Here is a 118,534-nt window from a genome sequence, read left to right as displayed (position 1 = left end):
AAGAGTGGTGGAACTGGCAGACACAGCTGACTCTGTGGCCAAGGTTCCCTGGGTCTCTGGACAGTAGCAGGCTGGGCAGGCAGGAAGTACTCAACCAGCACCCTTGGAGCTGACCGTGGTAAAGGATGTCGGTTGCAGCCTCGGAGGCCGGGAGCCCACAACATGTGTCTGTAAAGAAACTCAGCCAGGATTCAGTGTCTGTGGACTGGACACCATCTCTGCTGAGCACCTGCCCCGGCGTCCTGAAGGAGTACGTTGTGCGCTGCCAGGATGAGGCCAGCAACCAAGTATCCGGTACGTGAGGCGGCACAGGCCTGGCTGGGGGAGGAAGGGCTCTGGCCTTGAGTTCTGCCTTGCTGTGTGACCCTGGACACCTCACTGTCCCTCTCTGGGCCTTGGTTTTCACACCCATGGAACAATAGAGTTGGACTCAAGGGTCTTGACTGGCCCTTTAGACGGCAACTCCCATGGAGCAGGGATGACTTTCTCCATTCTACAGATGGGGAAACTGAGGCCTGGGAAGGGATTCACCTGCCCAAAGGTTAAACAAGCTTGGATTTGAGCTCAGTTAGGTGCCCCTTCCTGCCCCATAGGAGGGAAAGAAATGAGGATGTACAGGGCAGGTCTCACCAGGGCTGAAACGTCCTGTCATTTCCCACATTGGGAGCCTCTTCCTCCCCGCTGGGTAACATAGCCTTGCGAGAATACAGCCTCGCCCGTCCATCTCCTGCAGCAACAGGCCAGGCCGCCAAGACCATGAGTTTATATCCTGCCTTCCCTCCTCGAGCCCAGCACAGGGGCGGGAGCGGGGGGGAGGGGGGAGGAGGGGGGAACGGGGGCTGCTCTGACATCAGACATAGACATTCTGCCATCAGCTTGCTCACCCTCCGTTGTTTAGAGGGGGTAAATGAGGCCAAATGGGAGGCGGTGACTTGTTCACAGTGGCGCAGCTGGAAGCAGCCCATTTGCTGAACACCAGTTTGCCAAAAGTCAAATTGCTGAAGATTTATGTACCAAATGCCCATTTGGCCAAATGTACCAACTTCCCTGAAATTTCTTTGGAAGAATATTCCTCTTGAATATTTACAACGCATATGGATTTAGGGTTCTAGGAATTTTTCTTCTGTACGACAGCCAACAACTGTATTCTCATTTTAAAGAATTTTATGGGGTGCTTTATTTTTTAAAAATCATCCAATTCCACAGACACTTGTTGAGATCCAACTTCGTGCTGAGGTGCTGGGGACACTCGGGGAACAACTTAGACAAAGTTAACCCTGACCTTGTCCCTAAAGATGAGAAAGAGGTGAGGGAGGAAGGCATGTAGTTATCTGGCGAAAGGGTGAACCAGGCCAGGGAAACAGCCAGTGCAAAGGCCCTGAGGTTTGGGATTGAACCTGGTGCCTTTTAGGGAGCTCTGAGGAGAAGGCAGATGTGGCTGGAAAGGAGTGGCCTAGGAGCGAGTGAAGGGCAAATTGGTCAGAATTTGAGAAAAAAACAGCATCATTCACTGAATATTTTGATGAAGAATATTTTCCAAATAAGTTTGATGTGAATGGGTGCATTTAGGGAAGATTATTCAGCAAAATGTCTGTGAGCCCCTACTCCCACCCCCAGGGTGGAGCCAGAGTAAAGGGGGTTTAGGGACACACACTGCCTCCCGCCCACAGAGCTGTCAGTGAATGCCACAGAGACCCAGATCACCCTCCAGGGCCTGCGGGCTGCCACCGCCTACAAGGTGCAGGTTCGAGCAGACACAGCCAAGTGGCGGGGCGCCTGGAGCCAGGCCCTGCGCTTCACCGTCGGTGAGTGAGGGGGTGGGCCCGGGTACTTACCCAGCATGCACTGCCCCATCCCACATGTCAGCAAGCAGTCCCACCCTGACCCTCCATCCTTCCATGGCTCCCCATGCATCCCTCTCAGGAGAAAGTCGCAGGCTGACCTGCTCCCAACTCCTTCACCTCTGCTGCAGCTTCCCCTCATGAACCTTCTCTTACGTTGGCTTTTCCTTGCAGGCTTCTCTGTCTGGAATGTTTGGTCTCCTTGTCAAACTCCTATTCATCCTTCAAAACTCAGCTCAAAAGCTCTCTCCTCCAGGAAGCCTTCCAGGCTTCCTTCTGGGCACCCCCCCCGCTGCCCCTCCTACCTGGCCTGATGCCTTGGGAGTGTGTGTGGGTGTCTGTGTGGGCTCTGCCTCCCCCAGCCTTGGAGCTCCTGGGGAAAGGAAGGGAGCAGGGGGGCTATTTATTGAGTGAATGAATGAATATGAATGAATGAGTATCTCATCACAAACATAAGGAGGTGGGCTCCATTGTCTTGGGGTGTGTGGCAATGAGAGATTTGGAGACCAAATGATCCCTGTTCCTGCCACGGTCCCTGCCTGTTGTCCTTGTTGTGAAGTCTGGTCCCAAGAGAACCAGTGAGCCAGACTGGGTGTGCGGTGGGCTGGTCTGGGTCCGGGGGAGCAACCACACGGGCCCTACCTGCAGGCTCTTGGAGCTGCAGTGTCCTGAGCACTTATGGTGTGCCAGGGCTTTATCCTGTAGTCACAGGGCAGGCGGGGTCCCACTTCACAGAGGAGGAAACTGAGGCACAGAGGGATTCACAGTACGCCAGGGTCAGCAGTGAGTTGATGGAGGGCCCGCCCCTCCCACTCCCTCCTCAATGAGAAGCAGGAGGCGGCTCTCCCCCAGCCCAAGCTCTTCTGCTCCCAGAAGTCCAGGTCTCTGAGTTGTCCGATTTGTCCATCTTCCTCGCATCTTTTGGGAGCTTCGTGAGCATCCTTCTCCTGGGAATCTTTGGGTACCTCGGCTTGAACAGGTAACTTGCACCCCTTCCCCCGAGATGATCTGTAATAGTGATAGTAAGAATAGTAATAACTGCTCCCCCCCGCAAGTAGGTTTTTATGTCCACTTTCGAGATGAGGAAACTGAGGCCCAGATAGTCAGGCCCAGGCATCCAGCAGTGGCGACAGTGCTGGGATTTCAATCCGGGTCTGTCAGTCTCCCGTACCCCTGACCCCTTGGCCACATCCTCACTCCCCTTATTATAACCTAATGGAGATGAAAAAAAATAAGTCAGAACAATTAAAAAGTAAGAACGAACAGAAGCACTGACCAGTTCTCTTCCTTCCCCAGGGCTGTAAGGCACCTGTGCCCACCCCTGCCCACACCTTGTGCCAGCACTGCCGTTGAGTTCTCTGGCAGCCAGGGGAAGCAGGTAAGGGCCCCCTTTCTAATTCCAGGTCTTGTTTATTGGGTCCATATCTGGACCAGGGCTCTGAAGAGTAATGGCTATGCATTAACTCATTTTACTTTCCCCCAACCCACTGGTGCAAGAACTCCAAAAGCCTGTCCAATTTTATAGACAGGCAAATAGAAACCCAAAGGGGAACCTCGTGTAGGCCATTTACTAGTAGCAGAAACAGAACTGAAGTGAGTTCCACAAAGGAACCTGTTGTAAAAAAAAAAAAAAAAAATCCAAGGTGGTGGGCTTCAGGCATGGCTGGATCCAGGAACTAGGACTCCATCTCTTTGTGGTGCTATCCTCCCTTCAGGCTTCTATCTCAGGCAGGCTCAGCCTTCCCCCTGTGGAAGCAGGGTATCCATTTTTCCCATTAACTGGAGCAGAATTCTCGGACATCACTGATTGGTCCAGCTTGGGTCATATGCCCATCCCTTAGCCTATCACTAGAACCAGGGGGTAGGAGTGTTCTTATTGGCTGGGCCAGGATCACATGCCAATGGCAAGAGCTGGCGTGGGGCTACTGCCCTGTCCAACCACATCAACTAAGAGAGGAGAAGGGACAATTTTCCAAAGAGAAATGGGGGGTCCTTCTAACTGATCCTTGAATTGGTCTCGGGTTTTAGAGAATTAAGCCAGAAGGGACCTGGTCCACTCCATCCTTGTGTGGATGAGAAATAGGGCCCTGCCCACAGCCTTGACCCCATCGTCCGTCTCCAGGTTTGGCAGTGGAACAGCCCGGCAGACTTCCCAGAGGAGGTGTCCCAGCAAGGGGCCCTGGTGGTGAACATATCCTGGGACAAAGGAGAGCGAACTGACGTGGACACAGCTGGGCTTCTCAAGGAGAAGATGGAGCTGCCTCTGGGTGCCCCTGAGCCAGCCCTGGACACGGAGCTGCCCTTGAAAGACAGGAAATGGGTGCAGGGATGCCCTGAGGCTGGGACTCTGGGGCCTGGCTGGAAGGACAGTCTGGAGGACAGCCCTGCCCAGGCAGCTGGACTCCCGCTGCTCCTGGGAGACCTAAGGCAGACCCCCAAATTCCATTCCCAGGGAGAAACAGAAACATCTGCCTCCCCTTACAGATAGGAAGACCAATGATCGCAATCACGACAGTCGGTTATTAAGTACTTATTGCATACCCAGCCTGTTCTTTCTAGGCACGTGATGCCCTGAATCCCCATAACCGCCTTGAGGTACATGGCTGTCTTATTAACCTATTTCAGTGAGCCTCAGTGAGGCTCAGAGAGGGCGAGTGGCTGGCCTGTGGCCACACAACGCAGGCAGGAGTCTAACCTAGGCAGAGTGACTCAGACCCCATCCCCACTGCCCAGGCTCTGGAGTCAGTGCCCCCCACCAACACCCACTCTGTCCAGCACTGGTTGCCACATGTCCTGTGGTGGGAACCCTACAAACCGCCATGAAACGGGAGCTGCTACCCAGGGCCAGGGCCTGGCATCCATGGAGCAAGGCGCTGTTGGCCTGTTGGGGGTGTGTGGGATAGACTGGAGGGGGGCCCAAACGGTCTCAGGCTGATCCCAGGGTCCTGGGCTGGGCATCCTGTCCCAGAAGCACTGGATGGGGAATCTGGGCACAGAGTTCCTGGCTGCATTGCAGGGTCTCCAGGCTTGGAGGATCTAGGTGTGAGGAAAAGAATGGGAGCTCTAAGCATTCTGAGGGGGGCATTGGCACCTCCCTGGCCTCAGACTCCTCCCCTATAAAATGGGGGTGAAAAAGTAAAATAAAATAAAAAATAAAATGGAAACGCGGCTGCTGCTTTCACTGTGGCTCATTACAAAGCCGCCCATCAGTTACGGAGGTACTTGGAGAAGTCGGAGGTGCTGGACACGCTGACCAAGGTATTGGTAGTCTTATATGAAGAACCAGAGAAACCTAATAGTGCTTTGGATTTTTTAAAACATTGCTTAGGAGCTGCTACCCCAGAAAATCTAGAAATAGAGCTGCTTCGCCTAGAATTGGCAGAAATGGAAGAGAAATATGAAGCAATTGTAGAAGAAAATAAAAAACTGAAAACAAAGGAGAAAGTTCAGTAAACTTATGGTGGAGAGGAAGAAAATACCCTACTATAAGCCACAACATCTTTGGGAAGATGTAGATTATTGCATATCAAGTATTTGTGCAGTGCAGTTATGAATGGGATTTAAATTTTAGTTTCCCAGTAATTTTAAAGATTTATATAAAAAGAGTTTTCATTAGGTTTGATTGTATTAAATATTAAAAATCACTGAGTGGTTTAAAAAGATAGGACGGGGACTTCCCTGGTGGCGCAGTGGATAAGAATCCTCCTGCCAATGCAGGAGACACAGGTTCGATCCCTAGTGCGGGAAGATCCCACATGCCCCGGAGCAACTAAGCCCGTGTGCCACAACTACTGAGCCCACGTGCCACAGCTCCTGAAGCCCGCACGCATCAATGAAGACCCAATGCAGCCCAAAATAAATGAAATTAAATCTTAAAATAAAGGACTTTAGGGCTTCCCTGGTGGCGCAGTGGTTGAGAGTCCGCCTGCCGATGCAGGGGACACGGGTTCGTGCCCCGGTCTGGGAAGATCCCACATGCCGCGGAGCGGCTGGGCCCGTGAGCCATGGCCGCTGAGGCTGCGCGTCCGGAGCCTGTGCTCCGCAACGGGAGAGGCCACAACAGTGAGAAGCCCGCGTACCGCAAAAAAAAAAAAAGGACTTTAATATAAACTTACTGATTCAGTAATTAAATTGAATGTAACAGTTAACTTGTTTTGTTGTTTAGTTTTTTACCCAATTTAGAAAAAATTCACCTAAACTCCAAAAATTAATTAATTAAATGGGGATGATAATAATGTTGACCTCACAGAGCTGCTGGGGGGGGGGGGGGGCGGTGTCTGAGACTTAATGAATGAGTATCTTTCCCCTGACTAAAGCCTGAATGTCCTGCTCAAAATCCCCCAATAGGAGCCTGAGAATTAATTTATTCATTCCACACGTTTATTAATCTCTCCCTCTGGGTGCCCCCAGGAGAACCCAATCTGGGGGAGACGGAGCTAGATGATCACTTGGAACTCTGCAAAGTTAGGACTGGGAGGCGGGGGTGGGGGTGGTGGACCAGTCCAAGGGGCAGTGGGGCTGAGACCGCTAGTAACAGGAAGGAGTCTTTGTAGTCCTCCAACCCCGCCCCTCTGCCCAGGGCTCAGGCCGGGACCTGGGGTTCTTCCTTGGTCCTAACACCCAACGCCCCGCAGCAGGACCCGTGCCCCCCAGACACACCTTGAACCTGCCCGCTTCCTGTACCCTTGCCACCCGACCTCCCCTCGTTCTATTTTTTTAAAAATAAATGTATTTATTTATTTATTTTTGGTTGCGTTGGGTCTTCATTGCCGCGCACCGGCTTTCTCTAGTTGGGGCGAGCCGGGGCTACTCTTCGTTGTGATGCGCGGGCTTCTCATTACGGTAGCTTCTCTTTGTTGCGGAGCATGGGCTCTAGGCATGTGGGCTTCAGTCTTTGTGGCACGTGAGCTTCAGTCGTTGTGGCACGTGGGCTCAGTAGTTGTGGCTCGCGGGCTCTAGAGCGCAGGCTCAGTAGTTGTGGCACACGGGCTTAGTTTCTCAGCAGCATGTGGGATCCCGGACCCGGGCTCAAACCTTCGTGCCCCTCACTGGCAGGCGGATTCTTAACCACTGCGCCACCAGGGAAGTCCTCCCCTCATTCTTAAACGAGTTGGCTCTGATTCCCCGCATGGCCACGAGGTGGCAGCAGCGGCACGTGTCTCCCAGGCCCAGTCCGCCCAGCCCCCCTCCCACCTCCCAGGGAGTTTCCAAAACAGACTTTTCCGGTTTTAAACGAGGGCTGGGTGGAGATTAAAACCCAGTACCACTGAATTTTGTGGCAAAAGGAGATGGGACCTCTAGGTGAGGGAGGTCTGGCAGCCAGTAGGGCCGGGAATCGAGAGGTCCAGACCCCTCCTCTTTGGGGGTCTTCTGTTTCCCCACCTATGCATCTAGATGGGGAAACAGAAGACTTGGTCCGAGTGCTCCAGCGACAGCGCTGCTTACTGTTCTGCGAATGTTCCCTCCCTTGGATTTGCCACCTCGCAGCTTTTGCTCAAGTGCCCTCTGCTAGATATGCCTTCCCTTGAGGATCAGCCCTCCTCATTCCTTAGGGCTGGACTCCAGCCTGAGGAAGAGGCCCGGACAGTGGCAGAACCAAGTGGACAGGAGGGAGGGGATGCTGGGAAAGAGCAGACTGACCTGACCCCCAGGGGCCCAGAGCTACCCACCTCAAGTCCAGCATCTCCCCCACCCCCCAACACACATACACAGCAGAACCTCCAGGGAGCTAAATGCCCCCATGCTGGCCATCCCATTCTTGGGCCCACAGGTAGCACACGACCCAGTTATGTGCTCTTGGTGTTGGCAAACTCACCCCCTGGGTCCAAGGGGTAGGAGTTTGGTGTTTATTGAGCACCACCAGAAATTCTTGCTGAAATGAATGGGAAAAATGAACACCCTGCTTCCACTGGGGGAAGACTGAGCCTGCCTGGAAGAGAAGCTTGCAGGGAGGACAGGAACAGAAAGAGGTGGAGTCCTAGTTCCCGGATCCAGCCATGCCTGAAGCCCACCACTCTGGTTCTCTTTTTGTTAAAGCCACATTGAGTTCTGCTGCTGCTGCTAGAAAATTACCCACAGGAGGGTCATTTTCTGGGCCTCTACTTGTCCATCTCTAATTTTATAGAGGAAGGGGTTCAGGGCACTGGCTTGAGGGCCCTACCTCAGTGGGTTGGACAACCTTACTTAGCAGAACGCTGGTCCAGTGTTTATTGAGCGCTTGCTGTGTACTCATTATTCTGGTGCTCCTCTGAGTGTTGATCCCTCAGCTCCTCCCAGCAGCTCCAGGAATCAAGACTGGAGTAGACCCCCTTTCACAGCTTCATTCCCTCATTGATTCAGGAAATCAGTGTTGAGCACCTACTGTATACCAATTCCTGTCCCGAACAGGTCAGAATTGGTCCAGGCATGAGGGGTTCCTGATTGGGTAGGGAAGGCAGATGTTAATCTAATCATCACAAAGAGAGTTATAATAAACCTGGGCGAGTGACAAGTGAAAGTGTGAGGAACAGGAGTGAGGGAGGGCTTCCTGGAAGAGGTGGTGCTAGGGCCCAATGGTGAAGAGAGGCCAGAACAGCAAGAGCAAAGGCCCTGTGGCAGATGTGGTTGGTGGGGAGTAGGTGAGGGGGATGGATAGAGGTCACAGCCTCCAGGGGCTTGGGGACCTAAGAGTTTTATTCTTAAGTTGGTGGGGGGTGGGGGTGGACGTTCTGGAGCAGAAGAGTTAGAGACCTGATTTGTGAGTTGTTCAAAGATTCTTCCTGCTGCAGTTCAGCCCAGAACAGATGACTCAGCCTGTCTGGCCTCAGTGTTCCAGTCTGTAAAATGGGTAAGGTGGCTTCTCCAGAGCACTTGCCCCCACTCTCAACTTCCTTTCCTCTGAGTCTTTCTCTCTTGAGAAAGAGACTCCTCCCACCATGAGTCAGGATGCATGTTTCCATCAGGGGGACAGGCTGCCTCAGTTTACCTCCCCAGATACCTGCCTCTTCTGTCTCTCCAGCAGCCTGTGGGTGGTTTGGTCACAAAGACATGTTGTCTCCGCCTCTTCCCTTGCACCAGGATGGCGCTGGGGTATCAGGAGCCTCTGGGGACAGTGGCTGCAGGAGATGACACAGAACAGGCCTGGCCTAGCTTCTTACGCGTCACAGCCTGCCCTTCCCCCAACTGTGCACCTTTGCCCGTTCCTCCTTTTTTTTTTTTTAAGGCTGTGTTTGCATACCACACTATTCACCCTTTTAAAGTGAACAATTCAGTGGCATTTAGTACATTTACAATGTTGTGCAACCATCATTACTATCTATTTCCAGAACATTTCCATCATCCCAAAAGAGACCCCGGCACCATGAGCCGTCACTCCCGTTCCCCCTCCCCCACCCCAGGCAACCACTGATCTGCTCTCTGTCTCTACGGATCTGCCTGTCCTGGACATTTCATATAAATGGGATCACGTAACAGGTGGTTCTTTTGTAAAAGAAATTCAGTTTGATGTTCTCGATGTTTGAGGTTAATCCATGTTGTAGCGCATATCAAAACTTCATTCCTTTTTTTTAATTGCTGCACTGCACCGCTTGCGGGATCTTAGTTCCCAGACCAGGAATAGAACCCGGACCCTAGCAGTGAAAACGCTGAGTCGTAACCACTGGACCGCCAGGGAATTCCCACTCCATTCCTTTTTATGGCTGAGTAATATTCCATTGTATGGATGGACTGCATTTTGTTTATCCGTTCATCTATTGACGGACATTTGGGTTATTTCCACCTTTTGGCGATTGTGACTAGTGCTGCTATGAACATTGTGTACAGGCATGAGTGTGAACACCTGTTTTCAATTCTCTTGGTATATACTTAGAAGTAGAATTGTTTGATCACATTGTAATTCTAGGTTTAAATGATTGGTGAACTGCCGCATTGTTTTCCAAAGTGCCTGTACGTTTTCCACTCCCATCAGCAGTGTGTGAGGGCTCCAATTTTCCCACATTCTCATCAACACCTGTTATTTCCCACTTTTTGACCATCCTAGTGGGTGTGAGGTGGTATCTTATGGCGTCTTGATTTGCATTTCCCTGAGGACCAACGATGCTGAGCACCTTTTCGTGTGCATACTGGCCATTTGTACACTTTCTTTGAAGAAATGTCCATTCAAGGCCTTTGCCCATTTTTCATTGGGTTATTTATCTTTTTTTTTTTTTTTTTTTTTTTTTGTGGTACACGGTCCTCTCACTGTTGTGGCCTCTCCCGTTGCGGAGCACAGGCTCCGTACGCGCAGGCTCAGCGGCCGTGACTCACGGGCCTAGCAGCTCCGCGGCATGTGGGATCTTCCCGGACCGGGGCACGAACCCGTGTCCCCTGCATCGGCAGGCGGACTCTCAACCACTGCGCCACCAGGGAAGCCCCCGGGGTTATTTATGTTTTATTGAGTTGTGAGAGTTCTTTACATATTCTGGATATTAATCTCTTGTCAGATATATGATTCGCAAATATTTTCTGCCATTCTGTGGGTTGTCTTTTCACTCTCTTAAATGTCCTTTGTCAAAAAAACTCTTAAATTTGGAGCTCAATTTATGTATTTTCCTTTGGTTACTTGGGTGTTAGACCTCGTAGCTAAGAATTCTCCTTGTGTTTGATGCCCCCTCTTGCAGGCCCCTCTCCCCATTCTCTCTGCCCCCCACCAGCCTCTCCCTCTGGCGGGCCCTGACCTACACCCCCTCCCCCAACTCCCCGCCGCCCTGCACTAACTCGGGTTGGGGCATCTGTGTCCAACCCTGTCCCCGCACTGGGAGGCCTCTTGGGCAGGCACCAGGCAGCTTCCATCAATGTTTAATAACGGAGCGCTCGGAACCTTGGCACGGACGTGGGAAACCCCGCCAGGAGGCATCTGCCCCTTGGCCACACGTGGGGGCCTGCGACCAGGCAGGGCCCCGCTTTCCAGGTGGAGAAACCAAGATACGGAGGGAGCAGGAGGGAACTGCCTGGTCCCCTTGTTGGGGCGATGGCCGAGGTCGTGCCCTGGGTTCGGCCCGGAGCTGCTCCTGGCTTCTGTCCCCTGCCTGGATTGACCCTGCCCAGCGGGAACCGCCTGCGGGCAAGGCGGTTCCTGCTGAAACCGAAACACCCAGGAGGAGAAGAAAAACACTCTGCGGGCTGGGATGGGGAGGGGGGGAGAGGGAGTAGAAGCGGGCCAGGGGGGAGGGGCAGGGCGGGTTTCTCCTCTGCCACCTGGGATGCGCCTTCGGGTTGGGGGCTGGAGGAACGGAATGTCACACAGTAGGTGGACAAACGGCTCTCACATCCTGACCGAGTCCTGCTCGGCCTCCAACTAGCTGTGCAGCCTGGGGCTCTCCAGCCTAAGTGTCCCCATCGGTGGAATGGGGGTGGTTAACCCTCCTTGGGGGTTGTGAGAGGTGAAGAGGGTGCCGGGCCCTGGAGGCACGCACCTCAGGGAGCTGTCCCTAACATCATCCTTAATAATATGCAAGTCACGGTTTGTTCAAGAGCACGCAGAGATCTGTTCCACGTAGGGGCGCCTCTGGCTGTGTTTACGTCCCCAGCTTCCCGTGATTTGCCAGGTGTGGGGGCGACCGTGTCTCCCTCACTGCCCACCTCTCTCTCTGTCTGTCTCTTTTCGTCTCTGTCTCTCCAGCTCTCCTGTTTCTCTCCCTTCCTCTTCGGTCTCATCTCTCCCTTTTCTCTCCACCTCGCCTGTCCCTGTCTCTCCCTCTCTCTCTCTCTCTCACCGCCTCTGTCTCTCCCTCAACCCTCCTCCAGATCTCCCAGACTAGGCCTGCATCAGCCGCCGGGGCAGCCCAGGCCTGAGACAAGCCCAGATCCTAAGCCACCCCGCACTGTGGCCTCAGGGTCGGGATCTAGGCATCTTGGGGCCCTCACTTGCCGCCTGGAAAACCCGCATGGCATAAGAATCCCTCTCTAAGCCTGAGAGCCTAGCAGCTCAAAACCCACAGTCTCAAGACACAAGAGTTGCCCCCCCGCCCCATTTACTTAGATGGGGAAACTGAGGCCTGCATCATGAAAAATCCCATCCAGAGCCCCCAGCTCCAGTGCTGTCACTGGTCACCCTGGTCCCCAGCCTGTGGCCCCCCTGGCCCTACCCCATAAAAGGTCGCGATTGTTCCACCCCGACAGGCTGGGTGGCGACATCCCCACCTCCCAGAGCTGGTTTCCCAGTGGCAGATTTGGCAGGGGGCCCAGGCCATGTCCCAGTGGCACTGGCAGCTGCCTGGTGCCAGCTGGAAATGGGGAACAGAGGGTGGGGTCTGAGGTGGGGCCTCAGGCCCAGGAGACTCTGGGGTCAGGAAGTCCCACAGTGTCCCCACCCTCCCTGGCTTACATCTTTGTGTAGGGGGTGGGGCAGGGAGGGAGCCGCTTCTCAGTCCGAGGGTCCCTTCTTCAGGAAACATCCCTCACCACCTCCCAGACTCCTGGGGGTCCCCAGCTCCGAGTACCTCCCTCTGGGCCAACCTTGACCCTGTGGAACTGGGGGTATCTATGTTGGGCCCTGACCCTCCCAAACTGGGGCCTTGGACATCTTCCCACACAAGGCAGGCACGTGAAGGTGGCCGGGAATGAATGAGCAAATGAGTGAACAAACACGTGATATACATGCATCCTTGAACCACAGAAACGCAGGCCATGAACACTGAAACTGGAATTCTTAGCACACCTAGGGGGCTCCCACCCCAGCCTGCATCTGAAGCCAGGAACTGAATAATACATTCCAGCGTGGGAGGGACATTTGACGGTATGTGTCTGCACCCCCAGGCCACCCCAACTCAGGTAGAGTGCGGTCCCAGGACCAGGCTCTGGAGCCCTAAGTTCACATCTCGCCTCTGCCACTCATTGACCTGGACCACTTCGCCTCTCGGAACCTCAGTTTGCCCATCTGTAAAATGGAGATGGTGCCCTTGTCTCAGGCTTGTTGGGGGAAGTGAATGAATCTGTGTGAAGCAGGGTCAGGCCTATCTTCAATTGTGAGCGATGAGCCTCCTCCCTCTGACAAGGATTGAAATTATAGCGATAAAATCAAAGATGGAAGGAGGGTAGTCGTGCAGAAGGAAGCTGACGCCCTGGTGACTCCGGTGGGGGGTGGGGCACGAGGCTCCCTCCCAGGTCCTGGTTGCCTCTTGACTTCCTACTAACCCTTTCAGCCTCTCCTTTACTCAGATATCTCTGCGTCCAGAGCCTCAGTTCTCCCTCTGTGAAATAGGACCAAACAGGCATCACTGACACTCTTCCTTCCCCACCCCATCCACCAGTGAAATTGTTCCCAAATCCCACCTCTCCTCGCCACCTTGTCCAGCCTTGTCATTGATCCCTGGACCAGAGCAGGCATTCCTGGCCTCCTCACTTCTGCCCTCATCCCCCATAGACTCTGTAGTGACCAGAGTCAGACTCATCCTTCCTTCCTCCAGAACCCTCTATGGCTCCCACCTCCCTCAAGGTAAAAACCAAAGTCTTCCTCGAGGCCACAAGGCCCTGCTGGTCTTACTGCTCCCATTTCTTTTCCCCTCTTAACTGGCTCAGGCCACATAGGCCTCCTCAAATTACCTCCAACAAGTCTGGCACTTTCTTGCCTCAGCAACTTTGCACAGGCTGTGCCTCCGCCTGGAACCGTCTTCCCTGAGACACCCAAATGTTTCCCCCACCTCCTTCAGGTCTTGGCTCAAATGCCATTCTCACCCACAAGCCCTTTCTTCCTCTCCTACCATCAGGAGTCTAGATTTTGTTCACAGCAGTGTCAAATCAATGTGCTCACAAATAATCACACTGATACTGAGTCATTTATCACATGCTACTGTGTGCCAGGCCCTGGGCTGGTGGCTGGGAACACAGCTGGGGACAATTGAGACATCCCTGCCCTTGAGGGATTCACGGTCTGGAGGCAGGGAGGGAGATGGACAGTACGGATAAAGTGGGACACAAGACCAGATGTGGCAGAGGGAGGGTCTTTTCAGATTGGGAAGTCGTGGAGGGCCTCCTGGTAGAGGTAACGTTGGAGCCGAGGCCCGTGGAGGGCCTCCTGGTAGAGGTGACATTGGAGCCCAGGCCTGAATGAAGGGAGGGAGAGAGTGGGAGGTGTGATGAGAAGGTTCCAGGCAGAGCTAAAGGCTCTGACCTGGGAATGAGCTTGTTTGCAAGGAGGCCGTGGAAGGAGATGATGCGGGGAGGGCAGCAGGGCTGGGCCTCATGGGGCCTTGGGGGCTACAGGGAGGGCGATAGTCTTTACCTTAAAAACAATCGGCGGGGCTTCCCTGGTGGCGCAGTGGTTGAGAGTCCGCCTGCTGATGCAGGGGACACGGGTTCATGCCCCGGTCTGGGAAGATCCCACATGCCGCAGAGCAGCTGGGCCCGTGAGCCATGACCGCTGAGCCTGCGCGTCCAGCGCCTGTGCTCCGCAACAGGAGAGGCCACAACAGTGAGAGGCCCGCGTACAGCAAAAAACAAACAAACAAACAAAAAAAACAACAATCGGCGGACTTCCCTGGCAGTACAGTGGTTAAGACTCCCCACTTCCACTGCAGGGGACACGGGTTCTATCCCTGGTCAGGGAACTAAAATCCCACTGCTGCGCGGCCACAACAAAACAAAACCAAATAAAACAAAAAAAAACTGGGCACGCTGGGAGGGTCTGGCGGCGGGGGGCGATGGCGCATAGGACTTGATTTGTGTCTCCCAAGGGAAAGACATGACTGTGTGTGGTTGCTGTGGTGGCCGTGTATTTCTCACTAGTTCACAGATGGAGAAACGGAGGCTCAGAGACGCGAAGTGATTTACTCAGCATCCCCAGGTCCAATCTCCCCAGCCTGGAGCTTGCGATCCCCTCCCACTCCACGCACCCCCACCCCCGCCCCTGTGCGGCCCAGATGTAGATGGGGAACACAGAGGCACAGAGGTGCTATCACTCCCCAAGACCCCCCTGGGAATGGAGTCAGCCCCCTCCACGCTCCCTGCCTTTCCCCTGCGTAGCCTCACTAGGGGACTTTCTCACAGGGAGGAAGCAGCAGCAGCTGTTTTCACAAGTGGGTGGCCAAAGCTGCAGGCCTGGGTTTCAGTCTGCAAATAGCACCCGTCTCCAACCGCCCGCTGCAGCCTGGGAGGTTTGCTGGGCCGCTGCCTGCAGGACACTCTCTGTGCTAAGAGGACGCACCACCTGCTGACTTGGGGAAGCAGGGCACCGCTGGGCCTGGGGGCGGCCAGGGGTCAGCAGTCTGCGGTGGGGGGGTCACTGACACCTCATTCTCATTTAGCCTCGATCACTCATTCAATCAATAGCCAACGCTTACTTCATGCTTTGCTGTATTAGTACATTTTATTCTCCCGGTGATCCTAAATTAAGTGCATACCAGGCTGTGTACCAGGTATTGTTCATTTAAGCATCCTGACAGTCCTAAGAGGCGACATAGGCCTATGGCCGCTGTAACAGATGACCATAAACCTGGTGCTTAATACGATAAAAATGTATTCTCTGACAGTTCAGGAGGCCGGAAGTCTGGAATCAAGGCGTGGGCAGGGTGGGTTCCTTCAGGAGGCTCTGAGGGAGAATCTACCCCTTGCCTCTCTCCCAGCTGCTGGTGGCCGCTTGCAACCCTCGGCATTCCTTGGCTTGTGGCTGCATCACTCCAATCTCTGTCTCTGTCTTCTCCTCTGTCTCTCTTTGTCTTCTCCTTTTCTGTCTCTTATAAGGACACCTGTCATTGGATTTATGGTCACCCTACTCTAGGATGATCTTGTCTCAAGATCCTCAATTACACCTGCAAGGACCCCTGTTCCAAATAAGGTCACATTTGGAGGTTCTGGGTAGGCAGATTTTTTGGGGGCCACGATTCAACTCTCTCCGGGCAGGTATTATCAGCTCTACTTTACAGGTCAGAGAACCTGTAGAGAGAACAGAGAACAGAGAACAGAGAGGTCAAGTTGCTGATCTAAAGGGCTAGGACTTAAACCTAGCTGGTTGGAGACTAGATCTACTCATTTCACTGCTCTGGAATCACCTCCAGTCTGCTGTGTTCCAGGTCCTTGTTGGGAGCTGGGGACACAGAAGGGAGCAAGAATTGCAGTATCAGGCGCGTGGCTTTTGAACCTGAGGCTGATGACTCTTCCGTGTGTTAGAGAGCGATCTTAGGATCAAGGGTCTCTTCTGTAGTGGGCTGAATGGTTATCCTCCAAAAGACATGTCCACCTGGTACCAATGAATGGGAACTTAGTTGGAAATAAAGTCTTTGCGGATTTAATTAAGGTAAGGATATCGAGATTAGCTCAGCCTGGATTAGGACGGGTCTTAAATCCAATGACAAGTGTCCCTATAAGATAAGGGAAAGGAGGGGAAGATGTGAGACAGAGGAGACAACCACACGAAGACAGAGGCAGAGACTGGAATGTTGCTGCTATAAGCTAAGGAATGCTAGGCGTTTCCAGCAACCATCAAAAGACAGGAGAGAGGTGTTGGACAGAGCCTCTAGAAGGAACCAACCCTGCCAGCACCTTGATCTCAGGCTTCTGGCCTCCAGAACTGTGAAAGAATAAATTTTTGTTGTTTTAAGCTACCCAGTTCTCTTGGTCCTTTGTTTTGGTAGCCCCAGGAAACTTCCACACTACTCTCATCCCGAATAACGACCCCCCTGTCTTCCCGCAGGTACCCCAACCCTGAGAGGGCAGTGCCTACCCCCAGGGCACTCTGGCCAGGGGTAGGGAGGCATGTCTTTCTCTTTTGGGGATTTCAGGGGTTTGTGGGTTGTGGACTCTGAGATGCTCAAAAACTCCAGATGCTTTTCTAAAGTGTTGGAAAGTCTGAATTTCTCATGAATATGTGACTTGGGAAACACTGGTTTTGTTGGATTTTGTAGCTTTTGTCAATCAAATGGCATCTCACTTGTGTTTTGATTTACATCTTCCTTATCTCCAGTCGATTCTGAACATCTTGCCACATGGGTTTCCTCCTTGGTTCTTTATATATGTTCAATACTATTCCTCTGTCAGTAGTGTATATTGCAAATACCTTCCTCTTGTTTGTAATTTGTCTCTTTAATTTCTTCAAGGTACTTGGATTAACAAAGAGTTTTAATCTTAATATATACAAATTGGTCAATATTTTCTCATATAGTATACAATGCCTGTTGGCTCTTTTGGGGGAAGCCTTTCCTTAGTGAAGATCAACTATATCTTCTTTCTTTCTTTCTTTCTTTCTTTCTTTCTTTCTTTCTTTCTTTCTTTCTTTCTTCCTTTCTTCCTTTCTTCCTTTCTTCCTTTCTTCCTTTCTTCCTTTCTTTCTTTCTACATTTATTTGGTTTCTCCAGGTGTTAGTTGCAGCTCGTGGACTCCTTAGTTGCGGCACATGAATTCTTAGGTACGGCGTGTGGGATCTAGTCCCCTGACCAGAGATTGAACCCAGGCCCCCTGCATTGGGAGCACAGAGTCTTATCTACTGCGCCACTAGGGAAGTCCTGCTCACCTATATTTTCATTTCAATAAAGCTTACATTTAAGCTTTATTCAAGCTTTTTTTTTTTTTTTGCACGTAACCCCTTCACCCACATGGAATTGAGTTTTGTGTGATGTAGGGATTCAATTTAATGGTTTTTAGCATGGACTCTTACTTCCCAGATCCTTTTATGAGATAGTCTCCCCTCCTCACTGCTGGGACAGACCCTCTCTATTTTGGAGCAAAATTCCTGACCTGCATTGGGTGTCTGTAGGCATTTAAATCCAATCCATTGGTTAATGTGTGTGCCAACACCCCTCTGACTCAGTTACAGGTTTTGTAATGGATCCCAGTATCTGTTAGAACAGGTAACAGCACCCTGTTCTTCTGCAGAAGCATCCTGCTTATTCACAACCCTCTGCTTATCCAGATAAAAATTTGATTCATCTTAAAGTTCCCGGGGAAAAAACCCTGCTGTGACTTTGGTTGGGGTGTGTTAATACATCAGATGAGGGGCTTCCCTGGTGGTGCAGTGGTTAAGAATCCACCTGCCAATGTAGGAGACACGGGTTCGAGCCCTGGTCCGGGAAGATCCCACATGTCGTGGAGCAACTAAGCACGTGTGCCACAACTACTGAGCCTGTGCTCTAGAACCCACGAGCCACAACGACTGAAGTCCACGTGCCACAACTACTGAAGCCCGCGCACCTAGAGCCCGTGTTCTGCAACAAGAGAAGCCACCACGATGAGAAGCCCGCTCACCGCAACGAAGAGTAGCCCCCGCTCGCCGCAACTAGAGAAAGCCTGCGCGCAGCAACGAAGACCCAATGCAGCCATAAATAAATAAATAAAACTTTAGATGGAAAGAATCAGTGTCTTTTGAGCCTCAGCCTCCCTGTCCGTGAATATGGTACATCCACTATCCCCATTGCTTCCTTAGTATTTCTTTCTTCCTTTTTTTTTGTTTCTTTCTTTGCGGTACGCGGGCCTCTCACTGTTGTGGTCCCTCCCGTTGCGGAGCACAGGCTCCGGACGCGCAGGCTCAGCGGCCATGGCTCACGGGCCCAGCCGCGCCACGGCATGTGGGATCTTCCCGGACCGGGGCATGAACACGTGTCTCCTGCATCGGCAGGCGGACTCTCAACCACTGCGCCACCAGGGAAGCCCATACCACTGCATTCTTGATTCCACTATGAGGTGTTTTTCTTACCTGGTATTTCTGATTTCTGCCTGGTTCTTTTCTGCATTTTGTTCTGCGTTGTTTTGCTTTGTTCTGTTCAGATGGACCCACTTTCACGTGGCCGGCATATTCCCCTGCCTGCTTTGGGATGCACGTCAAGCTCATTTTAAGCTCCTGGCCTCTCTGTCCTCCTGTTCTCACTCCTGGTGGAAGCCACGGTTCAGAGATTTTTCCTGGTGAAATAATGGGTTTCTCCAGATCTGGTCATTTTGATTCCAGCCCATTTCCTCAAGAACATCAAAGATAAGGCCAGCCCCAGTTCCCCAGTCTCAGGGAATGAGATGAGTCCCCAAGTCCCCTAAAACCTCAGGCCATTACTTCTCGCTTCCCCTCCCTCCCCGAGTCCCGGCTTCCAGCAGCATGTCCCAGGGAGGCAGCTCGTGGCGGGAGTAGGTGGGTGTCACTCTATTCCAAGTGTCCCCCTAGGGGCGAGGAGGAGTAGTCCCTGCTCGGGTCGTTCTTCTGGCAGGTGCACCGCGTGCTCCTGCAGTGGCGGGGGCCAGGGGGAGGGGCGGAGGGTGCCAGGAGCAGAATTCCCAGCCGCCCCCTCGAGGCTCTCTGGCGCCTCCATCTCAGGCCCAGGTCATTCTCAAAATTTTCTCGGCATCCCCACTCTGGCGCCTCTGGGCCAGTCTCCAGGAAGAGCTGAGGTTTTCCTCAGTCCTGCACATCAGGCCTGGGATCGGCCTCAGAAGCCCAGAGGTCATTTCAAAATGCTCTGTGTCATGGAAACTTTCAACACTCCCTGCAGTCGAGAACACACAGTGACCTGTGGGCCATCCCCAGATTCACAGTGACCCAGGCCACACTCACCACATGTCCACGGCCCCCCACCCTCCTCGACCTTTATTAGGTCCGTGCTAATCCCAAGGTCATGGTCCTCACCCAAGAGGTGGAATTCTTCTTACTGGACAAACCTGGCTCCGAAAGCAAAATCACCCCTGAAACCCACGAGGAACTAGGGTCCCTTTCATTCCTTGCCCCCCAGCCTTTGGAGTCCTACCTGCACCTCCCCCTCCTGAGGGTCCTGGCCTATGTCACAGCCTTGGAGCTGCAGGTTGAGAGCTTGGGACCTCGGTTTCCCCATCTGTATGTCCAAGGGGTGCCAATCTGGTTGGCGTTGGGGAGAGGTCCACGGGCCAGACCTGAGGGGTGGAATTAATGGCCCAAGAGCGCTCTCTGTCTCTCCCCACCCCCGTGTCTCCTACTGTCTCCCTGTCTCTCTATTTCTCTCTCCCTCTCTGTGTCTGTTTTCTCTGTCTCTCCACTGTCTTCCCCCACCCCCGCCATCTTCTTCTCTCTCTCTCTGTTTCTGTCTCTCTGTCTCTCCCTCTCTCTCTCTCCCTCCCTCCTTGTCTCTGTTTCCTCATCTCTCTGTCTCTCCTTGTCTCTCTCTGTCTCTCTCTCCCTGTCTCTCATCCGTATCTCTCTTCCTGTGTCTCTCTCTCATCCTGTCTCTCCCTATCTCTCTCTGTGTGTGTCTCTCCCTGTCTCTCACTAACTCTGTCTCTCTATTTGTGTCTCTCTCTGTCTCTGTTTCTCTCTCTTCCTATCTCTCTGTATGTCTCTCCCTGTATCTCCAACTCTCTCCTGTCTCTGTGTCTCCCTCTCTCTCCCACCGTCTGTCTGTCTGTCTCACAGGTGTATTGGGTCCGCTGTCTGACTTCCCTGCTACCCTTGCATCTGCTCTTGTTGAACCTCCAGTGAATGGCTGATGGGCTGGACTTTCCAATGAGGCCAGAATTGCACACACTGGGCCCAACCCGGCTATGGCCACCTTGCCCTGACCCTGTACATCCCCCCACCCTGGGGGTCACATTGCTGGGTCCCCAAAGCAGCCTCCCCAGGTCCCCTTGCCAGCTCATGAGCTCCTCCATTGGTAACCCTGGGTCCAACTTCCTGGTTATCCCGGGACACCAGAGTCTCAGGATACCGGCCTGGGCTCCTCACCACCCCCAAGATTGTTCCAGAATAGAAGCTGCCCCAGGACTGGACCTTGTCAAGGGGCAGCTGTGCACTGGGGCGTGGCTGGGGCTGTGCTGCTGCCTCATCGGGGTGGCCCTGGCCATGCAGGGAAGGCTCCTGCCTTGTAGATTATCAACCCAACCCGAGCATTTGGACAATGGTGAGATGCACCATCTAGCCTTTTGTTGACTTTCGTTAGCATAAAACAAATAAATGCAGCAGAGAGAGCAGAAGATACTCAATCCAACCAAAGATTTATTTATCCTTCCCTGACGGTACCTACAGCCTCAGCCCCAACCTACCCAGTCCCCAGTACAGACCCACACAGCGTGTGGGGGTATCATTACCCCCATAGTACAGATGAGGAAACTGAGACAGCGTCTCTGTACAGCTGTAATAGTTCCATTTCCAAACAACTGCTTTTTAACCTTTTTTCTGTGTTTATATAATGGTATGCTCACATATCTTTCACAAATACTTCATGTATAACATGTTGATATTGATATTTTTTTAAATTTTTTTTTTCGGTACGCGGGCCTCTCACTGTCGTGGCCTCTCCCGTTGCGGAGCACAGGCTCCGGACGCGCAGGTTCAGCGGCCATGGCTCACGGGCCCAGCCGCTCTGTGGCATGTGGGATCTTCCCGGACCGGGGCACGAACCCTGCGTCCCCTGCATCGGCAGGCGGACTCTCAACCACTGCGCCACCAGGGAAGCCCCAGATGTGTTTTATTTTGAAGGGAGAAAAAGAATATTCACTGGCACGCCTGGACAGCTAGAGTATATAGTAAGATATTGAGTACAAATGCAGGTTATTGGAAATGCCTTTGAAATTAAGAGACCAGCAACTTAAAACAATCATGTAGGGCTTCCCTGGTGTCGCAGTGGTTGAGAGTCCGCCTGCCGATGCAGGGGATACAGGTTCGTGCCCCGGTCCGGGAGGATCCCACATGCCACGGAGTGGCTGGGCCCGTGAGCCATGGCCGCTGAGCCTGCGCGTCCAGAGCCTCTGCTCCGCAGTGGGAGAGAGGCCACAATGGTGAGAGGCCCACGTACTGAAAAAAAAAAAAATCATGTATATATATAGACTGCTGTATCAAAATCACATGGTAACTGCAAATGAAAAAATCTAGAATAGATTTGCACACAAAAAAGGAAAAAGAAGCCAAACACAACACGAAAGATAGTCATCAAATCACAAGAGAAAACAATGATGAAAGAGGAAAGGAAGAAAAAAGACCTACAAAAACAAATCCAAAACATTTAACAAAATGGCAATAAGAACATACATATCGATAATTACCTTAAATGTAAATGGATTAAATGCTCCAACCAAAAGACACAGACTGGCAAAATAGATACAAAAACAAGACCTGTATATATGTTGTCTACAAGAGACCCACTTCAGATCTAGAGACACATACAGACTGAAAGTGAGAGGATGGAAAAAGGTATTCTGTGCAAATGGAAATCAAAAGAAAGCTGGAGTAGCAATACTCATATCAGACAAAATAGACTTTAACATAAAGACTGTTACAAAAGGTATAATTAAGATTTCACTTTTCTTCCTTGCACGAGTTTCCAAAACAGGGGACTTTGTATAATGCATTTAGATTTTGTTCTTATTTGCCTTTTCCCTGCAATCTCGAAATAAAATATCATATACCCATTTTTAAGGTCAGCTTGGTTAGGTTATAATTCACATACAATAGATTACAGTTGGATGAGTTTTAACAAATGCATAGTCTTGGAACTGTCAATCTGGATATAATATTTCCATCACCCCAAAAATTCCATCAGGCCCCCTTTACAGCCATTCCCTCCCGACTGCAGGTATGCAGTTAATGATAAGTACTGAGTGAGCACATTTGTTTTTTCCCACTGGATACAGTAAGTTAGAGAGAGTTACAGATTCAACTGGAGGGGAGATGGGGGTTCCTCCTGCCACAGTCCCAATCCCCTTGAGTTGAGCCCAGAGTGGGCCCAGGGCCTGGCGTGAAGGGTCTACCTGTGGACATCCACAGTTGGCCAAAGTCCCATTTTACAGCCAGTACTACTGAGGCTAGAGACAAATGGCCCAGTGGGTCCAGTGGCTTCAATTTTGGTCCTGGATGCTGGGCTTTCATCTCCTCACCTCAAAAGTGAGCATTAAAAGGGAAGCTGGGTGTTGCTATAGACTGAATGTTTGTGTCCCCCCAAAATTCATAAACTGAAATCCCGATCCCCAGTGTGATGGTTTTAGGAGATGTAGTGTTTGGGAGGTGATCAGCTCATGAGGCTGGAGCCCCCATTGATGGGATTAGTGCCCTTATAAAAAGAGACATGAGAGAGCCTCTTTCATCTCTCTGTTCTCTGCCACATGAGGACATAGCAAGAAGGCAGCCAACCAGGAAGTGGGATCTCACCAGACTCCAGATCTGCTGGCACCTTGATCTTGGACTTCTCAGCCTCTCAAACTGTGAGAAACAAATTTCTGCTGTTAAAGCTCTCCAGCCTTTAGTATTTTTGTCATAACAACCAAAACTAAGACCTGCTGCATCCTGGGGTCACTACAAGTCCTCAGCCAGCAGCTTCTTCCTCCGGACCTTGTTTTTCTGTGTGTAAGATGGGGATAGTTATGGAACGAGCCTGGAGGGACTTTTTTTTTTTTTGAAGTGTAGTTGATTTACAATATTTTGTTAGTTTCAGGTGTACAGCAAAGTGATTCAGTTATATATATGTATTTTTTTCAGATTATTTTCCATTATAGGTTATTGCAAGATATTGAGTATAGTTCCTTGTGCTATACAGTAAATCCTTGTTTCTTACATATTTTACATAGAGTAGTTTGTATCATAAAATCCCATACTCCTAATTTATCCCGCCCACCTTCCCTTTCCCCTTTGGTAACCATAAGTTTGTTTTCTATGTCTGTGAGTCTGATTTCATTTTTTTATAAATTAATTAATTAATTTGGCTGTACCGGGTCCTAGTTGTGGCATGTGGGCTCTTAGTTGCGGCATGCGTGATCTAGTTTCCTGACCAGGGATCAAACCCAGGCCCCCTGCATTGGGAGCACAGAGTCTTAACTGCTGGACCACCAGAGAAGTCCCTGATTTGTATATAGATTCATTTGTGTTAGTTTTTAGATTCCACATGTAAGTGATGTTATAGAATGTTTGTCTTTCTCTGTCTGACTTTCTTCACTAAGCATAATATTCTCTAGGTCCATCCATGTTGCTGCAAATGGCAATCTTTCATTCTTTTTTATGGCTGAGTAATAGTCCACTGTGTATATATATCTTAAACCAATCGTCTGTTGATGGTCATTTAGGATGTTTCCATGTCTTGGTTATTGTAAACAGTGCTGCTATGAACATTAGGGCGCATGCGTCTTTTCAAATTAGTTTTCATCTTTTCTGGATATATACCCAGGAGTGGGATCGCTGGATCACATGGTAGCTCTATGTTTTGTTTTGTTTTGTTTTGTTTTAAGGAACCTCCATACTGTTTTCCACAGTGGCTGCACCAATTGACATTCCTGGTGGGGTTTTTGTGGCTTTTAAATGAGGTCTGTCTCAGCAAGGCCTGGCTGGGCACTCATAGGTGTCAGCTGCTACTATTACTATTATAGTGGTTGCTATTGTTGCCACCCCAGCCCTGGTTCTTGACCTTGAGACTTCCCAGCTGGGCATCCTGAAGCTCTTCTCTCTGCCCCCTGACCCCACCCAGCAGCCTGTGGCCCTGTCCCATTCCTCCCGAGCCTGTCTCCTGAGGTGGCCAGGGCATCATGGGAGAGGACTGTATACCTGGGGTACCTGGGAGGCAGGCGACTCTGGAAATTCCAGGGCAGAGACGTTGCTAGGTGCTGTTTGTCTCACCCCTGCCAGGGCTGAGGATGTGCTAGGGCTTTCATCCTTCTCTCTGTGGGCGATTCAGGACACAATGTCCTATCCTGTCCTGTCCTGTCCTGCCCTGCATCATAAACATAGCTTTACCAACTATCCAATTTACAGTTGGAGGCTGTAAATGGTCAAGAGGAGCTGGGCCTGGCATGAAAACAGCTCTTGAAATCATCATGTTCCCTCCCACCCTGGGACCTTTGCACATGCTGTACCCTCTGCCTGGAACTTTCTGTCCTCTGTTTACACTTACAGATCTCCCTCTCCAGGTCTCCATCACATCTTCCAGAAAGCCCTCCTGGACTCCATGCTAGGGGTCCAAGCACTGGGGGGCGGGGGGGCGGGTCTTCCTTTGGCAGGTCCTGTCCAAGTTATAATTTTGCATTTATGGTGATGACTGGGTTAATATCCATCTCCCTCGTTGATGGGGAGTCCTGGGCAGGCAAGAATTGGGGTGCCTGGCATACAGTAAGTATTCAATAAAGAGTGATGGGCTCCATCACTGAATTCAATAACTACTTATTGAATCTCATCTGCCATTCACTCAGTAACTCTTTACCGAGCCCTGCAGGGCACCGGGCCAGACTCTGGGTTCTGGGGACACACTGTGAATGAAGAAACTCAGACCCCCTGCCCTCCTGTGGAACCCCTGTTGTCCCGGGCCTCTTGCTAATGGTTCTAGTGAAAACTCTTGAATAAGGGCACTATTCTTGTAACCCAGGCTCTGGTCCTCAGAGACAGATGATGTATTTATGAGCCAATTGTCAGAACTTACCCATCCCCATGAGCTCCTGGGAGAGACAAGGATGGTGAACCGTCAGTGGTACCACTTTCTCTGTGCCTGGGATCCCCTCAGGAACTTCACAATCTCCTGTGGTTGAGGCTTCATCAAAGTGGGGTCAGGGAATTCCCTGGCGGTCCAGTGGTTAGGACCCAGTGCTTTCGTTGCCATGGCCCTGTGTTCAATCACTGGTTGGGGAACAAAGATCCCACAAGCCATGTGGCACAGTCAAAAAAAAAAAAAAAAAAAGGGTGTGTGTGTCAGATTTAGCAAATAAACATCTAGGCACCCAGTTAACTTCAAATTTCAGATAAGCAACCAATACATTTTTTAGCATAAGTATATCCCCAAATGATGCATGGTCCAAATTTATACCAAAAAAATTTTTTTTATTGTTTATCGGAAAGTCAAAGTTAACTGGATACACTGTATTTTGTCTGGCAACCCTGATCCATCATTGTGCCCATTTTACTGATAAGGAAGTGAAGGCCCAGAGAGGTTAATTGATGTCCCTGAAGTGGCACAGCCAGGGATGGGCAGATGGAGAATCCAACTGGTACCATGGGACCCACTGCCTTCAGTGCTCAATTCCTGCCTCCAAAGATCCCAGCCTGAATGAGCAAAAGCCCCACCTCGCCAGGGTCAGAGGCACTTTCCTCACTCTCACTCCTGGTGCTGGAAGCAGCTGAAGGAAAGGGGTCCCCAGAACCAGGGCCCTCTGCAAGCAGGAGGAACCCATCCCACCATCCGGATTCCGGCATCCGGAAGCAGGGTGGCTAGTCTCCTGTAAACAGCCAGTCTCATGTCACTGTAAACAGCTGGTGTCTAGAGTTGTCACAGTGCCCGAGTCTCAGTGTGACTGCCCTGTGACTCGATACCCTGCCGCCAGCCCCGTCACTGGATACTTGGTAAACAGGGTTCTGAGAATGGGTAGCAGCGCCCCATCTGGTCAGTACGGTGCTGGGGCCAGTGGCTGAGTCCGACTTAAACCCAGATCCTGACACCCATTAGCCATCCCGGCTGCTTTGTACTGATACTTTGTAAATATCCAGTCCTGATACCCGTTAACTTGTCAATGGTCAGACACTGTTAGTCATCAACCTGCCCTAATATTTCTTAGCTGGAGATCTGGAAGCACTTTAAACAGAGTTCTGATACTTTGTAAACAGTGAATCCTGATACTTTGTTAACCATCTAGCGCCTCATCAAGATGCTGGCAAACGGCAGCTCTGGCCAGACCTAGAAATGGCTTCCACACTTTTCCATGATTGAAGACATATACCAAAAGAAGACCATGTTGTGACCCATGAAAACTACATGAAATTCAAATTTTAGTGTCCACAAATAAAGTTTTATTGGGTTACAGTCACGCTCACTCATTTGAGTATTGTTTGTGGCTGCTTTCAAGTGAGCTGAATTGACTAGCTGCAACACACGCTGTATGGCCCGCAGAGCTGAGAATATTTATAATCCGGCCACTTATAGAAAAAGTTTGTTGACTCCTGATCTAAGCTCTCAGGCAGTGGCTGTTCCTTATGCTATGCTTAGTATCCTGTTAGTAGTCAGTGGTCCATGGTGTTCATGTACTGGGCCAACAACGAGTTCAATAGTTCCTGTTGTTCCTATACTGTGCAAACAGCGAGTTCAATGGTCCACGATGTTTGTATACCGTGCAAAGCATCCCTGTACTTTGTACGAGTCACATTAAGCGTGATGTGATGACACTCTGGGTGCAGTGACTATTTGGTCTCTGACAGCAGTTAATGTGTCCCGAGACTGTGTCAACAGTCAATACTGGGAAATGCAACCAAGATGAGACCAAAAGGGTGACTGAGAATTAGGCAAAGGAAAAAAGAAGGATCTTGGCACACTTGGGCAGGACCTTGAACCCTGCACCGAGGAGCTGGACTTCCTCTGGAAGGTGATGGTAAGGTATGGCCAGACTATGAGTAGAGGAGGGGCACACTCAGCCTGGACGTAGGGGCGGAACTTCTCCTGACCTTGGATTTCCCACTTGTGCTATGGGGCTGAGGAGGTCAAAATGAGGGCCATTCTAGCCTTGGAGTCTGGAAGGAAAGGGGGCTCCGGATCATGATGGGGAGGGTTTTATGAGAGGCCAGTGTGTGAATAACTGAGCAGGACCTTCTGCTCCACTCCCCTCCACCGCCGCAAACACCAAGCAGGCTCTGCGGGAGGGCAGCAACAAGGATGTGGAGGCCAGGGGTGAGGCTGGGGACTCTCCTTTAGGAGGACATGCTCTAGGTTCCTGCACTCTCCTTTGTTACTGCGTGTCCACTGGACACTCACTGCATGCTGCAGCCCTGCCCTCTCAGAGCTCCCATTACAGAGGGGAGGCAGAAGACGACAATGAACTCACCAATACGTCATAATCATGAATTGTCAGAAGCACAAGGGAAGGGCTGAGAGAGCGAACGAGGCAGCGCAGCTTCGGTCAGGGAGGCCGAGGGGCCTGCGAGAAAGGGATGTTTGAACTTAGACCTGGAGGAGGAGGTGAGCGTCTTGGGAGGAGTGAGGGAGGGCTCTCTGGATAGAAGGAACAGCAAGTGCAAAGGCCTTGAGGTGGGACTGAATCTGTTGTGATGGAAGCTGTGGGGGCTGGGCCACATGGGACGTCACAGGCTTTGGGGAGGGTGTAGAAGGGACGGGATCTGAGCCTTGTTTCATAGCCCCCATGGCTGCCCTGGGGCTGGGGCACTGAGACACCAGCAAGAAACCCCCACTGCACTAATGTCTCAGGTCCATTTCACAGATAAATCAGCCTGGCGCAGAGCTGATGTGAGCCAAGGCCAGGGGGGTTGAAGGCCTGGGTAAGGGAGTTTCCAGAACACAGGGGGCTCTGGGTGGAATGAAAAAATCTTGCCTGCCCTTCTAAACCACAGAGTTTGGCAGGTCCTGAGAGTGATAAGCCAGCAGGAGGCCCCTCCTGGGAATCAGGCATGGCGGGGGGGCCTGAGCCAGCTCCAGGAAGTTGGCATGTGAGAAACATGGTCCTGCACACCTGTCTGGGTGATGCTAGCCTCCTGAGAGGCCTCAGCTCTGACCTGTCTGGAGGGGATAGGCATGGCCAGACGTAAATGCCCTCAGCCTGTGAGGTCAGAACTGGGTTAGAGAAAAGGGGCATTGGAGATGGGGTTTTGAAGGATGAGTAGAAGTTTGAGAGCAAGAAAAAGGCATCCCAGGAACGTGACCTGCAGGAGGCCCCAGTTTGGCCCCATTTGGTCCCTGTGGCTGAGTAACCCTAGACTGTCCTGGACCCTTGGTTGTCTCCCACTTAATATGGGAAAGGACAAAGCCTCTTAGATCAGGCTAGCCCAGGTTTGAATCCAGGCTTTTCCACTTTCCCGGTGACTCTGGGTGAGTGAGGCCACACCAAGATTGGCCCCAGGTTACAGGAAAATAAACTGAGGCTTATAGAGTGAGGCCACTCATCCATCCTAAGATGCAGAGAGAAGTGGCCGAAGCTGGGGCCTGTGGTCAGGACTTAGGCGAGGAGAGGAAGACAGTTGCAACAGAATCAGGAGAGGGGTGTCTTGCCCCAGGCCAGTGTCCTGAGGCCTGAGAGATGGAGAGGAGGGGAAGGAAGAGTAGGTTGGCAGTTGGCATAGCAGGTGCAAAGGCCCTGAGGCAGGAACATATTTGGCAGTCTCCAGGAACAGCAAGGAGGCAGGTGAGCCAGGAGCTGACGTGTGAGGGGCAGATGAAAGGAAAGGAGGGCAGAGCAGTCACAGGGGCTCTGCAGGGCCTTGGGGACCAGGAGGAGCCATAGTGCGTTTGGAGCAGGGAAGAGATGGAACCCAGAGTGACCACTGGCAGCTGAATCAGGGCTTACCTGGGGATTCAGAGTCCTGGGGAGTGTCGCATAGGCTCCTATCTGTCAGCCCGTATTGGCACAAGCCAGTATATTCCAGTACAAGTTAGCGCTTACCAGGGCACACCAGTACCCACTGCTGACAGACACCCAGCCTAACACCTGGACCCAGACTTGCAGATGCACCAATGAGCCCGCATCTGCTTCCTGAATTGACTGAGATGTGTACCACATTCAAGTACATAACACTTGTGTGCATGCGCCTCTGGGCAACTCCGCAGACAAGGCAGACACACAAACACATGCACACGCTGGTGGTTCCACCTATTTCCAGGCCGTCTGCAAACACACATGTGTGTGAGCACACCCCCCAGACTGAGTCACTAGGAGGTTCAGGAAGCACTGCTGGGGGCTCCCTTGAGAACTGGCTTCCTGTTTTCAAAGAGGCTGGGAACTGCTGGTGGAATGTTCTGGACAGGCCCAGCCCTTCCCCTACTGCCTCAGCACCCCTCCCCCCATCTAGCTCCACAGATCCTGCACCCCCTCTGTACCCCAGTACTGACCCTGTCCTACAGTAAGGTCAGACTCCAGATCAGGAAACTGAGGTTCAGAGAGGTACAGCCACTAGCCCAAGTTCACACAGGAAGGAAGAGGTGGTGCCTGGAGTCCAGACCCTGAGCTCTAGCCTGCCTCCCTCTGGAGCACCATTCCCGGGGCCCAGGATTCACAGCTAGGGAATTGCCCCTTTCTGCCTGGACTGTGGCCCAGCTCCTCCTGGCTCCTGGGGCCATGCCCATGCAACCGCAGGCTCTCCTGCCCCCTGAATCCAATCCCCCCATTCACCACCCACTCTACCCATCCCATCCTCTGTGTCTCCAAAAGGAGGGCCACCTACGTCACAAACATTAATGGAGCTTCAGCAGCTAACGAAGCAGAACTGGTCTCACCCTCTAGGGGTTGGTGAAGGTGGGGGAGGACCCAGCCCAGGAGCAAATAAACAAACATCTGCAGCTGTCCCCTCTATGCTCCAGCCCCACAGAGCCACTGGGATGACTGAGGACATGCTTGGCTCTCTTTTGTCTGCTGGGTTGCACAGGCTGTTCCCTCTGCCTGGAATGCTCTTCTCTAGTTCCCCAGTGAACTCCTCTTCATCCATCAAAGCCCCAACTCCAGTGTCTTCTCCTCCTGGAAGCCCTCCCAGGACCCTCCAGCCCTCATCCTTCCCTCTGGCCCCACCCTGACTTCACAAGGTGTGGGGGGTATTTGTGGACTCCACCATAATGCCTCCGGACTCTGTTCTGCTGTCTTTGTCATGGTGGCAAAGATGGTCACTAACATCACCTCCAGGGAGTCCCCAAACTCCCACAGTGATCGGCCCAGCCAGAGTCACATGCCCATCCCTGAACCAGTCCCTGGTTCTGTGGTAAGAAAAAGCTCTGATTGGCCAGACCTGGTCACATGTCCACATCTGGAAGCAGGAAGTGGACCTGGCTCCTTTTCTTTTCTTTTATGTATTTATTTATTTTTGGCTGTGTTGGGTCTTCGTTGCTGTGCGCAGGCTTTCTCTAGTTGCAGCGAGTGGGGGCTACTCTTCATTGTGGTGCGCGGGCTTCTCACTGCGGTGGCTTCTCTTGTTGTGGAGTGCGGGCTCTAGGCACGTGGGCTTCTGTAGTTGTGGCGCACGGGCTTAGTTGCTCCGCGGCATGTGGGATCCTCCCTGACCAGAGATCGAACCCGTGTCCCCTGCATTGGCAGGTGGATTCCTAACCACTGGCCACTGGGGAAGTCCAACCCGGTCCCTTTTGCCCACCAAAAGGTGTTCGGGGAGAGTAGGTGCCCTAAAGACCCTTTTACCAAGGACTTAGGGGTCCCCTGCCCGCTCAATCCTGGCTGGGGGGCCTTGGGCCAAATCACCTGCTCTCTTTGCCTCAGTTTCCCCACCTGTGAATCGGGCTCAGCATGGCTGAGGTGTTGGAGCACAGAGGGGCCACCCAGGCACTCCCCAACCCCCCCACCATTCAGAGGTCCAGTTTACCATGCACCTCCTTCCCCCATCTTTTCATGTTGCTCTCTGTGATTCCCCCCCGAGACGGGGCAGCACGACGTGGCAGGCACTGATGGCCACCAGTTGAGTCACCACTTCCTCCTGGCCCCTTGCCCAGGCTGACGCTTTCTGGGGGCTTTCCTGGCCTTACCCGAACATCAAAAACAAGCTTGGGGATGACTCCCGGGTTGGGGAAGCGAGGGCAGAAGCGCGTGTGGACAAGACTGCGTACACCTTGGCATGGGTTCAAATCCCACGTCCTATCCCCACCTGTAAAGAGGCCATAACCTCCTCAGAGTTGGGGGACTCCACACGTGAACACCCCACAGACCCTCAAGCCATGGGCGCCCTGCGCTGGGATGAGCATGGTCATTGTTGTCGTACCTGTTTGGACAGGTGTCAGAGGGCATGTGGGTCTGTTAGTGGTTTCTGGGTTGCGTGTGCCCGAGTTTGCGGGCCCGTTTCTGTGTCTGCACGTGTGTGTGCATCATGGCTGGCCCTGTGTGTACAGCCCAGCGAGCTTAAAAGACAGACCCAGCCCCTTGCTGAGAAAAAGGTGCATCTGGTGGTGCAGGGAACTCCCTGGACAAAGGTGGGAGGGCTGGGAGACTCCTGGTATGGGGGAGAGGGCGTGGGAAACAGCAGCGGGGGCGGCAGGGTCAGAAGGAGGCAGAGGCTGGGGTAGATCAGGCAGGCTGAGGGGTTGGGGAGCCGTGTGTGTGAGCCTGGGAGGCTCTGGCTCTCTTCAATTCTAAAATAGTCACCAAGCGCCTACTACGTGTGCCCAGTGCTGCGGATATAGTGGGGCCCTGGGGTAATAGACACGTAAATCAAACATGTAAGTATGGGACTTCCCTGCTGGTTCAGTGGTTAAGACTCCACAAGCTTCCACTGCAGGGGGCACGGGTTTGATCCCTGGTCGGGGAACTAAGATCCAACTGAGGAGACTCTCTGATCTAGGGACAGGGAGGTCCACAAGGGAGACGTCCTGGGGAGAGGAGCTCCAGGTGGAAGGCTCAGCAGGTGCAAAGTTCCTGAGGTGGGGATGAGCTGGCCGAGGGTCCCATTCAGGAAGATCTAAGCCCAGAGAAAGGAGGGGAGGCGGCAGGCGGCAGCGCTGGTGGGGAGCAGGGTCACCGGGACGGGCTGTCCTGTAACTGGAGCCAGGCAGGAACACATCTGCCCGCCCGCCCGCCCTGCCCCAGCGCTCCCTGCTCAGGACAGAATGTGCTGGGAGGAGAGGCTGGTGGTGGCTGAGCCTGGTGGCTGGAGCAGGGCGGCTGGAGGATTCCTGAACAGCAGCCCGGCTGGGCTTGTTGCCAGTGAGGGTAGAAAACAAGCAGCAGGCGCCCTGCCTGCCTGTCACCCCATGCCCCAGGCTTGGCCCGGCCAGGGCAGGAGACAGAGACGGTGAAAGAGTCAGAGACTGAGAGAGATGGAGAGATGGTGACCAAGAGAGATGGTGAGCGAGACACACAGAGATGCAGAGATGGTATGTCAGAGACAGGAGGAGTTAGAGGATACGAGAGAGACAATGACAGAGAAACAGCCAAAGAGACAGTGAGAGAGCAACGTGAGGCGGAGATGGGGGAGGCAAAGACGGTGAGACAGAGAGACAGTAGTGAGAGACAGAGAACTGGCATTGACTCTGAACGGGTGACAGGTCTGATTCTAGGGGGTCCTGGGAAAAAGCGTGAGGCAGTGACACTCCCACCCCCATCAGAGTCTTTGTTCACACCAGAGTAGATGGGAAGTCCCTTCCAGTCACTCATACGTGCTGTGTGCTGGGTCCAGGGACACAGCCCTGACCCAGCCCCACCCTCAAGGTCTCAGACAAACAAGTAAATATCTAAATACGAATTTCAGAGACTGATGAAGGCTATGAAAACAATAGGACAGGGGAATAGGGGAGGGAGTGATGAGGGGCGGTGACTTTAGGTTGGGGTATCCCTGACAAGATAAGGCTGGTGGGTAAAGAGGAGCCAGCTATAGGGAAGAGCCTTTCAGCAGAGGGAACCGCATGTGCGAAGGCCCTGAGGTGGGAACCAGCTTGGGGTGTTTGAGTAGCAGCCAGGGATGGAGGGGGAGCTGGAGGGAGAGGTGGGTGGGTGGTCTTAGGGGACCAAGGAGGGGAGGGATTTTATCTTAGAAGAACATTTGGCCACCCTTCTCTACACTCTGTGGGCCCCTCTCTATGTTCAGGGAGTTCCCCAAATTCTGGGCTGCCTGGGCCAGCTCCATCCTGGTGGTCATTTATCTGAACCAGAAAAATCTGCCTCCTTTAGGGATCAGGTTCCAGACAGTTGCAGACGCAGGAGTCCTGGGGTCATGAGGTGGCTTGTCCTCCCAAGCCCCCTGGGGGAACCTTTCATAGAACTGTACCCACACCCGCTAATGCAATAAACACCTAAGACTCTTCCCAGTTTGGGAACATGGATCTGGAAACTGGGATCTGTGTCTCCCACAATCCAGCTGAGGGGAAACTCAGCCCCTCCTGAGGCTGCCGTCTTGGATCTGGGTGACTGTGTTAAGGGAACATCTCCTCTCTGCTGCCAGGCCCCAAGGAACCCCAAGTCTGACAAGCTCCAAGCTTGATGGCAGACCAGCGGCCCAGGGTGGATGGAACTAGGAGGGCTGGGTGAACCCCACGACTAGGAATCACTGGGAATCAGCGCCCAAATTTAGACTGGTGGAGAGGAGGTGCTCCAGAGTCTCAGATGGAGAAACTGAGGCTCAGAAACAAGTGACCGGCCCATCATCACACAGAGAGCAAAGCCTGACCCCAGAGCTCCCAGTGTCCACCCCTTGTCTCTGCCCGTCAGCCCTGCCCATGGCCACTCTGGGCTGCTAGTTAATTTTCACTACCTTGGGCAGGCTGGTGGGCACAGCCAGGGCTCTCAGAGGGTGGTCTAATTGGGCCCCGCCCATATGGGTGTGGCCTAGGGTCTGGGGTGGAGCCCAGGCTGTCAGGGAGTGTCACGTGGGTGTCACATGGCCTGTAGGGTATGGATTCCAGAGTTCCAGGGGCAGTTTTTTGTTGTTGTTTTCTTGCGGTATGCGGGCCTCTCACTGTTGTGGCCTCTCCCGTTGCGGAGCACAGGCTCCGGATGCGCAGGCTCAGCGGCCACGGCTCACGGGCCCAGCCGCCCCGCGGCACGCGGGATCCTCCCGGACCGGGACACGAACCCTGCGTCCCCTGCATCGGCAGGCGGACTCTCAACCACTGCGCCACCAGGGAAGCCCCAGGGGCAGTTTTGAGTGGCAGCTCCATCAGTCCTTACTGTGAGACCCTGGGCGAGTTACCTCATTCCGTTAGACTCACTTTCCCCACCTGCAACTCCAGAAAAATGACAACCTCCACACCGCTAGGGCTGCCTTAAAGTGCTGTGAGTATTCAAACCAACCCTCGTACAAGCACGACCACAGCAGCGTGAGCCACAACCACTAGGAGGTGGGAACGACCCAAATGTCCATCAACAGGGTGTGAGTGGATAAATAAAATGTCGTTCGTCTACACAATGGAATATCATTTGGCCATAAAAGGACTGAAGCACTGCGTCATGCTGCAACAAAAGGGGTTGAACCTCCAAATATGCTAAGCGAAAGAAGCCAGACGCAAAAGGCCGCGTATCCTGCGATGCCATCTACACGAAATGTCCAGAACGGGCAAATCCAGCGACAGAAAGCCGATTAGTGGCTGCCTGGCGCTAAGGGAGGGGGAATAGGGGCTGCTCATGGGGACAGGATCTCCTTAGCAGCTGATGAAAATGTTCTAGAACTAGCTAGAGGTGATGGTGGCCCAACACTGGAAAGGGATGCCAAGGAATTGTACACTTTCCGATGGCGTATGAATTAAACCACAGTAAAAGCAAAACCAGCCCAGACTGCATAGATAGGCAGGCTCCTCCTGCCTTTGGCACCTCTCTGCCCCCTCATCTCCATTCTGTGGGGACAGATGAGGCCTCTGCCTGCCCTCCACCGTCCACGGTCCCAGCCTCTGCTACTGCACGAGGTGAACGCATCCGGCGCCAGCCCGAGCTGTCTCCCTATGTGTCCCTGGGTCTCACCTTCACCTTCTGGACAATGGGCCCCTCAACCCTCCTCAGCCTGGAATTCCATCTGAGATCCAGACTCAAGATGGTGGACGAGGCCACCCCAGGTTCCTTGGCACCTGAGGGCAATAAACCACTAAGCACAGTCTCTTCCTCCGTGCTTTTATTTTTAAAAAATAATTGTACAAAAGAGAACGATTTAAGGCTTAACGGAAATGCAGAGTCCCAGGCGAGGGTCCTGCCTCAGCCTGGGCTGGGACTCTGCACTTGGGGGCTTGTCCAGCTGCCCCATTATGTTTTGTCCCTCCAGGACACAGGGGGTGCCCAGAAGCAGCACACTGGCCCTGCTGTGTCACCCCAGGCTGACCTCTGTCCCCGCAGCCTGGTTTAATGCTCTGCTGTCCCCGTCTTGAAATTCTGAATTCTTGAACAAGGGGCCCCACATCTTCATTTTGCAAGTGATGGAGCTGGTCTTGTCTGTCCCACTCCGAACCTGGGTTTCTCGGGCCATACAATACCCAGACAGCTCTCACGTCCTGGAGTGTGTGGAGGGGCCCCCAAGAAGCCTAGCCTGGGCCAAGAATCTCTGGCTTTCAAAGGTTTCGAAGGCTGGAGTCGCTGCCCTTGTTGCCCTGTTGCCCCACACAGCTCTGATAACCTGCTTCCCTGAATGCCTCATTCCTGGGCCCTCTCGCCTGCCGGACCTTGCAGTGTGGCCTCGACAGAGGCACTTGCTCTCTGAGCCCCAGTTCTAAGATGAAGGGGGCGGTCTCCACACATCACTCGGCTCTGACCTTCTTCGACTTTTCCTTCCCCTTGCTTGCCTGCCCTCTGAGCTCTTATTCATGCACCAAAGCCTCAGCTAAAATGCTCTTTCCTCCAGGAAGCCTTCCTGCTCCCCCTTTGGACTCTCCCAGCTCTTGGTCCCTTCCTCTGGTCCTGTGGGCCTGGAAGTATTTATGTCTGGCTCTGTCTCTCCCAGACTGGAGGCTTCTGGGGGACCACAGGCTGGCAAAGACAGGTTGAACAGTCTCTCAGATCTTATGGTGGGCATTTGATACCTTATGAGAACCAGTCCAGAGATGTCAGACTCCAGACTGGCTCTTCCTCTGCTCTGTGTGATGCTGGAATGGCCCTGCCCCATTCTGAGACTCGGTTTCCCCAACTTCAGTGCAGTCAGGCTGGTCTGTTCTTGACCCAGCCACTCCTCACTCATGTCCACGCTGATGGAAGCATGTGTACAACCTCATCCCTTGAAGTTTCCACTTGCCACTCAGCAGGTCATGCAGCGGGGCCTCACGGCCTCTGAGGGTGGGTTTGGATCCTCCTGCGGGGGGGGTGGGGAGGAAACGATCCCATCAAGTCTCAGGAGGCCCTGGAGGCTCAGAAACACCCCTCCCCACCCTCCTCATCTCCACTCCCACACTTGGCCCGGGGGTGACACCCAGGAACAGACTAAGGTGCAAGGCGGGTTCAGGCCCTCGCACCTGTATGGGGATGTATAGGAGTTCCATCATTACTTAAAACTCATCTGTGGCTCTCTACCCTCATCTTGGCTCCCAGGGCCTGGAGAGCCACAGGGGCTTCTTGAACCCCCCAAGCTCACCTCAGAGTACAGGGGTGGCGGGCGGTAGCGGAACTCCTGGATGTAGGCAAAGAAGGGGCCTTCAGCACCCATGTCAGGGTCCTGCAGTAGTCGGAAGGGGCTCTGCTCCACGGCCGCCACCTCCTCATCGGCCACCACATCCGAGTACTCGGGAGGTGCTGGAATCGACAGACAGGGTGGTGAGGCTGGTAGAGGAGGCGGGCAGCCCCAGAATTGGGGACAATGGCTGGGAGCTGGCTTGTGCCAGTTCCGGGGCTGCTGAGCTGTGTGCCCTTGGATTGGGATCCTGGGGGAATTCATACTCCCAACATGACTGTTACTGAGCACTTTTACAGATGGGGGCATCGAGGCTGGGGGAGGGAGAGTCAGCCGGGCACCTGCCTCTCTGCCCACCCATGCCCCTCACAGCAGGATGGAGAGCTCACCTTCAGGTCGCTCTGGCAGGACGCCCAGTCCCCAGTCCAGCAGGAAGCTGGCATGGCTGCCCACGCTGGACGAGCGGCTGCCGAAAGGTTGCAGAGGAATGGTGCCGATGACCAGCGGCAGCTCCAGGAGCAGCTTGGATGAGCCCGGGATGTCCACGCAGACCTGGAGGAAGGAGCCGTGATAGAGGGTGCCCAGGCAGCCTCGGCCACACACTCCTTCTATGGCAGGAGGTCTTGGTGGGGGGCGGGGGGAACCCCAGCCTGGAGGACAGATCAGACGCAGCCACCCCAGCCCCCGAGGATACTCTACCTTGAGGGTGTAGTCCACATGTAGCACGCGGCAGTGCAGAATAGAAGGACCCACAGGAGGGATCCGCAGCGCCCGGCCCTGCCACAGTGCCCGCCGCCCAGGGCCCACAGGCTCCCCTGAGAGACTAGCCACCACTGCTCGTTTCTGTTTGCGGGCACCTCGCGCCATGAAGGTCTGTGTCTGGACCACGGCCGCCCGTGGCAGTACTGGGCGCGTGGAGCCGTTGTCGATCTCGGCAAAGACGGGGATCACCTCACCTGTAGGGTGGGACAGCAGGGCCTCAGTTTCCCCACCTGCAACCCTGACACGGACCTTCTTCTCAATCCAGCCCCTCCCACCTGCTACCTGGTGTGTAGCCCTTGCGGTCGATCTTGGCTGAGAGAGAGACAAGGCCACGGTTACTGTACCAGGATCGGGCGATCTTCTCCCGAGCTCCCGCTTGAGGGGCCTTGTGGGGTGGAGGGAAAGGACATAACATGCATCCCATTGTGCCAACCACAGACCCCCTGAAGCCTCTAAACCACCCTCAGCTGAAGGAGGATTTGGGGCAGGGCCTAGTATCCTGGTTTCCTTTTAACAATCTAGAAACTATTTGTAGAATGGATCCAGGAATATGACTCATCTCGTTAAACTGAAAACGAAGTGAACAAGCCAAGCACTTAGTGCGTAATGAGCGCTTAGTAAGCCATTATTATTGCAAGCTCTGACTGAGTCCCGTTTCATGGAGGAGGCACAGGAGGCTCAGAGAAGGTGAGACACTCAGCCAGAAACACACAGCCAACTGGTGCTCCTGGGACTTGCACCTGGCTCCACTGGACTCCACAGGCATTCCCATGCCTACCTCCCCCACTGCCTCCCTCCCTGCCAGGGCTCAGCTGTGACCCCCACTTTGAGAAGGGAGTGAGGAGCCAGTCACCAAATAGCCAGGACCCTGCCTGTGATGCTCCCATCCTACCTTCCCCAAGGGCAGCAACTCACCAGCAGAGCTGGTGTGTTGATGTCCACAGGCTCGATAACAGTAAACACTTTCCTTGCCCGGCGGGCAGGGACCCAGGGCCGGTGCAGGGTGGCTTTGATGCAGTATCGGACACTGCCGTGTTTGCCTTCAAATGAAGTCACTAGCGTCCTGGGGGTGGAGGGAAGGGGCTTCAGTGGGTGAGATCCACAGACTCCCGGGTGGGAGATTCCCAAAGACTTACGGGGATGAGAGACACGAGGCATTCCTGGGCACCCCCCCCCCCGGGAGACAATCTTGCGGCTCGGGGGTCCCCAGATACCGAGCAGTGGAGTCCCAAACCTGGAAGGGGCTGCAGACTTAGGGACTCCCCTGCAATCCTCCACCCCATTTGACTTACGGTGGCAGCTGGAAGCTGAATGGGAACTCATGGCGTCCAGGAGGCAGCGTTGTGATCCCTCCGGTGTCTGCAGGTAGGAGCAAGAAGGGGAGGCTCAGTGGCTGTGAGGGGCTCCCGGAGCGCGCAGCACGCGCCGTGCAGGGGTCCCCAGGTGGTACCTGGCGCGAGTAGTGTGGCATGGTGGCTCACAACCTCCACGCGCTCGCTGTAGCTCTGCGTGTACGCGGTGCTCGAGCCCGCGCTGCGCGACTCGGTCCAGTGTACGTGGGCGCGACCCCGCGCGCGCAGCTTCAGGGCACCCACGCGCGCCGGGCCCGCCAGCTCCAGCAGCACCCGGCCGGCCACCGCCTGGCCGCCGCTGAACACGGGCTCGGCGCCTGCGTTCGCACCATCCAGTTGCACCACGAAGGCCTTCACCTTGTCGAACAGCATCGCGGCTGGGATACGAACTCGCGGCGCCCGGTCCCTGGCTTCGAACCCGCGACGCGGAGGCGCGAGATGCGGACGCTGCAGCCTGAGAACGCAAACCCACCACGCGCGCGCAGGCGCACTCGCTGATCGAGCCAGAAACTCCTCACTGCCTGCGCCGGCGCCGCATTTATACGGCAGGGAGGGGCGGAGCGAGACGCAGGTCCCGCCCTCGGAGAGGAATACACCAATGGCGCGGCGAAAGGCGTGGCCCCGCCCACGCGTGGAGCAAAATAACAAACGCCCCGGCTCGCGACCCGCTGCCCTCTACCCTAGTGGACCCTGGTGTGAGGCTGAAGCACTGCGGGACAGAGCAGGTATCTCAGACTCCGGGGGTCAAGAGGAAGAACTGAGGCCTGGAGGACTCGGGCCTGAGGTCACCCAGCAAGATCATACTGCCGTCGGTTTAATCATCAACCGGCCGCCAATTGCAGACGTGACTCGATGCACGTCCAGCCCGATCTGGAGGGGTGTGTTAACAGCCAGGCCCCAATCGAGGCCCTGAAAGCCTAGGACTAACTACCTCGGGCCTCAGTCTCCCCCGCTCTGTGCAATGGGGGAGGGAGGAAGAAGTGGATGGGGCCTCCCTCCACTCGGGCGCCTACTGCCCCCTCCTCTGATTTGAAACCCGCTCAGCTGGCTGACCCGGGCTAGTGACAACCACTTGGAACCTGAGTTTCCACGTTTGTAGAGCCAGAAGAAAATCATTCCCGACCTCAGAGGGTTGTGCATGAATCACGGCGTAGCCCCTACTCGACCCCTCCCAGAGCCTCTCTCCCGAGTCATCAGCCCGCTCCTGACACACTGCCACTCGGCTGCGCCTCAGCGCTTTGGCCGCGACGTTCCTTTCCAAACTTTCAGCACCTGCCCTCCCTCCTCCGCCTCCGCAAACTCCTACTTGTCCTCTAGGCCTAGCTCTTCCCCTCACAGACAGAGCCGAGTACCGGGGAAGCTCACGGAATCCCCTGATTCAAGGCTGTGGTGTGCCTTTGGGGCGGTAACCCGTCTCTGGACCTCAGTCTCCTCGGAGAAGAACCACATACACGGTTTCCTAGTTGGGAGCTCACTGATCGCGATTTGCGGAGCGCCTGCGCCCTCTGGTGACAGAGGGATGCACTGCTGCTTGAACCCACCCCCTAGTTTGGCCATCCCCTTTGAGTCTGGCTCAGGCCACACCGGGACCCCCTGAGGCCAAGGCACACCCAGCGGGCCGGCGGCCATAAACGGACACAACCAATCAGTGATAGGGGTAAGGGCAGGCCGGAAGAGAGGGGTAGAGGCTGTCCACTCAGTGATCACCCTGGGGGGGGGGGTACCCGGAGGAGGGGGCTCTGGGGCTGAAATAAGGGGCCGGGACCTTCTCCCAGGGCCAAATAGAGCCTAGAAAGAGGACAAGAGGCTATAAGCCCAGGAGGAGGTGGGGAATGGAGTGACCCTGGGGGGATGGGAAGGCTCTTTCTTTTGGGTTTTTTGTTTTGTTTTTTCTTTTGGCCAAACCAAACTCAGCTCGAGGGATCTTAGTTCCCCAACCAGGATGGAACCCGCGCCCCCTGCAGTGGAAGCCCAGAGTCTTAACCACTGGACGGCCAGGGTAGTCCCAGGAAGGCTCATTCTGAGCCAGTGCCCTCAGTCCGCTTCACAGATGGGTCCCCAGAGGCCCAGAGAGGGGCAGGGCCTCACTAGAGGTCACAAAGCAACTCCACAAGCTTCACCCCTCCAGTATCTTAAGGAAGCTACCAGTGAGTGGGACCAGGAGGACTGTAGGGTGAGACCAGCCCCAATTTCCCTCGAGTCACAGGGAAAGGGAAATGACTACAGGGCCCCTTCCTGCCTCACCCCTTGCCGGCTATGCCTCGGTTTCCACAGCTGCTCAGGCAAGAGTCCCCACACCTGGGGGCCGTTGGGACAAGTTTGCAAGCCTGTAGGCAAAGCATCTAGTGTGTGCACTGATGGAAAAAAAGGGGGCTGCGGGTGGGGAGCCAGGTTCGAGCTGCTTCCTGCTTCCGCCCATCTTGCAGATGGGTATGGTGAGGTCTGCCTTCCCCAAGAGGAGGTGGCCAGGGCAGCCCAGAGAGGCCAACACCCTCCTCAGCCACATAGCACGGTGCTGGGGCACAGACTTACTCTTTCTGTTGGCCCTGTTCTGCTCCCGACTGGCTGTATGGCCTGAGGGTGGGGGACTGAGGTTCAGAGCAAGGTAGGGACATGCCCAACACCTAAGACTCCCAGCCTGATGTGACCCCACCCCAAGTCTTCTCCCTGCCTGGGATGCAGTCCCACCCGCTCACCTGCAAACACCACCAGAACCCCCAACCCAGCGAACAACCCTTCCTGTAAAAACTGGTAAGGGGCACTGGCAGGGCGTGAGACGGGCCTTCTCTGGGAATCAGAGACACCAGGCCTGGGGCTAACGTGGCATCCTAGGGTCCAGAGAGGAGGAACTCCCAGTTCCACCAAGGGATTCCCCCAGACTCCATATGGGGGGGTCTCCCCCACAGCATAGCCTCTAGGTCGAGGGCATCCCGGCTCTGGAGGCGGGGGGAGCGCGCCCAGACCCTAGGAGGAGTTCCTGGAAAAGAGGGTTTTGGAGGGGGGTAAGTAGGTGGGTGTCCCACCCTGTAGGAGGGTCCACAACCTGAGGAGGAGGTCTCCACATCTTGAGAAGGGTCACCCGACCACACAGCCTCTAAGTTGAAAGGCTGGCTTTGGAGAGGGGCGCCCAGACCTGGGTAGAGGGTCCCGGAGGATCCTGGCTCGGGGTGGGGGGGATGAGCGGCTCACCTAGGAGCAGCAGCTGCCGCCGCCGCAGGTATGTCTCGGCGGCCGCGTAGTCGCTGGACACCGCATTTACACCCACGCTTCGGCCCTCGAGCCAGTGGGTGACCGCCCCGCCGTGCGCCGCCACCTCGAGAGCTGTCACCCGCAGCGGAGACGCTGCCTCTAGCAGCACCCGGCCGCACAGGCGCTCCCCGCCGCGGTACGCGCCGCACGGGTCCCGCGCCAGCTCCAGCGCGAAGCTGCGCACGCCCCCCGAGCGCATGGCTCGGGCCGGGGCGCACGGCTGGGCTGCCGCACCCGGCGCGGGCCCGCCGGGCACCCGGCGACCAGGCGCACAGCTGGGGCGCGTCTGCAGACCTCCCTGGTCTCAGCGTTGGTCTTCGCCGCACCGGGCGCCCCCCGATCGTTCTCTTGCTTCTGCGAACTTTGTGCGGGCGCCGCCGTACCCGGCCGGCGCGTAGTTGGCGGACTTCCTGGTCCTCCGCGTCGGCCCCCGTGACGCGCTCGGGCCTCCGGGGACGTGCCGCCCGCGTGTCCGTGCGGCTGACTTTGCTACCCCCCAGGGCGGGGCGGGCCCTGTTTTTTTGAGTCAGAGGCGGGCGGGGGCGGCTGTGGCTGGCGCGGAGCGGAGGCAGCCACCGGGCTCTGTGTTGTGGACTCATTCGTCCCCTACACGGCACCTTTGGACCGGGCGCCGCCCCAGCCTCCATCTGGTTGTTCCGCAAACACACCAAGCTCGGGTCTTGCTTCTTAGCCTTTGCACTGGCTGTCGCTGCTAGGAACGCCCTTCCCCAGATCTGCTCTCCACCCACCCACGCCCAAATGTCACCAGAGTCATTCTCTGGACTTATTTCTTTACGGCTCTGGTCGCTGTGTTTGTGACCGCTGTGTGTTTACTATGCCTCCTCCGTCAGACTGGGTGCTCCCAAGGGTGAACACTGTGCCCTATTTTCGGCATCCAATCTTACAGAAGAGGAAACTGAGGCCCCCAGAGGGGCAGCCACCGCCTAGAGGCATCCACCGGTGTCAGAGTCAGGACTCGAACTCACATCTGACCACAGCCCACTGACACCTCCCCAGACCCTTCTTGCTCTTGTGCCCCACCTATCACTTCCAGCCAGGTGGCCCATGGCCTTATCGGAGGCTGCCAGAGCCTGGGCTCTCAGCTGGACCCAGATTAGCCTCCCTCTCCACCCAGGGCCCAGCATCTGCCTGCCTCCCCCACCTGACTCCAGCACTCCGAGCCCAAGGCCTGGAGGGACCCTTTGATTCTACTTATGTCTAGAACCTTCCCCTCCATCCTGCCCCAGAGGGGCCCCTCAAACGCCAGGATCACACCACTCCCCTCCCCACGGAGTGCCCTCCACCAAGTCCATTCTTCCCTTTGGCCTATGGACCCCTGAGTTTAAATCCTGGCTCACCCCTCCCTCCTCACTCTGTAGCCCCAGGCAGGTGGCTTGACTCCTCTGAGTCTCCCCATCCTACCCTGCTCAGGTTCTGGTGAAGAGTCAGTGTGATAATTTACATTACATTGCCTGTATACAGCAGGTGCTCAATCCATGTCTGCCGAAGACTGAATGGCCCTCCTCACCCATGTCACTTCCCCCACTGGACCCTGACCCACAGCTCCGCTGGGCCCTAGTGGGTGCTCCAGCAAAACCAGCTGGAAGGAAGTCCTGACTCTCTGCTGCCTCCTGTAGGCCAGGGCTGGGCCATGCTCTCTGCAGGGCCCCTCAATCGGTGTCAGGTGGGACCGGCGCAGATGTCCTCAGGGAGGTGTCTCTGATTGAGTTCAGGCCCGGGAGACAACCTGCCTAGGATGGGGATGGGGATGGGCTCACCTTGACCCCCACATCTGGTCTGGAACCCCAGGGCCGGGTATCTACTCCCCATGTTGTGATTATGAGTGTCCCCCAGCCACGCACAACAGGCAGCAAGTGGGTGGGTCCTGCTTTATTTGGAACTGGCAAGGACCCCTCTCCTGGCTGCTCCGCACCCACCGGGAGCCTGGGGAGAGCCGGGGGTTGGGGGTGGCAGAGGACCAGAGGAAGCTCCAGGCTCTCCCAGCTCCAATCAGGGAGGAAGCCAGTGGTGGCCCGCCCCTGCCCTTGCCTGCCGTATGGCCCTGCCCTCTGCCCGGACAGTCTGGCGGGCCCCAGTCCAATCAGCCCAACTCGGTTTCAGCTCCTTGAACTCCAAGAGGCGCCACTGTACAGGGCTTCTTGGCTGGCGTGGAGGTGGCGGCCACACGATGGCCAAGATTGAGGAGTCTGGTGGCAGGCAGAGCCGTCACCCGCAGTCTGAAGGGGCCGTGGGTGGCCGCCGGTGTGGGGGACTCCGAGCCACCGGGTCCAGTGGGCCGGAGCCAGGCCGGGGAGGCAGGGGTGGTGGAGGCGGGCGTATGGCTTGGGCGATGAGGCCCGGCAGGGCCTGCAGGGAGACGCCCAATGCGTCCAGGCGGCTTTCAAGGGCAGCCAGGCGGGCCTCAAGCTCCTCGTGCTGGGCGTGCAGCTCGGACATGAGGTTGTACATGACATTCTGGGTCTGTCAGAGACAGGGAGGGTGGGAGAGAGGAGAGGCCAGGTGAGAGAGAGGGAGGGGTGGTTGCAGAGAGATGGCAGACCAGCCCCGGTTGGGTGGCGGCCCAAGTGAGGAGCAACTGTGAGCGCACCCCCAAACCAGCCAAAGGCATCTTGCTGGGCCCCAGGGAGCGGTGGGAGGATAGGCGAGCGGAGCGGAGACACAGGTCTTGAGTGCCAGGCTCGGAGCCAGCAGACCAGGGGAAGGTCAAGGGAGGTCTTGGGGCCCAGCGGATGTGACCAGAGTTGCCGTGAGGGGATGAACTAGCTGCATGGCCTGTAAAGCCAGAGGGTGGTCTTGGGTGATTCTGGACTGGTGTTGCTCCAGGCTGGGGACACGGTCGAGGGGGAGGAGGCTCGGTTGTGAACTATCCCCTGCTTTCCACATTCGACTGGGGAGGGGATAGAAGTCTGCCGGGGGGAGAGGTGACCACCCCAAGAATCTGACCCTATCACAGACCGGGCAACACGACAGCCACAACAATTACATTACAGAAGGTCGTGGGGCATCCCTGCCATCTCGACTGCTCCCCACAACCCAGCAAGCAGGGGCTGGTTCTGCCACAGTCCAGATGGGCCCGGGAGTTGCAGTGGGTAGGCGGGACACGCAGAACAGCCCTAGTTGCAAATGCCGCTGTAACCACCAGGTGGCGCTAGATCACCGTTCCGAGTCTCAGCCCAGCTCCGCGCTGTCTAGACGCCCAGACAGACCGCAGCTCACCGCCTGTCCTGGGTCTCAGATGCGAGGGCTGAAGGGGCTGTGCCACACCCTACCCCACCCCAACCTCTCGATCTGTGGGAGGGAGACAGGTCATCCACCCCACAGCTCCTTCTTTCCGCACTGTACTTGCAGCCTCTCCCTTCCGGTCCGAAAGCCTTTACCTGAGCCCTGCCTTCCACCCTTTCCTGTTACTGGTAGGCCAACCCCATCCAAGGATGAACAAATGCCTCTGCCCGCTTCCCCCCACCCCACCCCCGTAGGGCTGCAGACCCTCACCCCAGCCCGCCTCAAGGGGTCACACAGTCCCCCGGGGCCAGAGAGTAACATCTGGAGGCATCCAGCCCTTGGATGGGTCTTTTTTGGCCCTCTCTGAGGTTTAAACTTTTATTAGAATATACATTTTGTTTTTGTTGGAGAGATACAAATTAAATCAGCAACCTTGGAAAGCATTAAAATTTAATATTGGAAAACATTTTAACCTCGTTAAATTAAAAAAAATTAGAAACCCTCTAATCCAATCCAGTGAAAGGCTTATTTCGAAGCCTTCATTAAATGTATTTGGAGCGGAGTATACTGCTGTAATTAGAAGGTTTAAATAACTTTTATAAATTCACATTTTAATCATCTGTACTAATGAAGGAAGTGTGATATGGATAATCCAAACTATAATATCTAGTACCTGAATTTTTCAAAGGCATTCGATATGTATTTGGAGCTGTAATCTCATATGACATCAAATTAGTTGGCCAAGGATTTCTACATGCTCTTAGGATTATGTTCTTTCTACTACCGATTGAATTATTTCTTCAGGGTTCTGGAATATGTTTTTTCCTCTGTAATGTTCCCTTTCAAATTAAGTTTATGTGGGTTAGTATTAAATTTTTTTTTTTTATTTTTTGGCCACTCTGTGCAGCATGAGGGATCTCAGTTCCCCAACCAGGGATTGAACCCCTGCCCCCTGCAGAGTCCTAACCACTGTACCTCCAGGGAAGTCCCCCGTTAGTATTTAATTAAATTGCATTGGAGCCAATTTGCAAAGTTCACACATGAACTATTTATGAAAGGGCAAAAGGGAGTTCAGAAGAGTGTGACAAATATTCTAAGAGCTTGCCCAACTGAAGTTGAGTCAGTTGACATATCTTCTAATGGATGAATAAAAAGCGGGAAATTGGGGCTTCCCTGGTGGCGCAGTGGTTGAGAGTCCGCCTGCCGATGCAGGGTACACGGGTTCGTGCCCCGGTCTGGGAGGATCCCACATGCCGCGGAGCGGCTGGGCCCGTGAGCCATGGCCACTGAGCCTGCGCGTCCAGAGCCTGTGCTCTGCAACGGGAGAGGCCACAGCAGTGAGAGGCCCGCGTACAGCCAAAAAAAAAAAGTGGGAAATTGGATGGGACCTGACATTAGAACCAACAAATAGATCCATTTATAACACACACCGATCTTACAGAGCTCTTGCAATCAACTTTAATTTCCTGAAAGATGTTTAATTGCTATACAAATAAGCTTTCTCCTGATGCTATAATTTGAATTTATAACCCTAGCAAAAGAAATTTGTTTTTCTCTTAGATTTTAGAGCTTGTATGTAGATGACATTTCTAAATACGAAAGTACCACTTCACCAATTTAGCCCACTAATTACATATTCTTATTAAAACTTTTTATTAGCTATTAATTAAAAATATAAAATAGATGCCAAAAAAAAAAAAAGGCTGACAAAAATTGGGACTTCCCTGGTGGTCCAGTGGTTAAGACTCCACACTTCCACTGCAGGGGACGTGTGTTCGAACCCTGGTCAGGGAACTAAGATCCCACATGCCGCATGGCGTGGCCAAGAAATTAAAAAAAAAAAAAAAAAAGGCTGATAAAACAGCTGCCAATGTTAAAAAGTAAAGATTTTACACACAGATGTAGATTTCTGGCATCACTCTAACAACTGGAGCCTCTGGTCACAGTGGACCCCTGCAGACAGGGCTCTTATTCCCTGGTGGCTGGTCCCTGCCTGCCCTGCATCACTTGCCTGGGTCACCTGTCTATACTATGGGCACCAGCCCTGTCCCTCCCTCCCTGGCAGGAGCTGGGCCTTGTCCTTTACGGAACATCCCTCATCCTCCTCTGAGGGCCTAACCAACTCCTTCTGGACCAGGGGGCTGCCCCACCTCACCCTGCCCTGCTCACCTTGGCCAGGTCTGCGAGCGTGTTGGTCTGGTCATTCAGCTTCCCTTGCTCAATCTTCACACTCCGGAGCCTGTCGGACAGGTGGGAAGGTGGGGTTGTGCAGAGGCTGCAGTGGGGTCAGGGTTCCTCCATGCACCCACCCCACCCAGAGTCACCTTGTGGGATATGCAGTGGGGGGTGAGGGGCAAGTTGGAGGTTAGCCCCCTTGCAGCCCGTTCCCTCCTGGCATGCAGGGGGCAGCAGGGCCTGGAGGGCGGTTCAGCTACCACCCACAGTGCCCACATGCACTAACCCCCAGGAAGAGACTTACTTCTGAGCTCTGGCAGGACCCAGCGGAGCAGGGAGAAACCACAAGGCAATTTTAATCTCAGCACACCTGGGCAGCCCATGCCCAACCCTCCCACGTGCGCCACCCCAGGGCCAGGCTGGGGGCCCTGGACGGCGGAGGGGCTGCTGCCCTTGCTCTAGGGAGAGGTCCAGCCTCTGAGGGGGTGGTACCAGCCCTCAGGGATGCATCCTCCCTCTGCCCCCTCCCTCCAGCAGTGCCTCACAGCAAATGCAGCTGCCTCCGGCCCTGCAGCCCCACTGTATGCCTGCCTGTGCCAAGCTCCTGGCCCTGGAGGTGACATTTAGTCCAGAAAACTATGCCCATACCATTTCCCAAAGGGGAAGTCAAGGCTCAGAGGGGCAAAGCCGGTGCCCACTGGCATCCTAGCAGGATTTGCACCTGAGTCTGCCACTCAGCCTCTGAGACCTTGGCCGCCTGGACAGCTGCCTATGGGGCTGGTGGGGTGGGGGGTGTTGTCCTCACCCCTTCTCTCCACCCTTCTGTAGCTAAACCAGCCCAGGGAGACCTTTCCAGGTAGGACTCTCCTTTCCTCCTCACTAGTCCAAACTCAACCCTTGCACACCCACATGTGATAGATGCTTGGAGAGGCCCCTTGGGGCCCACCTATGCTGGGTGTTGCCAGGACCCCTGAGAGGACCCAGCCCTCGGTCTGGAGAAGTGGAGGTGGATACAGACACCCCTAGCCCTGGAAGTTGGCGGAGACTTGCTAAGGAGCCACTGACATGCCTGCCCTGGGCAAGTCATTCCTGGCATCTCTGGAACCTTCCTGTTACAGGTTGAATGGTGTCCCCCCAGAAGATATATTGAAGTCCTAACCCCCAGAACCTCAGAACGTGACTTTCTTTGGAAATAGGGTCTTTCCAAATTTAACTAGGTTAAGATAACTGGTGTCCTTATAAAAAGGGGGAAATTTGGACAGACACACACAGAGGGAGGACAATGTGAAGATACAGGGAGAACATCATATGAAGATGGGGGACTGGAGCAATGCTTCTATAAGCCAAGGAGCATCTGAGGCTACCAAAAGCTAGGAGAGAGGCCTGGAACAGATCTTCCCCTGATGCCTTCAGAGGGAGAACGGCCCTGCCGACACTGATTTTGGACTTCTGGCCTCCAGAGCAGTGAGATCATAAATTCTGTTTTAAACCACCGAGTTTGTGGTACTTTTCTTAAAGTAGCCCTAGGAAATGTGTACGCTTCCCAAACCTATGCTGTGTTCCTCAGTTTGTCCTCTCCAAGACCACTGTTTCCTTTTCACTGGCTGCTCATACTGCATTCCCATCATGGGGACTCTCCAGCTCAAGAAGATGCCGTGGCTCCCTCATACCTGCAGGTGGTACCTCTGGTCTCCCTGGCACTGTGCTCATTCCCACCTCCCCGCCTTTGCCCAAACTGTGCACACTCCCTGGTATGCCTGCCTCTCCGTTTCCTACCCAAATCCCATCCACCCTTTAGGCCCTAGTTCAAACTTGCTTGATTTCATCAGCTGTTCTCATAAGGCCACTGTTTTTTTGGAGGTGTTCAGGGGGACCTAAGGGTGAGCGAGATAGTCCTTCCCCAGAACAAAGGGACAAAGGTCACTCACAGAGCAGGTGCCTTCTCCACAGACCTAACTCTCCTCAATTCCTACCCTCCGACTTCTCCCAAAGAACCTTCTGGGACATCCCTTGGGGCAAGGTCCAGAGCAGAGCCATGTCTGTGTCCTCCATGCCTGGCACACCAGCTGGTGCAGGAAATGTTTGTGGAATGACCAAATGAACATATCGAGGGTGGTAATAACAACAACAACAACAGTTCCCATTTTCAGAAAATACTGTGTGACAGGCAGGTGCAGACAAATCATCTGGTCACCCCAATTGTTTGATCCACACTCCATTCCTGGAGAAGAGGCATGTCACCATTGTCTCCACTTTACAGATAAGAAAACGAAGCTTGGACTACTGTAGTCACTTGCTTAGGCCCCACAGTTAGGTGGCAGAGACTAGATTGGGACCCAGTGGTCAGTAAACAACTGTTGAAGGGTCAACAAGGAGGGCCTTGGGGTCTTATGAGGAAATAGGACTAACACCTGGGCACAGTGAAGTCAAGCAGGTGGGGCACCAACTCCTCTCCCTGCTTCATAGGTGATAGGTGAAGCAGAGGTTGGGGGTACCATGTGTTACTGACTGCTTGCTCTATGCCAGGAACTATGCCAGGCATTTCTGCACATCACTCCATTTAGACCTCCCCACAGTCCCATGAAATAGGGACTGTTATCATGAGAAATTAATCCAATCATAACAGTAAACACAATAAATATAAATGGACTAAACTCTCTAGCTAAAAGACAAGGATGCTAGGGGCTCAAGGAGACTTTTAGAGTGATGAATCTGTTCATTATCTTGACTGTGGGGCTAGTTTCATGGATGTATACATATGTTAACACTGATCAAACTGTACACTCTAAATAGCTGCAGTTGACTGTATGTCGATTATACCTTAATAAAGCTGTTCTTTTAAAAGAGGCAAAATTATTAAATAGGATTAAAAAATTAAAGTCAAGCTGACTGAGCTTCCTCTCCCATGGCCTGATCTCGCTATGGTCACACTCCATTACCCTCTTGTGCCCCAGGAGCTGACCGTCCCAGCCACACCCTGGGGTCTCCCCACAATAAGCTTCCTGGCTCTACTGCTCACACCAGGGTTCTCTGTGCTGCCTCTCATCTCTGTTCCCTATGGGTGACTTGGTTGCCTTCCTGTTGTACTAGTTCAGACCCTAACATTGTTTGCCTCGCTTTCTGGTTCATCAGCCCCTGAGTCTGGCCTGAGAGTTCTTGGGGCAGGGATCCATCTGATTTTCCTAGGGAAGCCCAATTGTGAATGAGGTTTTCCAGGATGTAAGAGCTGGGAATGCATGGGCCCATTCTGAAAAGTGCTTAAAAACACGTTGTTTTCTATTTTAAATCAGCTACTATGTGACTCAACTGTAATTTATATGTGAGTGCCCAATCCCACAAGATTTGAAACTGTTTAAATTCTAGACTGTGTACTGTCCCATACATCCTATATGTAGCTACTGAGCATTGAAATGTGGCTGGTCTGAATAAAAACGGGCTGTAAGTGTAAAATACGTACCGGACTGCAAAGATTTAGTATAAAAAACTTTCTAAAATATCTAATTAATGATTTTTATATTAATCACATATTAAAATGATAACATTTTGGATATATTAGATTGAATAAATATATTAAAATTAATTTCAACTTTTAAATTATGTATGTGGTTCACATATTTCTTGTGGACAGTGATTGGCATACTATGGTCTATAGGCCAAATCTGGACAGCTGTTTGCTTTGGAAAATAAAGCTTTATCAGAGCATAATTACACCCATTCATCCTTGCTGTCTTCCTGCTACAACAGCAGAGTTGAGTAGCTGTGACATAAGACATTTTGGCCCACAAAGACTGAAATAATTAATATCTGGCCCTTTACAGAAAAAGTCTGCCAACTCTGGCTGCACACTGGACTCACCTGAGGAACTTAAACTTGAGCTCAGGCTGTATCCCAGACTCTACTGTAACTGGTGTTGGGTATGGCCTGTAGGATTTTATTTTATTTTTTAAAAATTTTCAGCCACGCTGTGCGGCTTCTGAGATCTTAGTTCCCCAACCAGGAATCAAACCAGCACCCTCAGCAGTGAAAGCGTGGAGTCCTAACCACTGGACCACCAGGGAATTCCCAGCCTGTGAGATTTTAAAAAGCACCCCCACGTGACCCCAATGAGCAGCCAAGATGAGAACCACTTGATTAAATAATTCTCAGGAAAAAGGGACAACAGAGAAAATTAAGTAATCTCTAATTATCCCACATGATCACATGAATCAGGCCACAGATTTAATTCTGAGCTTCCTGGAAGCCAAAGCAAAAAGGGGAAATTGCTTCAGTGTCCAAGGGGAGAGTCATTTTGGCTATTTCAGAGAATAAAATATGCTACCTGCCACTATGTTGGGTGGTTTGCATGATTTATCAGAGGTGACTGTTCTGGACAAGTGCTGGGTCCATCACCTGCCTACCTCCGACCAACCCACTATCCCACCCAGCACAGAAGCTGCAGGCCCCAACCAACTGACCACCTGGCATGGGAATGGCCATGATGTGGCCATGACGAGCTGTCTGGCCTAGTCTGCAGCCTCCTCCCCGGGGGCCAGGGCTGCCTCCGTGCCAGGTGGACACAGAAATGCAAGTGGGAAAGGTGTTGGACTTACTGATGGATGGCTTGGAGGAACTTACGCTGGTGTTTCCGAACCCGGGCGTGGTCTGGCTTTTTCACCAGCCTGGTGTGTTTGTAGATAAGCCACGTCTCCCTGAGAACGTTAGCAGCGGCGTTTTTTACCTGAGGCCAGAGAAAGAACAGTTCCTTAGAGTAGCACAAAACTATGGAAGGCTCTGGAAACCTCCAGAAACTCCTGGAAATGCCCCTCTGGGGTCCTGGGACTGTAGGTCAGGACCATGTTTACACATCCACATCTGTGCTGTGTGTGTGCACGCGTGTGTCTGCCTAACACACATCACTCACCATGGGCCAGACCCTTTCTATACAACTTACAAATGTTAACTCAGTCAATCTACACACGCCGGTATCTCTCTCATTTCATACGTGAAGAAACAGAGGCACAGAGAAGCTGACCTGCTGAGTTCATCCGGCTTATAAATTGCATCTGGTTGCCTCACCACGAATCCCTGACTCTTGCTGAGGGGCCCGTGACTGGGCTGTGACTGGGCACAGAAGTGGACACCTGTGCACAGCTTAAGGGTGTTCACATGGTGGTACAGCCCAGGGCAGTCTGGGCACACACAGGCAGCGCGGCATGACCCGTGGGCACGTGTGCAGAAGTAAGGTGAGGAGGGTCTGCCCTTGAGGACCAGAAGGCGAAGTGGCTGTGATGGGGCTGGCGTCCTTACCCGCTTGGTGAGCTGAGTGTCCATCATGAAGTTGTGCACGTGTTTCTCTGCCTTGGTGAGCTCCAGCTTCCGGGCCACCACGGCCACCACGAGCGCCGTGCAGCCAGCCCCCTGCATGAAGAGGGCGAGGGGGCATGTCAGGGTCCACCTCGTATGGGTTGCAAGTAGGATACCCTCCTTCCTCCAGGAAGCCCTCCTGGTTCCTCCCCCTCACATTTGCCCTCCAAACCTGCAGGGTTGGCAAATCCCATCTTCTGAGTTCACTGACTCCCAACCCCGCTAGCTTAATATCCATCAAACGTCCAGGGAGCCTGTGCCATAAATTAGTTCATTTGATCCCCAACAACCGCGGGAGGTAGGACCGCTCTTATCCCCATTGGGCAGAGGGGGAAAGTGAGGCTCGGAGATAAGAGAAAGCACAAGAAACAGGCAGGATCTGCACGTACATTTGGGGCTGAGGCCCACGGAGGTGGGAGGATTGGGAAGCATTTCCATCTAGGCTTTGGGGTCTGGATGATGGGGACAGAGACCCGGCTGACATGTTGCTGGCCAGTCATGGGGGCGGATTCTGCTGGTAGGGTCAGAAGGGTGGCAAGAAAGAAGGGTCAGGCCCGCTGCCTGCGGTGGGGCATTTGCAGGAGGAAAGAGGCAAAGTATTGGACCCAGGATGCGGGGAAGTAAAGGGAGGGGACACCTTCCCCGTGATGGGTACCCTGCTCTAGCAACCACCCTCCCCAGTATGTTCTGAATGGCAGCCAGTCCCCCGGCTAGGGAAAGAGGCCAGAGAGGACTTGCTTGTCCACTTGGGGGCCACTTGAGAGACAGAAGGGCAGGAGTGAGGACCCGAGGGGGAGGGCAAGGCTCAGAGGTAGGGGTGGGGGGCAGTGAAAAGTGATGCAGAAGGAGGGCGGGAAGGGGGAACTTCTGCCACTGAGAACCAGGAGACGGGGAGCCCAGGTCATCCAGGTGTCATCAGCCCCAGGAGTGGTGTGGAGCAGGTGGCAGGGGCCAATGAGGGGGGCCAGAAGGTGGCTCCCCACCTGCGCTGGAGGCTGTCTTTGGCACCGCACCCACCTGCTGCTTCCTCCTGCAGCTACTGCATACAGGATGGAAGGAAGGAAGAGACCTGGGCTCAGCCTCTGAGGGCCAGGGGAGTGGCTAGTTTTTCTTCCGAATGGAAGGAAACATTTATGGGGAAGGGTGGGCACCAAGTCGCCCCCTGAGGTGACCCCATCATGCGTTCCTGGCCAGGACGAAGGTCTTGGGAAGACTCAGGAGTCTGTGTTCAAGAAAAGCCCTGTCAACTGGGGCAAAGAAACATACTGGAAACCTCCATGTAGAACACTACGCCCCCAGGAAAAGGACCAGCCAATGACTCCGCACGATAGCATGGATGCCACGTCCGGCAAAAGACACGGAGTTCAGAGGCCATGCTGGGATGCCTTGAAGTTCAAGAATGAGCAAATGTGTGCTTTATAAGCTATTGGACGGGGGTGAGTCCGTGGGGCAGAGACTGGGAGGGGACACACTTGGGCAAGGGTAGAAGAGGAGAGGTCTAACAGAAGAATTTGAAGGTGGCTTAAAAGACCAATGTGTGGGGAATTCCCTGGTGGTCCAGTGGTTAGGACTCTGCGCTGTCACTGCCGAGGGCCCGGGTTCGACCCTTGGTCAGGGAACTAAGATGCCACAAGCCATGCGGTGTGGCCAAAAAGAGAGAGAGAGAGAGAGAGAGAGAGAGAGAGAAAGACCAATGTGTGGCTTCGTGTGATACCTGGCTGTGTGGTGACAGAGAAAAGCAAAAAACATCCCTGGGTGTAAACATTCCTGCACGTGCCGGGGGCGCGGGTCTGGAATGAGCCACAGGGTAAACATGGAACTAATTTTCTGGAAGGAGCCTCATCCCAGAGAAGAGAACCTGGCTTTTCTGTTTCGCTGCAGGTTCTCTGGGTTTAAAGCCATCATCTTATCTGAGAGCTCTTCTTTTTTCATTTGTAAAGTTCATCTGCCGGGGATGGGGGTAGGGGGGTGGATTGTGGCCGATCTTTAGTTTTTTTCCCTCCCAATCTCACAAAATAGCGTAAGCAAACAGGCATAATGCCTTTTAACTGAGAGAGGGTCTAGGTCAGCTTGTCCAGGAGAAGCGAGGCCCCGGTGGGGGCCAGAGGAGGACGTGGACCCCCAGTTTGTGTCCAAAGAGGAGGGGACAAGAGGTGAAGAGGGGAGAGAGCCACGGGCCTCGGGAGATGGTGACAACAGGGTCAGTCTACATTCAGTGAAGGGGGCTGGGAGGAGCCAATGGAAAGACAGCGCTTCCCTCTGCAGGAGGAAAGGAAACCATGGTGGGGATGGCCTAGTACTTTTCTCTCTTTTTTTTTTTTGCGGTACATAGGCCTCTCACTGTTGCAGCCTCTCCTGTTGCGGAGCACAGGCTCCGGACGCGCAGGCTCAGCGGCCATGGATCACGGGCCCAGCCGCTCCGCGGCATGCGGGATCCTCCCGGACCGGGGCACGAACCTGTGTCCCCTGCATGGGCAGGCGGACTCTCAACCACTGCGCCACCAGGGAAGCCCAGCATAGTACTTTTGCAAGAACAAAAGCATCTCTCTATGAAGAAAAGGAAGTGGCCTGGGGCGGACCCTGGGGGGAATCGGGTTGGTTGACTTCCTTTGGATTGTGGGTGTTCATTGATTTTTTTTCACAAATTGAAACCAAGCAGGGCCCTGTGGGGCTCCTGGGCAACAGAAGCCTTTGGAACAGTTGCTAATCAGGGAAGGGAGGGGAAGGGATGCAGAGACAAGGGAGGAGCAGCCAAGAAACCATAGTGCAGCCTTGGGGCAGGTCCTGGCTCCACCTTAAAGGATGCACATGAGAGTATCTTTGAGCTCTTCTGCAGAACTAAGGCCCCCAGCAAATGGCAGATGAACTATTTGATGAAGCAGTCTTCATTCCAGAGAGAAGGTCATAAGTTTGATAACCTCAAGAACCACAGAAGCTCATCAGGAGATCACCTCAGGTCAGATTAAAGGAATGCAGGCCCTGCACACACTCTGGGCCTTATCAGCAGCTCCGTCCATGAACCATCATATAAAACTCCTCGCCAAATCCTCCCAGGTTGGGACACACAGTTTTGCGGGGCATGAGCCTGCTGTGTCCCCCTTTGCCTGGCAAAGCAATACAGCTCCTTTTTCCTACTTCACCCCAAACTCTGACTCCAGGATTTGATTCAGCACCAGTGGACAGAGGCTGAGTTTTCGGCATCAAGATGAACATGCTAGTTGGGGGCTGGGGAGAGAGGGGTTCCCTACTGTACGTCGAACAGTTCATAATTCAAAACATGGAAAAGCACTTGTGGAGATGCAAGAAACTTGGAGAGAAAGAAGGTTCCAGAAGGAGGGGACGGGCAGGGAACCTAATGATCAGATCAGGGTAAAGGGAAGGCACCAGACGCCAAAGTTTGCCCATACAAGCAGGTGGACTTGAGAAGTCTTTAGGGAAGAAGCGGTGCTGCCTGGGCCCACAGGAATCACAAGAGATAAACCTTACACCCAGGGGCTCAGTGGGGTGCTCAGGACACCCCGGTAGTCAGGAAATGATGGAGAATTGGGCTGTGACGGCAGGGCTCAGAGGGTATTGACTGGGTATCCGAGGCATTCATGACTCCAGGCATTTCCTGTAAATGAACGGACTCAGTCCTTGCAACAAGCAGAGGGAGTGGCGGAAACCGAGGCACAGAAGCATCGAGTCTGCTGCCCTGGATCCAAGGGCTGTGAATTGAGCAGGCTGCGGAGCATAAAGGGGCAAAAATGACTCTTGGTTCAGAGTGGACCACAGCATCTGGACTGGAGAATACAGTGGAAGCTACCTATCTAGGGCTGGAAGAACCCAAGAGGAGATGTCCCCGGGAAGCCTGAGGGTGTCTTCTGTGTCCCATCAGAGGGAAGGAGCAGGGTGGAGGAGGGGTGGGCTGACACAGGGAGGCTCTCTGAACAGGTCCACCTTGAGACGGCGTGGGCTCCCCATCAGTGGGCATGTGCAAGGGCCCTCGCCCTTACCATGATGCCAGTGAGCAGGCACACGCCCTTCCCGCAGTAAGTGTGGGGCACCATGTCGCCGTAGCCGATGGAGAGGAAGGTGATGGAGATGAGCCACATGGCCCCCAGGAAGTTGCTGGTCAATTCCTGCTTGTCGTGATACCTGGGGGTTGGGGGGAGCCAGGGAGGGCCCAGTCAATCCACACTGGTTCCTCTGCTTTCATCACACCCCCAGGAAGGCAGGGCCCTGGGTCTACCTGGCTGCATGGGGGCCTTGACTGCAGGGAGCTGATCACTCTGGAGGCTCAAAGTGTCCAGGGCACCACTATAGGGCAGGGTGGGGGGATGGTTAGTGCCAGGGGCAGCCCTGTGGTCCTCCTGAGGGTACCACAGGGCAGAGGGCAACCACTCCTTCCCAGCATCCCTTCCAACCTTCTTTCACCTGACCCCCAAGCTGCTGGTTATTGGGCAGAGAGGGGTCCACAGGTGGGTGACGCACATGAGCGTGCGCACATGAGGGGGCATGCACATGTGTTCACGCGTGTGCACACAATCCCCCTCCCAAAGACAGACACACAGACAGAGGCGAACACGGGTGGCCACGGGCACCAGAAGCGGCAGGAAGTAGAGGCGAGGATTCAGGTCAGACACTAGGAAGAACTTCCCCAGCCAGCAAGGTCCCAAGGAGGGAGGAGGACCCTACGGGGAGACAGGACCACACCCTGGGGCTTGGGAGTATTAGGAAAGTCAATCTGTGGAGGGCAGTTGCGCCAGCCTTGGGCCTGGGGCTCTCCTGGCAGTCAGGAGGGAAGGGGCAGCTTGCATGGCACTGGGGAGAGGCCTGGGACTCAACTTTTGTTATTCAGGGGGACAGACCCCAAGGTTTTGCAAGGACATGGTTTTGTCCCAATCCCAGGCTGTGTGGCCTGGGACCCTGGCCACACAGGCTATGAACTGTTTCTACCTATGGTTAGCCCAGGCTGGGGGACTAAGGGATTGGTTCTCTGGGTCTGGGGATGGCTCAAGGTTCTGCTCCAGCTCAGCCCCCTACCTGCAAAGCCCCTTCAGCTCTGGGAGGTCAGGAAGCCCTTTCCAGCTGACCCCCTCCTTCCTAGGCCGCAGGGGCAGGGCAGGGGGAGCTGGCGGATAGGGCTGTCCCAGGCAGATGGGGCTGGGGTCAGGGGCTCAAGATAAGGAGGAGATGGAAACCCAAAAGGTGGGAAGGAGGGTTGGAGGCCTTCCCAGCAGGTCTGGGCTTTGAGAGTCCCTGCCCCCCTGGAGGGTCGGGTGCCATTCCAGGCCCCTTCAGCCTGGACTTCCAGGCTGCTTGCTGGACAAGGGGGACCAGGGACTGAACCCCATCTTTCACGAAGGTATGTGAGCCCCAAGCGGCACCCGCTTCCCCCTCTCAGGAGACCAGGGCTCCACACCCAGGAGGCAGGAGGAGTGGGGGACCCATCAGCCATCGGGGGAGGCTCCAGGCCCAGCTGGAGCTATGGTGGGTGCTACAGGACCACCCAGGACCAGGGAGTGGGGGGCATGCAGGAGGTGGGGTGGGACAGAGCCACAGGGGTGGAGCGAGGCAGGCGAGAGGGCGTCAAGCGGTGTCAGAGGGCTCAGAATTTAGGATTGGCTGCCCCCCCGGGCCCTGCCCTATTCCCCACCCTTACCAGGCACCCCTGCAGTGACCCAGCCTGGACCCCAGGGATGCCCGATGCAAGGCACCTTCTCCCACTCCCCAGATCTCAGTCCTGAGGTCTGTGGGAACTGGCACGGGGGCACATTAGGGGTCCAAGGAGTCCCTGTGTGACCCTCAGACAGTAAACCTTGATGACAGGAAGAGCTAGGCCCTCACCCCCATCAGCCCGACATCAGGCTGAGGCAGGGGTCATGGAGGGGGCGCTTGAAGGGGTGAGGACTGGGGATCTGGGGGCAGGTCCAGCCCAGGAACCTCCCAGGAAGCCCAGTCCCAGCCCCAGCTAGGCACAAGGCAGGAGAGACCCCTTCCCAGACAAGGCACCCCCATGCCCTGAGAGGTCCAGTGGGGCCCCTCCTTCTCCTGGAACCGCTGGGGGTTTCTGGAAACAATCAGGAACTAGGCCCTCAGGGATGTCCCTTCGCCCCTCAGAGCCTCAGTGTCCTCATATATAAGTCGGGTGGATGGCCCCGCACCTTCCAAGGCTGTTCAGAACAGACCCCTTACGGGGGTCTTAAAAGCTTGGATGGGTTTCTCCCAGACCCACTTAACTCTCCAAAGGAGCTGTCTGAACCCCTGGGGCCAGCTGCCCCGACAAGGCACCAGAGCTAAGTACGCTCTTCTCCCCCCTTCTCCCCGCCACTGCCCCGCCTTGGTGACAAGGACCCGAGGGATGCCGTGTGCACACAGCCCAAGAGCGGCCTGCCTCCCGCTATCCTGGGCTTGACCCCAGACCCACCTGCCTGGCAGCACTGGGACAGTCTCTCCGCGGGGCCCTGTGGGCTCGGGGCAGGGCCCAGCCACTTGCCTCACCTCCCCACTCCCTCCCCTGGTGGCAGCGGATCTTAAATTCCTGGCAGGCAGGGCAGCTGGCAGCTCTGCACACATAGCTCAGCTGAGGGTAGGACTCACATGTTTTCCCTACAGTCCGGTGGGGCGGGCAGAGGGGAGAAGGAGAGCAGGTTAAATTGTGGGGGGGACAGGTGGATGAGGGGAGGGCCCTGTTCCTGCTGCCTCCACCACCCTGGGCCAGAGGTTGGGCCAGGGGAGGGGCCCCTGGGGGAGGGGGAGGAGGAAGAGGGATGGGGTCCTAGAGGGGTGTGGGGTAGGGGCTGGAGGGGAGTGGGGACACAGGGCTGGAGTCCCAGGGATGAGGGAGCTGCACTTGAGGGACTGTCACTGTGGCCAGGAACTGGGTGTGGGGGGGGCGGTCACCAGGGTCAGAATCATGGAGATGGAGTGATGGCTGGGGGGAGGCCTTGGATGTCTGAAGTCGTGGGTAGGCATGGGGTTCACCAGGGTCAGAAGTCAGGGGGACAGAGTGATGGCTGGGAGAGCCCTGGGATCACTAAAGTCGTGGGTGGGCGTGAGGGTCAGTGGGATCAGGGGTCAGGGGCGCACCTCTCACAGACCCGCACGGTCCAGGCGGCGATGATCCAGGAGGAGATGCTGAAGACAAGGAGCACGGTGCCCGGGCAGATGGTCATGAGCGTCTTCATGACGAAGCGCGTGTTGAAGGTGATCTTGTTGAGGGCGCCGATGCTGCGGCTGGAGGCGTCCGTGAAGATCCTGCTGTGCAGCAACATGACGCGGCCCAGCAGGTAGAGACGCAGGAACATGGGCACAGACAGCAGCACGTCCACGTCGGCCTCAGCCGCTGCCGGCGCGTACGTGAAGGCTAGCCGCGCTGTCCACGTGAAGCGGTAGTGGCCGGGCACCGGGTGGATGGCACACACGGCCAGCTCCAGGGAGATGAGGAAGACGCGCTCGCACGTCATGGCGATGCGCCAGTCGTCTGCCCCGTTGTCCACCATGAACAGCTGCGGAGGTCAGGCGGGCGGGATGAGGTGGGCCTCGGACACGAGGCCAGGCCCCGGAGCAAGATCCCAGCCGAAAACCCCGTCGGCTTTCACAAGAAACACGGCCTCAAAAGCAAAACTCCCTAGTTCTCAGGGTCGGCCACAATTCAAGCTAAATGTGGCACAGATGTTTCCCCAAAAGTCAAACACAGAGTTACCAATGACCCGGCCATCTCATATAGGCGAGAGAGATGAAAATGGTCGTTCAAACACGTCCTTGTGTGCACGCAATCACAGCAGCACTGTTCACAGGCACCCAAAGTGGAAACAACCCAAGTGTCCATCAATGGATGAACGGATAAACAAAATGTGGTCCTTCCACACCATGCAACATTACTCAGCCATAAAGAGGAATGAAGATTGACACATGCTACAATGTGGATGAACCTTGAACACATCAAGCTGAGTGAGAGAAGGCAGTCACAAAAGGCCACCACTCGGGGCCAACGAGGCAATGTTGCCACCACAGTGGGCCTCGAAGGTGGGGCGCTGAGCCAAGGAAGACCATACTCCAGCCTTCAAATCTAACGGAATTTGCCTGGCTAGGTCTGAGAGAAGTGTAGGACCTGCCACCCCTTTCTTCTTTCATATTTCTCCCTTCTGGAACGGGAATGTCTATCCTACGCTTATTCCACCATTGTATTTTGGAAGCACACAACTTGTCTAGTCACAGTTGGAGGCAAATTTTGTCTCAGGAGGAACAGTACCTCGAATCTCACCCATGTCTGATTTAGATGATATTTAAATGAGCCTTTGGACTTAGAGTTGATGCTGGAATGAGTTAAGACTTTGGGGGCTGTTGGGATGGGATGAGTGCATTTTGCATGGGAGAAGGACAAAGATTTGCAAGGTGGGCCAGAGGGTGGAGTGTTATGGACTGAACTTTGTCCCCTCAAAATTCATCCGTTGAAGCCCTAGCCCCCAGTATGACTGTATTTGGAAATAGGGCCTTTAAAGACATAATTAAGATTAAATGAGGTCATAGGAGTGGGGTCCCAATCCTACAGGACTGGTGTCATTTTATAAGAAGAGGAAGAGATACCAGGGATGTGTGAGCACAGAGCAAAGGCCATGTGAGGACACAATGAGAAGGTGGCCGTCCGCAAGCCAAGGAGAGAGCCTCAGGAGAAACCAACCCTGCCAGCACCTGATCTTGGACTTCCAGCCTCCAGAACTGTGAGAGAATACATTTCTGTTGTTTAAGCCACTCGGCTGTGGTGCTACAAACACACAGTGCTTCCTTCTTTTTTCATTTGGCTGAATAGTATTCCATTGTACAGATGGACCACATTCTGTTTATCCATACATCAGTCAGTGGACATTTGGGTTGTTTCCACTTTTTGGCGATTGTGAATAATGCTGCTATGAACATACGTGTACAAGTTTTTGTGCGGATGTAGGTTGTTGTGTCTCTTGGATGTGTAACTAGGAGGGGAATTGCTGGGTCATATGGTAACTCCATGTTTATCTGTTGAAGGAACTGCCAGATTGTTGTCCACAGCTGTATCTTCAGAACTGCTTCCTTTAGTTCAGGGGTCACTGTCCCCCTCCCCCCAACCCCCAGCCAGATCAGGGACCCCTCCTGTGTGCCAGACCCTGGGTGTCCCCTGACAGGTCTGCATACAGTGCAACGCAGGTAGGATTTTCCTACACCCATCTCCTGCCATACTGTGGCTCCTTGAGGTCAGGGGTCAAAGGCCAGACTCAAGAGCCACATCTGACACCTTTTGGTGTCCCCAGGCCTTGGTGCCAGCCTGCTGTGGCAACGCCTGCCTGACAAGCCCTGAACTGGGCTCTCCAGGAGCCTGACCAGGTTTTGGTCAACCCCTGAAATAGGAGAATAAACTCTCTGGCACAAGATAAATCTTTCAAAAACAGGGTCCGATGGACTAGGGAAAGGAGCCTGGTGCTACAAACACTGGACCCCATGGCTGCAAAACCTCGGAAGACCCAGGGCTGTGAAAACAACCCACGTGCACCAGAACCCCAGCCCACCTCCTGCTCCCCCAATGTTGGTGTTCTTTACCAAAGAATCAATGAAAATTAAAATGAAGATATGCATTCCAAGGAAATTTAGAGTGATCTAAACAGTGTGTCTCCACAGAAGTCCTTTTTTTTTTTTTTTTTTTTTTTTTACTATAAAGAGGCTACTGATACTTTTATGTCTTAGAGGGCTGGGTTCCCAGGTGGCTGGGGGGAGGGGAGCTGCCCCAACCCCACTGGGCACTGACCTGGATCTCCCGGGCGTGGTAGAGGACGACCAGGCCCAGCAGGATGACGGTGGAGAGGCTGATGAGGCATTTGAGTGCAAATGAGTACAGGGACTCCTGGACAAAGAGAGAGGGCAGAACAGACACTGTCAAGGCAGGCAGCCCTCCTGACCCCCCACCTGGTCACTTCACTCAGAAAGTGAAGCTCCGGTCCTCACTCCTCAGGCCTGGGCTGAGAGCAAGGCGGGCCCAGCACTTCGGCTTATAAGGCCTGGCTTCACATGGGTACAGCACTCTACAGTTTACAAAAACTGACCTCATGCAGACGTAGCACTTCCCGGTTTACAGGCTGACATGGCTCTCATCTCCCTCTGTCCTCACATCCACTTGGGGACCCATGTAACCTGGTCCTGACCGCTCTTGAAAAAGGGAAAGCTCTTTCCCTGCTCCTCGTGCAGCCCTTCTCTGGGGCTCCCCCCTCCCCCCGCTTGACCTTGGGAGGCAGCCCCATCCCCACCTTCAGCCAAGGTGCAGCCCCTTGTTGCAGGGCAGAGGAAACGGGCTGGAGACTTCTGGGCCCACCTGCTGCCTTCCTGCTGCCCCCACGGGGTGGACACAACAGGAGGCCCAGGGGCCCCCACCTTCCCACCTCCAGGGACCCCTCAGCATCCCCCACCCCCCTCTCCCAGGGCTGATGTGGCCCCCCACCCCGTGCCCAAGGGGTCTCAGGGAGCCCAGTGGGACCGGCAGGGCCTCCCTGGGGTGCCAGGGGGAAGGGCCACACCTACCTTGCTGTAGACCCCCCAGGACAGCTCCGTCTCCGTCACCATGACAACAATGCCGAACATGCCGAAGATGAGAGCGTAGTCACTGAGACGCTTCCGCTTCTCAAAGAGCGCCCGCCGGTGGCCCAGACGGTGGCCCACGCTGGGGGGCTTTCCCGAGCCCCTCTGCCTACCCGCCTCATCCTCCTCCTCATCTTCCTCTTCTTCCTGGTCCTGGGGCTGCCCCCGGGGGCTGCCGGGCGAGGGCTGGGCCGGCTCACTCTTGGCTACCACCACCTGGATGCCTGGGCCATTTGGAGGCTGAGGCGGGTGGCCGGCCTCGGGGTCCGGAGGGTCTCGGCCCAGGGCACCCAGCCCGCCACCCAGTGGCCGTCCCCCGAAGCCATTGTGTCTGTGGCTGTTCATGACTATGTGGGTGCTGGGGTTGGGCTTGCTGCCGGCCGCCCGGGGCCCGGCATGGCTCAGCAACTGGGCTCCCGCGCTGACCTGCAGGGCATGGGGGACACAGTCGTGTCAGGGCCTCAGCAACGGACCAGAGGGCTACGGACCCCACCCCAGCACATCCTGAGGCTGGAGAGGCCAGGAACCGACTGCGGCTGACACGTGGATTGGCCACTCCAGAAACCTGCCTATGTCCCTCCTCTGCTCCAAACATCCCCATGGCTCTCCAGTGCCATTGTATAAAAACTCAACTTCTCACTGTGTCCAGGAGGCCTCTGTGGTCTGGCTCCCACCCACCTTATCCTTCTCACTTTCCCAAGAGTCACTCCCTTCCAGCCACGGTGGCCTACCCATTACCAGATCCCGGCAAGCTTGGTCCTGCCTCAGGGCCTTTGCACCTGCTGTGCCCTCTGCCTGGAACACCCTCCTACCAGACCTTTGCCCACTGACTTTTCTGTGTCTCCAGATACCTCGAACAATGCCTAGCATTCAATAAACACTTCTGAATGCCTCAAGATGGAATCCGCTGGCTGGTTTGCCTGGGAGGACTAGAGGCCGTGTAAATGAGCAGCTGGGAGGCGGTTCCAATCCAGGCTTGTCTCCTTCTGACCTTCAGGCTCTTGGACAAGTTAATCTCGCTCTACTCCAGTTCCTCCCGTAGAGCCGTCCAAAGGCCTGAACACACTTACATAGTCACGGGATACGGCCAGGGGGAAACTGGGGACCACGGCCATGGCTATGAGACTCTCAGCTCCCTCCTGCTTAGATGGAGGGAGGTCTGTGATCTCCAAACACATTCCAGGACCAAAACAGCAATCCAGGATTTAACTCTAAGATCCCAGAATTGATGCTACAGGGTCTTGGGAGACGTGCTTGGCCTGGTCCTGTGACCTCGGGCCAGACTCAGTTTCCCCACCAAGGAAACTGGCTACCAAGGAGGAGACTGTCTGATCTGCCCCCTGCTCCTGCACAAGGCAGTGTCCCCTGGCGTCACATGAAAGGGCAAGGACCTTGAAGACGATGACACGCACATGATGAGGCTGCCTGGAGTCCAATCTCCTGGGTCCCAACTTGCCAGATCCTCCCCTGCCACCCCCACCCCCAGCCCACTCTCTCACTCCCCACCCCTGCAGGCACCCCCTGCTGCCACCACAGCCTGCATTTACTGAACACCTACTACATGCCAGGCTCTGTCCTTTGCACAGATTTTTCTCCTTAATCCTCACAACACCCCCAAGAAGAGGGTCCTGGGATTTGGCCAGTTGTACAGATGGGGAAACTGAGGTACCATGTGGTGAAGGGACCATCTCCTTACAAGGCAGATTCTGAACCAGGCTGCCTTGTGGGATTTCCCAAGAAGCCACGCAGTGGTGGGCTGTGGGCCAAGTGTTGTCCCCTTGGAAAAGGCCAAGCTGGCATGTGCTGGGGGCCCAGGAAAGGGGGCTGCGTGCACAGAGAGGACACCTCCCTGGCCCTGAAGCCATGTTCCCGGGGGTGACAGGCTCAGAAAGTGTCACATCAGGACCTGCCAAGATGAGCCATGTTGCCAGGCGGGACAGGGGTGACCTTGGCCAGGGCACTACCGCATGCATTGCAGAACCACCTGTGCCTGTGTCCGTGCCCTGCCCCAGGCAGTATCTGTCCCACTCACTACACGTCTCCAGACGAGGGTGCCAGCACACAGTAGGAACACAAGAAACATGAGTCTTAGAATGTGTCCCACTTCCATCCATGTCACCTGTGACTTGATGCGTCAGTTTATAAGAGCTGGCCCCATGTGGTCCCAGGACATCACAGATTATATGGGCTCATCTCCTGCAGGGCCAGCACTTCACAGTTTATAAGGCTGACCTTGGCCCTGATCTCTCTCTTCGTTCTCACAAGCACTCAGGTGCCACTCTCCTCTGGGCTAGAGCCCCTGCTTGCCACCTGAAGGGCTGTCGGCTGCTAGGCAGGGCTAAGAGCTTGCCACCAGGACACACACAGCGGCCCCAGACCCTGCCCTCGCCCAAGACACAAGGAAACCTCAGGCACCCCTCCCATCTTCCCTCCTGAAGGTGCAGAAGGCTCCTGCCCAGGGCTTGGGGAGCAAAGGCAGGAGAGGTGGTGGCCTGGCAGTCAGGACCGGAAGCGGGTGGGAGCGGTGCAAACGACCTTCCAAAATGCACCGATGAAGATGCAATTTGGGGATGTGACTCAGCCGCCCAACACACAGGCCAAATTCGGCCGTGTTTCCGCCATGCTCCTCCTTGCCTGGCAGCCGTGTCCTAACGTGTCCTGGGCAGGGAGGGGGTGGGGTAGGGCATGTGAACAGGCGGCAGGTGGCTTCTGGGAGGGCCTTCTTAGTGCCCATGTTGTTAATGCGGACCTATTGCTTATTGCGGGCCGAGACCTTGATGAGAATTACCACATTTAATCCCTATTGCCACTCAGCAAGGCAGGTGGCATTCTTACTCCCATTCTACAGAGGGGAGACAAGGCTCAGAGAGGTTCAGCACTTTGCCCAAGGTCACACAGCCAGGAAAGGCAGGGACTAAGTTAGTGCAGTCTGGGGGCAGTGGATGGCAGGATCTGCCTGGGTCCCTCTTGATGAGTGGCTGTTTGGAAAGGGAGCCAGCCTGGCCCTGTCCTTGAGGGGCCACAGAGCTCAGAACACAGGCATGGTGACTGTTCCACCCCTCCCACGACCTCATAGGAAATGGAAGGACAGAGTGGCCTGCCTGCGATCCCACAGGAGAAGGGGGCAGCCCGTTTCTAAAGACTGGGTGGGACCCTAGGGCCCTGGGGACAAGAGACCCCACCCCTCCCCAGATTCACCTTCCCCTCCCTCAATGCAATCTGGGCCTAAAGCTGGGGTCCCCGGGACCCTCAGAGATTTCCCAAAGAACCAGAAGTCCCTGTGACACCCCAGCCAAGGTTTGGATGTCCATGAAAGGGTGTGTTTTTCTGGGTGAAGGCCCTGGGTTCTCCAAGGAGTTCCTCTAAAAAGCAACAAACATCCTATGGGCTGCATTTCGTTTTGAGGGTTCCTGGAATTCCCCAAATTGTCTGGGGCACAGGACCTCTGTTCCTTGAATTCTGGGGTGACGGGATGAGCAAAACCCCGCCTTCGTGTCCCATCCCACGAGATGCTGTGGGAAACCTGTAGGCCAAGCAGGGCCGGGGGAACCCAGGAGGGCTCTTGAGGAGTGGGCGAAGGTGTGCAGAGAGCAGGGAGCAAGGAGGCCGACTCCTCCGAACTGTCCCACCCAACAGGAAGAGAAAGAAAATGGCCAGACCCGAAAGGCCCTCGAGTGAACTCTTTTACAAATGATGGGTTGATTGCAGAGGGACCTTTGGGTGTCCCAGCCAGGACGAAGTCACTGCCACTTCCTCATTTACCTCTTTAGTAAAGGGGCGTCTCGGTGCCATCCCAGCAGGGTCAGTGGCCACAATGGAGTGAGATCTCATGTGGAAAATGCTTAGCACTCAGCCATGGGTACGCCTGTTGTGGTGACACTACCGAACACTGTGATCTGTCCTTCAGAGCTGGACCAGGAGAACGTGACCCCTGCCCATCAGTCTCCAAGGCAGAGCCTCCTTGGGGCAAATGCCCACCCCATTGCTCCCAGGAATCATGGCCAGAGCAGCACATGGTAGAACCTTCCAGGATATGTGGGTGACTGTGGGTTGCGTGTCCCTGCGGAGGGTGGGGTAGGACCCTCGGACACACCTCCACCAGCACTCTTGGGGCCACAGCTCTGCAGGGTGGACAGGATCTGTTCGTCCTTCCAACCCCATGGGCTGCCCGACAGTGGGTGCAGCAAGTCGTTGGCTGACTGCCCCATCCCTTAGGCATTCCCCCCATCACCACCCGTCAGGAACCTGCCAGCAGCCAACAGGGTGCAATTAGCCTGCCCTAGCCTGCTGTCCCCAGTGCCCTCCACTCTGATGCATCTCCGTTAGCATCTCTGGCTCACCCCCAGCCTTCAGCACTCACATTTGTGGCCCCACCCTCCAGGACAGCCCAAGCAGTGCACTGTGCTGGGTACCCAACCTCTGTCCAGGGAGAGCTGGGGGACCCGGCTTTCCGACCCCTGCCGTGCTGCCCCTAATGGCTGGATACAGGGGCCAGTGGTGAGGGTCTCCTTCCTCCCATTACCATGTCAGTCCTGGGTCACTGCCTCCACCCCGAGAGCTCCCCCACCGTATCTATGGAGTTTAGAGACTCACTGCTCTGCCCCCGCCGAAGTGAACCCAGTACCCTCCCCCTCCAGGATGGGGGTCCGTGAATCTTTACTCACTCGGGCAGTGCACATACACACATTCCCCCCGTCGCCGTATCCCCTGGGCTGCGGACCCCACGGAAACCCTCCTAGCCCCTGCCCCAAACCGCATCTCACTCCGGGACATGCCGCCCTGGGTGCCCCTGCCCATCCCACTCAGTACCTGCGGGACTCGTCTTGGGCAGGCGGACGAGGCTGGAGGGGAGAGGGTTCCGCGCGGCCGCGGACCCCCAGGCAGGGGCCGGGGACGGGGTCGCGGGCGGGGCGGGCAGCAGCGGGCGGGCGCGAGGCCCCGGGGCGGTGGGGCCGGGGGCGGTGGCAGCGTGCGCATCCCCCGCCGCCCTGCCCACGGGCCCGGCCGGGGGTCGAGCGCCCGCCCGGGCAGGGAGAGGAGGGGGCGGTGCGACGCCGGCGGCGCAGCCGATTGGCCGATCCCGGGTTGGCACCGCCCCCGGCGACCCCGCAAGCCCCGCCTCTATTTAAAGATCCCTCATTTCCCCGCTTCCCCCTTCGCTCCCCAGCGAGCTGCTGCTCCTCAAACTCACCCTTGCCCCGCGCCGTGGAGAGGACCTTAGCGAAGCGAAAACTCCCGACCTCGAAAGCCTTTGAGAACTAACCACTCCTTTATCAAAATCAGGTCCCCAAACTCCAGCCACCTCTCAACATTTGCGCGCCTGGGGGCTGATCACACCACGCACTTGCTGAGGGGACAACTTTGCAAAGTGACTGGACATCTCCCTCCTGAAATGACCTCATCAAAGTCCTCTCCGTGTGGGGGAGTCTTGGGGTGGGAAGCAGGATGTTGGCAAGTAGAAGATGCCTCGGAGTTGGGTATGGGGGCTTCCAGGGGTGGAGGGGGGTGCCTGCTGGGGCAAAGGTAATCTTTGGAAGGAGAGAGCCCACTCAGACTTAGCCCCCTCCCCCAGTCCTAACTCCCCAAACCAATGCCAGGATGGCAGAACAGCAGGAGACTATTTTGGGGGTCCCGCAAATGGTGTCCCTTTCCCCTGGCACTGAGGATGGCCTTGGGCAACATTCATTCAATGTTAATGGCAGCTCAGAGGAGCCGTGGGGACTGGAAGGTGGGGAGCCCTTACCTCCTCCTTTTCCAGGCAGCCTCACTACCTCAGCCTCACCCTGTCCCCACCCTGTCACCTGGGTGACTGAGTCTGGCTCTGTCCTCCCCAGCCCAGGGGCTCCTGGGGGCAGCAGCTTCCCCCCATCTCTCTCCCAGCCCCCCATCTGTTTTATTCCTGGCCCTGAGCTTTGGACCAGGTCAGGAACATCTGATTGCTCATCACTGCCTGAGGGCAGCTGATCTGTTTTGTTTCTTCTGCGGTACCCAGAAAATAGCTGAGCTGAATGAATAAATGAGCGGACAGCTGCTTGGGCAGGGGGTAGTGTCCTGGGGCAGTGATGGTGGTGAGGCTGAGCACAGCCAGGTGATGGCCAGGGGTCAGCAGATGGGACTCCTGTTCCCTCCTCTCGAGAGCCTGTTCTTTAGCCCAGGCTGCCGGGGACACCCTGAAGAAGGCCTAGCCATGGTGACAGTGCACAGGTCTGTAATAGGTGGGAAGTAGAGGCCTGGGGACCACCCTGCTGTATCCACAGGGGCTCCAGGAGTGGGGTTGTGGGAACCCGAAAGGGATGCATTCTCAACCCTGCTCCAGCCTGCATCCCACTCATCCACTCACCAGCCCCCCATCCCAGGCCTCCTCAGACTCCCCTCAGCTCATTCCAGGCCTTTGCACTTGCTGTTCCCTTGCCTGAGCCACTGGGGGCTCTTTCTAAAGCACAACAGTGATGGAGCCACCCACATCTCTCTCAGGGTCTGGCACACATCCCTGTGCCGCATGCAATGCCCTGTCCCCTGACAGCCTGAGCCTGCCCCCGTATGGGTTCCTGCCCCACGAGAAGCATGCTCACCGTGCCTACGGGTGTCCCTGCAGCATCTGATGCTTTCTGAATTCAAGTCCAACAGGTAAACATCCAGAAATTCACAAAAGCATCGGCCACAGCCCCCAGAGGCTTCTCCAGCCCTCCCACCCTGCCCAGGCCCTGTAGGCTCTGCATCCACCTTCTCTCCCTGGAAACATCCCTATTTCCCTTTTGGGCTCACCTGCCCTGAGGAATCAGGGACCTTCTTCAAGGAGCTGACAGTCAATCTGGTGACCGTCTCCTCCTGCCCAAGTTGGCCATGCTATCTGCTTGAATCTCACCCCTCTGAGACAAGGCTGGCATTGGTGGACAAAGGTAGGGGGTGGATGAAAGTGAAGCTCTGGGTGGGATATACCCGAGTCTCCATTCTAGACAGCCTCTCAACAGCCCACAGCCAGCTGGAAGGGACCTGAGGAACATGCAAATGAACTTCAGCTGGGAGGCCCTCAGGACTCAGCCCCAGAAAATGACCTACAGACTGGTGAGGGGGTGGAGGCTAAACACAGAGCCCCTCCTCCAGGGGCCCAAGGGCTGGGCCACAAGTTCAGGGCAGTTGCCATGGGTCTGGGTGCAGGAGACCTGGGAGAACCTCCCAGGAACTGAAGGACCCAGAGGCAGTGGCCTGAGGAGGGGCAGACTGGCCACCTCCCCCCTCACCCCCAAGCTGCCCATTCACAGAAATCTCAGACCCATCCTGGGTCTAACCAATGACTGCCTGGAAGGAGGCAGGACCCTGAGTCCCCTGTGAGTGTGGGGATAGCAGAGTGGGGAAGGTATTCACTCACTCTCTCATTCATTCATTCATTCATTCATCCACCCATTCATTCACATACCCACTGAGCTCCTTCTCTAAGTCTGGCGCTGGGGATGCAGAGTCTGAGACAGATACAAACCTGCTCCTCTTTGAGCTGATCTTCTAGAGAAAGGGAACAAACCTCTCCACGTAAAGGACTACTAAGGCTTCCACACAAAAGCATTGGAAAAGGATCCCATGAAGTTGAGAAAAATAGGAATGGGGATGGGGAGCCTTTAACTACAGTGGTCAGGGAAGGCCTCTCGGAAAGAGAACATTTGAAAGGGGCCAAGGGGCCACCCCGGAAGAGCTGGAAAAGGGTACACCTGGCAGAGGGCACTGCAAGGGCAAAGGTACTGAGGTGAGACAGAGGAGGGTGTGCTGGAGGAAGAGAAGGGAGACCAGTGGGGCTGGAGAGAAGGAGTAAACAGGGTGGGGCGAGTCCCAGAGGCGGGCAGGGGTCCCACTCACAGGGCTGTGTGCAGGAGGGCTCTGAGCAGAGCGGAACTCCTGGAGGGTTAAGCCCCCTAGTGTCCTGTGAACTATGAGGGCAGGAAGGGGACAGGAAGGTCGGGGGGGGGGGGCGGGGGCAGCTGGGGCGGGCATCACAGAGGGCTTGTTCCTGGGTTCTCCAGTACAGGGACCTGGAGAAGCTTCATTTATTCTATCGGCATTTATTGAGCACCTCCTGTAGGCAGGGTTTGCACCCCAAGCGGGGGATACTTGTGGACAAAGTCACACAAAATCCCCCAAACTCACGGTTTTGGGCCAGTGGGCAAGATAAGACCTTGAATCAATAAATATATACAACTGGCCCTTGCAGATGGTTCACAGCAGAAATGAGGCCAGGGAGGAGTGGAAAGGGACTGTGCCTGGCATCCCCTGGTCCTCGCCGCGGGCAGCCCAGTGAGGAGCCCTCAGTCCCTACTCTGAAGGAGGAGGTGGCAGCCTGGGGGTGACACGCAGGCAGGGAATCGGCTTTGTCATTAGCACGGAGTTCCCGCAAGCAGCCGAGGTCTGGGAGACCCTGCCACATCCACCAGGGGACCTGCCCTGGGGCTGTCTTGTTCATTCAGCTGGCAGCGGCGTCGCTGCTCCAGACACTTAACTTCTCCTCCCTCCCTCCTCACTCTCGATCTGGAAGGCTCCAGACTAACTCTTCCCCCCCAGAGTCCCCCACATCCAATGGGACCCCAGGCCTGTCCACCTAAATTCGCTCCAGGCCACCCCTCTGTCCCCATCCCTACAGCCCCTGCCTTGGCATAAGCCCTGGGGCAAAGGCTCGATCGTCAAGCACAGCACTCTGCTGCATGGCTGTTCTGCTTTGAACAGTATCTCTCCCAGATTCCAGTTCATCCAGGACCTCAGAGTGTGACCTTATTTCGCCACGTTATTGGTCTTTGAAAGATGTAGTTAAATTAAGGTGAGGTCATACTGGATTAGGGTGGGTGCTAATCCGATGACTGGTGTTCTTACAAGAAGACCACATGAGAAGACACAGACACACACACAGGGCAGAAGACCACGTGAAGACAGAGGCAGAGACTGGAGTGATGCAGCCACAATCCAAGGAACATCTGGTGCCACCAGAGGCTGGAAGAGGCTTCTCCCAGAGCCTTCAGAGGGAGTGTGGCCCCACCAACACCTGGATTTCAGACTGCTGGCCTCCGAAATGTGAGAGAATGTATTCCTGCTGTCTTAAGCCACCCAGGTTGTAGTCATTTATTACAGCAGCCCCTGGAAACTCATACAGTGGTCATGGACAACAGACTGTCCCTCTCTGAGCCTCAGTTTCCTCAGCAGGGCAACGAGGACCCTCCAAGGGCAGGGGGAGGGGCCAGGGAGCTAACCCCCATTAAACGTGCCAGGCATACTGTGATGGCTGACTGGATGCTCCCAGTTGCCACTGGCCTGATCATGACCTGGACCATTTCAAAAGCTCCTTCCTGACCGCTCGGGCTCCAGTCCAGTCTCTGCTAGGCCCCCACAGGGATCTTTCCTTGCTAAAATATGATCATGTTGCTGCTAATTCCTAGTGCTCAGTGGCTCCCCGTGGCCTGCACAGCATCTGTATGGATAGATCCCTGGCATGGCTCCAATTGGCCACTGGCAAACTCCTATTCACCCTTCAAGACCCAGCTCAAAGAGCAAGAACACCTCCTCCAGGATGCCTTCCTAGATTTCCCCAGGCACAGTGAATCCCTCCTTCCCTCCCCATGGTCCCTCAGCATGAGGCAGAAACCTGGCCACAAACAGTTCATCCTCCATGGCCAGCTCAGTCCCAGAATCTGCCCACTCTTCTGTATCCCTGAGACCCCACCCTGGTCCTGGCCCAGCTGACTACTCAGATGCCCTTTTGGCCTCCCCTCTGGCCTTCTGTCACTTCCACTCCTGCCCCCAATAGTCCCTGTTCTCCACGGAAGCCACAGGGGCTTTTGAGAATCATAAATCAGACTATGTCTCTCCCCTGCTCACACACCCTCCATGGCTCCCCAGTGTTTTGCATTCCACTCCTTCACCTCAGCCCCTTCCTGCAGACACCCCTACCCTCACTTTCCTCCTTGCTCATTCTGTTCCAGCCACACCAGCCTCCTCACTGTTCCTCAGACATGCCAAGCTTCTTTCCACCTCAGGACCTTTGCACATGCTGTTCCCTCTGCCTGGTATGTCGCTCTCCCAGCTCTTGCCTGGCTGGCTACTCCTCCTCTTTCAGGTCTTAGCTCATGGTCAGCTCCCTGGAGAGGTCCCTCTGCCCAGCTACAGGAGCCTCCCCTATGCCCCAGTCATTCTCTAATACATCTCCATGTTTTATTTTCCTCCCAGCACATATCACAAGGGCATATTTGGCCCTGCCTCAGTCCTTGCTGTGTTCCCAGTGCCCAGTCCCGGGCCCGGCATACCATAACTGCTTAGTCTTTGTTGCTTGACTAAATGATCCCACACATCTGGGACTGACACTTCTGTCCTCTTCACATAGGCAGCTCACTGCCGACGCCAGAATGTCCATCAACATTTGCAGGAGAAAGAAGCAGCAAAGGAGCTGCTCCCCAAGGGTTGTCCCCAGGAAGTGAGGCCACGGGATCTGGGGTGGGGACCGTGGGGGTTAGGGTCCCTCCAACCCAGTTCAACTCCCTCCTTCTGGCTGTGTGACTCTGGGTGGATCACCGAGCCTCTCTGAGCAGGTTCCCCACCACCAGTGATCAAAGAAAGTGGACAGTGATTCTCCAGGGGGCTCTAGAATGCATAGTCATAATAATAATTATTATTATTAAATTATTAGTATTGTTTCAAAGGTTGGCACTTTTTTCTTACATCACCAGTTTTTCTATCCAACTCCTGGCCCCCTGCCCCCGACCCCCAAATGTGACCTGAGTTTGCGATTCACTCACCCTCCCTCGGGTGCAGGGGTCTTCCTGATGAGGCACCACCAAACGGCCTGTCCCCTTCAGTCCCGCTGGGCTACCACTTGGCTGGCAGGGGGTTGTGGCCGCTTTTCTTTCCCCCTTGACCTGTAAGGACCAGACATGGGTTGTGGGGTGGAGCAGGGCCCCAGGAGGGCAGGGGACGGACAGCTCCCAGACGGCCATGGTCTTTAGAACAGATCTACACTCTGACAAGCTGGGTTACCTTGTAAGTTTTAGGGAAACTCAGGATCAGTGGCGTTGTCTGTCCAGTGGAGCCCTGTTTCCTCCCGCATGCCCCTTGATGAACCCCGGCTGATACATTCCCCCCAGGCCCCCTCCCTGGAGGCCCCCCTCCTTCCCCTGACACTGAACGCTCTATCTGCCTTTCCTCATGCAGCTCCCTGTCTTCTTCCTCTCCCCCCCTCGCCCCCACCAATTCCTTCACCACAGGGAGAGCTGGGTGGGTGAGGCTAAGAGGGGCTGGTGTGAGGATAAAGGAGTCAGGAACCTCTGGCTTGCCTGGCTCTATTCTTGGCCGCCCCTAAGTCCTCCCCTTTCTGCAGCTGCCCTGGGAACTGTAGCTCCCTCACAGTATTCGCTGTCTATACAGGGCTGTCTCCAGAATCCCCATATGACCACAGTGCCCGTCTTGCCCTGGAGGAGAGGGCAAAAGGGGACACAGGGCAGCCCCATGGTGCAGAGGGGTGGGGGAGACCCCAGAATGGGACTGAAGGGAAAACTCAGCTGGCTGTGAACATCACAGCTGTCCTTTCTTTTGCCAGCGTCTGGGGTGGGAGCCAATGGCCGCCTGCATGGCTCAGGGGCTGCCTGTTCTAGCCAGGGGGACTTTGGAGTTGACTCTGGCCCTGGTAGGGCAGGGGGATGGTAGAAGGTCAACCAGCAGATGGGTGAATCAGACTGGACATTATTCTACGGGCTCACGATGCTCGGCCTGCCCATCTGGAATCCCCCCCACGTCCCAGGGATTTCCTTCAAGGTCTTGGGCTGGCTTGGGGAGAGGGGCTAGGGGGCACGAGGGACCTCGGAGCCAAAAGGAGGGAGCCAGGTGGTGGTGGTGGGGCTTCCCCATTCACTCCTGTCTGGGCCTCTAGCAGGGCGGAGAGACTTGGGGAGAGTGAGTGAAACCCTCCTCCAGTTCCAGGGTCCCCAGACAGGGCCCTCACACCTGTGGTTAAATGCAGGGAGCGGAGGACCCTAGAGCTGACACCATCCGCTGGGTTCTGAGGTTAGTGAGCCACAAACCCGGCTCTGCTCCTGCCCAGCTGCATGACCTTGGCTAAGTGCTAACCCTCCCTGGGCCTCTCTCCCTGTCAATGGGGGTGGGGGTAGGAGAAGAAGCTTAGGGAAGAGAGAAGAGCGTGAGCTCCAAAGGGCAGGCGCTCAAACGCACAGTAGGCTGGCAGGAGGGGGTTCCCTTCCACTCTGCAGCAAGGCCGGCCGGGGGAATCCCTGCCACACACTGGGAGAGAAAGGCCTGGGGGGGAGGGGGAGGTAATGGGGAGGGGCAGTGGGACCAGTCCTCCCCCCACCACACACACACACACGGAGGGCGGCGCGGGAGGGTGCCCATGTCTCCACCCTCTCCTCCGTGGGAGGATGTCTCCGCATCCCAAATTCCGGGAGCCAGAGCCCCCTTCTCCAGGGGTTGGGGGCCCTGGAGCTGACTCGGGGCTTGGTGTTGGGGGAGAATGGAAGGGGTTTCCTTCCCTCCCGCAGCTCCCCCTTTGAATTCCCCGACTCGGGCAAACCCAGACCTATACTCCCACCGAGGAGAAGGGGAGCGCCGCTGAGACCTCCACCCTGTAAACCCACCCCCCTACTGCCTACTCACCGGCCGGAGTCGGCCGCAGCAGCTGGAGCCCCCGCGCCTGGCCCGAGCGCGAAGACAAGTGCACCGCCGGGCAAGGGCGTGTGAGCCGGGAGGGTGTGCGCGCGCCGCCGCAGAGCTGACCCCCTCCCCGCCGTTCTGGGCCCCGCCCTGCCGCCCGGGGAGGGGGCGCCGACCGCGCAGAGGGAGAGGCAGCCGGAGGCTGCCACCGCGCGACCCCCTCCCCCGCCACGCTGCTCTAGAAGTGGGGGGCGGGAATCCCCGTTCTGGTCTCGCGCAAGCCCCCTCCTCGCAGGGGCGTGCCAGCAAATCTCCTAGGATGCTCAAAGAGCCGGGAGGACCCTCTGTCGCCGCTACCCCGCGGCGCTCATTTCATAGATGGGGAAACTGAGACCCAGACTGGGGGAGCCTCTGGCCAAGGCCCAGAGACCCAGCAGCACAGAATACGGCTGCCCCCTCACTCTGGGGGCCTCTCCCGGGGTCCGGGGAAGGAGCAGAGGCCAGGGAGACAGAAGAAGGCAATTAACCTCCCCCCACACACATACCCTGAGTGGGCCTGGAGTTACAGGGGGAACCCGGGGGTTTCGAGCAGCTGGTGATATTGCCCGGACTGGAAGGTCCCAGTGAGGGAGGAGGGACCCGGGGTGGTCAGAAAACAAACCACAGAAAACTTCTCCGTGTTATTGTTGCATAGTGATATCCTGATATTTGCCCTCTTCCCGCACGATTCCGGGACCCCACCGAACATGAACCGCAGAGGCCTGGATGGCAGGGTTTGTGAAGGTCACTCTGCCAAATTAGAACAATGCGGCTCCCGAGGTCTGGGTCACTAGGGGATGGAACACTGAGTCTAGGGCTCAGCCCTCCAGTGACCTTGGCTCTGCCCAGGCCCCTCTCCGAGTCTATTTCTCGGAGTCTCTGGATTGGACAGCGCCCACCTCTGGGGTCCCTACAGCTCTCGGGAGTCTGTAGGGCTGCCGGCTACGTCTTCCTGGTCTCCTCCAGCTCTCCCCCTTACCTCGAGGAAGCGCGGCGCCCTCTCAGACCACTGTCTTCTCCCTCTTCGCCTTCTGCCCCCGTTGCTCCGCCCGCCCCGTCTCTGAAACAGCCCCCACCCCCTTCTGCCTTGGCCTGGGGTGAGGGGGCTTTCCTCTTGGGAGCCAGAAGGCTTCTACAAGCCTCCATCCTTTTTTTTGTTGTTGTTGTTTTCCCCTCTTTTCTTCCATTCATTCTAAAAATAGCCCTCCCCCTTCCCCACCCCTAGCATCTCGTGAAAGGTAATGCTCTCCCGGGCGGGGTCCTGAGGCGGGGATTCCGCGGTGCGGGCTGGGCTGGGGGAGGCGGACCGCGGGGCGGATGCGGGGGCGACTGGGAACGCTTTCTCCCCCCTCCCATTATGTGTGTAAGCCGCGCTCAGAGGGAGCCGCCAGCGTGACCGTGACCATGTGTGGAGGGAAAGAGAACAAAGCGGCAGGGGCCCTCTGGGGTCTGCATTGTGGAGGCAGAGAGGGGGAGGGCTGCGGGAACAGCGGGGACTCGACAGAGGAGGGGCCTCACCCAACACCTCCCTGGGGGTGGCTTCCAGCCCTTGGTGGGATGCTGAGGCCCGTGTGAGGGAGAGTCGCGAGCCAGTGGTGGCAGGGCACGCATCATTTGGGGTGTCCTCCGCCCTTGAACACCCACAATTGCCCCGTGGGTCCCCCAGAACGTCCCCTCCCAGTCCCGCAGCTCATGTGTCCCCAGTGTCTCCCCACAGTCCCTTCTCTGTGATGCAGCCACAGAATTCCATCCTCACCCATGTGACTGACTGGTCATGTCCTGCCCCACATTACAGGCAATCTCCTGCTTGAACCAAGAGGAGGATCCTGACTCAGCCCGCTCCTGAAAAGGCCACGTGGTCCGGCCCCCACGTGGGGGCCCTTTACCCCAGCCTTTCAGCTGTCACCCTGTCCAGCCTCGGGGGCGTTTGCATCTGCTGTTCCTTCTTCCAGGATCACCCTTTCCTGGCTCTCCTCACCTCTTATCGTCTTTCAGAAGCCCGGTCCAATGTCACCTCCTGCCTAGAGTCGTTCCTTATCTGGCAACATCATCCTAGGTTACTGTCCTCATTCCTGGTGGGAGCGGGTCTGTTCACTTATTCACCTTCTGTTTCCCCCAGGGGAATGGGGGCCCCCGGTGCAACTTGGGCCTGGCTGATGAGAGGAGGGGGCCAACTCTGATCCAGCACCACCCCAGGAGCTACCCAGCTTCAAATAAAGGGATGGCATCACCCTCTGTCCAGTGAGCTGCCCCAGAAAGCACCCCTAGGACATGGCACAAAAGATGCAGGGCCTGATTCTGCAGGGGCACCGCCTAGGACATTGAAACTAAAAGCACAATCAGGGGCTCAAATGTTCCCCATCTGAGGACTGCTTAGCCCATTATCAGAATAACATGCCCCTGGGAAAAATGATCCATGGGGCCGAGTTTCTGGCCTGTTAAGCAGAAGCCAGGCGGGAGGTGCGGTGGGAAATAAATATGAAGAGCAAAGATGAGAAGTGGGGAGGGGGGAGGCAGTGAGGGGCAGCCCAGCTCCAGGGGCTCTCAGGGGCTGACCTTTCCCCGTTATTAGCTTTCCCATAATGTTTTATGGTCTTATACTTTTTGAAACCAAAGGGGAGGATAAAAGGAAAATTGCTTTGCTGCTGGAGGGTACAAAAGCTCGGAGAGGGTGTGTGGCCCTAAGGGATGGAAAATGCAGCTGTCTGTGTTGAAAAATCAAGTACTCCCCCCAGTACTTGCCTCTATAAAATTACCCTCCAATGTTTTTCCGAGTATCTACTATATGCTTATGTGCCCAGAGATTGAGGGGGAGTCTGGAGTAGGAGCTTCTTGGGTCACAGGCTGAGAGTAAGGAGCCCAGGAAGTTCAGGGAGAAGGCGGTGATGGCAGCTGGCATGGGCGGGGACATTATGTCACCTCAGCAGGGCCAGGCCCCAAGGCAGAGGGTTTGGAGGGGCTATGGGGGGGCGGGGGGGGGAGAGAGAGAGAGAGAGAGAGAGCACTAGTGCCCGCAGGAGGACCTGAAGGTGCTGTGCGAGACGTGCCTTTGAGCATTTCACTGCCTGGCCAGGACTCCACCTCAAGGTGGTGTTCGAAGCCAGGAGGATGGGAGATGGCATGGGAGGGCACCAGTATGCAGGGCTGTGGGGCACCAGGGAGGTGAGAGACAAAGGCATCATCTGAGAGGTCCCAGTGGCTTTCAAAAAGGCTCAAGGGACAGGCTGTGGGGGGGGGCGGGGGAGGGCAGTGAGGAGAGGGAAGTGGTCCGACCAAGATTAGGGCTGCCAGTAAAAACAGTGCACGGAATGAGACATACTTAAAAATTATTCATTGCTTAACTGAAAGTCAAGTTTAACTGGTGTGTCCTGTACGTTTTTTTTTTTCTAAATCTGGAAATCTTAGACTTGGATTTCCTGGCTCAGCAAACCTGGGGTTTGCTTTGTCCTGAAGCTGTCCGTCCTCTCCCCCAGTCACCTCTACACCCCACCGTGTTCCCTTCAATAAGCTTCTCTTTGTTTCCCTCATACTGTCCGTGTCCTTTAACTGCTCCCCAACTTCCTCCTCCGTTCCTTCCTTTTCCTCTATTGTCCCCCTCCCTCTACTCTCTCCCTCATCACCCCCTCCTCCGATCTCCTCCGGTACCCCTCTCCCCACCACCCCCACCCTTTCCCGTTTCCCCCTACCTTCTTGGGCACCCACTCCGCCTCCTCTTTCCACCACAATCCTCCCCTATCCCACAGCCCCTCCCTCCACGCTCACCCCCTTCCCTAGCGCCCACCTTCTCCAGTCCTCCCCACACACCGCCCCCACCATCGATCCCTCAGGCGCACGAAGGGAAACCCCAGCCGCAGGCGCGGAGCCCCACGCAGGCGCAGAGCCGCCCGGCTTCCCCGAGGCTGCCGCCGCCCCCGCACTGCGGCGGGCGCGCCCGGTTGCCAAGGCGACGGCGAGGGCCGGAGCGGGAACCTGGGGAAGACCCCGCGCTCGCTCCCTCCCCAACCCAAGCCTCAGCGAAACCCACTCCAGTTTGATCCAGTTTCCCCGCCCCGCCCCCAGTGCGCACTGCGGCAGGTGAGGATTCCCTGGCCCACAGGGCGGGGGTCGGGCGAGGGTCCACGCATGCGTGCCGGGCGCGGCTTTCCCGCCCCGACTCGCGCACGACGGGAAAGCCCTGGCGCCTTTGAGACAACCCCCGCGCAGGCGCAGTGAGTGTCCGGCGTCCCCGTGGCGCCGCCTGGTCGTCAAGGCAACGCGCGCGAGGAGGGCTGGGAGCGCACGGAACTCCCGTCTCACGCTCCCTCCCGCGCACTGCGGCGAAGCCGGGGATTCCCTGCTGCCTGCACGCATGCGCGAGCCTGGGATTCCGCGGGGATGAGGCCAGAAAGCGACAGAAGAGGATTTTCTTTGAAACAGAACAGTCGTTATTACCGTCGTCTTTATGTGTGAGGAATGAAGGCGGCCCTCTCAGCAGCTGTCCTAAGTTTTACCTTCATTCTCTGGCCTACCAGCCGTCCCCCTACGAGTCCCCAGCAGAGCTTGCCACGCGCAGCTCCGGTGCTCTTCCTACTCTCTGCTCACACACCTGCCATGGCTCCCCGTCGCCCTGGGGCGAAGTCCCATTCATCGCCCCATTCTTCAGCGTGGTGTCCAAGGCCGTGCACGCTCCGCTGGCTTCTTCCCTCCAGTTAATCACCATTGGTCCCCGATCTTCCCTAATCGCCGGCCACAAATACCCCAACGTGGCCATGCAGGAGGTTCCTTTGCCAAGCTCTTCTTCAGTATCTGCCCTTCCTAGGTACCATCTCGTTGATTCTCGAGATGGCCTAGGATTAGATACTATTTCAGTCCTGTTTTATATAGGCAGAAACAGGCTCAGACCCATTAAGGCCCTGGCCTAAGGCCCCCAGAGGTAAGAGGGGGAGCTCAAATGGCTCCACTTGTGGGGAGCCATCTGGGCTCCTCCACCCGTTATTCGGCTGACACCTCAAGCCCCAATTCCGGGCCCCACCTCCACCCCGCTGGCTCACCAACAGCCTGGGTGCTTCCTGGCTATGTGACACAGGCAGATGACTTAGTTTTCCCATCTAGAAAGAAGATCAATATAACACAGGGCTGTCCCTGGGGCTCCGTTAAATGACATTACCATGTGCTAGGCCAGGGCCCAGCATCCAGTGGATGCTTCTCACAGCATCTCACAGTGGATTCTTCTCACAGTCCTCTCTGGGGAGGATTCAGCTCGTTGGCACCCCCTGTAGGGCTCCTTCTGTCTGTCTCACTTCCCTCAACCTCCACGGGGTCTTCCTGGGGTCCATCCTAGATCCCTCACATGCCCCCTAGTCCTTGTCTCAGAGTTGGTTCCTGGGGAAATCCCCAAACTAAGCCAGCGCTCAATATATGTTGGTTCGGGCTTCCCTGGTGGCGCAGTGGTTGAGAGTCCGCCTGCTGATGCAGGGGACGTGGGTTCGTGCCCCGGTGTAGGAAGATCCCACATGCCGCGGAGCGGCTGGGCCTGTGAGCCATGGCCGCGAAGCCTGCGTGTCCGGAGCCTGTGCTCCACAGCGGTAGAGGCCACGACAGTGAGGGGCCCACGTACCGCAAAAAAAAAAAAAAAAAAAAATATATATATATATATATATATATGTTGGTTAGTTTTTATGTCAGCTACCATTGTTTCAGGTACCTGCCATACTGCACTTCAGCTGTACCCAATTATTAATGGCACGCCCCCCCGCCCGCCCTTGAACAGGAGTTGTGACCTCCAGGCCTTTGCATGTGTGGTTCCTTCAGCCTTTTCTGTCCCTTGTCTGTGTGGAAAACTCCCATCCTTCAAGGCCCTCCCTCCATGAAGACTTTTACCTCCCTACTTCTGGGCAGAGCCTGGCTCCCTTAGGCTCAGCCGTGATCCCACAGAGTTGGGGACATCTGTGAGGATCTGCATCCGAGACTTGACACCTGGGAGAATAGAGTTCTTGGCATAGGCCTGAGAGGGAACAAGTCTGCTGTGTTGGAGAAGTTGGGAACAAGGAGATAGTGGGGACAGAGCTGGGGGGCTGGTGGAGAGTGAGGGGGATAGGGGCCAGAGGTGCAGGGGCAGGCTTGTGAGTGCAGGGAGGGTGTCACTTGGATGGGAGCCCATAGCAGTGACCTGGTAAATGCGTGGACCCCGCCCCAGACACTTGGGCCCATCTCCCAGCTACCCTTCCTCCCTACTGACTCCCTGAGGCCAACTAAGCTGTAGGAAGCCAGAACTAAGTTGAGCTCTCACCCAGCCCTTCCCAGATATTCGGCCTCCGATGGGATACTCCTTTCTACCCGGATCCACCTGCCCACTCCAGCCTCCAGGCCCTTGCCTGCCCAGCGCCCTGCCTCTGCGACGGAAACTGACTCATCTTCCACTAAGGCCTGCTCTAAAGAAATCCTCCATCAGGAAGCCTGCCCTGTTATTCCAAATGCCTCCCGTGTTGGAATAACAGCAGAACAGCCTGCATCTCCTGACCCCAAGCACAGTATGTGACCTGGCTGCTGACTCTGAACCAGAATCTCAGGGTGCCAACAACTCGCCTCCAGCTCTCCTCTGGTTCCGCCTCTGAAGTGCTGTGTGACCTGGAGCCAGTGCCTTAACCTCTCTGTGCTACCCCTAGCAAGGCTTCCAGGGGATGATGGTACAGATCTCTCACTGAATAACTGGCGCAGCCGGGAGCCGAGCACAGCTCTCAGCTAGCCTGCTAGGACAGGAGCGCGGTTGGGGGCCCCTGTCTTCTCTGGCTGTGGCCTGTGCATTCCACCTCATTCCAGCCCTTCTTTCCCACCACCCACCCAGTCACGTAGACTTCAAGTGCACACTCTGCCTCACCGACTGCCTTTATTGGGCACTCAGCCCCAGGGCACTGGCGCGTGCGGGAAGGGCGAGGGGTGTCACTGGAGCAGGGACCCTCGGGCGGGAGGTGTGGCCAGTGATGCCTCCTGGCCCCCAGGACACGCGCTGCGGCCCCCAGACATCTCTGTAACCCTCGGAGCTGACCCAGCGGAAGGGCGTGTGGGGTCGTGACCCTGGCCGCCACGGGGGCGTCTCCCGCAGTTCCAGGCTCACTTGGGGGTATTGAAGGGCACGGCGCGCTGATTCATGGGGTTGTCCGGCGAACGCAGCCACTCCTTCTTGAGCATCTGCTTCAGCTGTGACAGCCGCATGTTGGGGTTTTCTTGCTTGAGCCGCGGCAGCTGCGCCTCCTCGAAGGCAGTGAATGCCGCCCGCATTCTGCGCTCAGGGTGTCTGTCTGCCGCCTCCTCCGCCACGCTGGTAAAGGCGCAGGCGTCAAGGGGGGCTGGGGCGTGGCCCGCCCCGCCCCCAGAGTCTCAAGCTCCCCTCTGGGCCCCAAGCCCCACCCCAAAGACCTAGGCCCTGCCCCGTACCTGAGCACTGCGATGGCATCCTCGATGGTGCGCGCCTCCACGCTGCCCTCCTCCAGCAAGCGGCGGTTCACATTCTCCTCCAACGGCACTTCCAAGTGGCTCTTGGCTTTCTCGGCTGGGGGCGGTAGCGACCGGGGGACAGAGACATACCAGAAACAGAGAGAAATAAGCAGAGACGCAGAGTTCCATGGAGATGAGAGACACCATAGGGGAAGAAGTAGGGGAGAAAGGGAGGGAGGCAGGCAGGCAGAGAAGGATGCGGGAGAATGGAAACGCAACTTGAGCTCCCCGCCCAGTCCTACCTTCGGGATGGGCCAGTTTTGCCCGCCCAGTCCCCAAACTAACTTCCCGGCAGCCCACCACTCAGGAGGCACCTCATACGTGGCTGCTGTCTCCTCACCTCGGGGCACCACATCAGCTGTGGGGACCCCGGGGAGCACAGGCCAGGGTCAGGTGCAGAGTAATTACACACCTGTGTGCCTATGGCGTCCGTGCTCAGAGCCAGGCCTGACGAGACACCGCCCACCCACCCTTCACCTTGCAGAGCCCAGGCAGCTTCTCTGGAGGTGGGGAGTGGGGTCTGGACTCAGTCCAGGGGGTAGGCCCACTGCCTACTGTTTATCAGGTAAAAGGGCAGCTCCAGAGTGGGCCGAGGCCCTCACCTGGGTCCGGGGCTTCCTTGTGCTGATAGTCTCGGCGGAGCGTCTCCTCAATCTGGGCGCGGGTGACCTTGCTGGAGGTGGCCACTCGCGGGGCCTTGATGCCCTTAAGCCTTGAGTCCTCCTCCTCCAGCAGCCGCTGTGCCTCCTTCTTGCGCTCCAGCTGCTCCAGGCGCCGCTTCTCCTTCTCCTCCTGGGGGATTGGGAGTCAGGAGTGGACCCCATCCCACTGGCATGGGGTCCAGTTTCCATCTCAACCAGTGTGGATGGAGGCCTTGCTGTGTGCTAGACCCCATGATGGGCGTAGGGGACACGGATGGGAGCACGATGAGCCTACCTGGGGGCTCCCATCCTATATGACTAGGGAACAACAGGGAACCTTGGCCAAGGCAGTGGGTGGGTGGCTCCTGAAGAAAAAATGACACCTGGGCTGGAGGAGGAGCCAGCCAGGAAAAGAGCTGGGGAAGAGGAGAGTCCTTAGTGGTGGGAATGGTGGGTGCAAAGGTCCTGAGGCAGGAACCACCTAGCATGACAGAGGAACAGCACAGAGGCTGGTGTGGCTGGAGGGAGGAGGGGAAGTGTGGAGGACGAAGACGTGGGGAGGGCAGAGGTGGTACCATGGGGAGCCTCAAGGGCATGGGGAGGGGTTTGTACTGGATTCCAAAGGTGACAGGAGCCACTGGGGTCTGGACCCATTTGCCAGCTGGGACAGCGCTTCTGGCTTTATAGCCAGGAGCCCTTGGGAGGCACCATCGAAGTGTTCCCAGCTGAGCGTCACAGGGGCTGGGACTGATCCCACCTTGACTCCCCAGGGAGGCCTGGATGCCAGCTGGTCGAGGGGACATGTGGCCTGTAGGACTTGTCCTTGGTCGCTGCCCCTCCACTACTACAGGGACAGAGCGAGATTCTGGTTCCTTTGTAGTGCAGTGTGGCTGTGTGGCCGTAGGCTTGGAATATTCTGCCGCCTCCCGCCCAGCACTCCCAAAGGGCCCTGCACTGCAGGCACTCCCACCTGCCCACTCACTGCCTGCAACTCTGCCATCTGTCCGCCAGGCCTCAGGGACAGTCCCTACAGCTGCAGTGTCCCCCATGACAGGGCTAACTGCCCCAGAAAAAGAGGTTCCTGAGGACACGTACTGGGCCTCTGACCTCCAACCTGCCTGCCTGATAGGAAAAAAGCTGGGGGGGGGTTGGGGGGACGGGGAGGGTGGTGGTTAAAGATCAAGGCTGTTTGGGCACAGCTGCGAGGATCCCATGTCTGTGGTCAGACACCTGGGGTAGGGCCATTGTGCTCTGAGTCTCAGTTTCCCCATCGGTCAGAGGTAATGTCCTCCTGAGGCTCCCCGACCACTGCATAGTGCGTGTACAGCCCACATTCACCCTGTCCACAGCACGGCCTTGCCTCAGGGCCTTTGCACTAGCTGTTCTGCCCTGCTGGAGCACCACTGCCAGCCTCCTTTCCTGATTAACTCTGGCTCATCCTGAGCTCCTGGCTCTCTGTCCTTCTGCTCTACCACATGGCTCTTTCCTGTGTTCCACAAAGCCCTGTTTTCTAGTCTTCCGGTTATCTGGTTAGTCCCTGAGGCAGGAGGCAGGCCCTGGCCCAGCACACAGTAGGTGCTTAAGTAGTGTGCTGGATGAATGAGTGAATGAATTCCAGAAGGCTCCAGTCTCAGGAAGGACATGCAGAATGGGGCCATTAGTCTCTAGGGACATGGGACTGAGGCGGGAACATGAGCGGTTTTACTTTGACGTTCGGCAGACTTTTTTGAAAAAGACGCTCGCAGTTTTTTATAAAGGCCAGTTAGCAATTGGCAGCATCTGGTGATGGGTGAAGGATGAGGCTGCGGCAGAATATTCTGCAGCCATCAAGAATGAGCCTCATAAGTAACTGAGATGGAACCCAGAGAGTCAGGTGCTCACTGCCGAGTTGCTTAATATGGAACAAATGGAAACGAAATGCCAACCTCTGGGCGGGCCGATGAATTACGGCCCAGCCCAAGGCTGATGGCTGGCGGCTGGCAGAAATCTGGCTGTGTGACCCCATTTAACGGAGGGCATGGCCTTTAGGGTATGGCATTGGGTGAGAAGAGCCTTTGGTGTCACATGGGCGGGAGATGCTCGTTTTCTTTTAGTGTTTTGGAACAAACGTGGATTTGTTTCTTTTTCATAAAAACAGTATCTTTTTAAAGCAGCTGTCACGTAAGGAAAGAAAGAGGGACCGGGTGTGCTGTGTAGACTGTGGGCCCCCCTCACTCATCAGCAGGAAGAGGGATAAACAAAACCCAGAAAACCACCCCATGGGGAGGGAGAACCATCAACAGCTCCAGGTAAGACACTCGGGGGGGGGGGGGTCCCTGGTGGTCTAGTGGTTAGGATTTGGCGCTTTCACTGCTGTGGCCCAGGTTCAATCCCTGCAGCACAGCCGGAAAAAAAAAAAAGGAAAACACTCAGGCGGGGGGACTGCCTGGGAGGGGCATGGGGGCTGGGAATGTTCTAGAGAGCAGGGGTTGGCAAACTCTGGCCCTCCACCTGTTTTGGTAAAGTTTTAGCCTATTTGCATACGGTGGCTTTGTGCTACAGCGACAGGGTCGAGTAGCTTTGAGAGCCTGTCTGGCCCCTATTGCCTGTCGGACCTCTGCCCTGTGCGTTCTTCCAGGTGTGTGCTACACAGGGGAGTGGACAGGCAAATGCTCCCTGGGCCACACCCCTGGGGCATGGACGCTTGCAAGGCTATTAGTCAAACCTCATCACAAACCAGACAGCCTGGCTCCAGCCCGGCTCCAGCCCAGCTCCAGCCCCTCCTCACAGCCCTGTGACCTGGACTTCCTGTCTTGTCTGTGCCTCAGTTTCCTCATTTAGAGGATGGGGATGACACCGAGGCCCAAGATGCAGGCCTGCGGAGGGCTCCTGGGGCCCTGGGCTGGGCTGCTGCCACTCCCAGACTGTGGAAAGGTCTCCGGCTTTTCTGTCTAGATAATGGATCCCTGGCAGACATTAGTTTTCCTTTTGGGTTTTCAACTTTCCTATATTGTCAAAATGTTGACAGTCAAAAAGGAAATTTAAAGACCTCCATGGACCCAGTGCAACATTGAGGGCGCTGAGGGGAGGGAACCAGTGATATTCAATTCCGACTAAAAACAAGGCAGGATCCAGCCCTGCACAGAAAGACAATGGGAAAAACTCACAAAAGTGCCCAGGCGCCTCCTGAACTGGGCATGCAGGGATGGTGTGTCACCACTGCTATTCCAGAACCTTTAACAGTCCCAGCTGGAGCCTATCACCAGCCCAGGGGGCTAGAAGAGGCTAAGAATGGTTTCTGGTGCCACCTACTGGGCCAAGAGGGTCAGCATCAGCCCTGAACCACTCCAGACACCAATTAAGCACCCGCTCACTGTGTGTGTGGCACTGCGGGCCCCGCAGGAGACGGCCAACCATCCTGGCCCTCTTTTGTGTTCTTATAAACACCTGGAAATGCCTCCAGGCCCCAGGTCAGCAGGTCTGAAACAGGATCTATCAGCATGTGTCAGCCTCGGCACTGCTGACGTCAGGCTGGCTCACCCTGCTGTGGGGCCATCCTGTGCGCTGCCAGGTGTTGAGCAGTATCCTGGGCCTCTGCCCACCAGATGCCAGTAGCACCCTCCAGCTGCCAGTTGTGACAACCAAAAATGTCTCCAGATGTTGCCAAGTGTCCCCTGGGTGCGGAATCGCTCCAGAGTGAGGTTGTGCCAGTCTAGACCAGCCCTGGCATCACACGGAGGAGAGAGACAAGCTCGTGGAGGGCTTGCCATTTCCTAAACGTGCCAAGTCCTGGCCACCCCAGGGCTTTTGCACGAGACTTTGCCTCTGTTTCTGTCTCCCTTCTTGCCCTTGCTCCATGTCCAATGACTCCTCACCCTTCAGGCCAAAGACCCAGGGGCCTCTCACCGCCTTCTACTGTGTTGACCGCCCACCTTGCCCATGGGTGGGGCGTGGGAGCCCAGGGCCCACCCACCTTGCGCTGCTCCTTCCTCATGACGTGTTTGTCCTCATCCTTCCAGTAGGCATCCTCCAACTCCTTCTGCTTCTTGGCATCAGCTGCTGCCTTGGCCTCAGCCCTCCGTGCCCGGGCCGCTGCCGATTTAGTGTTCTCGCCCTGGAACTTCTTGGGCATCCCTCAGAACGCTGTGAGTGGAGGGCAGGGACCAGTGACTCTGGGGCATCCACCCTTGGCAGCCCCAGACTCACGCCCCCCTTGGGGCCTCGGGAGCTCTGTCTATAAAACAAGGGCTTTATTTATTAATCTCTCTTTAAAAAAAAAATCTACTGAGGTGAATTTTACATAATACAAAATGAACCATCTTAAAGTGCACAGTTCAGTGGTATGTAGCACATTCACAGTGTTGTGCAACCGTCCCCTCTGTCTAGCTCCAGAACATTTCCATCACCCCCAGAGGAGACCCGTCCCCATGAGCAGTCCCTCCCCCACCTCCCTCCCCCAGCAACCACTCATCTAATTTCTGTCTCTATTGATTTCCCTATTCTGGACTTCTTTCACTCAGCATCATGTTTTCGAGGTTCATCCATGTTTGAACATCTGTCAGTGCTTCATTCCTTTTTATGTCTGAATAATATTCCATTGTACGGATGGGCCACATTTTGTTTATCCATCTGTCCATGATGGACACGTGGGTTGTTTCTACTTTTCAGCTCTTACAAGTCATGTTGCTCTAGATCCCTGCGGGCCAGTCTGTGTGTGGACCCTCCCACTCTGCCGGCTATGAGGCCTCAGTGTTCCGGCCCCACAGCCCTGAGGCCGAATCCCCCTCGCCCTGGGTAAGCAGCTGCCATGAACTGTTCCCAGTGATCCAGCCCAGGCTCACACAGCCAGGAGATTTTAGAACAATCGTAAAGCTGTTGTCCAGCTGGTCTGTGTGAGTCCCATACTGGGTGCTGGGGAAATGATGACACCAAATGGGAGGTGCCACCCTCCCCACACCCAGTCCCCTACTAAGCATTTTATATGGCCCAACTACATTGAATGCTCTCAAAGCCTTAAACACAGGGACTGTCCTTATTCCCTTTCGAAGGTGGGGAAGTCAAGGTACCTGGCTAAGTTGCACAGGGCTGAGCCTGGAGTCTCACCTCTAAAGCCTGCCTTTCAGGTGAGGAAGGGAAGACAAGAAATTAAGATCACCCCACCTCCAGAGTGCTGACTGAGGACACAAGCACTGTGTGGTCAGGGCAAGCCTTCAGCTCTCCAGGCCTCAGTTTTCCTCATCTGGGAAATGGGCTGATGTCCATCACTCCTGGTTGTCCTCTCCCCACTGAGAATCTCCAGCTCAGTCCCTTGCTGAACCTTAGAGAAGTAGGCCCAGCATCGAGAATGATGGGGAAGGAATGTGGGGCCCATCCTGACTCAGGACCACCAGGCAACCCCCCACCACCAACCTCCTAGCTGTGTGGCTTATGGGGGAGGGGGCTCCCATCATCTGAGAAGTAGGGTTGATTCCAGTCCCTCCCTGCACAGGATGCAAGAGCTGCCATGGCAGGGCTGGATATGCCAGCCTGATCCTGTACTTCTCCCAGCTGCTCCTGGGCCCCCTGAATCAAGCATTCATTACTGAGCATCTACAATGTACCCAACAGAAGACCTCATCTGGATTCCCCAGAAGAGCACTAAGAAGTCGGTGGGGGTCACAGTCTAAGTGTCAGGTGAGGAAACTCCCCACATGCCACCTCTTCCTCCATCTCCCCCTCACTCTCTCAGCAGCAGCCACACCAACCTCCTTGCCTTTTTTCAAGCCTACCTGTTCAAGCCTACATGTTCCTACCTCAGGGCCTTTGCACTTGCCCTGCCCACCACTTTTGCTCCTCTTTTTACCCAGTTAATTCCTATTTAAACTTCAGGGCTCAGCTCAGGTGTTGCCACCTCCAGGAAACCTTCCCTGACACACCCCCTGACTCTCAGACCATAAACTTCTCTCTGAGGTACTTGTTTAGGTTGCTATCTATGTTCATTTACAGGATTATTCGACAAATGTCCATCTTCCCCACCAGGCTGGGAGCTCTATGAGGGCAGGGCTGGGACTGCTTCAGTCCGTGCCCTGCAGAGTAGGGGCTCAAAAAATGTTTTGCGCAAATGAATGAACAAGCATCTATTTCCAGGGTTCCCTCAGTATTTACTTCACACTCTGTGTTGTGTCCAAACTCAGCTTCTCACTTCTCTTCCCACTCACTTCCCTCTCCAGCCTCTGAGCCTTTGCTCTTGCTATGCCTTCACCCGACACACCCTCCTCTGTCCCTTCTTCCTGTGAAAACCTGCCCACTCACAGAGACTCAGCCCCAGCATCTCCTCCTCCTCGTGTTGCTTAAGACCCCCAATTCCATCCCAAAGCCTGACAGGGCTTTTCTGACCCCCTCTTCAGGCCAGGACTGAATATTTATGTCCCTCCAAAATTTATATGTCGAAGCCCTAACCCTCAATATGACTGTATTTAGAGACAGGGCTGGGACTTCCCTGGTGGCGCAGTGGTTAAGAATCCGCCTGCCAATGCGGGGACACGGGTTCGATCCCTGGTCCGGGAAGATCCCTCTTAGATGCTGCAGAGCAACTAAGCCTGTGCACCACAGCTACTGAGCCTGTGCTCTACAGCCCGCGAACCACAACTACTGAGCCCGCGCACCACAACTACTGAAGCCTGTGCGCCTAGTGCCTGTGCTCCACAACAAGAGGCCACCACAATGAGAAGCCCGCACACCGCAACGAACAGTAGCCCCTGCTCGCCACAACTAGAGAAAGCTCATGCACAGCAACGAAGACCCAATGCAGCCAAAATATAAATTAACTAATTTAAAAAAATGGTACCTTATCCTTTAAAAAAGAAAAGAGAGAGACAGGGCCGGTGAGGAGGTGATAAAGGTTAAATGAGGTCTTAAGAGTGGGGCCCTAATCTAGTAGAGCTGCTGTCCCTATAAGAAGAGAAAAAGTCACCAGAGCTTGTTCTCTCCACCATGTGAGGACACAGTGAGAAGATGCGCATCTGCAAGTCCGGAGGAAAGCCTGCATCTGGAACCAAACTGGCTGGCACCCTGATCTTAGACTTCCCAGCCTCCACAATTGTGAGCAAATAAATCTGTTGTTTAAGCCACCCAGTCAGTGGTATTTTGTTATGGCAGCCAGAGCTAATACAGACAGCTTTTCTCCTCTGTTTGATAAACACTCACACACAGACACTTTGTCATTCAGTAAACACGCACTGTACACCTAGTATGTGTGGGATGCTGGGGAAAGAGGCAGTGCTGATGGGCTTCCTGACAGAATGGGACTCCCAGGCTTGTTGGGAGATAGACAATAAGAGTGGTAACTCCAGATCAGAGCTGTAATGGGGCCATATGGACGCTGAGGAAGTCGGGAGGGGGCTTCTGACCCAGCCTGGGGAGGGATGGGGAGGGGGTGTCAAAGGGCTTCCTGGAGGAGACATCAAAGTAAAGACTTAAGGGAGTGGGGAGATCCAAGCCCCCAGGGGTGTGGGGGAGGCAGGCTGGGAAGGGGATTTGTATTCCAGGGTATGGGAAGGTGCACAGGGCGTCAGAGCCCTCTGGGGTTGGTAAGGAGGTGAACTGGAGGATTGAGACAGAAGCATGGAGCTCAAACAGGGGGTCTAAGGAGTGGCTTTGGCTAAGCAGTGGGTACACTTAGGGGGGAATCAAGACCTTCGTGGTTGATTGGATGTGAAAGTAAGAAAGAGAATAAAAGATGAAACTCAACGCTGCCTCCTCCAAGAAGTCCTCCCGCTACCCCTTCTAGGCTCCCCCAGCCCGTGGTCCCTCTCCCCAGCCCTGATCCCATTGCAAGAGGCCAGGGACGTCCGTACCCAGCTCTGTCACCCCCAGGCCTGTAAGCTGCCCAGGAGCAGGACCGGAGACAGGTGGCCTCGAGCACGACGCTGTCCCTCCGGGTCTCAATCGTCCGCTCCGGGAAATGGGCATAGCCCCTGCGGGAGCCCTGGAGACGGTGGTCAAAAACGCCTCCGTCTCCGAGCACCCCATCTCCAGCCCTCCCGGGGAGGTGGTCCCAGGCCCAGCAGCCCCGCTGGGCCCACCCGCACCCCGCCCCCCGGCTCCGCCCGCGCCGCTGCCGCTCCTACCTCCTTCCCCCGGCGCCGGCCCGGTCGCACCTCCGTGACGTCACCGCAGGGCTTGCGCGCTGGGCCCCAGGGGGGCGCGTGCTGATTACGTCTCGGCTCCTTCGCCATCTTGGTAGAGGAGATGCTGCTTTGGTCTCCAAGCCAAGGGCGTTAGCCGTTTCTTTTTGTCTTCAAGAAGAGAATATTTTATAAACCCTCATCCCTTGCGCTCACTTCATATGTTAGCTAGTCAGGAGAGGAGAGCAGAAACTACAATCTGGACCATTGTCTCTACAAAGATGGCCGTTGCCCAGATGAAAAATGGAGTCCTCGGTTTCACATGTGGGTCTGGCGACGTCAGTCAGGAGTTGCTTGGCCGCCAGAGCGCGCCAGAACCCGCGGTCCGCGAGTGGTGAGTAGACGCGCTTCGCCTGAGGAAGACTCAGGCCCTTCGCCATCGCTTTGTGCTTTGAAGACGCTCTCCTAGTACACATTCTCTGCCTCCCTCCTGCGAAGTTGAAGTGGGAGGGAGCAGGAGAAAGGAACAGAGAAGTTAAAACACTCCGCACTGTCCAGGTGGGGAAACAGGCTCAGAGAGGAATTGAATTTGACCAAAGTGCAATCGAAGGACTCAGAATCCCTCCTCCTGGATTGCTATCCACCCGCGCACACACCTTGCTCTTTTATTTTATTCCACAATTAGGTTTTGGGGACCAATTTGTCCTAGGCACCTATGCTTTAGATTTTCTGCACTTACGAAGCCTCAGTGTCCTCATCTGTAAAAATGGTAGTACAAGGGGGCTGAGAATGATTATACTGGGCCTGGCTGTACGGAGAGAAGCAGGGCGTGGATTTAGGAGCAGTTTAGGCAGGACGGGTTGACCACGGAGTCCAGACTCCAAAAGGCAATCCCAGTGACACTGCTGGCACCTGAGTCGGATTGTTTACCTCCCCTGCTCTCAAGCTTCGAGTGGGTCCCCACTGCCCTGCAGGACTCACCCCACCTTCCCATCTCATCTCCCTCCTCTTCCCCAGTCTCTCTCAGCTCCAGCCACACCAGCCTCCTTTCTCCCAATTGCCAGACACAGTCCTGCCTCAGGGAATTTGCCTGTGCTGTTCCCTCAGCCCGCAGCTTTATGCACGGACGACTCCTTCACTCCTTTCAGGCCTTGGCTCAAATATCCCTTCCTGAGAAAGACCTCCCTGACCTCCCCAAGGACCAATAGTTGGTGCCCCGTCCCCAGCCCTCTTTATTGGCTTCATAGCATCAACTTGCTTTGTTGGTTTACCTGTTTATTTTCAGTCTCCCCTATGGCTGTGATGTCTGGAGGATGGAACCCCTTCACCTGGAATATTTGTCACCAAGAAGAAGGGGCTCAGCATAAACATTTATTGTTGTTCAGTATGGGGTTGGGGGTGAAAGTGCCAAAGGCAACACCTAGTTAAGCTTCTACTGGTAAAGATCCAGGTTTTAAAAAGAAAAAAAAAATTTTTTTTTTTTAAATTTAAGAAACGAGCCAGGCTTGTCACATCTTCCTGAGGGCGGGAGCCTCTTGTGTCTGTTGACATATCTGAGGGATGCAGGTCAAGTGAATCGTTCCAGAACAAGTTTAAGTCTTCTACAAGGAAATTTCTGCCACCTCCCAGGCCACAGGGCACGGCTCGCATTCCTGAGAACTCTTGACTTCTATTGCTGTGACATTCTATAGCTCTTAGAGGCTCACATTCTCTAGTAAGTATCGAGGGTCTACTCTGTGCCTGTGCTAGGAGCGCAGCAGTGAATGAGACAGACACAGTCCCTGGTCTCCTGGGGCTCACAGTCAGGAAATCATACAAAAAATTATGATCCTAACCTTGGCCGGAAGATGTGCGCCGTATTGAGAGTGGGCTATAGAAGCCTGCAGGAGATTTTATGTGACACACACGGTTTTATCTGATACAATGATAAATTTTATTTCTCTATTATATATTTGTATATTCATATACCCCTGTATGCCTAAATACACACATAGAGAGCTATATTAACATACTGCACTGCAAATTGTTACATGAATAATGTACACAATGAGGAAAATTCAAATTTGGGTCTTTTTTTCCCTGTAAAGTGGCTGTTACTTCATGTTAAGATGTACAGACATTGCCTTTTGTCCCCCAAATATTGTTAACTCTTATGCTTTTTGAAATGTTCCCAACTTGTTTTTTGAAAAGATCCCTTACTTTTGAAAAAAATTAAGTCCCTCATAACCATTGTTTATTGCCGGGAAAATATTTCTTGTCTTTATGACTTAAATCTTTTCTCCAGCAACCATCATGATTTTACCTTTCCCAAATTCAGTCTCCAAATTCAGAATAAGACAACTCTGAAGATGTCTTTTATGCCTCAACTCTCGTTGGGCATCCTGAGATTGCCATTGGTTAACACAGATATTTGTTCCTTCACCTATAGAAGCAAGGACAAAAGTATCATCAAGTTTGTCTAGAATTCTTGGGGACTTGGTGGCCCGGTGGTTAAGAATCCGTCTTCCAATGCAGGGGACGCAGGTACGATCCCTGGTTGGGGAGCTAAGATCCCACAGGCCGCAGGGCAGCTAAGCCTGTGCACCACAGCTAGAGAGGAGCCCATGCAGGGCAACTGAGCCTGTGCTGCAACTACTGAGCCTGTGCACCAGAACTACAGACAGAGAAGCCCCCCACAATTAGAGAGAAGCCTGTGCGCTGCAACGAAAGATCCCACATGCCAAAACTAGGACCCGACGCAGCCATAAATAAATAAATAAATATTAAAAAAAAAGTTTGTCTAGAATTCTCCAAATTTTAATTAACTCCAAACTGTTAGGAGAGCTTTTTCATTTACCAAATTTAGGATTTTTTTTTTAAAAGTGACAAAAAGAGAGCCATATTCCTCCGTTGGTTGTACTGATGTAAAATTTGCTAAGATAAGTATCTTTCAATGATTGTATACTTTTCAGGTTACTAGAAGCATGGCCATGCAGAAGCACAAAGATTGCTACGAAAAGCAACTGCAAAAGTATTTGTTTCTTGGATTCTAGATCCACAAATTCTTTTCTTTTTGTTCAGTGAAAGGGATGGAGAGGCAGTAGGAATCTTGACTCAGTCACATGGGAGTCGTCCAGCACCATTGTTTATTTCAATCTTTCATTGGATTCAGTAGCCAGGATTCAGTAACCTTGTGTAAGAACTAGGGCAGCAGCAGCAGAATTTGTGGAAGCTTCAGTGACTGGGTTCTGGGGTCTCTGCTCAACTAACTGGACCCCATGCCTGCCTGCAGACTGCGCTTCAGATAGAAAACACTCAGCATTCTCAGCTCCTGCGAGATATTCCTGTTTTCCCTTTCACGTGTCACTCTCCATCACCGTAACACTCTAAACCCTGCCACCCTCCTTTCCTCCTCAAAGAAGGGGAATCCACAGTTGCCTCCCCATGTTAAAGAATTATCCCAACTCAGGACACCCCTGGTGGTCCAGTGGTACAGAATCCGCCTTTCAGGGCAGGGGACGTGGGTTCGATCCCTGGGCGGGGAACTAAGATCCCACATGCTGTGGGGCAATTAAGCCCGTGCGCCACAACTACTGAGCCTGAGCGCCTCAACTAGAGAGAGAAAACACGCATGCCACAACTAGAGAGAAGCCCATGCTCCACAATGAAGATCCCGCGTGCCACAACAAAGACCTGATGCAACCAAAAAATAAAAAATAAAAGAATTATCCTGACTCAGGGGTGATCTTATAGAGCTGTGCTGTCCATTAGAAATAAAGGTAAGGTGGGCCACTGATTGGGTTTAATACTTCCTAGGCACCACATTAAAAAGGAAAAGAAACAGATGGAATTCATTTCCTGATAAATTTCACTTAGCCCAATGGAGCCAGGATATTGTGACTTCAACAACTAATAGAATTCTAAAACAAGACATAGCAAAGATCTCAGAAATCTCCCATCTTCCAAGGTCTAAACTTGCCGATAGCCTTGTTGGCACTAAAAATCAAACACCTCAAGTTATCTCATTGTGAGTAAATAGTAGTCTGACATGCATTTGATGGTTCCACTCCCAATCCTGAAGTCTATCACAGGCTGACGTGACTAAATACTGCAGGAGACTCGGAGGTTGCCCACACAGTATCACTGACACGTGCAAGCTGCTTTTCCACATTGTCCACGTAAGCAATCCCAGCATCACCTGAAACCTCAAGAGACAGTGTTCTGAAAAAGTCATCAGAGGAAATCTGCCCTTGAATCTTTTTTTTTTGCGGTATGCGGGCCTCTCACTGTTGTGGCCTCTCCTGCTGCGGAGCGCAGGCTCCGGACGTGCAGGCTCAGTGGCCATGGCTCACGGGCCCAGCCACTCACACGGCATGTGGGATCTTCCCGGACCGGGGCACGAACCCGTGTCCCCTGCATTGGCAGGAGGACTCTCAACCACTGCGCCACCAGGGAATCCCGAATCTTTTTTTTTTTTTTAATTTATTTTCTGGCCGTGCAGCGCGGCATGCAGGATCTTAGTTCCCTAACCAGGGATCGAACCCGTGCCCCCTGCACTGGGAGCACGGAGTCTTAACCACTGGACTGCCAGGGAAGTCCCTGCCATTGAGTATTGATGGAAAGAGTTTCATCAGGCTCTGTGATCTGTGTTTCCCAATTAAAAACAGTTAGTTCATCTTATCCTGACCCCTGGATATCCCTTCCATTGGGAGACCTTAAACTGAGGATTCTTGGCACGCTCTAGAAACCTACAGCTGCAGTAGATAGACAAGTCCCTGTGAAAATTAACAGAGGGAAATCTCATTTAAAATGGAGTCAGGAAGCCCTGAAGGGGGAGCTCTCCCTCTCACAGATATACCTTCTGTTGCAGCTTACTTTACACTCCTGGGCAGGAAGAAGACTGCTACCCCTACAGGAGAAAGGTTTTTTCTTTGCCCAGCAACAGCCCAGCCAATGAGAAACTACCACAACTCACCACTGTCACCACCCTGAATTCTTGCTTTCCTCCGGTGGACTTTCCTTCATAGCAGCGCCCCCCCCGCCCCACTTCCCACTTTCCTCTGTAAAGAAATGTTCTCCTTTGTTCTCTGGACTTGCACATGATTTGCCGTAGCTTGCATGGGCTGAATTGCAATTCCTCTGCCATTCCCTAGTAAACTCATTTCACTAGTAAAATAACTGGCTATTTTAAAGGTTGACACCCCCTACCCCCCCCCCCCCACATAAAGCATCAGCTGTGGACGACTTCCTCCCAAGATTAATTTTCTGATTCCACAGTCATCTTTTAACTTTGCTTTCCCCCTGTTCATCTTGCGTATTATCGTATGTTGGCACCCTCTATTAAATGGCTGAAAGTTTTCTCAGTATGCTCTTTCTCATCTTCATCCTGGACTAGAGACCTCCTATGGTTTCCTTCTGCCGCTTAAACAAGAAAAAATCTCTCGTGTGTGTGTTTCACAGACTGCAGCTACTCTTCTGGATAATAGCTGATTGCTGCGTCTTCATTCCCCACCTGATCCTGCTGACAAAAACGTAATAGCTATGCCTCTAAACAATTCAGAAGATAGATGTTGAGGGTTGTCTTGTGTCTCCCCAAACTACCTATTCAAATCCTAGCCCCTGGTACCTGTGAATGCGACCTTATTTGGAAATAGGCTCTTTGCAGATACAATCAAGTTACAATGAGGTCATATTTGATTAAGGTGGGCTGTAAGGCAATGATGGTGTCCTTATGAGAAGAGGAAAATTTGGACACAGACGTACAGAGGAAGAAGGCCACGTGAGGACAGAGGCAGAGACTGGAGTGATGCTGCTCGAAGCCAAGGAACTCCAAGGACTGCAGGCAGCCACCAGAAGCCAGGAGAGAGGCACGGAACAGTTTTCTCTCTCAGTCTCCAGAAGGGTCCAACTTGCCGATGCCTTGATTTCAAACTGAGAAAGTCAAAATAAATATCTGTCAGTTTAAGCCACCCAATTTGTGGAACTTTGTTACAGCAGGCTCAGGAAACTAACATAGTAGATTTCCTTCTATAGGCCGCTCCTACTATGTACACTTTCCTCACCTACTTAATCCCAAAAGGCATTTTGTAAAAATTGGATGTTGATCTAAGGTCAACAAAAGGCTTCTGCTGAGGTCATTACAACTGTATCAGCAAACCCAGCCCATCAGGAGTAGAGACAAATATTTGGGTTATCTCACGTATAATAATGTGTTCCTATTAGAGACACCCCATTCTGCTCAGAAAAGCAGAATGTGTTCCCATTCAACCTCTCCTGTTCTGTATTACTGCTTCTTAGGAGGTCCAGCTTCTGCGCTAGAAGTCCCACAAACCCGTTTAAATTCCTTCGCCAGTGTCAATTTCTTCGTCGTAGCCAGCCCAGGGCAGTCTACACCACTTCCTGCTACAAACACTTCCTGCTACACAAGATAATACTGCAGGTCAAGCAGAACCATCTGTGACCAGAAAAAAGAAAAAGCGGCTTGGATCTCTAGAACAGACCCCAGGTTGAATTGGGGGCATGTTTCCTTTGCCTGGATTTGGTCATCTAGGCTCCTGGCTTTGGGTTCCGTAAAGGGGAGGCTTTCAAGATTGTCCCCAGTGATCCCCCACCATCTGGTATTTTATGCCTTTGTGTAAATCCCTCCCTTTGGAGCGGGTCGGACTTATTAACTTGCTTTTTTTTTTTTTTTTTTTTTTTTTTTTTGGCCATACTGCACGGTTTGCAGGATCTTAGTTCCCTCACCAGGGATCGAACCCGGACCCTCTGCAGTGGAAGCGCAGAGTCCTAACCACTGGATCACCAGGGAATTCCCTTACTTGCATTTTTTTTTTTTTTTTGCGGTACGCGGGCCTCTCACTGTTGTGGCCTCTCCCGTTGCGGAGCACAGGCTCTGGACGCACAGGCTCAGCGGGCCTAGCCGCTCCGTGACATGTGGGATCTTCCCGGACCGGGGCATGAACCCGTGTCCCCTGCATCGGCAGGCGGACTCTCAACCACTGCGCCACCAGGGAAGCCCCTTTACTTGCAGTCAATGAATATCACACAGCAAAAGTAATGAGATGTCACTTCCAAGATTACGTTTCGTAGACTATGGGTTCCTATGCCCCAAATTCCTAGCCTCTTTTGCAGTAAGGGTGGCCATGTATGGAAGTATGCTGTAGGGATTTCTAGGAAAGCTTTTTCTATCCTGATAAAAGGGAGATGCATTTAAAAATATATATTTATTTATAAATATTTATTTATATTTGGCTGCATCGGGTCTTAGTTGTGGCATGTGGGATCTTCATTGCGACACATGGGATCTTTCGTTGTGGCGCCTGGGCTTCTCTCTAGTTGTGGCCCACGGGCTCCAGAGCATGCAGGCTCAGTAGTTGCAGCTTGTGGGCTTAGTTGCTCCACAGCATGTGGGATCTTAGTTACCCGACCAGGGATCAAACCCACATCCTCTGCATTGGAAGGTGGATTCTTAACCACTGGACCACTAGGGAAGTCCCAGGGAGATGCATTTTTGTCTTGAATGTAAATGTGATACCTGGACGTGCAGCAGCCATTTTGCAATCAGAAGGCAACAAGCCTGGGGATAAAGAGGACACACTAAAGATGGGGCAGCCAAAAAAGAAAAAGTCTGTGGTATCATGGAGTAGGTGAAAGGGCACCTGGAGCTACCTAGTTCTGGATTCTGGACTTCTTGTTACATAATAAAAATACGTCCATGTGTTTAGGAAAAAAAAGAAAAAAAAAGACCAGAACATGCCTTCCATCTTGGGTGTTCTCTCTTGGAACACTTATCCTAGTGGAAGCCAGCTTCTGTGTCATGAGGCAGCCCTGTGGAGCGAGTGAGCATGGAAGTGGATCCTCTAACCCCAGTGGAGCCTTGAACTGACCTCAACCCTGGCTGCAGCCTCTCATAAGAAACCATAAGCCACAAGTACCCAGTGTGAAACTGAGTAAAGGAAACTTCATTTAAAATGGAGTCAGGAGGCCAGAAGGGGGAGCTCTCATGCACTATCACTTGATGTCAATTACACATCCCAACAGGAAGAGACCTACCTTGCGTTCCCAGCAGGAAAGTGTCTGTCCTTTACTGCCCCAGCAGGAAGAAGGGAGTTTTCGTCTTGCCCAGCAATAGCCCAGCCAGTGGGAACTGTTACAACTTAGCCAACCAGAAGCCATCTCTGCCCTGAACTCTTACTGTCCTCCAATGGACTTTCCTTCAAAGCAACCCCTCTCAACTTCCCCCTTTTCTCTAAACATAACATTCCTCTCCTTTGTTTGCTGGACTTGCCCACAGTTTTTGCTATGGCATGCTTGCCCCGAATTGCAATTCTCTGCTATTCCTGCATAAACCTATTTTGCTGGTAAAATAACTGGCTGTTTTATTTTTATTTATTTATTTATTTATTTTTGTGGTACGTGGGCCTCTCACTGTTGCGGCCTCTCCCGTTGCAGAGCACAGGCTCCGGACGCCCAGGCTTAGCGGCCATGGGTCACGGGCCCAGCCGCTCCGCGGCATGTGGGATCTTCCCGGACCGGGGCACGAACCCGCGTCCCCTGCATCGGCAGGCAGACTCTCAACCACTGCGCCACCAGGGTAGCCCCCGGCTGTTTTATTTTTAAGGTCAATGCCAGCTAAGCCACTCCCAGATTCCTGACCCACAGAAACCGAGAGATAAATGTTGTTTTCTGCTGCTAAGTTTTAGGGTCATTTGTTACGCATCAGTAGATAGCTAATATAGGGCCTGATAAGCTAAAATAGGACTAATATAAGGACTATTAAAGAGGACTTCCCTGGTGGCGCCGTGGTTGGGAATCCACCTGCCAATGCAGGGGACACGGGTTCGAGCCCTGGTCCAGGAAGATCCCACATGCCGCAGAGCAACTAAGCTTGTGTGCCACAACTACTGAAGCACACGTGGCTAGAGCCCGTGTTCCGCAACAAGAGAAGCCACCGCAATGAGAAGCCCACGCACTGCAACGAAGAGTAGCCCCCGCTCGCCACAACTACAGAAAGCCCGCGTGCAGCAACGAAAATGCAACGCAGCCAAAAATAAATTAATTAATTTAAAAAAAGAAGGACTAATAAAGGGTTTGTTTCTGGGTGTTGCTATGGTGCAATTAGCCAACGCAGCCCGTCCAGAGTCTTAAATTCTGCTGCAGAGCCAATTAATTGTCTTGTCAGATGATCCAACAACTGCAACCAAAAGAGCAGGAAGGGTTAACTCCATCCAACAACGTTTTCTGGATAACCTCATGAACAGCAAGATCTCGGCAGGGTGAGGTGCTGGATATCATGGATTACTGTCCCACACCCTGACTTCATGTGGATTAGTCAAAAGGAGGGACTGAGAAAAAAACAGCCTGACTGCTGCTAGCTGGAAGTTGATCTGGCTCTACCAGCTTGGCTATTCAACAACGTTGCAGAACCTCAAGTGAGGCCACTCTGTGAGCAGCAAGATAGAAACAAGAGGCCTGAAATCAAGTCCCACCGCCTGAAGTCTAGGTAATTGTGCTGTGCCAACCTCAGTTTCCTGGTTTGGATAATGTACTCAAGTTACCTGAGATGTTACTATTGGAGGTAGCTGGGGGGTGGGTACTCAACTCTGTACTATTTTGCAACTTGTTGTGACCTGTAGTCATATTAAAGACCTAGACTTAGAGAATGGACTTGAGGACATGGGGGTGGGGGGGAAGGGAGGGCGACGGGGAGGGGGAAGCTGGGGCAAAGTGAGAGTAGCAGCGACATACATACACTACCAAATGTAAAATAGATAGCTAGTGGGAAGCAGCAGCGTAGCACAGGGAGATCAGCTCGGTGCTCTGTGACCACCTAGATGGATGGGGTAGGGAGGGTGGGAGGGAGGGGATATGGGGACATATGTATGCATATGGCTGATTTACATTGTTGTACAACAGAAACTAACACTGTATTGTGAAGCAATTATACTCCAATAAAGATCTATTAAAAAAATACCTCTTCATCATCATGTCTGAGCAAACCAAAACTATGACGAGAAGTCACACACCCTGGCTACCAGGAGCACCCATCATGTCTCACACTTTCGAGCAGTAGCTTCGTGCCCTTTGTCCTGTCTCCTAGATAAAATTCAAGAGGCCCATGGGCTTCCCTCGTGGCGCAGTGGTTAAGAATCCGCCTGCCAATGCAGGGGACAGGCGTTCGATCCCTGGTCTGGGAAGATCCCACATGCCGCGGAGCAACTAATCCCGTGTGCCACAACTACTGAGCCTGTGCTCTAGAGCCTGCGAGCCACAACTACTGAAGCCCGCGTGCCTAGAGCCTGTGCTCCACAGTAAGAGAAGCCTGTGCACCGCAACGAGATGTGGCCCCACTCTCCTCAACCAGAGAAAAGCCCGCACGCAGCAACGAAGACCCAACGCAGCGAAAAATAAAATTAAATAAATAAATTTATTTTTAAAAAAATCAAGAGGCCCAAATAGGGAATTGTTCCACTTTCTGTTTGTGCCTAATCCAGAGCAAAGCTACACCTCCTTGTTATAATTTTTTTTTTTTTGATTGTGCCACACGGAGTGTGGGATCTTAGTTCCCCAACCAGGGATCAAACCCATGCCCCCTGCACTGGAAGCGTGGAGTCTTAACCACTGGACAACCAGGGAAATCCCAAAACTGTACCTCCTTGAACCCCAATATAAGAACAAGGCCCTTCTCGAACTCTGGCTGAGATGCTCACAGGTCCCCGTGATATGTGTCTGCCTGGTTACGAGGAGCCAGTAACACAACATACCTCGCATCGTTCAACCAGAGTTCCTGACAGGTCTGCCCAGGCCACTGGGAGAGGGTGCAACAGACAGCTGGTGCTGCCTGCCATGGTCAGAGCCTGGAGTGTGGTTAGAAGGAAAGGTTTTTACCCCTAAAGTCCCCAAATTCTAGGAATCTGACACTTAAAAACTCTAGATTCTGTTTTTTCTTACATTGGGCTAAAATATACATAACAAAAATGTATCATTTTAACCATTTTTAAGTGTACAGTTCAGTGGCACATTAAGTACATTCACACTGTTGTGCAAAACCAGCACCACTATCCATCCACAGATATCTTGAAGCATCCCAAACTGCAACTGCGCCCCCGTTAAACGCTAACTCCCCATTTCCTCCCCTACAGCCCCTGGCAACCCCTATTCTACTTTCTGTCTCTATAGATCTGATTACTCTAGGGACCTCATATTAGTGGAATCTTAGAGTATTTGTCCTTTTGGTATTGGCTTATTATACTTAGCATAATGTCCTCAAGGTTCATCCATATTGTAGCATGTGTCAGAATTTCCTTCCTTTTTTTTTTCTATAATTCTTTTTTTTGTGTGTGTGCTGTACGCAGGCCTCTCACTGTTGTGGCCTCTCCCGTTGCAGAGCACAGGCTCCGGATGCGCAGGCTCAGCGGCCATGGCTCACAGGCCCAGCCGCTCCGTGGCATGTGGGATCTTCCCAGACCGGGGCACGAACCCGCGTCCCCTGCATCGGCAGGCGGACTCTCAACCACCGCGCCACCAGGGAAACCCCTAGAATTTCCTTGCTTTTTAAGGGTGACTAATATTCCACTGTATGATATCCTGCATTTTGTTTATCCATTCATCTGTCTGTGGACACCTGGTTGCTTCCCCCTTTTGGCTCTTCTGAATAATGCTGCTATGAACAAGAATGTGCAAGAATCTGTTTGATATTTGCTTTTAATTCTTTCGGGTATGTACCCAGAAATGTGTTTCCGGACCATGTGATAGTTCTATGTCTAATGTTTTGAGGCTCACCCAAACTGTGCTCCATGCTGGCTGTGATTCTTTTTATTTGGCTGCGGTGGATCTTAGTTGCAGCATGTGGGATCTAGTTCCCTGACCAGGGGTTGAACCTGGGCCCCTTGCATTGGGAGCATGGAGCCTTAGCCACTGGACCACCAGGGAAGTCCCTGTGATTCTTTTTTTTTAATCAAATTATTTTGTGTATTTTTGTTTATTGAGGTGAAATTCACATGACATCAAATTCACCAATTGCACTAGAAAATTCAGTGACATTTAATACATTCATGATGTTGTGCAACCCTCACCTCTATCTAATTCCAGAATATTTTCACAACCCCAAAAGAAACCCAGGCCCCATTAGGAGTCTCTCCCTGTACCCACTTCTGCAGCCCCTGGCAACCACCAATCTGCTTTCTGTTTGTATAGATTTGCCTGTTCTGGACATTTCTTATGAATGGAATCACACACCCTGTGTTTTTTTGTGATTGGCCTCTTTCACTGAGCATGACGTTTAAAGGTTCATCCATGTTGTAGTGTCTATCAGTACTTCATTCCTTTTTATGGCCAGGGCTCTAGATCCTGAGTCTGTGGCTCTGAATGGTGCGTGTTCACCCACCACAGGACTACTGGCCCTAAGGCTCAGGCCTGGAGAGAAGCCCATGGGTCCAGGCACGTGCAGCCTCGTGAAGCCCCGGCCCTGTGCCTCGCTCCTCCTCCAGCTTGGCTGTGGGCTCCGACCCTGGCTAAAGGGCATGAGGCCTCCGCAGGCGTCTTGTCTTGAAAACAAATGTTTGAACAAGGGCTGAATTCAGCAAATATGCTGCACCTTCGTGTGGATTTCAACGACCGAATGGGCTGGGGTGGGGATCAGGTGTTAACATGTGACCAGGCCCCTCGAGGACACAAAGTCACTGTTTGCTTTCTGGGGTTGACCCTTCTCCCTGATAGATGTAATCTGTGGGCTCCCTGCTGTCCTTGCACACCTCGGGTGTGTTTTCACTTTGCCCCGATAATGGCCAATCTGGTGCCTCTTTCCCTACATCAAACATGGGTCCTTACCAACAACCCTGGGCTGGGGTCCCCTCAGACCCTGTGGTCACCCTGGCAATGCCTCTGGTCAAGGGCAGTGCTTTTACACTGCCCTTCGAACATGCGCCCATTTTTATGCACCAGAAAACTGAAGCTTCTGGAAAACTGAGCTGCCCAGTCACTTTAGCTGGTGAACAGCAAAGTCAGGATTTGAACCCTACCCTGGCCTTACATTCAGAGTCCTCACCATCTCTCTGTGGGCCGGGATGAATAGGGGAGGAAGGAGGGAGAGCAGGGTGTTGGACAGATTTTGTTCCAAGGCAATAAAGATCTATGGAGGGTGTGTGAGTTGGGGAGAGAAGTAGGTGTTAAATCCCTCCGGAGTGGGGGGGAGGGCAGGGTAAAGGGCAGAGTGCTGGGAGGAGAGACAGAGGGGCTGGTTCAGAGTCTGAATGACAGGGATCAGGGGACCAATGGGTGCTGGGAGTGGGTGAGAGAGAAGTTCATATTTCTCCCCTGATTGTGTTTTTCTTGATTTCATCAAACATGGTAACTGTGAGGGGCTATAAATTGTTGTAACAAGGCTTCCAGAACAATCTGGCTCTCTAAATCTAATATGTGTGATAAAAGGTAACCAAAAAAGCCCAAGTTTTATAAATCAAAAGATGAATAAGATTTACAATTACTGCTCAGGAAACATTTCTATGATTTACTCTTTTTTTATATTTTTTATTATTATTTCTTTTTTCGGTACGTGGGCCTCTCACTGTTGTGGCCTCTCCCGTTGCGGAGCACAGGCTCCGGACGCGCAGGCTCAGCGTCCATGACTTGGGCCCAGCCGCTCCGTGGCATGTGGGATCTTCCCGGACTGGGGCACGAACCCGTGTCCCCTGCATCGGCAGGCGGACTCTCAACCACTGCGCCACCAGGGAAGCCTGATTTACTCTTTTTTAAAAAAACTAATTTATTATTATTATTATTTTGTAGTACGCGGGCCTCTCACTGTTGCGGCCTCTCCCGTTGCGGAGCACAGGCTCCAGACGCGCAGGCTCAGCGGCCATGGCTCACGGGCCCAGCCGCTCCGCAGCATGTGGGATCCTCCCCGACCAGGGCACGAACCCGTGTCCCTTGCATTGGCAGGCGGACTCTCAACCACTGCGCCACCAGGGAAGCCCTATTATTTTTATTTATTTATTTTTGCCTGCATTGGGTCTTCGTTGCTGCACACGGGCTTTCTCTAGTTGCGACGAGTGGGGGCTACTGTCCATTGTGGTGCGTTGGCATCTCATTGCAGTGGCTTCTCTTGTTGCAGAGCACAGGCTCTAGGGCATGCGGGCTTCAGTAGTTGTGGCTCGCGGCCTCCAGAGCTCAGGCTCAGTAGTTGTGGCGCACAGACTTAGTTGCTCCGCGGCATGTGGGATCTTCCCGGGCCAGAGCTCAATCCTGTGTCCCCTGCGTTGGCAGGCAGATTCTTAACCGCTGTGCCACCAGGGAAGCCCCTATGATTTACTCTTAAAGGAAAAAAGTAGATTTCATGGTAATGTGAATAATGTGATCCAGTATTCAGTTTTTTTTAAAAGGAAAAGGAAATCTTTCCCTCTTTAGATCTTTTTTCTTTTTTCATTATGTAGGGGCTCTGTGTTGCTGGGCTACTGTGAGTTTGACCTGTTCCTTGAGTGACTCATTGTCAGGTCAGGATTTGGAGGAAGTGATGTGGATGACCCAGAGAGCGGCAGCAGACTGCACAGCAAATTTCATCAGGATTCTATACTGGTGGGTGGTGACCTGTGAGGTGAGCTGCCTCCTGAGGAGTTTCTGGTTTAGCGGGCATCCCAGGTCCCAGACCCAATCTGAAACCTGGCCCTGGGGAGGACAGAATTAAGGGTGGATCCTCCATCCTTGCACTGTTGTGCCCCAGGTGTACCTGAAACCAGCTGAACCTGAAGGTAACACAAGTAGTGGACCTGACGAAGAGGTAGGTGTGACCACGCCAGTGGAAACTTACCTGCTTCCTGTCCCAGGTCCTGTCTTCCGCTCAGTCTGGCTTCTTGACAACTCTCCCACCGCACCAGAACAAATAAGAATTTGGGGCCTCTGTCTTGGCCTCAGCTGCAGATGCCAAGATCAGCAGGGGAGACTGAGACACGCCTTCAGCCCTGGGGTGTGTGTTGGGGGGCAGGGAGCTGTGTGGCCTGTCCCTTCCCCCATTTAGGAGAACAAGTCAACAGGAGTGGGGGTGTAGATGGTGAGGAGAGGCAGAAGGCTAGGTTGCTTCCTAGGGCGCCAGGGTGCATCAGGGTCGCTGGGAGGGAGGCTAGGGACCTGCTGGCTTGAAGTCATCGGGTGGAACTCATGCAGATGTTCCGAGCATGTACAATGTACCTCCTCCCATGTACCCTGTGGGACTCAGCTCAGCTGCAGGCTATGGAGATGCCAGGAAGGGGTCAGGAGCCTGGGTGCATGCAAAAATGCTAAATAAAATATTAGCAAATTGAGTTCAGCTGCTTTTTAAAGGACAACATACCAGGGGCGTGCAAGGTATTATTCCAAGGAGGCAAGAAAAATTCAGCCTCAGAAAACCTCATTTACTCAATGAAGAGATGAAAGGAGAAAAATATCAAATGATCATCTCACCGTGCTGGAAAAACATTTGGTAACATTCAGCAACCACTTCTAATCCTTGAAAAAGTTTTTAGTAAATGGGGAATAGGAAGAAATTAGTCTGATCAAAGGTTGTCATTAGAAAGGAAACGTGCATTGTGTTGGATGGTGAAACAGAAGAGGTAACATATTCCAGAACAAGGTATGGCTGCTAACAGTCATGGCTAATATTTAATACTGATGCAGAAGTGCTGATTAATGCAATAAGAGAAGAAAAAGAACTGAGACCAGATGATACGATCGTCTAGAGAAAATCAAAAAGAATAAGCAAACAAAAATGGATAGAACCTAATGAAGAGACTAAAGGCAAGTCCAATATAGGTGGAACACAGAGGATTTTTAGTGCAGTAAAACTATTCTGTCTGATACTGTAATGATGGAGAGAGGACATGATGCTTTTATCAAACCCATGAAATGCAAAACACAGAGTCAACTCTAATGTAAACTGTGGACTTCAGAGTTAATAATAATGTATCAATATTCACTCAGCAATTGTAACATTGGCACAATCAGTTGTTCTGATGAAAGTTAAATAGGGAATTCCCTGGCGGTCCAGTGGTTAGGATTCCTCACTGTCACTGCCAAGGGCCCAGGTTCAATCACTGGTCGGGGAAGTAATACCCCACAAGCCGTGCGGCACGGCCAAAAAAAAAAAAAAGTTAAATATAGGGAAAACTGGGGGAGAGAGGGATGTATGGAAGCTCTCTGAACTTTCTGCTCAATTTTTCTTAAACCTAAAGCTGCTCTAAAATATAGTCTATTGATTAAAAAAAATCAATAAAATAATTACCAAAAAAATGTGCTTACTACTGAGTCATTGCTAAATAAACAGCAATATTCTAACATGAGTAAACTGCTTGGCACATAGTGTATGCTCAAGAAATGTGAACCATTTCAAAATATTCTTCTGGTTATAAAAATTAATCACTTTAAAAATCTAATATACAATATGGGAAAGGAAATCTTACATATATCATCTTGACTCTTTGTGGGCATAGAATAGTCATGCTTAACCAGAGATGATTCTGTGCTCCCCCCAGACACTGGCAACATCTGGAGACATCTTTGGTTGTCACAACTGGGCGGCCGGGAGCGGGGGTGGGGGGAGGAGGTGTTATTGATCTCTAGTGAGTGGAGGCCAGGGAATCTGCTCAACACTCTACAATCTATAGGAGGATTCAGCCCAAAATGTCAACAGTGCCAAGGCTGAGAAATTCTGGCACAGACTAACTCTCTCTCTCTCTTTTTATTTTTTAATCTAAGTGAGACCTGACTATTGGTATCGCTGGGCAACTTGCTTTATCTTCCTGTCACCTGGAGTCCTGGGCAGCCCCACCCTGATCTTTTTAATCACCTGCCTAGTTTTCTGTCGCCTGAAAGCACCATGTCCTGGATTCCAGGTTCTCAAGATGGCCACCTGGATTTTCTTACGTTTTTTTTTTTTTTCCTTTAATCTCAATGGCTTTTCTGAACCCTGTTGTGTTCCCCACATACACTGGCCCATTTCCCTGGACAAGGGTTGAGTAGCATCATTCAAAGGCTCAGAGGCCCTGAGCCTTGCTGAGGCTTACTATATATAAAGTTATGGTAATCAAGACAGGTGGGACTGGGAGACTTCCCTGGCGGTCCAGTGGTTAAGATTCAGCGCTTCCACTGCAGGAGGCACGGGTTCGATCCCTGGTCGGGGAACTAAGATCTTGCATGCTGCGCGGTGCAGCCAAAAAAAAAAAAAAAAGACAGGTAGTACTGGTATAGGCATACACCAGAAGTTCTCACCCAGGGCAGTTTTTCTGGTTGTCAAGACTGAGGGGGGGTGGGGTGGGGATGTGCTCGTGGCATCTGGTGAGTTAAGGGCAGGGATACTGTTAAATATCTGACAATGCACAGGACAGTCCTTGCCACAAAGAATGATCCAGTCCCAAATACCTGTAACGCTGAGGATGCAAAACTGTGGGATAGAGAAATAGACCAGTTGGCCAAAATAGAGTCCAGAAATAACCCCACACATGTTTTGGCTCCTTGATTTTTTTTTTTTTTTTTTTTGAAAAAGATGCCAATGGGACTTCCCTGATGGTCCAGTGTATAAGACTCCGTGCTTCCACTGCAGGGGGTGCGGGTTTGATCCCCAGTGGGGGAACTAAGATCCCACATGCTGAAGGGCATGGCCAAAAAAAAAAAAAAAAAGATGCCAAGGTAGTTCACTAGGGATTAGAAATGGGAAAACTTTTCATACAAAAAGTTTAACTCTTAAAACAATGTAGTTTCTAGAAGGAAACAAAAGAGAATGCCTTAGTGATCTTAAATTGAGCAAAAATTTCTTAGAGTGAACATAAAAGGCATCAACATAAAAAAAAAATTATATTACCCTGATACCAAAGCCAGACAAAGACACTATAGAAAAAAAGAACACTACACACCAATATCTCTTATGAACATTGATGCAAAAATTCTCAACAATATACTACCAAATTGATTTCAACAGCACATTAAAAGATTAAACACCATGACCAAGCAGGATTTACTCCTGGAATACAAGGATAGTTCAACATACAAAAATATCAATGTAATATATCACATTAACAAATTTCTTTTAAAATTTATTTATTTTATTTATTTATTTTTGGCTGCATTGGGTCTTTGTTGCTGTGCTCGGGCCCTCTCCAGCTGCAGCGAGTGGGGACCACTCTTCATTGCGGTGCCTGGGCCTCCCATCACAGTGGCCCCTCTTGCTGCAGAGCACGGGCTCTAGGCACCTGGGTTTCAGGAGTTGTGGCTCACAGTTCCCGGAGCGCAGGCCCAGCAGTTGTGGTGCATGGGCCCAGCTACTCTGCGGCATGTGGGATCCTCCTGGACCAGGGCTCGAACCCATGTCCCCTGCACTGGCAGGCAGATTCTCAACCACTGCACCACCAGGGAAACCCCATATTAACAAACTGAACGAAAAAAAACCATGATTGCCTCAAATGATGTAGAAAAAAAAAGCATTTGATGAAATTCAACACACTTTTGTTATAAAAACACTCAACAAACCAAGAATAGAAGGAAACTACATTAATATAATAAAGACCATGTATGAAAAACCCACAGCTCACATCATACTCAATGGTGAGAGACTGAAACTTTTCCTCTACTATCAGGAATAAGACAAGGATGTCTGCTTTTGCCACTTTTATCGACATAGTATTGGAAGTTCTAGCCAAAGCAATTAGGCATGAAAAATAAATCAAAGTTATCCAAATTGAAAAGGAAGAAATAAAATTATCTTTTTTGTCAGATGACATGATCTCATATGTAGAAAACCCTGAAGATTCCGTAAAAAACTGTTAGAACTAATAAACCATTTTATCGAAGTTTCAGAACACAACTTTGCAGGACGCAATCAACACCCAAAAATCAGTTGCATTTCTTTTTTTCTTATTGGGGTATAGTTGATTTACGATATTATATTGGTTTCAGGTGTACAATGTAGTGATTCAAAATTTTTACAGATTATACTCCATTTAAATTACTATAAAATATTGCTATATTCCCTGTGATACAATATATCCTTGTAGTTTATTTTATTTTATACGTATTAGTTTGTGCCTCTTAATTGCCTACCCCTATCTTGCCCCTCCCCCTTCCCTCCCCCCAGTGGTAACCACTAGTTTATTCTCTATATCTGTGACTATCTTTCTGTTTCATTATATTCATTCACTTGTTTTATTTTTTAGATTCTACATATAAGTGATAGCATACAGTATTTGTCTATCTCTGTCTAACTTACTTCACTAAGCATAATACCCTCCAGGTCCATCCATGTTATTGCAAATGGCAAACTTTCATTCTTTTTAATGGCTGAGTATATTCCATTGTATATATACACCACATCTTCTTTATCCATTCATCTATTGATGGACATTTAGGTTGCTTCCATGTCTTAGCTATTGTAAATAGTGCTACTATGAACATTGGGGTGCATGTATCTTTTTGAATTAGTGTTTGTGTCTTCTTTGGATATATACCCAGCAGTGGAATTGCTGGGTCATATGGTAGTTATATTTTTAGTTTTTTGAGAAACCTCCACACTGTTTTTCATAGTGGCTGCACAAATTTACATTCCACCAATGGTGTACAAGGGTTCCCTTTTCTTCACATCCTCTCCAACATTTGTTATTTGTGTTCTTTTTGATGTTAGCCATTCTGACAGGTATGAGGTGATATCTCATTGTGGGCTTGGCTTTGCATTTCTCTGATGATTAGCCATCTTGAGCATCTTTTTGTGTTCCTGTTGGGGCCATCTGTATGTCTTCTGTGGAAAAATGTCTATTCAGGTCAGCTGCCCATGTTTTGCTTGGGTCTTTTTTTTTTGATATTGAGTTTTATGAGCTGTTTGTATATTTTGGATACTAACCCCTTATCAGTCATATCATTTGCAAATATTTTCTCTCATGCAGTAGGTTGTCATTTCATTTTGTCAATGGTTTCTTTTGCTGTGCAAAAGCTTTTAAGTTTAATTAGGTCCCATTTGTCTATTTTTGCTTTTGTTTCTTTTGCCTTAGGAGACAGATCCAAAAAAGTATTGCTATGATTTAAGTCAAAGAGTGTCCTGTCTGTGTTTTCTTCTAGGAATTTTGTGGCTTCCAGTCTTAAATTTAGGTCTTTAATCTATTTTGAGTTTACTTTTGTATATGGCATAAGAAAATGTTCTAATTTCATTCTTTATTAATTATTATTATTATTTTTGGCTGTGTTGGGTCTTGGTAGCTGCACACGGACTTTTCTCTAGTTACAGCGAGCGGGGGCTACTCTTCATTGCGGTGCGCAGGCTTCTCATTACAGTGGCTTCTCTTGTTGCGGAGCATGGGCTCTAGGAGTGCAGGCTTCTGTAGCTGTGGCATGTGGGCTCAGCAGTTGTGGCTCGCAGGCTCTAGAGCACAGGCTCAGTTGTTGTGGTGCTCCGCAGCATGTGGGATCTTCCTGGACCAGGGCTCGAACCCCTGTCCCCTGCATTGGCAGGCAAATTCTTAACCACTGTACCACCAGAGAAGCCCCTAATTTCATTCTTTCACATGTAGCTGTCCAATATTCCAAGCACCACTCATTGAAGAGACTGTCTTTTCCCCATTGTATATTCTTGCTTCCTTTGTTGTAGATTAATTGATCATAAATGTGTGGGTTTTTTCTGGGCTCTTTATTCTGTTCCATTGATCTATGTATCTGTTTTTGTGGCCAGTACCATACAGTTTTTATTACTGCAGCTTTGTAGTATAGCCTGAAGTCAGGAAGTGTGATACCTCCAGCTCTGTTCGTCTTACTCAAGATTGCTTTGGTTATTCAGGGTCTTTTGCGTTTTTATACAAATTTTAGAATTATTTGTTTTAGTTCTATGAAAAATGCTATTGGTATTTTGATAGGGATTGTATTGAATCTGTAGATAGCCTTGGGTAGTGTGGTCATTTTAACAATATAATTTCTTCCAATCCATGAACACAGTGTATCTTTCCATCTGTTTTTGTCATCTTCAATGTCTTTCATCAGTGTCATAGTTTTTTGAGTACAGGTCTTTTATAGCCTTAGTTAGATTTATTCCTAGTTATTTTATTCTTTTTGATGTGATGGTAAATAGGATTGTTTTCTTAATTTCTTTTTTGGATAGTTTGTTATTAGTGTATAGAAATGCAACAGATTTCTGTATATTAATTTTGTATCCTGCAACTTTACCTAATTCATTGATTAGCTCCAGCAGTTTTTTGGTTTGCATCTTTAGGATTTTCTATGTAGAGTATTACGTCATCTGCAAACGGTGACAGTTTTTGCTTCTTCCTTTCCAACTTGGATTTCTTTTATTTCTTTTTCTTGTCTGGTTGCTGTGGCTAGGACTTCCAATACTATGTAGAATAAAAGTAGCGAGAATGGACATCCTTGTCTTGTTCTTGATCTTAGTGCTTTCAGCTTTTTACCATTGAGTATGTTGTTAGCTGTGGGCTTATCATATATGGCTTTTATTATGTTGAGGTATATTCTCTCTATACTCACTTCATGGAGAATTTTTATTATAAATGGATGTTGAATTTTGTCAAAAGCTTTTTCTTCATCTATTGAGATGATCATATGATTTTTATTCTTCAGTTTGTTAATATGGTGTATTACATTGATTGATTTGTAGATATTGAACCAAACTTGCATCCCTGGGATAAATCCCACTTGATCATTGTGTATGATCCTTTTAACATATCGTTGAATTTGGTTTACTATATATATATATTTGAAGATGTTGGGGGTAGGAGTTTATTAATTAATTTATTTATTTTTGCTGTGTTGGGTCTTCGTTTCTGTGCGAGGGCTTTCTCTAGTTGTGGCAAGCGGGGGCCACTCTTCATCGTGGTGCATGGGCCTCTCACTATCGCGGTCTCTCTTGCTGCGGAGCACAGGCTCCAGACGCGCAGGCTCAGTAGTTGTGGCTCACGGGCCTAGTTGCTCTGCAGCATGTGTGATCTTCCCAGACCAGGGCTCGAACCTGTGTCCCCTGCATTAACAAGCAGGTTCTCAACCACTGCACCACCAGGGAAGCCCTGGCTTACTATTTTTTTGTTGAGGATTTTTGCATCTATGTTCATCAGTGATATTGGCCTGTAATTTTCTTTTTTTGTGTGATATCTTAATCTGGTTTGGGTATTAGGATGATGTCAACCTCATAGAATGAGTTCGGAAGCATTCCTTCCTCTGCAATTTTTCAGAATATTTTGAGAAGGATAGGTGTTAACTCTTCTCTAAATGTTTGGTAGAATTCACCTGTGAAGGCATCTGGTCCTACACTTTTGTTTGTTGGAGTTTTTATTATTATTATTATTATTACTGATTCAATTTCATTACTGGTAATTGATCTGTTGATGTTTTCTGTTTCTTCCTTGTTCAGTTTTGGGAGATTTTACATTTCTAGGAGTTTACCCATGTCTTCTAGGTTGTCCATTTTATTGAGGTATAATTGTTTGTAGTAATCTTATGATCCTTTGTATTTCTGTGGTGTCAGTTATAGCTTCTTTTTCATCTCTGATTTTATTGATTTGGGCCCTCTCTCTTCTTTTCTTCATGAGTCTGGCTAAAGTTTTATTGATTTTGCTTATATTTTCAAAATCAAGCTCTTAATTTCATTGATCTTTTCTATTGCTTTTTTGGTCTCTATTTCATTTATTTCTGCTCTGATCTTTACAATTTCTTTCCGTCTTCTAACTTTGGGTTTTGTTTGTTCTTCTTTTTCTAGTTCCTTCACATGTAAATTTAGATTGTTTATTTGACTTTTTCTTGTTTCCTGAGATAGGCTTTTATCTCTATAAACTCCCCTCTTAGAACTGTTTTTCCTGCATCCTGTAGATTTGGATCACTGTGTTTTCATTTTTATTTGTCAGGTATTTTAAAATTTCTTCTTTGATTTCCTCAGTGACCCATTGGTTGTTTAGTAACATATTGTTTAGCCTCCATGTGTTTGTGTTTTTCTGCAGTTTTTTTTTTCTTGTAGTTGCTTTCTAATCTCACAGTGTTGTGGTCAGAAAAGATGCCTGACATGATTTCAGTTTTCTTAAATTTACTGGGACTTGTTTTGTGGCCTAACATGTAATCTATCCTGGAGAATTTTCTGCACACTTGGAAAAAATGTGTATTCTGCTGCTTTTGGATGGAAAGTTCCATATATATATATGGAGTCCTAGTGTGTGACACACATTTGATCTAGTGTGTCATTTAAGGCCAGTGTTTCCTTATTAATTTTCTATCTGGATAACCTTTCCAGTGATGTAAGTGGGGTGTTAAAATCCCCTACTATTATTGTGTTGCTGCCAATTTCTCTCTTTATGTCTGTTAATATTTGGTGGGAATGTAAAACAGTATTTTAAAAATTAAATAGTATTTAAAACAAGAATGTAAAACAATATTTAAAAATTAAACCGAATTACCATATGATCCAGTTTTCCACTTCTGGGTATAATCCCAAAAGAATTGAAAGCAAATATAGAACAGATATTTTGACATCAATAGTCACAGCAGCAGTATCATTCACAATAGCCAAAAGGTGGAAACAATCCAAAAGTCTATTGGTGGATGAATGGATAAACAAAACGTGGTATATACATACAGTGGAATATTAGTCAGCCTCTAAATGGAAGGAAATTCTGACAGCTGCTTCAGCATGAATGAACTTTGAAGACATTATGCTAAATGAAATAAGCCAGACACAAAAAGACAAATAATGTATGATTCACTTATATGAGCTCCATAGAATAGTCAAATTCATAGACAAAGAATATAGAATGCTGAGGAAATTCCCTGGCTGTCCAGTGGTTAGAACTCCAAGCTTCCACTGCAGGGGGCCCGGGATTGATCCCTGGTTGGGGAACTAAGATCCTGTAAGCTTCATGGCACAGCCAAAAAATAAAATAGAATGACGGCTACCAGGGGCTGGTGGGAGAGGAGAACTGGGAATTAGTATTTACGGGTATAGAATTTCAGTCTCAGATGAGTAAAAAGTTCTGGAGATGGATGGTGGTGATTGTACAACAATGTGAATGTACTTAATGCCACTGAACTATACACTTTAAAATGGTTAAAATCATGACTTTTATTTTATGTAATTTTTGCCACAAAGAGGAAAAGAAAAAATTATAATTTTTCGGAAATCAAAACTACAATTCTGATCTTTCAAAGGCAGTATTAAGCAACTAAAGAGACAAGACACAATTTGGGAGAAAATATTGGCAATGCTTATAACCAATGAAGAGCTTGTATCCAGAATACAGAAATAATTCTTGCAACAATAAGAAAATAAAGAACCCCATTAAGAATTGGGCAAAAGATTTGAATGACACTTGGTCAAAACTATATGGATAGATAACAAGCATGTGAAAAGATGTTCAAAATCTTCAGTTATCAGAGAAATATAAATCAATACCACATTGAGATACTACCCCCCACACACGAGAATGGCCAAAATTAAAAGGATGGACCACGTAAGTTCTGTCAAGGATGTTGAGCAGTTGGAACTCATATATTGTTTGTGACAATGTAAAATGAGTCAACCACTTTGGAAAACAGTTTGACAATTTCTAAAATAAACATACACCTGCCCCGTTGGATCCAGCCATTTCATTCCTAAGAATTGACCCAAGAGAAATGAAAGTTCACACAAAAACATGTACACTAATGTTTTTAGCAACTTTCTTTGTAATAGCCCAAAGCTGGAAATGTTAGTGAATGGATGAACAGACGGTGGTCCATCCACACAGTGGAGTACTACTCAGCAATAGTAAGTGATGAACTACCGATACACACGACAACATGGCTGGATCTCTAGAACAGCAGCCAGACCAGCTTGTTCTGCCTGCACGGGGAAGCCTCAGCCCTGCTCCCTGCCCCACCCCGAACAGTGCTTTGAGGAAGGACCATCAACCAGCTGAAAGTCTGGCTCCCACTTTACTCAGTCATTGATTTAAAATTTGTGATGGTCATTTTTAGGGCTTCCCTGGTGGCGCAGTGGTTGAGAGTCCGCCTGCCGATGCAGAGGACATGGGTTCGTGCCCCGGTACGGGAAGATCCCACATGCCGCGGAGCGGCTGGGCCCGTGAGCCATGGCCGCTGAGCCTGCGCGTCCGGAGCCTGTGCTCTGCAACGGGAGAGGCCACAACAGTGAGAGGTCTGCGTGCCGCAAAGAAAAAAAAAACAAAATTTGTGATGGTCATTTTTAAGTCCAAATCTAAAGGTCTCCATAAAACAGCCTGCACAGAGGGCCAGGTCTCTGAGTGGTCACGAGAGGCCAGATCAGGAGGGGTACATTCATTTCCTGAGGCTGCCACAGCTTAACACAATAGAAATTAATTTTCTCTCAGTACTGGAGGCCCAAAGTTCGAAATCAAGATGTTGGCAGGGCCGTGTTTCCTCTGAAGGCCCTAGGATAGAATCCCTCCCCTGCCTCACTCCCAGCTTCTGGTGACTCCAGCAATCCTTGGCATCCCTTGGCTTGTACGTACATTACTCATCTCTGCCTCTTTGTCCACATAGTTTTCTCCCTGTGTGTCTGTGTCTTTTCTCCTCTTCTAATAAGGACACAGTCATTAGATTCAGGGCCCATTCTAATCAGTATGACCTAATTTTTAGTTTTAATAATTTGTTTATTTTTGGCTGCATTGGGTCTTCGTTGCTGCATGCAGGCTTTCTCTAGTTGTGGCGAGCGGGGGCTACTCTTCGTTGTGGTGCGCGGGCTTCTCATTACGGTGGCTTCTCTTTGTTGCGGAGCACAGGCTCTAGGCGTGCCGGCTTCAGTACTTGTGGCACTGGGCTCAGTAGTTGCGGCTCACGGGTACTAGAGCGCAGGCTCAGTAGTTGTGGCATACAGGCTTGTAGTAGTGCTCCGTGGCATGTGGGATCTTCCTGGACCAGGGCTTGAACCCGTGTCCCCTGCACTGGCAGGCGGATTCTCAACCACTGCGCCACCAGGGAAGTCCCAGTATGACCTAATCTTAACTTGACCAAGTACACCTGCCAAGACCCTATTTTTAAAGCTTACATTCTGAATTTCCAGGTAGACGTGAATTTTGGGGCTACCTTATTGAACCTAGTATAAGGGCTCCAAGTGCTAGGTGAGCAGGGGACGCTTCTCTGGAGGCCGTGGGAGCCATGGCAGTGTGGGCAGAGGTGGGTACAGCCAGCTCTCCGTGTCACAGAAACCCCAGGGGCTGGTGCAGGGACAGTGTACAAAGGGCAGTGAGGAGGGGATCCTTTGGGAGGGAGTCAGGAGGGGAGAGAAGCTGTGTGTCTGGGAAGGCAGTGTAATGCCCCCTAGCATGGGAGT

At 53.1% G+C, this 118,534-nt stretch overlaps 5 protein-coding genes and 1 non-coding gene across 19 annotated transcripts in view; 2 read left to right on the top strand and 4 right to left on the bottom strand.

Annotated features, from left to right (window-relative positions):
- The window catches only part of IL12RB1 (interleukin 12 receptor subunit beta 1), a 19,856-nt gene extending 13,867 nt beyond the window's left edge, over nucleotides 1–5,989 (top strand). For 2 of the 5 annotated variants that reach the window (XM_019931752.3, XM_019931751.3), the window contains exons 12-16: nucleotides 139–294; nucleotides 1,671–1,805; nucleotides 2,715–2,820; nucleotides 3,138–3,219; nucleotides 3,964–5,989. In XM_019931752.3, the coding sequence (XP_019787311.2) occupies nucleotides 139–294; nucleotides 1,671–1,805; nucleotides 2,715–2,820; nucleotides 3,138–3,219; nucleotides 3,964–4,329 (845 nt within the window). In that variant the 3' untranslated portion in view covers nucleotides 4,330–5,989. Of the gene's footprint in view, nucleotides 1–124; nucleotides 295–1,670; nucleotides 1,806–2,015; nucleotides 2,655–2,714; nucleotides 2,821–3,137; nucleotides 3,220–3,963 lie in introns of those variants that run through there. The other 3 variants (XR_004525998.2, XM_073803045.1, XR_012331049.1) reach the window with 3 other exon arrangements.
- Nucleotides 5,990–35,205: 29,216 nt separating this feature from the next.
- Nucleotides 35,206–42,697, bottom strand: ARRDC2 (arrestin domain containing 2). Of its 5 annotated transcripts, XM_033853922.2 has the most exons (9): nucleotides 42,006–42,692; nucleotides 38,915–39,270; nucleotides 38,757–38,823; nucleotides 38,380–38,527; nucleotides 37,747–37,849; nucleotides 37,402–37,658; nucleotides 37,092–37,254; nucleotides 36,667–36,824; nucleotides 35,206–36,387 (listed from the first exon to the last, which is right to left on the bottom strand). In XM_033853922.2, the coding sequence occupies exons 1-9, from the start codon at nucleotides 42,662–42,664 to the stop codon at nucleotides 36,334–36,336; spliced, it is 1,965 nt and encodes a 654-aa protein (XP_033709813.2). In that variant the 5' UTR covers nucleotides 42,665–42,692; the 3' UTR covers nucleotides 35,206–36,333. The 5 variants fall into 5 exon arrangements, with proteins under 5 accessions (XP_033709813.2, XP_033709812.2, XP_033709818.1 ...); XM_033853921.2 differs by having other exon boundaries at nucleotides 37,092–37,658; nucleotides 42,006–42,697; XM_033853927.2 differs by lacking the exon at nucleotides 38,915–39,270 and having other exon boundaries at nucleotides 42,006–42,395.
- A 1,229-nt stretch (nucleotides 42,698–43,926) lies between these two features.
- KCNN1 (potassium calcium-activated channel subfamily N member 1) lies at nucleotides 43,927–74,382 on the bottom strand. Of its 2 annotated transcripts, none has more exons than XM_033853928.2 (9): nucleotides 74,177–74,378; nucleotides 63,354–63,836; nucleotides 62,587–62,682; nucleotides 59,898–60,316; nucleotides 56,822–56,963; nucleotides 52,770–52,880; nucleotides 52,073–52,200; nucleotides 47,478–47,547; nucleotides 43,927–44,546 (listed from the first exon to the last, which is right to left on the bottom strand). In XM_033853928.2, exons 1-9 carry the CDS (start codon nucleotides 74,372–74,374, stop codon nucleotides 44,292–44,294), a joined length of 1,902 nt encoding a protein of 633 aa, XP_033709819.1. In that variant the 5' UTR covers nucleotides 74,375–74,378; the 3' UTR covers nucleotides 43,927–44,291. The 2 variants fall into 2 exon arrangements, 1 of the variants encoding a protein (XP_033709819.1); XR_004525997.2 differs by having other exon boundaries at nucleotides 44,413–44,546; nucleotides 52,098–52,200; nucleotides 74,177–74,382.
- On the top strand, nucleotides 54,373–54,445 carry TRNAD-GUC (transfer RNA aspartic acid (anticodon GUC)). Its single transcript has one exon. It is a non-coding gene; the product is annotated as a tRNA-Asp (tRNA).
- Nucleotides 74,383–82,925: 8,543 nt separating the features above from the next.
- Nucleotides 82,926–92,418, bottom strand: CCDC124 (coiled-coil domain containing 124). 5 transcript variants are annotated; one of them, XM_033853920.2, is made up of 5 exons: nucleotides 92,281–92,418; nucleotides 88,146–88,315; nucleotides 84,155–84,344; nucleotides 83,493–83,607; nucleotides 82,926–83,376 (listed from the first exon to the last, which is right to left on the bottom strand). In XM_033853920.2, the coding sequence occupies exons 2-5, from the start codon at nucleotides 88,302–88,304 to the stop codon at nucleotides 83,169–83,171; spliced, it is 672 nt and encodes a 223-aa protein (XP_033709811.1). In that variant the 5' UTR covers nucleotides 88,305–88,315; nucleotides 92,281–92,418; the 3' UTR covers nucleotides 82,926–83,168. The 5 variants fall into 5 exon arrangements, with proteins under 5 accessions (XP_033709811.1, XP_073659145.1, XP_033709810.1 ...); XM_073803044.1 differs by having other exon boundaries at nucleotides 88,146–88,406; nucleotides 92,281–92,297; XM_033853919.2 differs by lacking the exon at nucleotides 92,281–92,418 and adding an exon at nucleotides 92,008–92,159.
- Nucleotides 92,419–116,288: 23,870 nt separating this feature from the next.
- The window catches only part of SLC5A5 (solute carrier family 5 member 5), a 14,720-nt gene continuing 12,474 nt past the window's right edge, over nucleotides 116,289–118,534 (bottom strand). Inside the window, exon 15 of the mRNA XM_033853915.2 lies at nucleotides 116,289–118,534. This exon is cut by the window's right edge and continues 1,179 nt beyond it. The gene's annotated coding sequence lies outside the window, so the exon portion shown is untranslated.

Source organism: Tursiops truncatus, chromosome 3, assembly GCF_011762595.2.
Source record: "Tursiops truncatus isolate mTurTru1 chromosome 3, mTurTru1.mat.Y, whole genome shotgun sequence".
Taxonomy (NCBI): Eukaryota; Metazoa; Chordata; class Mammalia; order Artiodactyla; family Delphinidae; genus Tursiops; species Tursiops truncatus.
The sequence above is the reverse complement of the archived record's forward strand: the minus strand, read 5'-3'. Positions and strand labels throughout refer to the sequence as shown.

Excerpts from the sequence above, each read along its gene's own strand:
- ARRDC2 (XM_033853921.2), bottom strand. The coding sequence starts at position 42,664 with ATGAGTCCACAACACAGAGCCCGGTGGCTGCCTCCGCTCCGCGCCAGC. Across the intron at positions 38,528-38,756 it reads TTCAGCTTCCAGCTGCCACC|GACGCTAGTGACTTCATTTG; the intron begins GTAAGTCAAATG and ends CTCCACCCCCAG. Across the intron at positions 37,850-38,379 it reads TCAACACACCAGCTCTGCTG|GCCCCTCAAGCGGGAGCTCG; the intron begins GTGAGTTGCTGC and ends CCACCCCACAAG.
- KCNN1 (XM_033853928.2), bottom strand. The coding sequence starts at position 74,374 with ATGGCCGTCTGGGAGCTGTCCGTCCCCTGCCCTCCTGGGGCCCTGCTC. Across the intron at positions 63,837-74,176 it reads ACCCCTGCACCCGAGGGAGG|GTCAGCGCGGGAGCCCAGTT; the intron begins GTGAGTGAATCG and ends CATGCCCTGCAG. Across the intron at positions 60,317-62,586 it reads ACCACGCCCGGGAGATCCAG|CTGTTCATGGTGGACAACGG; the intron begins GTCAGTGCCCAG and ends TGACCTCCGCAG.
- CCDC124 (XM_033853920.2), bottom strand. The coding sequence starts at position 88,304 with ATGCCCAAGAAGTTCCAGGGCGAGAACACTAAATCGGCAGCGGCCCGG. Across the intron at positions 83,608-84,154 it reads CAAGGAAGCCCCGGACCCAG|CCGAGAAAGCCAAGAGCCAC; the intron begins GTGAGGGCCTCG and ends TACCGCCCCCAG. Across the intron at positions 83,377-83,492 it reads GATGCCATCGCAGTGCTCAG|CGTGGCGGAGGAGGCGGCAG; the intron begins GTACGGGGCAGG and ends CGCCTTTACCAG.